Source organism: Pithys albifrons, chromosome 1 (genome assembly GCF_047495875.1).
Source record: "Pithys albifrons albifrons isolate INPA30051 chromosome 1, PitAlb_v1, whole genome shotgun sequence".
Lineage (NCBI taxonomy): Eukaryota > Metazoa > Chordata > Aves > Passeriformes > Thamnophilidae > Pithys > Pithys albifrons.
Window position 1 is genome coordinate 37984387 of NC_092458.1, and position 144179 is coordinate 38128565.

The window sequence follows — 144179 nt, forward strand, 5'->3', positions numbered from 1 at the left end:
ATTATTAGTCCAGTTACAGTGGCACTAATGTTTATAGTTCATATTTCATATAGTTAAAATAATAGCTGCACCAAAATTGAAGTAGTGACTCCTGCCCTCTAGGCCCTGAGTGCACTAGCTTCAGGTCAAGGAATTATCAATATCCTTGATGCTTTGCTGGGAGGAACACTGTGCTGGGGAAGGTTGATTTCTTCCTCTTTATTCTGGGATTTGCTTGGTGTCATCTTCATGCATTTACCACAAGTACATATTACATCCAAGTGTGCTGTACACAGTTTGTTTTACAGTAAGCTAGATCCTTATTCTTTGTTTTGCTATCCCTAGAACTGGTTTTTCATAACTCTCAAGATTAAATTGCTTCAAGGATCTGCAGCTAAACACTGATGAAATGCATATATCCTTAGAGCCCTCAGTAGAGTCTGATGCTCATATTTGCAAGGCTTCAGCTGTCATCCCTGTACTTGTATTTGACTCTAAAGTCCTAGGCGAACCATGCCACCCTGAATAACTGATTATTACTACTAGTACTTACAAATATTATTATAAATATATATGTATATGTATGTATACCTATGTATGTGTACCTATATATAATATATTGTTACACTACTTAACTGTACAAAGCTAAAGAAATGCTAAAATAAGTAGGGTTTAGTAATGATTAGTGACTTTTTAATCACTTTCAGTGACTACTAGTCATCTGGTTGTTAGATAACTGCTGCTACAGTTAAAAAGTAGAATGAAGGTCCAGGCAGGACAAGCTCAGATAAATCTTGTAAATCTCGAGGCCTCTGTGGTTATCCCAGCACACAGTCATTTATAAACAATAGCAGCACCATATTTCCTAGGCTACAGGGCTATATGCAGTACACTCGCTTGGAAGTAACAGGTGTATGACCTTACTAATTATACCCTAAGTGGATCAAAATGCTCCAACAGATGAATCTAGGTGTTGTGCTTTCTTGGAGCATCTCATGGATCCCTTTAATCATTGATTTATTTTAATTAAGGCTAAGGGTAATGTATTCAGAAGTTAATACTGATGTCCCTGTAGACCTCAGAACTGAAAAACCCCATGCATCCACCAATACAGTGAATATTTTTTATCATCTAAATTTGACTAGATATCAAATAACAAGTCCTAGTGTGATACTTTTAGCTCAGAAAAGATTTAAGAAAACTTTAAAAGACTTAGAAAAAGAAAATAAGTTATTCCACATAAGTAAATAACTAATCTAGTCTGGTAAGGAGGTAAAATAAGGCAAAAGTAATTGTGGTCTATAAAAGTCATTATCATTATAATTTTATTTATCTTTTCCTCTCATTTTAAATATAAGAAGATTTTCAAAACACCAGCTGAAAGAAATAGGAAGCAGGTTGAAGCAGAAATATGACAAGATTCTAAGAAATAATATGTGAAGCTCATCTCTGGGACTCTGTCATGTTGTGTTTGCTGAGGTTTGGTCAGGGTGAAACTGGGACAGATAATAGAAAACAAAAATACTGAGAGCTTCAAAATACATAAAATAAAACTCAGGTCTTGTTATTGAAATTTATTCTCTTCCCTAGACATCAGTTTTTACACCAGTTGGAGACAGGTAGAGACTGAATGAGATTGGTTTCTCCTCTCACCAACTAAGACAGATTTTAGATTTCTTTCCATTCTTTCTAGTACCTTGTTCTAGGCTGTGCCCTGCTCAACATAGGAATTGTTATGAGATTGACACACCAAGGCAATACAGTCTTCATTTTTGGGTTTTGTTTGAAAGTCAGATGCCTGCAAGCATTGTTACATCAAAGTTGTATTTACCTAAAACTTCAAAAGACCATCACAACAATGGATAATTTATGTTCAACTGTGAATAAAGTACATTGTTGTTTTGGGTTTGTTGTTTTTATTTTCATTCATTTAAATAAAAAAAACCCCACCCAAATTATTTAAACTTTGCACTAAAAAAGAGGGAAGAGTTTATAATGTAAGCATGAAATAAGGTGGGGAAAAATTATAACTATATGTGCACTGACTTTGAGTAAAAATCTTTTCTATAGCTTTTGGTAATTATCACAATAGAGTGTTTACTATAACTGTGTCTAGAGGTTAGCACTGAATTTACCTATTGCTATTTAACTTTCAGGTACTCAGTTGTGTATTCTTCATTCATTTCACATACAGAGCTCTTAGCAGTGATACCAGTGGGCATTTTACACACAGCATAAAGCTGTGTATGATGTAGAGATTCACATTGTGCATAAAATATCTGTCACACATGGAAGAAAAAGAAGCAGATGTCAAGGGTTTGCATACACAAAAAGCATAAGGTGCTTATCCTTATGCCAAGAACCAAACAGATTCTTTTACAGGGTGACAATTAAACATTCTGGTCTGATGGGTTTTCTTTTTTTTCTGTTATTTGAAGAATGATGAATCTTCACACATCTAGTAATGCCTGAAAGGTACATCAGCAATTTCAAGTTTAATAGCTGCTAAGTGCAAAATTTTGCAAACTGCAATTCCTAAAGTTCAAAGTCTTCTCTTTTTGTTTCCAGTGAATCATAAGTTATTCTTGAGCTCTCTCTGTGACATGTTCATGTTAGTCGTGTTGAGAAGATATGTGCTTTTAGTCACAGAATTTTCAACTGTTTTTTTGCTTTCACTTTGATCCAGTCCTTTGAAGCAAAAGGAACCCTTCTATTTAACTTAATTGTCATTGGATCAGGGCTTCTGTGAGGAAAAATCATGTAGAACAGTACAAACTGGCATTAAGTGTTTTCTGTTACTCAAAAAACAAAAGATTAACTAAATGCACTTAATCACTTCTGCCATTGAAATAATTCTCTAGTATTACAGCAAATAATCATCTTAATTAAATTTTGATCACTGGATGTATTCTATCTTAATTTCTTTCAAATTACAAAGATAATTTTTTATGAAGCAAAATAAGAATCAATCTTTAATACTCTAATTTCAATTCAGTTAATTTACTAAATCAAATAGCTGGATAAAATGTACAAAGCACCTTGATCTTCCCATGCAAATCAAAACATTAATCTCTGTTCTTTGAGATCAAAATGTTGCCACATTTCCCTCACTGCAGAGGCAGCAGAACAACAAAAGTTTGTTCTCATTTCATGTAGGCTAGACATGCATTTTTCCTTTTCATTTCAGAGACATCCCAAGACACCAAAACTTCCGACTTATGTTCCCAAAATAAGGGATTAATTTGCATGACCTAAGTGAAGTTGTGGGAGTTAGTACCAGAACTGAGACTGAAACAAGTGAAGTATTCAAAATGATGATATATTGCTGAAACTAATCGAGGCTGAAACATTTGTTAACAGTGGCCTACAATATTGGTACTTGGAGAGGTGGGATAGAAATGAGAAAAGGTACATAGAAATTATCAAGAAATTATCCAGAGATGAAGACATAGGAAGTGTTTTAGAAGGAGCAAATAAGGAAGGAACAAGAGAAAAGAGAGTCATGGAAATACTGGCAGAAATTTAAATAAGAAGAAGATAAAAATTAGTATGTTAAATCTCCCACCAACAACCTTATGTCAAGGTTAACAATTAAGAGTCAATGGGAAGCAAGGAAGAACTGTGCCGTATCTGCTACATGACTCTTCATCGTGTCTTCCCAAAGAACTGCATACAGGATAGTACAGGATAGCAGTTGACTGCTAGCCTTTATAATCTAAAACAAGATCATCCTCTGCATATATCTAGTAACTATTATTTTATAATAGAACATGAATGTTAGGTATTTCTTAAAAGAGATGAACACATATAGTTTATATGTTCAATAAAATGCATATATAAAAATGCAGTTAATTAGAACTTAATATCATCAGATCCTTCTGTGAAGCAATATGCACCATTGAACTGGCTAAATAAGGCAAATTTTGCTATTTATTGCTTTCAGTATAAAGCACAAAAAAAAAATAGAAAACCATTATAATCCTTGCATGTTTTTAAAAATTTCTGTTTGGACCATACTTGCTGAGTCCTTCACTTTAAAACCCATCTCACCATTTTGCCAGACTGCTGCCAAAGATTTTCTCGGCCTCTTTTAGATAACTGGATCTCGTTCTTCCCTAACAGGCTACAATAATTCTTACAACTCTAATGAAAATTTCAAATTGCTTTGGAACTCATAGAATCATGTAGGTGAAAATGACCCTTAATATCATTGAGTCCACCCATTAACCCAGCACTGCCAACTCCACTACTAAACCGTGTCCTTGAACACCACATTTACATATTTTTTTAAATGCCTCCAGGGATAAGTGGCTTAATCACTGCAGCTTGTTCTTGTTCTTGAAGACTGTTTCAGTGAGGACATTTTTCCTCATATCCAATTTAAACCTCCTCTGGCACAACTTGAAGCTGTTTTCTCTTGTCCTGAGATTAGTTTAGTTTGTTATAGTATGGTGCTAATACCACCAAGGTTGTGGGTTTGATTCCAATATGGGCCATTCACCTAAGAGCTGGACTTGATACTGGTGTGTCCCTTCACACCCACAATATTCTGTGATTCTGTCCTATGACTTGTTACTAGGAGAGGAGACCAACCCCCACTTCTCTTCAATCTCTTTAAGGTATTGAGAGCTATAAGGTCCCCCCTGAGTTTCCATTTCTCCAGACTAAACCACCCCACCTCCCTCAGCTGCTCCTCATAAGGAATCTTCCTTTCTGAGGAAAATTGTGCCAAACCAAGCATTTATGGAAATGTAAGCACACATAACTTCAATAATGCTACTTTTCATTTTCTCTATCCCTCCCCTCTGTCACCTTCCCCTCTCTTTCTAATCTATGGTAAGCATATGAATAATTTAAACATACATGAATAACCTAAACAATTTTTACTATTACCTTTTGTTTCATTTGTTATCTTCAGACTCAGGAAATGTAAAATTAAAATGTGAAAAAAATATTTGGTCTAGAGTGTCTTGGCCTCAATCTTGCACTTGTCTGGATGTATTCTTAGTTTTATAATTCAAGGGAGAGGGAGAAAGAAAAAAAGAAGTGGGGAATGATGTGAGGAAGTGTGATGGAAGAGTGTCAAGAGGGAGAGGGGGAAGAAGGAAAGGGAGAAGGAGAGGAAAGGAACCACTAGAACTTCATTCCTAGCTGAATTATTCCGGAAGTACTTTGAAATACTTAATTTTCCTTGCATACATACATATGTATGGTCTAAACATGCTACAAAATCAGAATTTTCAGAGCACTTTTGAAGATCCTAGACCAAAGGAAATGAATGATGAGCATCTTGTGGCCAGTTTAAGAAATTATGATCCTTTCATGGCATAACAAAAAACCATAATATTAGCCTTCCTGGGATATAGTTGTGCCTGAAATATTAGGCACTTGGGTTGCACCAGCTGACTATGTTGACTAAATGGCATTGTCCTCTGAGGTTCTTTTGAATGTGGCTTACTGTTTCCAGCAGCACATGAGCCTCTGTGAGAGACTGAAGTGTTAATGGTTAATGAATCAAAGAATTCACCATTTGCAAAAGAAGGAGGGTGCTTTGCTGAGGCCAGGTTTATAATTCCACACAGCCAAAGAGGAGGAGAGTTTTTGATATGTGATGGTGAAACTTCTGATCTGCATGAGACAGACAAAGAGCAAACCCACCAGCGGAGGCTACAGGTTGGGTTGTGAGTCAAATAGCAGAGAAAGGCAATAAGAAGCAGACCCTGCAAAGGTGAGATAGTGCTTCTTATCATGCCAATGTCCTCCCTTACAAACTGACTCAGTTGTAAAACTCTCTCTTCCCCTGTGGGGGAGGTATTGAGGCATTCACATGTAGGTCTGAAGATATTTATCCCCTCTTAGTGAGGCATGACTGGCTCAACTATGCTGACATAAGAGACATCTGTCATGTCTTAGAAGGGGTCATAAACCATCAAAGACCTCTGAAGTGTGCCCAGACTCATTTCTGGGGCCTTGCACCAGAGGACTGGGCATGACCCACAGTGTTGTAACAGATTCACAGTATTGTAACAGGCAGCCCAACACACACACCCCCAGGGAGGCAAATGGGCCTTCCCGCCTAAGCCTGAACATATATTAACCCTCTAAACTTCATGTTTTGTGGGCTTTCTTCATCTCTGGTCAATCAAGACAGCAACCATGACTTCGACCAATGGATATCTAAACTGCAACAATCAAGTCTCATCACTGGATCCACAGCTGATGATCTCTTTCTACACTTATCCTTTATTTCTCTTTCTTTCTTTTCCTTATGCATTTCCTTCGATGTTAATTTTATGCTTTTATTTTGCTATATTTCTATAGATAATAACTGAAATAGCTACACTGCAACCTTCATTCAGTGTTGTTTCACTCTAATCCATCCCAATAGATTTATTAACAGGCACCTCAGTTACTCACCTTCAGGGAAAGGTCATAAGCCTCTGAAGCACTTTATTGAATAGCTACCCTGCCTTCACTTATAACTTATCTGGAGAGATGAAAGCTGACTTATGCTTATGCTACTTATGCTTATAACACCTGCTTATGCTGCTCCAGACATGCCCTCTCACCGTGGTGAGTAAATCCCTGGTGTAAGGATCTGCTAAAAGCATATATCAATCCCCTCATCTCTCATTTGGGTGATGCATTAAGTATTTGAAGTGTCATGTGTTCCATAAATGCTACCTACCAATACTACTAGTAGTACAAAGGATTTTAGAAGATAAAACCAAAAACACTAAGCACAGAACACAATGATAAAGAATGATAATGTACATTAGTGATTGCATTTCTTTGCCTCTCCTGGGCTGACTTGTTATGCAGATATTTCCCCTTTGGCTGACAGAATACATCTGTTTTTGTTAGCCTCCTTGTTCTGCACAGCATATTTTACAAACCAAGCAATTAGAAAGGAGTATTTTGTCTTGTGCTGATGCTGTGATGACTTGCTATTGGAATAAAATATTTTGAAATCAATAGTTTATTATAAAATTATACCCAAGAAAAACAAACATGTATTCCCACTCTGCATGTAGTTAGTATGAGTCTTGTATCTTTCAACAGGGAAAAGAAAGGCACCCTCCATAACACACATTCTAATTACAAATTAATCCTATATCTGGAAAAAAATTAAGTACACAAAATAAGCTCACTCTTGATAATAAGGTTATTTTTCTTGACGTTGTTATTTGTAAACGTCTTTTAGTTTCGGATTATTGTAGTGGCTGTGTTAAAGAATGATAGTTTTAAATTCTGCTTGCTAAAGGGAGCATAAACTTTTAATTCAGAAACAAACCTCACTTAATTTATTCCTACCTTTTTCATTGCAATTATGTTCCTATTTGGGGCTACTCTGTATCAGTGTTTCAAATCCGGTCTAAAAGTCAGCATTCTTTTTATATAGCATGATCAGTAACACTCCATTTTATGATCTGCAACTCTCCATTTTACAGGTAGGTCTCCTCCTAATAGAGTTGGTAGGATTTTGATTTGAAGAAAAATTCTTATTCTTGACTTTTCAGAGATACTGTTGGTCTTAATGGGAGGAAACATAAGACAATCTTTATAATAGTATTAATGGAGATCTTGATAGCCACAATAAAAGGAGTGGTAGCATGAAAATATCATACTGAAGAGTTAGGCAAAGCTAAAGAGAAAACAGAACAATATTGGAATACAGGATCCATCTTTACTGAGCTATTACAACAAGAACAAGGAAAATGAATGTTTTAACTCATGCTGCTCGGAGTGAATTATAGTAATTTAAGATCATATTCTTTTTTTTTTTTTTGGAAATACTAAGAATTTCCTTAAGCATATACATCTGACAATTTCAAAAATTAAGCAAATCTTGTTCAATTAGAAGTGTCTTATAACATGTTTATATCTGAAGTGTTGCATAAAAGCAATGCTGATAATGTGGTGACTTTGTGTTTCCTTGAGAGAAAAAGATTGCCCCAACAATGATTTTGTAATAAGTATAGGACAGCAAATTGTTCCAGCAGTATGGTATCATTATTATGGAGATTAGTGATCTCTGTGATGAAGGTTGCCTACAAGTTTCCCGATAAATTTTTACTTAATGATGTTTCACCTTTGAAAATTGCCTTGTCTTGATAACAGCCAGCTATAATTTAATTGCAAGGGAGAATGATTTTTTTACATTAGAAGAAAATATGGGAAATTCATATATTTTACCTTTTCATTGTAAAATGATTATTTGAAATGTTGTTCCAAAATTATGTATCTTAAGTTTATAATAAGTAAAGTATCTTCCTACAAGTCCTTTGTTTTTTTTTTAATATAAATCTCTCCTTGTATACTATTATGGGATCTGTTTTTTCCACAGTTATACAATGATTCTTTTTTTTTCCTTAATAGAAATAAAAGTAAATACAAAGAAAAGAAAACATTAAAATCATTAGTGGTGTTATTTGCTATTCAACTTAGAAATCAGGAAACATAACGTTTCATATTGGAATGATCTGGCATTGTGAGTCTGGTTATATTTTGCTGAAAACATATTGGAAAGGTTTGAAATATACTTGTAATTGAAAAGAATAAGGTAATTTAACAAAGAATATTATTCTTATGTTGAACAGGTTTGGATCTTATTCTAGTGTTCTGATTCCAATTTCTTGACAGAAATATAACTGATCAAAGGAGGGGTTTTTTTCCTATACTAGGATGGGCAAAATCTTATAAAACATACATGTTCTCATATTTTACATGCATGTATACATGCACACACACACACGCCTCTTTTGACTTGTATCTGGAATCCTCAGAAGTACAGCCATCTTGTACAAACAAAAGTATTCTGAACAATTTTTCTCTCTGCAATATTTTAAATCCAGGACCCTGCTGAATAAGATCCATTAAGCATCCATACACCTGTTATGCAATCCATAAAGTGAAAGTGTCAGAAAACCCTGACATTCCACCTCTCCAAGTAAATCCATAGGGTAAATAGCTCAAAGATAGTAGAATATTCTGTTAACATAAAGTGAAAAGAAGGGTAACTAAATGAAAAATAACAGTACTGATATTTTATTATGTATGAGACAAAATTCTTCTAAGATACTCATGTTATATCCTGATTTTTTTTTCTATTTTAACATGGATTTTGGATTACCAAACTTTAAGTAACTCCCTGGGGTAAATGTTAATTCTAAATTAAGGTTCAGACTACCAGTTTTATCATACATTCCAGCCTAGAAAGTACAGGAAAAGGGCTTTAGACTTTTTGCAAGTAAGAAATGGAAGCAGCTGTTTAATACATCTGTCTAATTTTATGTTTTTTAGCAAGTAGGAAGAGAGAAGGAGCTGTTTGAGAAGCCCCCATCCACTGTAGTGTAGGGTCAGTTGTCACTAAGAGAAATAACCTTTCCTGTAGGTGACATACTGGACCTTAGCAGTGCTCTTGCGGTTAACCATAGAGAGAGCAGTCTGAGCACCTGGTGGTACAAGTGGAGAGCAGAGCACAGACCAGTCACCAGGAACAACAAAAGGAAGAACAAAAAGTTGGAAGGAAAGAAGCAGAAGGAAACAACTCACTGAACCATCAGAAGAACAAATTCATTCCACAAGGTCATTTGTTTGCTTAGATTAAGCTTTGGTATACTGAGTGGGTCTTACAATAACAATAATAATCATTATCATCATAATTATCAGTTTATTGCAACAAGACAGAGTCTCCACCAGACACAGAGGCTGTCACATTTGGGGCTAAAAAAAAAAACTAACTCTAATTGTATTTTAGATATTATACACTGACTTGTTCCATCACCTTATTCATGTTTTCTTTCTTTAAAACACTTTCTGGAGTTTCTACTAAAACCTTGGGAAAATTAGACCAAAATTCTTGATGTTCAGGTCAAGATTCTAAGCAAAGAAAATTTTATTATTTTTCTCATGTTTTTAGACAGAAAATCTAGCCAGCATTTTAAAACTGAGCTTGATGACAGTGTTAGCTCTCAAGTTTTGGTGGAGTGGTTTCATAATCAAAGCCTGCAGTCACAAATCTGAACTGCAAGGTCATGAAAACAGTCCAATGAGGTGATTAGCTCATACTAAGTGCACAGCTACATTAATAGATGATAACTGATCAGTGAAAAATTAATCTGATGAGGATTCAGTTGCAACATCACTGTACAAGTTGAAGGGATTCACAGGTGCATCATGTTAAAAAAAGGGAACTGGCTATCTTAGGTCTCACCAATGGCAAGCCCATGGTACACTCCACAACGTACCTCCTTACTCAAAAGCAAACCTGATTTTTATTTAACTCATATAACCAAAACACTCCTGAGCTTCATCTACATCTCTCAATGGAAGAAAAAATAATTCACAGCTAAAATAATGACTTACTTAATACTCAAAGTCTTTTCCAGTCATTTGACAGTGCTGTGCAATACTTCCTGTTTTAAAGAAAATTCTGCTAGTATTTTTTAACATGAGGTGGTTTTTTGTTCAAAATTAAATGTAATGTATGAAAATTTATGTTTTCTTGGAAACCAAATTATCTTTAAATAAAGCATGTCAAATAATTTAAATTTCTCCTTTTTAAAACTGATCCACTTTGTATTACTCAAACAGAAATAATATCTAATGAGAATAATGTAATTTAGAGCACATAAGAGAAACACAATTCAGGTCTTGTCTTAGTCAAATGATTAGTACAGTCACATATTTAGGAAAGGCACCATAGAACACCAAGAATAGATTTGCACCTCCTTGGCATAGCTGAACTAAACTTCAAAGAAGTGTTGTTTTAGTGAAAGTTTCTTCTCCCTTTTACATAGGTAGGGATTTTTTAGCTTGTTTCTTTTTTCATTCCATCCCCTCATGTCTCTAGGTCTCCCTTAGACATCTTTAATCTGGAATTATGTTTCCAGCTACCATAACAACATACTCTTTAGCATGCAAATTCTTTGTTGAACCTGACTTTTTAATTGAATTGAAAAATGGGATTGCTTTCCAAAAAATAAAGCATCTAAGCTCAAAAGATACTGTGCTGGAACATATGAAGCAGTATGTGGTGGAAATTTTTCTGAAAAAAAAAATGTCTTAGATTACATCGCATCACTTACTGCAAAAAATGATAGACACTATATGCTTCAGTTCTCTACCAGGGTGAGAATATGACCTTTTGTCACCACCTCCCCTTTCCTTCCAAACTCCTGACTGGATGGTTGTGAAGATAAATAGCTTGCAAAATGCTGATATGCATTTAGTGGGGATCATTTTAAGACAGTCCATAACAAAATCAATAACTCTGCCTTCAGTGTAGGGCTTAAATAGTATGCAATAATTTGGCTTGAGGCCAATTACCTGGAGCAATGAGAATCAAACAAAAATATTGAGTGGCTATACATTGGATGAGAACCACCTAGTCAGTGCAGTGAATGAGAAAGGACAAGGAAGGGAGCATCCCAACCTCTTGTTTTGAAATTACCTTTTTTTATATTTTAAAAAGATTTATTGCATAATATACAGGGTAAGGATAATAGGCAGGAAAAATGAAAGTAGAATTATGTAAATATATACATGCATATGCAAAAAGTGTTCAGAGTAAGGTTATCAGCCATTTGACATCTCACTTTTTCATAGCTTTTAGCTTATTTCTCTTTTTTATGTCTTGATTCATTTGTACTCTTTCCAAGATGACCTGAAGTAATTATTCCCTTTTTATTTACACTGAACTTAAATTTAACTGTATAGAATGTGATTGTCAATAGATTCCCTAAACTGGACATCTACAGAATCAGAACTGGAGGACTCACCATGTCAAACACTTGCACTATCTTGGAGACTGTGCTGTTGAATGCCAAGACACAATAAGCTGAGGGCCAGCTACATGCAGGCTTTACCCTGTCTTCTGGATCATGTTCGACTCAGCAGTACAGATCTGTCTTAATTGTTGCCGGGAATGACCCTTCCCCCCAAAAACAGGACTTCGAGCCATGTTAGTGTAGGGTAAGATAAAAAGTAAAGGTCCTTTAATATCACAGGGCCTACAGCCCACAGGAATACATGATGACATGCATGTGTCCCAGTTCTTGTTTCCATGGCTTTTATAATAAAATCCCTCCAATCATTGCTTTACACATTTCTCAGTCCAGCCCCAGTCCCACCCCTGGTCCAACCCCCTGGAACTGGGTTTGGGGTCATCAAGACCCTCTGTCTTCATCAGCTCTTCTTCCTCAGGCACACAAAGGTCTCTTGGAGTTCATCCAGTTTTGGCTTTTGGGTCACTCTGACCTATGTTTATGTTTCGTTTTGTAGGCCTTCTGATATCCTTCAGCTCTTTACCTTGGAAAGGAGTCTAAACAAGATTAATTAACTAAAGGAATTTGAGCTCTCTGTTCTGGGACAGGGGTAGTGATAGAAAGGCATTAGACTTAAACTGTTAGAAATATTAACCCTCTAAAAATATACAACTACTGTGTTCCTAAAATCTACAAAATGTGAAAATCAGAACAAAATCCCTTTGGCATCATAATGATGATGGATTTGGCATCTGAATTCAATTCCTTCCCTAATTCTTCCTCTAGGGAAAATTATGTATACAGTTGTTTACTACACTACCCTATTTATTTACAAGTCCCCATTCAGAGTGTATTTGAGCAAAGGAATTGGTGCATTTTGTGATAAATTCTTTATTGAATTATCAGTTTGTTCCATAGTCTTATCTAAACCAGTGGTGACCTTGTTTTAGACATCTAAATTTAAAACAGTTAATTAATTAATTGTTTTTTATATAATCAGTAGAGGATATAGAGTAGCTCTAGAAGATAATTAGTCTCATCCTGAAATTGGCTAGATAAATCACTCCTATATATTTCCAGCTGCTTCAAGGGAAGAGTGAGGGGACTAAGTCAGACCTAGATGCCTATCCATAGAATGTATTCAATTTCTTGAGAAGATTCCCACTTTTGTCTCTATGAATTGACCCCACATGCTTTTTGACAAAGAAACTACCTATCAAGATGCCTGGTTCAGATTTTACAATAGCATGCATGTGTGTATATGCTTTTACAAGTTTGAGTTTTGGGGTTTTTTTGAGTATTAAAATCTTACAGTTTTCTGTAGTTATAATTCTTTAGTTTCTATTCTAAAATATGTTCTGTATCATAATTAGTTTAGGGACCAGGCAAGTGGTTCCAGTTTTAGTCGAACAATTTTGCATTATGTATCTTTTAATTCACAGGGTGTGATTAACTTAATTGTTCAGGAGATAAGAGATATCAGGTGTATTCTCAAATTTATGGCAATCAAACACTTCTTTTCAACTCCTTAAATCAAACATCTGTAAAAGAAATGAAAAGTTAATGATATTTCTAACAAAGTGTAGAATGAGATTTCTAAATAAGATTGGGAGCTTTTCTCAGGAGCATAAAAGTAAACGAGGACTTTTGAGTACAGGTTAACTTTATTCCACTAATTTTACCATTTTACAACATAAAGCAAAGGCCAGTAAAACTTAAACCCACAACACTTTCCATAGCTATTGCTTCACTTGTCTGTAAGCCTTTCACTGAAAAGGAAAATGAACAAGTTGTCATACTTCATATTTTTAATGTATATAAAAGATAATATTTTAGGAATGTAGACAATCATAACTATAATAAACTAATACCTCTAGAGAGAATCAAGATTTCAAATGGAATGAGATCTTTTTTTATCACCTTGAGAATCAAAGGACTTTCAACTTAGATGACTAATATATGAAAGATAAAAAGAGAAAAATATGTAAATCTCAATGAAAAAAACCCAGTTATGAAATGTCATAACAATTGTCAAAAAGTATAGGCAACTGAATTATTCATTATAAATACTATTAATTACAATTTTGTCCTTTTTTTAATATCTGTGAATTGCTTGCAAACTGTTGCCGGATCTGTGAACATATCCGTTGTTCATGCATATTTGCCTGTGGCCTATTCAGAGCTGCTCACATTGATTAGTCACTATTTGTTATTTTTAGTGTATGATTGCTCATCTTATATGTATTTTTTTTGCTTCTAGTTTGGTTCATACCGCACTATACTAAATAGGATAACAAAGAATAAGAGATAATGGTGAATTACAACTGCCATTCTGTGAATGAATTTCAGGCAAATAATTATTCATACTAATTTTGAACAGATATCCAGAATTCACAGACTTTTTTTGGATGGCTAGTTGCAATCTGTGTAATCAAGAACAATGGACAATAATGGCTCACACAGCACAATTAACTCGCTGCTGTTTATTAGTGAGGATATTTGTATATTATGATCTACATTATTTGACCAGATGTTCCTACTCTGTTCATGTGTAATCACAATGGCTCCCATAATCACCTATGCAGTATTAGTTACTTGCTTTTTAAAAGCTTTATTTTGCAGATAAAGAAGATGGTATAATAATAGAAAGTGCTCATTGTAACATGCTGACAGCTGGAGCTGGATGATAAACAAAGGACAGATATTTTGAGATAAGAAAATATTCTGAACATGAGTAGTTCTTCCAGAAATGATTACCATAAAAGCACCATGAACTCATACTCTAGTCACATGAGAAGGATAAGGAAAAAGATTGAATGAGCAAGGAGAAGCAGTTATTTTTTCAGCTCAAGGGATGGGATATAGCTGTCCCAATAATCTGCAGAACCTTTTCTCATTACCAACCACATTGCACTTAACCTCTGAATGAGTTAAGAAGTGTGTCATGTCTGTAGAACTGCAGAGTTAAATTGCAGCTCTCCAACTTCTATCCATCTTAAAAGTAGATAGTGAATGTATGTTTGTCATTCTATAATGAAAGCCAAGACATATAAGCATCTCATTCAGACAATTTGCACTAAGATAAATATTTTAGACTGTCCTGTGAAGATACCTGTCTCTCTTCAGTAGCTACTGCAATATATTTGAGCTAGTTGCATCATTTTTGTATAGTTAAAATTAGTTTTTGTTAATTACAGCATAGCCATCAAAACTTCGGGGGATAACAAGATTCTTCATCCTCCTGGGCTATTTTCTAAGTTGATGATTATTCAGTTCTCTGGGGTGAAGAAGGAATGGAAACAAATTTTCTCAAACTCAGAAATGCTTAAGAGCCAGGTTTTTTTTTCTTCTATTGTATGCATAAATGGCTATGTAACAAGCCTTTGGTATTAGGAACAGTTTCTGAAATGTCAGAAATATTAGAAAGTGGTTTCTTGAATTTTCTCCTTAATGTAGGTTTTGAACCTACACTTAAACACATTTAAAGATTCTAAATATTTCTCTTGATATGACTGTGTATGGGGTTTTTTAGTGAAAGCAATTTAATTCCCTAAATAATTTTCCTTTTTCTAGACATTGGTTGTATTCACCTTGCAACAGATGTTGTCTGCAGAGCTGTTTCTCACAGGATTTTTTTCCTTATTCCTCTCTTAAGGAGGAATATGTTTCTCTTATTGGGTAATAGAACTTCTCTTCTAATTAAAAAACTGCTATTTGTTCGTGGGAGTATTGCTTGTTAAGTATTGTGTTAAGTTTCTTAAAAAAAGCCTAGATTTATATATATACACACAGATATATATGTATGTATATATGTATGTATATACACATTCTTTCCCTCTTCCTTCATTTTTTCCTAGAGATGAATTTTAGTTTTCTCCAAAACTGATTTTCTTTTGAATCTCCAGAAGAAACCTGTAATTCCTAAGTATTGAAATTACATGCCATTTGAGTAGTGTTTTGTGATTCATAAACACGGATATTTTTCCATATTTAAGTAGAACAATTAAAAGGCTGGCACTATTTTTAACTGACATCAAGAAAATAACAAATAATGTCTTGCCTAATCAATAACATTCTCAAGACCAGGTTGGATGGGTCCCTGAGCAACCTGATCTAATGAATGACATCCCTGTCCATGGCAGTGAGGTTGGAATTAGATGTCTTTTAAGGTTCCTACCAAACCAAACCATACCATCATATGATTCTATGGTTTTGTAATAACCTACAGAATAAAAAGTAGACAAAATTCTCTACGTATATTATTTGCAGAAATCAGATGACTTATGTAATAGCCAATTAAATACCCCAACCCTATATTTTAAAAAAATCTAATTAGAACAATGGGAAAAGTTAAAAAAATTGTTATTGTACAGAGGCAGCTTCTGATTTATGACAAATAATCAATAAGATTCCTTGGCAATTCCCTGCTGCTAAATTGAGACCTCCCATCTGCTGTCTGTTTATTAAAATATTTTATGAAATACTTTACCTAATAAAAAGCAATACCCGTTCAATTTAGAAAGGAGTTCCTTTAATACATTTTCTTCATAGTTTTCTAAGGAATATGTGGTATTTCTAGGTGACAATTAACTTCTTTTTAAAATAATGAGGTGAGAGATAAGAATTGGTATCCTCTAGTGATGCCTATTTATCTCCATTGATTACACAGAAAACATACACTAGTTGGCTTGCACTAAAACATTTGAATGCTAAAATTGAAAAAAATAGGATTCTGATATTATGAAACATTAAAGAGTACACAAGTTGCATTAACAATAACTGACCAAGGGGAAAATGGCTCCCCAGAGAATACCCACACACCATGTGAAAGTGAATCAAGAAGCACTTCATTAATGGAGAAACTGACTTATAAAAGGTTGGTTTGGAGAGGTGCTCAGAATGGGGTGGAAACTGAAAGGGATTGGGTGAACAGTATATTGTTAACCATTAAACATCCAATAAAAACAGAGTCCTGGAAAGAGAAAGGAGGTCTGATGGGAGAACTTCGGAACTTGGATGTGATACGGTGAAGGGAGGGGAGGAGTGGTTAACTGACAACCCAAACAGCCAATGGGAAAACACCCATCAAGTGACAGGAGAACTGACCAGCAGGGGTTTAGGGATCAGGGCAGAACGGGTGGAAGAACATATCCAGTGGACCGCCAGCAGTGCAGGGCAGGGATGGCACCCCTAGGAGGGGCTGCCCTGTCCTGGACATGCTGGTGGGTCCCAGGCCCCGTGGCAGGGGCACATGGAGCAGTGGCTGCACTGGCAGCATGCAGCAGGGGACATGCCTGGGTGGAACAGCCCGGCCCAGAGGATTTGCCCCAGCACCTCTGCAGTGCAGTGGCTCAGGAGAGAGCCACGGGGGGAACACACAGTGGGGAGAATTAACAGGAGGGGTGTAGAAAACTCCACCGGGGGGAGGGGGGGGGGGGGGGTGGGGGGGGATGAAAAATTTTCTGAACTCAAAACCATACAGAGAGAATGCATTAAACTCCAACAAGAAGTATGTGGCTTGTAGAATTCGAGGTGCCTTTCAGGGCTGTCTTTCTTTGGGGTTCATTTCACAGCATATTCCCACATTGCATGATTTTAAAAATAAAGATTTTATGTCAATCTTAAAGCTCTAAGGAGAAAAACAGTATTTCACAATAGAAATAAAGCCAGTTCAGGTAAAATGTGTCCCCAGCAAGAGTGATTATTCTGTTTAGCATGTTACTCCTAGAAATTGCAAATAATCCATTCCTGAAATGGCCTGTCAGGACAAGTGTCTGATCAATCAGCAAACTTCAAAGTTGTCCTGCTTTGACTGGGATTTTGGACTAGGTAATTTCCAAAGGTTTTTTTCCAGTGTAACCACGTATATATTGACAAACAGTTATAGTTTATTTTACTACTCATTTTTAGTATATATCAACTTTATTTCTTTGTATCAATTATTTCTGGTTTATATAATTTTAGCCAATCATAGTGTTCAGCAAATATTTTTCCCATTCTAGATGAATGAAGAACATTATGCATGATTAGGCAATCATATCCACAGTTACTGCCAAATACCAAAAGCGTAATTTCAAAGCCTTAATACAGTTGTTAACAAAGTGAGATCATGCTCCGAATACTCTCACATATCCCATTGTCAATGTCTGTTTTTGTAATGATTGAGGATCCTAGTAACCTTTTAGATGTGTAATGTGTATGCCATCTCTCCTCAACTTTCTGAAAAGTCTGGAAACTTCTCCATTAAGTGGTGATTTAATTTAACCATCATTCCATCCAAATGTAATAAACATTTTAATAAGAACATTAAAATGAAGCAGTGATGAAATTGCACCTTAGCTGAAAGAAATGTGAAGTAATTCTGTCAACATTATATATTGAGCTTCTCCAGGGTCATCCCCTTGTCACGGGGGAGGAGCTTGTATGCCCTCATGAGGTTGAGAGCTATGCTGGTGGTGGTTTGTGCAGCCGGTAGGGTCTCCCATGCCAGACAGGTCTCAGCTGAAGGGTCAGACAAAGTGTGTCCACAGGCAGGATGGGCTCGCTAGCCATCTGGCAACCATCCTAGGAGAAGGAAAACTCTTAACTTCAAACCCGGGCAGAAGGAGCTCACTGTAAGGCCATCCATCTACGAGAAGGATACTCTAACCAAATCTACATCCTGAGGTATTCGCTGTAGCCGTTCAAGCTCGCTAGGCCGTGGCAGATGAACCTTAGGAGTAAAGGGTGGGGCCAGTTCTGTGCACACTGTGCCTCACCTAAAAAATCCATTGCGCAGGCTTGAACAGTTTACCTACATTGCAAAGCCCTGTAGCAAGGGCTACAGGGGAGGGTCGAAAACGGCAGGTGATAGGAAGCAGCTGGAAGCTGCAGACCCAACCCTGCATGCAGGCGGTTCAGGATATGGGTCATTAGAGACTTGACCCCGGAGACGACAGTCTCTTGCAGCAGCATCCTGAATGACCAAGCAGCCTTTTCTAAAGACAGCACTGCTTGCTCCACAGGGAGAGGGGTCTGGAAAAGGTGGCCTAAACAAAGCTCATCTCCACACCCGGTTGGAAAACTGCGGCCAACCGGCATCTTCCATGAGGTCAAACAAAATCAAAGAGATTTCAAAGGCATACACCTGCCTGCAAAGGTGTGCTCAAACTAACACTCGCATGTTGGAACATCAGAACCATGTTTGATACTATGAATAGTGGGCATCCTGAGCATCGTTCTGCTCTAACTGCTCACAAACTGTCACGACTCAACATCAACATTGCTGCTCTCAGTGAAGTTCATGAGGAAGGCAGCCTTAAAGAACATGTTGCCGGCTACACACTCTACTAGTCAGGTAAACCCAAAACCGAAAGACACCTTTCAGGAGTTGGTTTCATGATTAAAAATTCCATTGCCTCTAAACTTGAAAACTTGCAGACAGGTCATTCCAATCACATTATGTCCCTACGCCTCCCACTACACAACAAGCAATGTGTTCTTTTTAGTGTATATGCCCCAACTCTCCAAGCTGACCCAGCGGAAAAAGACAAATTCTACAGTGACCTGCGTCGCCTCATCCAAAAGCTTCCTGCAGATGATAAGATCATAATCCTTGGTAACTTCAATGGCAGAGTAGGTAAGAACTCTGAAGCCTGGAAAGGAGTCCTAGGCAAGCATGGCGTTAGAAACTGCAACAACAACGGATGCCTCCTGCTAGAGTTTTGCGCAGAACAGCAACTCACCATCACCAACACTCAGCCTGAAGACAACCTGGATGCATCCTTGATCCAAGCACTGGCACCTCATTGACTATGTCTTAGTGCAACAGAGAAATGTTGGTGGTGTTCATGTAACCCAAGTGATGCCGAGTGCAGAATGTCAAACAGAACACCGCCTTGTGCGTTGCAAACTTAACTTCCACTTCAAGCCCAAACCTAAGAGAGGCGGCATTCCAAGGAGGAGGCTCCAAGTTAACAATCTTCAAACAGCCACAGTGAGAGACAGCTTTCAGGTAAACCTTCAAACTAGACTTAAAGATAATCCCATAGATCCCTCTCCTGAAGCACTTTGGCAACATATTAAAAATTGCATCCTGCAGTCCTCTGAAGAGTCCTTAACATTCACCTCCAAGAAAAACAAAGACTGGTTTGACGAAAACAATCAAGAGATTCAGGAATTGTTGAAGAGGAAGAGAACTGCTCACCAAGCACACCTTGCTCAGCCATCTTGCCATGTAAAAAAAACCTGCCTTTCGTCTTGCATACAGTAAGATCCAACAGAAACTTCGAGACATCCAGAACAAATGGTGGCTCAACCTAGCAGAAAAGACGCAACTATGCGCAGATTTGGGTGACCAAAGAGGATTCTATGAGGCCCTGAAAGCAGTGTACAGACCCACACACCAGGTTCAAAGCCCTCTACTCAGTGCGGATGGTCAAATTCTTCTCACAGATAAAACCTCCATCCTGAACTCATGGTCTGAACATTTTAGGACTCTCTTCAGTGCCAACCATGTAGTCCAAAGCTCAGCAATTCAGCACATTACACAACAACTGGTGAACAATTAATTGGATGCAGCTCCTACTATGGGAGAGACACTTAAGGCCATACAGCAGGTGAAAAGTGGCAAGGCAGCTGGGGTTGATGGAATTCCACCCAAAATCTGGAAGCATGGAGGTCCAGCACTCCATGTCAAATTTCACAAGGTTGTTGTGCGTTACTGGGAACAAGGCAAACTACCAGGCAGGGGTCATCAGTATCATGGCCATGCTATTGAGAACACAGCTGTGCTGGGCACGGCTCGTCTCCAAGATGGAGGATCACCGCCTCACGAAGATTGTGCTCTATGGTGAACTCGCCACCAGTTGCTGGAAGAGAGGAGCCCTGAAGAAGAGATACAAGGACTCTCTGAAACAACACCTCAGCCTTGGCCATATTGATTGCCATCAATGGTCCACTCTGGCCTCCAATCAGGATTCATGGAGACACACCATTCACAATGCTGCTGCTTCCTTTGAGAATGCACACAGAATTAGTCTTGAGGAGAAAAGTCAATGCAGAAAGAGCCATTTCTCACCAATATCGCCAAAGGAGATGTTCCGCTGTGCCTTTTGTGACCAGACCTGCCTATCCTGTATCGGCCTTTTTAGCCACCAGCACGCTTGCAGCAAGCATGGGTAGTGCCCTTCCCAAATCTTTGTTCGCAAAGCTGAGCCAAGATGATGATGATGTGAATTCTAGTCAGATCCTCCATGTGATATGTATTTACTGCAATCTGTATTCGTAAACCTTGCAAGACTTTTGGAAAAAAATAACATAAAACACCATTAATGAAGTAATTTAAAAATTACACACACATGACCACTTTTACTTCACAAGGAAATAAAAGTGATCACTCACAGAATATGATTGTAACAAATTGAAAGCTAAATATCAGTCATTTCAAACTTAAGTGTTAAGTTGTTTAATATTTAAAAATACTTGATCATAGTAGAAACATGGTCTGCATAATTCTCTTCTATGAAATAAGCACATGCACAAAAATCCTAAACCAAGACCGTTGTGAAAATAAAAAATGAAATGAAGATGCTTATTTCAATTTTGCCTGTATGTGGGTTTAATATAAATTGATTTGGGGACCTGAATTTTGAAACCTCACATACAAAATGTATCTATGTTTGTAAGACATGCGGAAAATTACATATTTTTGGGATTTACAAGCTTTTCCCAGCTGTATTCTCTACAGTATTACACACTCACTGTCTTGATGCTGCTTCAGAGAGTGAAAAGATTACCATTTCAACATTATACTGCAAGATAAATATTTCTACTCTACAGTACATAAACTGTAAATATTTTGCCAGTAAAAAAAGAGATGGATATTCATACTAGTTACACCAATTCATATTATGAACTGCAGTTGAACCTGAAGGGAAAGAAGCAGATGCACAGGTAAGTGGAAATAAGGACAGGGAATCTTGGAAGATCATAGAAATGAAATTTGTTGTGTAAAGATGGAGGAAGGAAGACCAAGGACAAGCTTGCCAAGGACACCAAAAATAACAGGAAGGGCTTCTACAGGTATGTTAACCAGAAAAGAATGATCAAAGAAGATGTAGTCCTACAACTAGCAGTGCTGGAAAATGCATAGTAAAAGATGAGTGTTCAACATTTTTTTTGTCAGTCTTTAACAGCAACTTCTCTTCCTACACCTCTTGATTGGATGGACAGACCAAGCACAGCCCTGCCAACAGGGACTTGCAGGTGTTAATGCAGGAGTGGCTGGACATGAACTGGCATTGTGCACTTGCAGCCCAGAAGGCAGATCATATACTGGGCTGCATCAACAGGAACATGGCCAGCAGGTCAAGGGAGGTGATTCTGCCCCTCTACTCCACTCTCATGAGACACCATCTGGCATACTGCATCCATCTCTGGGATCCTCAGTACAGGAAGGCTATCAGCTTGTTGAAGTGATTCCAGAGAAAGGCCACCAAGAAAATTAGAGGGATGGAGCACCTCTCCTATGAGAAAATGCTAGGAAAATGGAGGGTTTCAGCCTGGAGAAGAAAAGGCTTCAGGATGACCTAACTGGGGCCTTCCAGTACTGAAGGGAAACTACAAGAAAGATGGAGATTCTTTACAAGAGCTTGTAGTGACAGGACAAGGGGGACCAGATTCAAGCTGAAACAGTAGATTTAGATAAGATACTAGGAAGAAATTCTTTACTGGTATTGTTGTCAGGCACTGGAATAGATTGTCCAAAGAAGCTGTGAATGTCCCCTCTCTGGAGGTATTCAATTGGGGTCTGAGAAATCTGGTCTAGTAAAGGATGTGCCTGCACATGCCATAGGGATTGGAACTAGATCATCTTTGACGTCACTTCCAAGCCAAGCCATTGTGGTTGTTGTTTGTTTGTTCTTTTTTTTTCTTTTTTTTTTGGGGGGGGAATTATAGCTCTGTTTACATATACAGACATTGTCTTTACATAAAAAAATCTTTAAACAGTGTCATGTATATTGTAATGTTCAGCAGGAGTAATTGGATTTCAGGACAAAAAAGTATTCAACAATTTTATTTATGCACAGTACCTTCTCTAACAACTGCTGACTACCACTCCTGAAAAGATAGTTCTGTCAGAGTCCTGACTCACTCCTACTTCTGCCTACAATGAGGAAAAAAAGTAGTTCAAAGATTACTGATGAAGGAACAAATACAGATGAAATAAGCATTAAATTAATAATTAAAATTTGTTTTCCATTGGAATACAGTCAAATTATCAAAATCCATTGTCTTTAGCATAGTCTGCAGTCAACACTTGCTGAAATGTGTAAGTTTTGAGCAAATATAATGTATAAGGCCTGTTAGGGTTTAATTCTATGAGGGAAAAAGTATTCTCAAATGATAGTGTTTTGGAACTAGTACCTCTGGGATATAGGACATAAGGATGAGGCTTCACTGAAAAAGAAAACAAACCAGCCTTAAGCACAAGCTTACCTTTGGACTTTTCTTCAGCCAGTTCAGTTACTGAAAGCTACAGAAAATAAGCAATTGTTTTAAGATCCTGAATGGCTAGCACCCCATTTTAGATTTCAACTATTCGTGATAACTATAATTAAATAAAATCTTCTAAATAACTTAAACAACCCTACTTTAGATAGTTGGTGAGGGTGGGTATTTTAATATATTTTTTACTATGACTTAGATTCACACAAAGCTTACGGCTACCTTGTTTTGGAGGTGGGAGTATCAATATACAAACAGTATGATTTAAAAAAAAGTTTGATGAGAAGAAGCAGAGGCAAATGCTTCTCCTATTAGCCATAGTGATGGAGTTACTTGAGTTAGAAAACTGGTGCCGGAACAGATGCTCTCATTCAGAAAAGAATTCTTGAAGCTCAGAGAAATGAAAAAGCTTAAAATTACCCTATTCAGTTATTCTATACAGTGAAAAATAACCACTTAGCAAACTCTTCCCTTCCCACCCTTCCTCTCTGCCTTCCATTCCAAAAACCTACAAAAGAAGTTTTAATTTTAATGAATAAATCATAGCTTTCAGTATGGCCTAAATCACAGAATCAGCCTACTTAAATTTTACACTACTGCTGTTGAGAAATCAAGCAACCTTTACCAAAGTCAGAGACAAGATGGACTGCTAAGGAGAAGCATGAGGCATTATGCACTGTATTAGAAGGTGAAATTCTAAAGATAAGTAGAAAAAGCAGAAGTACTTGTGGTTTGAAAGAGTGAAAGCATTATTCAAGGCATCAGTGTGTGTCTTCTACATCACCTACACTGAATATATGCACAGAAAATATATGCTCTTACAGATGTAAAAATGAATTAGATAGGAAGTGTCTTGATGATTAAAATAAAAATGAAAGATATAAAAAAACATGTAGTAAAAGTCTGCTGAGTAGTCATACACATTCAGTGCCCTAAACCGAATGTGTCAGATATGCTGCTTAAGAAACAGAAAAACAAATAGAAATCCTCATCCATAGAAGTCACAAATCATGATTATAACTTATCACGAGCCCTAGTATTGATTCTTTGAATGAATAAAACTTTAAACTGAAAAATAGCACACATTTCTACTTGACTGTTCCACAGGTTGCTGCTAGTTTATTTTTCCCTCTCAGAGAATGATATTCTAGTTGGAAGTGTCTGTCTGAAACAATTTTGATAGAATTTTCACGCTTATGTTTTAAGGTTTGTTTTTTTTTTTTCTGGGAAACACCATGAATGTGTAATCTTGCCTCCAGTCTAGGAATATTCCTTTCTCTAAGGCTTGTAATTGATTACAGTGACTGAAATTTAAGCAATTTATTTTTAGGATATCTTTTGAATCTTGATGGTTTCATTCTGTCTATGTACGGCAGCAAAGATTAATATACTGCACCGAACTTGCTCCAGAGAGTTGGGTTTTTTATTCAGTATTGTGTTTTTCTCATGGAAAAGGGAGTAAAATGTGCTAGATAGTGCAGGATACGGAACACACAAAACTCAGATTATTAAACAATATACAAGTATACTTCTCTGAAACTCTTACAGACAAGTGTCTGTTTTTCCATATAAGACTGCAAGAGATGCAGATGAACACTAGTCTGTGACTTAAACTGTTCTAATAAACATCTCAATAGATTATAAATTAGAATATTTTAATTCAAGGTAAAAATGTCTTCTTGTGAGAGATATACTTGTCTGAAGATTACAAATTTGTAAATATGTTGGGTTTTACATCTTTACATCTGTATAACAGCATCTTCAAAAGAATTTTTGTGATTAATGTAGTACCGTCTTGTGTATTACATGGTCCTTTCATTTGCTTACATTACAGACTATACCTAAAGAGAGAATTACTGCCATTCTGTATAAATCAAAATCCCCAATATACAACGAACAAGTTGAATAAAGAATGCTTTTTGTGTAAATTTCTTAAGGTCCATACTGTACAAGTGTCCATATCAAACAGTATGTTCATATCTGCGTTTGCAGTAATGGAAAATTGTACAGGCACACCTATGGAATAATACACCTATTACATTGTTGAAAAATAAGAAAAAAACACATGAGATTACTGTTAAAAAAGTTTGAAATGGTTTAACATTTGCAGAGAGAAAACTTGATGGAAGTCAGCAAATGTAATGAGGTGATGTGATAAATTGCTTAAGCATGTTGCTGATGACAGTTCCCTTGATGGAAGCAAAGAAAACCAGACACTTTTGAGAACAAGGGATCTGTATTCTGATCCTGAGTGACCTTGAATGGAATTCAATGACTTTCACTGGGATAAAGATGAACACGATTTTTTAGGACACCTCTGCAAGCAAAATAAAAGTGTGATCAAGAATTAGCATAATTTTTCTGATGTCTAGGTTTTTAATATCAGGAATAATTAAGACATTAATATTACATTAACACATAATTAATAATGGGAGAAAGCAAATTCTTCAGGACTAAGGATTTTTCTTCAGATTTTTACTGTATGACATTGGTGATAACCAGTTCTTATTGAAAGACTGCAACTATGTGGTATTCCAAAAATGTGGGCCCTAGAGATTCATACTTCATTATGTTTCTTCAGTGATCTACTTGTTTTTGGAGCAACTACCACCCATCACAACTTTTTTTCAATACATTCCTATTCTCTCTGACAGAAAAATAGCCAGTCAATATAGTTTCCATTATTTAGACATCATTTTTTCTATGGAATATATGTGCACCACATATATTTATATTTAAGATTTTGTAAGCTGCTTATATTTAAGATTCTGTAAGACTACTCATATGTTTTATGGAAAGTATGAACTTTATATATTGCTACATCATGGCCTTTTCATTGTCAAAGAAGCAAGGTATTCAAATTCTGTGTGTTCCATAAGTTGTTTCCGTAGGGATATTCTACATTGTAACATAGATATAGCATATACACTATATATAGTGTATAAATAGTCTCTCTGTTATATATAAATATATGTATTTATATATATTCCTTTATGTACTCACCTGAGAATTAAAAAACAAGATATGCAGTAACCTTTATATTCCTATTTTCTTTTTTAATGAATAGTAATTAAAACTGAGAATTCCAAGCATAAATAAAATAAACATATCAAAAAACCCCCATATTTAAAAGTAACTGAAAATGCAAAAATGCAAGTTCAGTATACACTTTTCAAAAAAGGCTGACAAGACAAATTATCAGATAAATAGCATAAAAATATATAAATTTCTAACTGGTGGGATGGAATTCATTGCATTGCACTTTTTTTCTATCTTCTCCAACTGACTCCTCAAAACTGTAATGCCACCAAGCAGCTTGAGTAAATTGAGAAGGTTTATAAATGTATTTTGAAGTTATTATATTTTATCATTTCATATTTCTTATCAAAAGAAAGAAAGAATTGAGCTACAAACATTGGAACATGGCTTGGTTAGAGAGGAGGAGTTTTGTTTTGGGTTTTATTTTTTGTTGTTGTTTTGGTTTTGGTTTGTTTTTTTTTTTAGTTTCTTGTGAACTCAGATGTGATCCAGTGAACACTAGGTGTAGTGGATTTACATGGCAAGGTTCTGGTAACAGGAGACCTACAGGGGTGGTATCTGTAAGCAGAAGCCAGAAACTCTTCTCATGCCCCAAAGTGCCAGTTCCAGACAGGTCCAAGGCAAACTCCCCAAATATGAAACAATAACCTATTTTGGTGGCACCTCTGTGATAATATGTTGAAGACAGTTTAAAACTGCTGTGAAACAGCAATTGGGAGAGGGGAATGAGAAAATGGGAGAGAAACAACTCTGCAGACACTAAGGTCAGTGAAGAAGGAGTGGGAGGAGGTGCTCCAGGCATCAGAGCCTGTGGAGAAGACTATGGTGATGCAGGATGTTTCCTTCTAGCCCATGGGGGTCCAGAGTGAAGCAGAGAAATTGGTAGTGAAGTTGAGCCTAGGACTAAGGAAATAGTCAGGAAAAGATGTTTTAAGATTCTGATTTGATTGGCAATAAATTAAAATAATTTCTCCAAGTTGTGTCTGGTTTTGTCTCTGATGGCGGTTGGTGGGTGATCCTCCTGTCCTTATCCTGACTCATAAGCTTTTATCATAATTTCTCTTCCTTATCCAATTGAGGAAAAGGAGTGAAAGAGCAGCTTCTTGTGCACCTGACAATCAGCCAAGGTCAATGATGTAATTTGCTTTTCCTGTAACACAAAATGGATAGGGAGGTGCATATTTTCAAGGAAAATTCCAAATTAATTAACAATAAGAAATAAATTCATCCCACTTACAAGCCTTTTGTATTCCTATGTTCTTTAGTCCAGGTTTTAAATGAGAAATAATTTTAATTGAATTCTAAGTTAATTCTTTCACTGTTTCAGTGAAAAATTATAAGATACCACTGAATCATGGAGATTTTATGGGATTTTACTCAAGAAACAGTTCATTGATACCAAATAAAAATTTAATATCTGCTCTGGCTCTGTAAATTTTATTTGCATTTGAAAATAAAATAATTCTTTTTCTGTCTTTATCAGAGCTCTGGAAGAAAGATGAGGTTTTATTTTAATCAGTGTATTTTTGTTTAATATTTATTACTTCACTTAAGGTCATTAAATCTAAATATTTATAGGAAATTTCAATTATATCAACTTAGTATTCAGCATGACATCTGGAGATAACACCTGTGTTACATGAAAAGGAGGGGCAGAAATACAAAGATTTCTTGTACCATCTGTATTAATATGAAATTATTAGCTAAAAACATCCTCAGAACATCGAAGCCTTATCAACCCAGAACTACCTGCCTGACACTGGACAGAAACATAGTTTAGAAGGATTTTGACCCTCCAGTGAGGACCACATTTTAGACAGGGAGACCTTTGTCTATGAAGATATTAGCTACAAAAGAACCCTAAACATCAAAGCTTTATACAACCCAGATAAGCCTGTCTGCATCTCACTTGAAGAGACAATGCTGGACGGCACACTGTCTGGAAAGGTCTTTCACACTCTGCTATGAGACTACACTTAACAGTAAGAAAGAATCTTCTCTGTAGCAGTCCCCAAAGTAACTTTTATTAATACAAGTATGTGACAATGCCTATATATGTTGCTTAGTCAACGGTAACATTTTACTGCATGATTGCCCTTTACTACTAGAAAAAAAAACCCACCTTAAAAACTCTACATAAAGCAGCACAACAACCTAAACCTCAGTACCAAATGCAAACAACAATACCACATTACAGAACTCAAGCAGCATTCCCCCCATGACAGACTTAACTAGTAACACAACCTAACTACCAGAAACAACAGCTTAACACCAAATTTAAACACACTCAGTAACACAAAACAAAAGCAACTGGAAGAATATAGCCACTTCCCACTAACATGTATTTTAAAGGATGCAAACTACCAACACTGAGCAACAAAACAAAAACTACAAGTAGAAAAAAGATATATATATTTGGTGAGTAATAGCAAAGTATAATTAGTAAGGCATAGGAAAACAGAGTAAGAATTGGTTGCTCACCCCTACAATGTCCAGTGGGGTGGGGGGAGACAGGGTAGCTCATTGGTTATCCTCCCAGAGATGGTGGAAGTTTTCTCTCCCGTTTTTGCTCATGTCCAGTCTCTTTTTATAACCTTTTTCCTTAGCTAGGTTGACTATAGTCAATAATAGTTTTTATTTTGGAGATGATAGATGACATAAGCCTGAGGGCTGGCTCCCTGTTTCTCCATAGGGTGTGGTGAAGAAAGGCCATGCCATCTCTATAACACTCCATTTTTCAGTAACCCCATCAATATGGTTTGAGCACTTTCAGGAAACCACTGGAGTCTCTTTGTCCCCTGACAATGGTTGTTCCTGGGAGCAATCCTCCAGGGGCTGAGGTGTTCTTCTTAAACCATCAAGAGATTACCAGGACTATCCATAGACAGAATAGGGTCAGATCCTTCAGAAATACTTCTTTGCTTGTCTTCTGTTGATGGTCTTAAGAACTAAATGTTAGTATGCAAACTGTTTCATCTGAAGCCTCACAATAGTAAGTGGAAATTCTCTGCTCAGATGATTTGCATAAAAGAATTCAAAATCACAGTTAGCATGCTAATCTAAAAGGCTCCACACTAGAAAACTTAACAAGGACTCTATTCAGGCACAGGCAGATGCTTTTCCATAGTGTTTGGCTCTTCAGGCTTGCTAGAACTTTTCTAGACAACGTTTGGGAACCATTAAAGAGCTACCACTGACAGACAAACTATAAACTATGGCCTACTTCCTGTATTAAGGGACAGAGGAAGACCCTGACAGTCGTTTATTTATATCATAGTTTTAGTCAAGATGATTCAATTCTAATACATGCATTACTACTGACTCTGTGTAATGCTAGAAATTAACTTGAAACTAGATTCCTGGGAGAATCAACCAGTCAAAGGAGTCTAGAGACCTCTTCAGGTGACAGGTATAATTTGTTCAAATTGAGGCAACATGAAAAATTCTCTAGATTCCATTGAATATATTGATTATATTTTTGTAGACTATGATGAATCCTTACTATATAAGGGTTTATGTGTACCCACTCACTACAATTAATGAATCTGCATCAGCAGTTGAATCCCACCCAAAATCTGAAGTGTAAAGGCATCTTTCAGAATACATTTCAGTCTTTGGTATTGAAATTAGTGTTTAAGATTGCTCATCCCACTACAGTTTACTCAAACAATTTCCCACTTTCTAATTTCTTCAAATACCATGATGGGAATCTGTGTCCTAGTTCAGCAGAAGGGACCAGCTAACCCTGTGTGGGGGTGATCAAAGCTGTGTATTCTACCCCTCTATTCATTCCCCAAGGTCAATGGGCCATTAGCAGCAGCTGCCCAGGGAGCCATTATCACCTTCACACCCAGCCTGAGGGGGGCGGAGCTGCTAATGGGCCATCAACAGCTCAACACCCCCTGGCTCCCAGAGTTAATCACCCATTGTGTGAGTCCCCGCCCAGGGGGAGGGACTGAGAGCTCCCTGAGGGTACATAAGGGGTGGGTAAGAAGACCTTGGGAACCCTCTCGTCGGATCCAGAGCAGCAGCAGGACCTTGACAGGAGGAGATCCCCGCTCTCGCCCAGACCACAGCCCTTGCCTGCACCAACAGGTTTTTCTTTTCCTTTTGCTCTGGACTTGGGGGAACCACAGCGGTCTCAGCACAAGGGCAAACAAACCCCCTTGGGTTTGTGCCCCAGGACACTTGGTTATACTGCTGGGGTTTTGTGAGTTGAAAGCAATTTCCCTTTTGTGTCAGTGTTGTTATTGTAATATTATTATTAAATTTTAGGTCTGACTTATAATCTCTCTCGTGGTGAGTTCATTTCCCTTGCTGGTTCACCTTTAAACCAGCACAATCTGTTATAGACTACTCCACCAGGATGAAGACGAATACTAAATAAGAAAAGAGGAAGACAAAATAACCAGAATTCTTCAAACATTGTGGAACTGTTAAGGAAGATCCTAAAGTACGTAGAAAATTATTTTTGTGCTAAGTTATGCATAAAATGGTTCACTTACTAACACATGTGACATTCTAGAGCATTCTGACCTGGAAAATCAAATAAGCCCACATGAAAAGAATATGCATGTATGTAACCTATAGAGTGTAAATGAACAGGAGGCTGACTGACAGAAATGGACTTTGATCTCTAAAGAAATTTGTAGATAATGAATGATGCCTTATAAAATGTTCAGAAATTGATGCAGTTCTGGAGGATGTTAACGAAATCAAAGATTGAAATTGCTGCATTCATGTAAAATCATTTCACTTACAAGAAAAAAATCAGTTTAGTGGCCTCTGAGGTATACCTGAAATATACTGTTTGCTAGTGAAGCAGAGAACAAGCAGGAAAGTGCCTTATAAAACTGACTGCGCGTTTAGGAATAACAAGTGGGTAAAAAGATTACATCAGCTTTGTTAATATGTGTCTATTAATTTGAATTGCATGTTTATGCACTTAGATTTTTTCAGTTACATAGCTCTGCATGTCTGAATCCTATCGATTGTGAAATAATCTATGTTTTGTCTCCCTCTTTTTTATGTAGACCAGGAATAAACCCCTTGCTTAACGAGTTGCGTAAATTACCTATACAGGAGCTGAAAAACCAGTTAAAAACTGATATCCCAAATGACAATGTCTTATCAGATAAATATATGGAAGTGAATACATTCAAAGGAATGACCTTATTTCTCACAACATAATTTATGGATTATTTTTGATTTCCCAGGGATGCCAGCTGAATTTATGGGAGTTTCACATTTTGACTCTGTTTTCTTTTTTGTTTGTTTGGTTGGTTGGTTTGGTTTGTTTGTGTGTTTGTTTTTTAAGGGAAACTAATTCATGACATAAGAGAACAATCTGGCCAATTAAAAAAAAAAAAATTCCAGTCTCTTATATATCAGCTGAATTTGGCAGTGATATAATAATGTTACTTTGAGGTCTGCATTTACTAATATATTTGCAAAGGTGGGAAATTAGAGTTAAATCCATAAAGATTAAATGCTTATACTGGAAGGAAAAAACTACAATAATAATAATAAAATATTCCTTGAGGAAAATGAGAAATAAAAAAGGGAACAGAAGAACTGCTTGACAGACTTCTCAATTATTTCTTAATTTCAAGGCATGAAATACAAGGAGAATTCCAAAAACAATCCAAGAACTTTGTGAAATATATACAGGCAATTCAATTAAAAAAAAGTGCTAAACTGCTTTTTTGACATTCTACCTTCATACTTTAAAGTTATCACAAGAAGTAGGAGCTTTACATTATATTGCAATGGTTTATTAAAAAGAGTTCTAAGCTATTGAGATTCTGCTACATAAAGCAATTTTATAAGTTGGCAGAAGGCACAATTATTTTAAAACATTTAAATTTAAATTAAAACATTTCAGTATAAAATAAAATGCAACTCATACACTTCTCTATATGCTTCTGGTTTTTTTCATGAAAACTTCTTAACCAATTACTTTTTGAATATTGACTGACTTCTATGTCTGCTGTTCTGCCATGAGACCCTATAATAGTCAAAGAATAAAATCACTGGCTGTGTCTGTATGCAAGACATTTTGTTGTATTTTAGAGATTAGGTATCAAAGAAATTTTATCAGCTTAAAAAAGTAAAAACACTACAGAATTTCATTATCTGAAAATCTAAAGTTACATACCAATAGTAAAAGTCATGTTGTAACATACTGCCATGTGGAAAAATTAAACCTCTCTGCACCTCAATAAAGTAAGACTTTGATTGACTGTGAAGGCAATCCATATAATGTCTGTAAAGGAACTATAAATAAACACCTGGAACAATTCTGAACTATTCCCATGTCCTTTAAAATATCTTGCCTTCATCTGTAAACTGAAGTGGAAGAAAGAAACCAGAGCTGTAGTCTCGAGTTAGAAAACTCTTTAAAAGATATAGATGTTTGAACCAATGCTCAAATATTAAATTATAGGAAAGCAGCGTACAAGATCTCACAGTTAATAATAATAATAAATGTTGGCATTACCACAGAAAGTGGTTTAAATTATCATGTGTCGCCTTTCCCGGAGTTCTCAGTTACAGCTGTAACATCTTTTAGGTAGGTGTCAAGTGTCAGTGAAGAAATAGCAAATTAAACTTGCTTAGTCTGATGCATAACAGTCAAGTAAGGTTACTTTATCCCAGTGAAGGTTCCAATTCATCTACTATTGCACCAAAGCACATTATCAGTACTCATAGAATCAGTTACAGCTGACATACAGCTGCTTTTTATAGTTTGCTTCCTACCATCTGTCTCTCAGGCAAGTACACTCTTACACATCAAATATTGCTGTACGTTTTGCACACTAATAATAATTGCAGGAAAATTTCTAAACTATGAATTAAAATTTTGAAGGGATAGTCTACCTTTACTAGATTTTCTCTTCATTATCTACAATGTATGGTACTTCAAAGATATACTTAATTCAGAAATAACATATTTTAACACGAGTTATTAAATCAAAGTAAATTAAATAATTCTGGAAGGATGATTGTGACTTTTGATGTCAAGATTTCAATAAGTATTCCTAGATGTGATAAAAAAAAAAAGGCACAAAAAAATCACAATTCTTAGTCACCATGGTGACACTAATCTTCCTACTGCAACTGTTTTCTCTATTTGTTTTATCCAATGCTTATTTTACACAAAGTTCCTGGTGTCCTCAGTGATGATGGATCTAGGTCTATTTAAAATGAAAGTAAAGAAAGAAACTGGAATTCTTACACTAGTGCTCACTGAGAGGCTCATATAATATTGGCAGAATAATGACTGGGAGATGAAGCCATACTACTATATCACCTTAAAAATTATCTGAGTTCAGAGGGTTGTCCCCTCAACATTAATAATAATATGAAAGAATCTTAAAAGTGAACACTATTAAGGGATGGTGACTTCTGTAAACTCAAAGGCTCAAGGGATTTCTTATCCTCCACTTACTTTCTGCTGTTCCTGTTTGCACGTCCACCCAGGAACAAGGTAGAACACATACGGCAAAGATCCAGCTATACACACAGTATACACACAGCACTTGCATAGATTATATGGGAGCAATACCTACAGTCCCTTCTCTCTAGCTGATCAGAATGCAAGCTTATGAGTGGACATAAACATGTTCACTCTTTCCTACATTTGTGGATTACTCAAAACCTGTACTAGACCATAAAAAACCATGCCTAAACCCCATTTATGCAGGTTCCAGCTTCAACCTGGAGTCTTTTCAGACTGTGGCTTCCTTCTTCTTTCCCAGCTGGTCTAGGTTGAGATTCACTAGCAAATCAAATATACAAACAGAATGGAGATCAAGATCACACCCTAAATAGAAATACAATTTAATAATCAAACAGGACAGACTGCACTGATCAGGAACAGCACTTTGTCATATAAGTACATTCATGTGCAGTATATTTAAATGTGTCTGGCCCCTTTTATTCTCCCTCCTCTCCATTTTCATACAGTCATTTCTCCCTCTTTGATCCACTTTTTATCCCTCCCTGTGACTTTTCTCCTGAACATCTCATAAGTTTTCTACCTTCTCGCAATTAAATAAATTCCCTCTATTGAATATTATGTAACCACACAGGTACTCACAAATGTTCCTTAATAAGTGTGCTCTCTCCTGTGAAATGTAAACATTTTGTTTCCCTCAACTTCTCACCTGCTAAAAATTCTGGGTCAATATCTACAAGGCTACAGTTGAGAGTTGCCTCAATAGTCCTCCAGTTAGTGAGCTGAGAGCTCTGGTCTTTGAGAATATATACATACTAAAAAAAATTTCTAACTGGGTTTCATCTTTTAGGGATTCATTTGACAGCCTCAGCCAGCTGATCCATTGCTTACTTACATGTGACTACAGGTGAAATGATTTTCCAAGTTAGCAGACAACTTATCCACTTAAGCTGTTTTAGAAGATTGGGTCTTTCATTTACATATATTGGAATTTCTCACCACACAGAGGAATTGCCGCAATGATACCTAAATGTAAACAGAAAGCAGTTTTATCTGTAGCTCTCTAAAAACACCAAGCTGCTATTTTGGAGCACATAGTCAGGAGTATTTTTAATGACACTACTTTTCAAAGAATTTGAAGGGTGAGATTCACTTTGAAAATACATGTGCCTATAGCTAAGTATCTTAATATGCAAATCTACAAATATAATTGCAATTAAATATGTTCTGTCGATTCAGTATGTGTAATCCATGGAGTCCTTGAGCTCTTCAATACACCTGCAGTTTGTCCAGTAAATAGCCCTGTTAACTGTGTTCACTTGGAATAGCCTCACTTGACTAAGTAGAGGCATTTAGTATTGCTTTGAGAGGTCTCTAAGACATCCCACCTGGTTTCCAGTTACTGAGACAGAAAGGTAAGGATCTCTGCTATGTTCTAAGCCACATTAAACAGCCCAGTACAGCGAGCTTAGATATTCTGTGTTAGTTCAGCAACCACTGGGTACCTAACTGTGGCAATTGCATTGACTCTTTCAGGGTGTAAATTAAGCAGCCTGAATGACGTTGAATAGTGTGGAATGATTGCTCATCATTTATTAAGAATGAAGTTCAAGATAATACCATTTACAATTTCTTTTTTCTTGCCTAAAGCACTGACATCACAGAAATCATTGCTATGAATTATTAAAATAGAGGCTGGGGAAGAAGTCCAGAAATAACTATTTTTTTAAGGTAATACAATCTAAAAGAGAAACAAGCAATAAAAAAGAGGAATGTGAAATTACCTGTCTATTGATATAAACAATTGAAAATTGACATATATTTGCTAAATGTCATTTCATTTTGTATGTATATATATGCACTTTTGTGTGTGAGAGAGAAAAAATTCAGAAAACTGATATTGAAGAAAATTTATTGTTTGAAATATTCTGCTTTTTATTTAAAAATATTCTGTATTTTATTTAAAGAGTAACTGCTTAGGCACAAAGATGGATAGTGGTCAAACAATGCAAAGTAGACTCTCATTAAATAAAATGAAAGTCTTTAAGATTTTGTCTAAAATAAATTGAACCTTTTATACATTGAAATGAAAAATTTGAAATGGACAACCAAACATGGTATGGTTTTAGCAGGCAGTGGTTTCTGTCTTCCTAGCTACTATTTGCTACTGCATCTGAGGTCACCACTTCATGATGCACTTATGAGTCAGTATTCTAAGAATAAAAGCAACCATCTGAAGAGAAAACCATATCATCCATGAGCAGGAAAAAAAATAGGGTAATAATACAAATTTTGTATTAGAGTTTGAATGTTTTTTCAATTCCTTACCTCTATTACTTTTCTCTTTGCTGTTCTGCACATCTTTTACATCATGATCTAAATGACTGTTTTTGACTTCATCTGTACTTCATAGTCTGCAGTGTATCTATCTATATCTGCGGTTGTAGTTTAGATAGCACTTAAAGTCAATGGCAAAGAAATGGTTCTTGTCAGGAATGATTCACCAAAGTTATTTTAGTTGTTTATGTAAATAGGAAGTCAAAGTCATTCTAGAAGTTCCCATTTCTGCCCTTTAGCAACATAGAGAGTTCATACAATGAACTGAAAGACTGACATCTCTTTTTTTAGGATTCTGACAGAATGAACTACTTTATCAGGAAGAGTTCAGCTCTGTGTTGCTGTGAGTTAGGAATATACTGCTCTGTCATGCCAGGGAAAAAGTGTCTTCTGCTCTCTCTTCGGGTATGGCTATGAATGGGCATGTTGCACTCTATTCCACAGGAGAGGTCTGCCCCCAAAGCTGTAACAGAGGGCACAAAAGAGAAAAGAGCCTGGCTTGGAAAAACAGAATGATAATTAAAAAAAGAAAAATAAAGTTGAATTGTAAATTCAAGGAAGGGACTCAGTGACAAGCTTTAAAAGATCCATTCTTCTGCTTATGAAATTATTTGCCCATGACTATAATGTGGTTGCTGAGACTTATATTATTCAGAAATGGTCAATGGTTGTAAGTGAAAATGAGGAGATAGGTCTTTTGAAGAATATTAAGACTATTACTATTCTTTCATAAATTGGATAAAGATCAAATCCATTCCCCCCTTATACAATAGCTGTTTATTGCCTTTCTCTCATTTAATGGAAATGTTGGTGCTTCTATCTCTACATAAAGACTTTTTTTCCATGCATTTTTAGTTCAGTTAATGGGTGCTTTTAGTTGCTTTCTACATTTTCATGACTACGTCTGCATACACACAGGCACAGAGGTGCTCATTCACACATTAAAAAAACAACCTATATGCACTCTCTGTTAAATATAGTGACTCTCCTATAGTTCTCATCAAATATTTTGGAAAGTACTTTCTATATTTTCTCTCTACTTAAAGAGAATACTAAGTGAATATTTATATTTACAATAATCTAGCTATTTTATTGACCATAAATATGGGAAGAGTATTGTTGGTTTGTTTTGGTTTTTCCTATGCTTGTTAAGTTTTCATTAACTGTGTCTAATTATTATGTGTTTTCCATAACATTACCCTTGGCTATCAAATACAAAAAAACAGGAAAATTTCAGTGAAACTCATCACTTAAATGAGCATCATATTGTATTTTCAAATCTTTTATTTGCTAGATTTTTTTAATCTCTACTGTTTGAAATTACTTACTTGTTTCCATATAATATGAAATTATTCTGGAAAATTATAATTCAATAAGTAAGCATGCCCACTCAATTAACTTCAAGGTTCACATTCAATTGGTTACCCAAATTCATCTTATATACATTTTCTGTAAAATGGAATTTAATGACATGACATTAAGTTTTCAGATTTCATAGTAAACAACATTGGCAGAAACCAAAATAATTCTTTACAAAAAAATAAGATTTAAACTTAAAAAAATTAAATCTAAAATAGTTCAGAGGAAGAAATTGCTCTCCAGTAATTTTTGCCCTCAGGGTTATTCATTACAATGTACTGAGGGGTATACATGCTCCGGCTTTTTTTGTACTATGTCAGTAAATATTAAGGCAAGTTGGCTAAAGAGTAATACCAAATACTAAACCAGACTTCCTAGAGAGGTGGATGATGCTCCAAGTCTGTCAGTGTTAAAGAAGCATTTGGACAATGTCCTTAATAACATGCTTTGCAGTTCAGTTAGCCCTGAAATAGTCAGACAGTTGGATGGTTATTGCTGCACCCTCACAACTGAAATGGGCTATTCTTATTATAAGTATATATTTTGTGTTGCATTAATCAGAATATTGAAACATTGTTACTACTGACCCTAGCAGTGTTCCTTGTGCACTTTAATTAGAAAAAGGTTTGCTTGTCTTGCAAGAAAAACACAAAATAGACAAAAGAGCAAATTGAGCAGTCTTACTTACTGTATTTACTGAAGAACTTGAAATAAAACTGGGATCCAAATAGATTCAAATTTTGAAACCAGGCCTGTCTTTATTTTCTATCAGACATCTCACTAACTTTGACAATATAACACACTTCTACATACTGAAAAATCTGTTATATTTGACTACCACAGATGTCTCTGTAGGTGTATGTGAAGAGCACTCATCATATTATCTTTGAATATTGAACAACATTTAAGTAACTAACACGCTTTGAAATTTTAAATTATTATTTTTATTAATATCTACATTCGATGTTTATAAACACTTGTATGAACATTAAGAATCATCCCCCTCACCACTCACCCGAGGAAATAAGTATCATTAACTATTTTACTGCAGATGGGTATATCTGGGCTGTAAAACCACAGTGAGAAGAGCCCTGAACTGAACTTGCCCTAAGTCACTTTTGAATATTTAAATACAGGGGAAATGCTGGCTGTAACACATCCTCTGTTGCTGCAGGAATTGAAAGTAAGATTCTCTGAGGTGACCAAAGCTCACATGAATCAAAATTTAAGGCTCAAAGCAAGTACTTTGAATATGCCACATAATAAATAATATTCATTAATAAAATAGAGTTTTTATTTTTTCAGTAACTAATAAATATACATAAATTTTCAAATTAGGACAGACCTAAAGAAAATCAGCGCCTCCTAATCATTCAGCAGTGCTTACAATAGAAAACATATTTCAACAACTTTTTTTTCTTTTTTGTCCTGCTGAGAGCCTTCACCAGTGTGGGCTCTCCATGGTCTGCAGTTCCCTTCAACACATATCCATCTGCTCCACCATGGGTTGTAATGTGGATGCCTGCTCTACCATAATTGTCTATGGGCTACATGAGGACTGCTGGCTTCATCATAATCTTCTCCAAGGGCTGCAGGGGAAATTCTTCTCTGGTGCTTGGAGCACATGTCCTCTCCCTTTTTCTCTCACCTTGGCATCTGCAGGGCTGTTTCTTTCACAACTTTCTTAGCCTTCTTTCTCACATTTACTGTTCAGTACTTTTTATCCTTTCTTAAAAGTGGTATCACTAAGGGGCCACCAGTATTGCTGATGGACTCAACTTTAGCCAACAGCAGGTTTATTTTGGAGCCAGTTTGAATTCGTTCTCTCAGACATAATGGCAGCTTCTGCTGTCTCCTCACAGAAGGTCCACAGCCTTTCAGGCATCTACCTGCTCTGCTGTGGGTCTCCTCCATGGGCTGCAGTTGGATCTCTGCAGCCCTGTAGACCTACATGTGCTGCAGGGCACAGCTGCTTCACCATGGTATTCATCACAGGCTGCAGGGGAACCTCAGTTCTGGCACCTGGAGCACCTCCTTTCTCTCCTTCTCCACTGACCTTGGTGTCTGCAGAGCTCTTACTCTCACATATTCTCACTCTTCTCTTCTCTGACCACAATTACTTCTGCACAATATCTTTTTTTCCTCCTTAAATATGTTGTCACAGAGGTATTACTATCATTCCTGATTGCCTCGGCCTTGGCCAGTTGTAGGTCCAACCTGGAGTTGGCATTGGCTTGGCCAGATATGGGGGAAGCTTCTGGCAGCTTCTCACAGAAGCCAACCTTGCAGCCGCCCTGCTACCAAAACCTGGACACAGAAACACAACACAACTGATAATATTTCAAACCTAATCTTCTTACAGTCTTTCCCAGAGACTTATATAATTGGACTACTGAAAGTGTGACAGATTAGTTTCCTGCAGAAGTAGATAAAATGGCTTCTTGAACAATGAACTATTGTGTAATACAATCCCTTAAATATACATCAAAAACAGGAACTAGTAAAATTATTTTCTTTGCTTCAGGTTAGATTGACATCTAATGAATGTGATCTGTGTAAGCAAAATAATTCTGTAAATATACTAAAAGGAAACAAAAAGAAAACTAGTTTTCTTTGTTTGCCTTTGGGTCCTACAACAGAGGGAAATTATCCAGATAGCAAATGTAAAATATTGTATGCTAAACATAAAAAAATAGGAAGTCAGATCTACAAATTATTTGTACATACATAAAGCTAGTAAGAAAAGTGACTACTTACACATTACTTTTCTAGAAGTGATAAGATTGAATCCTCTGAATGGTTAAATCATAATTTGATAACATCCTAATTCCTTGGTAGCAATGTAAACTTCTTGAGTTTACATTTGGGTATATTATATGTTATAGAATCTTGAATTACTTTCAGTCTGGTTGTTCAGTTGTTAAAAATTCACTTGAATTCTGAAGTTATCTTGACAATTACAGTGGAAGAGCTGGGAAAATTGCCTTCACTTTAAAAAAACCCCTCAGATTTAAGGGAATGCATTCATATTACAGCATTCAAAGACATTTTTCTTCATATTTTAAATGAAAAACAAACAAACAAACAAACAGAAAAAAAAACAACAAAAAAAAGGATTTCTAAAGATTTTATTTCCAGCGTTCTTGAAACTGTGGCCAGACAGAGCAGTAAGAAGAAATTAAACTGCTTGGAAAATTTCAGTCAACGCCTCATAAGCTGTTTTGTGAGTAAAAGAGATAGTTTTACAAAAATATACTGGTGTAAGTGTCTAATATGAAAACTGTCTTACAGAGTCAGAATCCTAATTTTACAGAGGCACTGCAGTCCTGAAATGAAATTGTGAACTCATTTAGGCAACAGAGTTTCCAGCAACTCTCTCCATGATATTTCCTTTTCCTTGCTTTAGTCTCAGAACCTTAATGAAGTTAACTTTGTGTGTTGGTTTTTATAAATCCACGCTTAACACACATAACTTCTGTTCTAAAGACATTTCCATATTGTTATTGTGAAATCTTCTCCCAGATCAGAGCTTACTTCTTCATAATTTCAGAAACCACGACTTTATAAAAACTTATGAACTAAATGCAAAGCTTTACAAATATGTTTTGCAAAATTTTCCATTTTAAGACAGATCAACTGCCTTGTTAACACAGTTGTACCATTCACTCTGATTATATGTTAAAGGCATCTTTATTGTTTGAAGTCTAGCTACACATGTATCTAAATATTAAATAAAATGTCCCATGAGATCTATTGATTCTTGTCTTTGAGAAAATAAAATGAGAAAAGAAAGAGTGGCAAATTAATTTATCAGAATTTAAAAATGAGTATAATATAATGACAAATAAGAGGTGTTTCTTTAAATTGGAGAAGACTCTGATGGTATATGAAATGTATAGACAGCTCTATCTAAGGTGAAAATAAATCTTTCATTAGAGAGGAGGAAGCTACGTGAAGGTTTTCAGGGTCCTGTGTTGGGACTGACATCATGTATATTCTAGTTTGTGACCCTACTATTTTATCTCTAATAGGAATATATGAAGGCAATTTTCTAAGTTATAGAGTTAACACACAATATTGACATGAAGAATTAATCAAATTCACAAAGAACTGGATGACCAAAAGTGACAAGAAAAAGCTACTGGAAACCTAAGGGATCTGGGGCAACTTTGTACTTGTAGAGATAAGTGAAAAGAATCCAAATCAGAGAGTCTTGAGCTATGAATCATTGTGAAGAAAAACATAATGTTAAATTATCACTATATGAACATAAACCATCAAAACACTCAGTGGAAAATGATAAATGACATTTTAGCAAATATCTTCTATTTCCAGTTGTATCACAGACATGCTCATCCCTCTCTATAAAATACTTCAGAGGCTTCACGTGGAATATTTTATCCCAGGGTTAAAAGATGTTAACTTCAAACTGAAGGAAGAAAAGAAAACTCCTCTGGCCAATCAAGGGAATAGAAAACCTGTGATATAATAGAAAATTAGGCACACATTTTCTAATTCAAAATAATAAAGATGGAGTTCCCAAAGACTTTCTTTAATGAAAAAGTCTGACCTTAACACAGACTAGACTTGGTTATGAAAGGTTGGTGCTGTTCTGACACAATTCCTTGTGAATGCAGTTTAGGAATGTAACAGGTTAGATAACTCTTTCCATATATTTCTTCCTCATTAGCACAACAAACCTCTAGATGACCCATTCCCCTCCTCCCCCACTTCTTTTTTACATGCAAGCATCTAATTAAGGCTTCTAGTGTTTATAGTCTAGTAATAGTCGAAGTTGTTCTCAAATGTGTCATTCTGCCTACTTAGTTGTTTGAAACAGTCTTTCCTCATTATCTTCTTGGCCTTAAAATCCAAATGCAGTGACTGGAAAGTGTTCAAAAACTGTTCTTTCCATTTATCCTGCAAAGACAGCCCAACTGTAAGTTATAGCTGAAAGGCAAAGTCTTGTTCAGCGAAAAGACAAATCAGGGTGAAAACAAGAATCAGCAGTGAAGTAAACTCCAGTTAAACTTATACAAGTTTATGTAAATCCCTGAGGGTGTTTTAGTTCCTGATGAAACGTAGGAATCTTGAGTTCATGTGTTTGTTCTTTGTTATTTTTGTACCTCTCTAGCTCACTGGTTATTTTGTAACTGCTCCTAAAAACAGTTACCATACCCTTGCTGTTTTAATTACAGCTCATGTTGTTGAACAAGTTAACATGTCTCACATTTTTTAATTTACATTAAAAAATTACTTTCTGTTTGGACTCAGGCGTCTGTTAGATGGAGATGATAAATGAGCACAACTGAAAAAGAAAAAAAATGAGGTTTGTTTTCTGAGTTAGTTTGATTTCCTTTTTTTTTTTTTATTGTTACTTGCAAGTTGCATAGATTAAAATACCAGGATTCAGGAATAAAGATTTGTTCTTAATAATTTTTTTAGTATTCTTAATTATTCTTGTTAATATCAATTTACTCAGTGACTATTTCATTTTAACAGGTCATTTGTGAAAACCTGAAAAATTACAATGATTCTTTCCTAAAATTTATTCGGACCCCTAAACAAAAAGTTTTCTGTTCACAACATTGTACGAGGTAATTAAAAAAAATAAATAAAAGCTTCACTTTTTATAGACACTACATTTTTGTAGGAGGAAACTCTCACAATAAGCATGGACTGTTGCTGACTACATGGTGTCCTAGCTTTGAGAGAATGGATGAGGATCATCTAGTCATTCAAGCGCTCCCTCAAGAGCTGCATTTTGTTTTTCAGGTCCTCTTTTCCCCACCACTTCCTGCCCCTTTCTTTTCTGTGGATCCACTGGAGTACTATGAGAAATTAGGTTTCCTTTAGGTTTTTGAATGAACATATCTATTGACATCTATACTGAATTGAACCCAACTTCACTTGGCATGATATCAGCCCTATATTCATTAGACAGTATCCCTTAGAGCAGTTAAGCCCAGATGTTATTGAATCAAAAGTTCTACAACATCAAATCATTCTCACCATATTCAACTCAAAATGCTGATGAATAACTAGCTCTCTCCAGAACAAACTGGGCCACATGAAATAACATTTCTTTGTCATAGAATGAAATAGATAAATCAAAACTTGGCTGCACCTGGTCACAGCACCATGTTAGAGATCAAGAAATGTTTGGACAATGCTCTCATGCACATGGTATAATTATTGGTCTTGTTCTGTGCAGGTCCAGGTGTTGGACTTTTATGTTTGTTGGGAGATGGCTGGGGGTAAACTAGAGGAGACTGTTATATTACAATGGTACAGCAGTTATGTGGTAAAAGGCAGATGCTACTCCCTGGATGGAATGCATTCAACATGATCCACGAAGACTCCCTGTACAATGGTAAGCACCTGCTACAGGGGCTAGAACAGAGGGTGGAGCAGAGTGGAGATATAACAGCTTCCCTCTGTAGAAATCCTTGCAGAGCAGATAATTTAGTGGCACTTTGATATGACTGCACAGCACCTGTCAGCCAAGGAGGAGAGAAGACATACTACTTCTGAGCCAACAACTGCGGAAAAATCTCTCTCCTCAGATGAATTTGGTTCATTAAAATCCAATTGTAATACTGATGATCCCAAAGTTACTCTCCTCCAAGATACTCCACCCTTCCCAGATGCCCTATATTCTTTTGAATGTATCTTTAAAAGTGAAGTGAAAAAAATTAACACCAATCAGATACAAAAGTATTTATGACTAAAGTTACTCAAGATCCACCTAAACATAAAGAAATAGTATAAAAGTAAGTTGAGAATGGGGGAAAAATTTGGGAACTTGTAACCGCTGGGATCAGACAATGGGATGAACCTGTCTACTCCACTGTAAGGACGCCAGTTGGGTAAGAACTATACTCTATACACGCTGAATATTTTTAGTGGGATTAAACCTTGTTCATGTATTGCTTTAAATACGTCTTTGCAGTCAGGTACTATAACTGGTAATCTTTGAACCTTAATCTGTCCAAATTTTCTATAACAAGGAGTGTTATTCTGTAAACTATTAGTGTGAGTCCTTCACAGGAGCTGGCAGTTGCTGGCAGCAGGGAACACTCAAATAAAGTGGAAAGACCCACTGAGGTGTCTCCCTTATGCTCTGTTGGATTAGCTCCTTGAAAAGGGCAGTCAGATCACCCTTCCATCCAGTGGGACTGTTTAGTGAAGGGTCCCCATAACAAGACACTGACTGATTGGTTGGGCACAAGGGTCTCAGCTTTCCTGAAGCACTGACAGACAAATCAAACCCTAAAAGTTGAGGAAATCTCCCCATGATAGGGGCCAAGGAAATCTCCCCTTTCCTCATGATAACGATCCTAGTGTGGGTGCCTTTGAACTGAGGATATTCTACAATTTTATGATTCTATGAAACTTGATTTTGCTCCTCCAGAATCATTTCAGAATACTTTACTTTTCTGAACAACCTTAGATACACCCATGTCATACCTATGCCATGTAACACATATTCTTGATTTCATCCTATGAAATTCTGGTGTACTGTAAAACACCTAGACCTGTTTCAGAGAGACTGCCATCAGCTTTTGAACAGTTTAGCCCTGAACAATGGGAACATGAGAGATACACCTTTGGGAGCAAGCAAATGGCATTGAAGATTCAGCCTGAATGATCAAGTGCTAGCTGATTTTAATTTCCTCTTGTTTTTATAGTTCTATTTCTATGCCATTTTTATTTTAATTAAAAAAAAAAGGAAAAGGTAGATGGGAATGAAAGAAAATACTGCAATGCAGAATAAATCTTATGGATGGCACTTTTTTTATCACATAGCACCAAAGAAATGTCTAGATTTTTATTGATACTTCTGATTAGTGGTAGAGCTTTGCAGCTTTTCTGTGGATGATGGAGGAAAATGGACATTTCCAGGAAAACAAATGACTGTGGGAATAATCAATTTTGCCTAATTTTGTCTTTTGTCTATTCTAATTCTTCTACATTCCACCTATAAACAAAATAAAGAAACAAGTAGTTGTACTCAGTTCAATCTAAAAAGATGTTTAAGATACAAAAGAGGAATTAACTGGAAGAGGAAAATATTATTTTCATTAAATATAGAAAGAATTTTTATGACTACCTTAGACTACATGACTTTCTAAAACAAAATATCTGAAATGATGTAAAATGAATCCCTTTAAGTGATAGTTCTCATCTGAATCGCTCAGTAATTAAGTTGGAGAGATTTACCTTCAAATGTTGATTGATTCTGTCCATGATAGATGAAGATTTATGTCTTGTGAGTATACATGTACTTATACAACTCATTTACAATAGGAAGATAACCTTTTTGCAGGCTTAAGCACAAGATGATCAGTTATACCTAATATGTTTTGCCTTTGGTAGATAAAAGTAGATGAGCAGAATAACTCTACAGCCTACAGTAAAAGAAAACCCCAAAACTGTCTACAACACAAATTATATGCAGACTGAGAAAGTGACTTTTATTTTATAACTGGAAATTTTTTCACATTATATTGTTCAGAAATTTCTTTCATATAAAATTTATTTAATTATTGCCCATAATTCAGACATTTTGTTTCTTTTTACCTTCTACATTTCTTTTACATTCTACAAATGTGTAGATAAGGAATCCAAGGAAATATTGCCTAAGTAAACACAAGAATATTTAGGCATATTTTTAGAAGTGTGTCACAATAATATCAATTTTTAAAATGAAAAATACACTATGACCAAATAAATCAGAATAAATAACAGTGAAAATCATACATATATATAATATTTCACTCAATGTTATAAGTTTCTTTCAAATAGTCAAAAGGAAAGGCAACAATTTTTAAAACTTATTGCACGGAATACTAATGGAACATTGTCCTAATTACTGTGACCGGGACCACTTTATCACTGTGTGGGTGCAACCAAAACTGTATATTCTACACCCTCTATGTAATTTCTGATGAACTGTTTATAATGAATCTTTCACAGCAACTGCCCAAGGCACACCTGACCACTGAGGCTACAGGTCTGAGAGCCATGGAAATGTTTCTGTCTTCACACCAATGACTCAGCTGTGGTAACTCCCCTCCGGGGAGGCATTAGTACCTTCCCACTCAGCCTGAAGGGTCATGGCTGCTAATGGGCCATTAGGGACTGGCACAATAGGCAGCTGCAACAATAGGCGGCTGCAATGACCTGAACCATCAAAGATTCTAAAATTATCTCATGACTCACAAAGCTAAATTACCCATTGTCAAACTCTCCATCTTGGGGAGAGATACTGAGCATCCCCACCTAAACCTGAGCATATATAATCTTGGGGGTTTGTGAGTCTGGATGTCACTTGTCAGATCCAGACAAGGACCAGAACCTCAGCAGGACTGTGACCATCATCCTCACCAAAAGGTCTTTCTTTTTTTTTAATTTGTATTCACCGTGACCATGTGGCACTCAGCACAAGGGATAACAAACACCGTTCTGTTCATGCCCCAGGGCGCTGGGTTATAGATTTTTTTTGTGTGTGTGTTAAAACCAATTTTTTCTCTGTATCATTGTATATATTGTAATCTTTTTATAAAATTGTAACCCTGACTTGTAATCTTTTTTGAGTTGGGTTCATTTCTCATGGCCGTTTACCTTTAAATCAGCACAAACATATTAAAAATTTCTATATATACCACAAATAGTTATACTTCACAGTTTATATTCAACTTAAAAATGTGGTACATTAGTTAAATATTCACTGGTTATATAAAAAGGCAAATATAGACTCTCATTATATTTCTAATGGGTTGTATTTTCACACAGGCATGAGTTCTCTACTGATCTGTATTTTGAGTGGTCATTTCGTGCTATGCAGTTAAAACAAAAATGTGTCAAAAAGAACTTTCTGCTTCCCTCAACATCCATGGCAGTATAGTACACTTGCACTTCTTTCCATAATTTGCTTCATAACTGTTGATCTCAGTAGAACTGAAGAGAACTACACATTAGCATATCAAATCAGTTTGTGTTGCACCATGAAGATATGTGTATTACATGCAAGGAGGGATAGAAAGAGGTCTTATGCATCAAATTTTCATAGTGCTGACATTTTGTACAGTCACCATTTGGTACTGAGTCTGTAATTCTTCTGTTACAAGAAATGTATTGCCATTTTAACAGCTTGCTTAGTATTCTAATGCAATAAGTATCAAAATAAAACAAACAAACTAAACAAACCCAAACCAATAAACTCTCCCAGAAAAAAAAAAAACAAACAACGAAAACCAAACAACATCTAAAATACAGTATCACATTCTTTTTTATAATATAAAATGTGGAAAAAAAATTGAGGCTAAACTTGAGAAATTCTTTATTTCCCTTTTAGCAAAAAATATGTAAGACTGAAGTGTCTGAGTGTGATTAATCTTTGAAAAGCCACAATATCACAAACTACAATTCACAGAAACATTCTTTATACACTAATGAGTAACTGAAACAGTCAATCTTGTCAGAGCTACTATCAGCTACAGGTTTAGAATTCAAAAATTTTTATCCATTGTGAATGCCTGTAAAACGTTAACAGCTTACCATATGAAGGTATTTTTTTCTGAGGTATGAGCATAGTCTTTGAAATAACTGCTTTATGATTCATTTATACTGAAATCTGCCCACTTTTTATATCAGTGGTTATGAGAAGCAAAAGACATGTTTTACCTGTATTTCTTCTAATGAATCTTCTCATGTTTCTCATAGTTGCCATCAGAAATTTCAAAAGATTATAAGAATTATATTTTTTGTCTGCTAAGAAACTGTTATGTAGAAAATAATTTTAATAGCAAAGTCAGATGGAAGAGACCAATCTTAAAGAAGTGTATTTCTGTAATGTCTAAATTATAATTAGATCTAATTGCCACAAGTTTTGCAGTTTTTACTTTGACAACATTTGTTTAGTAGTATTAGTATTGATGTTGATGCCTAATAATCATGTTTCAGAGTTAAACAGGATGTTTAGAAGCAGCCCCACCTCTTTGGAGTAGGATTTACTGATTCATTATCCCTGATGATCTCAATTATAGCAATAGCACAAAGAAAGAATGATAGAATGAGATATCAGTAATCTAGAAGCTAAAACAAATCACAGATTTTTTCTATAAATAAATATCCATTTATGCTCCTTATGACAAATGAATAATAGTACAGATTATGTAGTGTAAAGAAAATTTATTTAAAACATCTTTTTATTACACAGATAGTATTTTTAATTGACATTATATTCCTAATTATGTTATATTTCTCAAAAAAGTACCTGTAAGAAAAACATGGTCCTGAACTGAAAAGCAATGTGTTATAGCAACATAGCCACAGTATATCAATACTCAAAGAACATGTAATGAGATATCAGTTTTAGGCATCAGTTTGTTATCTTTTGACTCAATACACAGCAGGAAGTTTCAAATAAACAAGATTAGACATTTGCCATTCATTTTAGTGTAGGCCCATTATGCTATTTATAGTCAAAGGACTATAATGAAGAATAAAAGATGGGAGACAGAAATGTAAACTACAAATTCCACCAAACTTGGGACTATTTATAGAGCAGTGAGGTTTTTGCATTTAGCAAACACCAACTGAAACCAAATTGATACACATGTACAATATAAATAGGATACTAAAGGAAGTTATAAATTAAAATAATATTTTCAGGCATAACACATTTATAAAACTGTAATTTAAATAAAATAAATGTGAAAACAAGGAAAAAGTTTCTCTTTAATTCTGTTCCAAAATTCTCTAAAAATAAATAAGAAACCATATTCTTGTGCTTTAATCCTTTTACCATGAGCAAATAGAGAGTGGTTCCATATTATGTCTGCCAAACAAATTTCTCAAACAGTAAGGAGTTCTGTTCTGGTTACCAGTAATAATTGTGTATTATAAGTTGAGAAGACAAGCAGGGAGCTCTGATGAAGATCATTGCTATTGTCCTCTATTTTCTTTGTGTGGCTAATAACAGTCTGTTGTCATAGAATCGTACAATTATCAAGGTTGAAAGAGGCCTTTAAGATCATCCAGTCCAACCATCAACCCAGCACTACCACTGTAAACCTCTAAACCATTAAACACATCAACCAGTGCCAAATTCAGACACCTCTTGAATACCTCTAGGGATGATGCCTCCAGCACATTCATGGGAGATCTATTCCAATGCCTGACCACTCTAACAGTGAAAAAGTTTTGTTTTTCTGATACCTAGTCTGAATCTCCCCTGTCTCACCTTAAGGCCGCTTCCTCTGATCTTCTCACTGCACGCACAATAGAAGAGACCAGCCCCCACTTCACCATAACCTCCTTTCAGGTAGTTATAGAGAGCAATGAGGTTCCTCCTGAGCCTCCTTTTCTTAAGACTAAACAAACCCAGCTCCTTCATGTTTTCTAGACCTTTGTCAAGCCTTGTTGCTCTTCAGTGGACACACTCCAGCACCTTAATATCCCTTTATCTCAATGTCCTTTTTAAAGTGAGTGGCCCATAATTGGACAGAGTACTCAAGGTGCAAGCTCACCAGTTCTGAGTACAGGGGAATCATCACTTCCCCAGTGCTCACGGCTATACTCTTCTTGATAGAGGTCAAGATGCCACTAGCCTTCTTGGTCACCTGGGCTCACTGCTGGCTCATATTGAGTTGTCTGCGAACCAGCACCTCCATGTTTCTCCTGAACAGCTCTTAAGACACTCCTCCCCCAGCCTGTAGTAATGCATGGGGTTGCTGAGACCAAAGTGTAGTACCTGGGGAACATGACTACCAACTGGCCAACAACTGGATTTTGCTCCATTCAGCATGACTCTCTGAGCCTGGGCATCCAGCTAGTTTTTTGATATCCATCGAAGAGTCCATCCAGACAGTTTTACTAGGAGAATGCTGTGGGGAACAGTGTGAAATGCTTTACTGAAGTTGAGACAGAAAACCTCCACAGCCCCTCTCTCATCTACTAAGTGGGTCACTCTGTCACAGAAAGATGACCTTGGGATGATCTCAGTTAGTTAGAACCTGATGCTAATAAAGTCAAGGTTCTGTGTTCGATCCTTGTATTGGCTCTTCACTTTAGTCTTGATACTTGTGGGTCCCTTCCAACTCAAAATATTCTGTGTGATCAGGTTGGTTAAGCAGTACCTGTGTTTCGTAATCCTGTGTCGACTGGGCTTGATCCCCTGGTTGTCCTGCCTGTGTTGTGTAATGGCACTCAGGATGATCTCTTTCATAACTTTTTCCAGAACTGAGGTTAGACTGACAGGCTGGTAGTTCCCAAAATCATCCTTTTGACCCTTCTTGTAGATAGACGTGTCACAGCACAGGGCAGGGGAACCCTGAGACCTGCAAGTGCAGCAGCCCCCACAATAACACCCATCACCCTGAGGCTGAGTGAGACCATTTCCATGAGCTGGGGAATTCCAGAGACACAACTAAGGGTGTGTAACACCAGAGATTGGTGTTAGTCATTTTTCTTGAGTGACAAATTTATGATGACATTCCCATACTGATTTAAGGTATTAATTTAAGGTATTAATGTGACATTCTTGTACTAATTTGAGCAGCATTAGCATTATTGTAACTGGATTAATGGTAATTATTTTATTTAGATTAAATTGCTGAGATGGTTGACTCCATATGTATAGTATGTTTCCTTATGCCCATAACAAGATTTTACATAAAACAGTTTGTCCTTTGTCTTTGGGGGAGGAAATTCATATAATATATCAGGTAATTATTGTGCATGTGTGAAGGAAAATTATGTCAGTAGCTAAACATTACATGAATAGGAGAACGTTGTCTCTGTGGACACTGGGACTAATGAGTATAAAATTAGAACTGACAATCTGAGCTATGCAGATATGCTTTTGATTAAAATAAAAGTTGATTTTAGAGAAGACACAACCTAGTTGTACCAGCACCAACTTCGAGTTATCCAAATTCACAGATGTAGTAGATTGAATAAAATGGGTTAATGACAAAGTCTGGGTAGGGACAACTGCCTATTTCCTTAAGCATGGATGTGACCCATTTATAAAACTATGAGCTGAATTATTGAACAGGTGTTGGAAAATTCTCTGTGTGTGTGTGTGTGTGTGCACATGCATGTTTATTCACCAAAGTGTTTCCCTGAAAGTGATTCCTAAAAATAATGATAAAGCTGATGTACAAAGAACAGAAATGAATAATAGTGGAAGTCTGCTAGAGAGTCTCTTCTTAGAATTTTCATCAGATGATTTGTTACCATTCAATCCAGAGAAATAAAGCACAGCCCTAAATTTCTAGAATCACAGAATGGTTGGATCTCTGAAGGTCAAATGGTCCAACCTCCCTTCTCAGGCAGCACCACCTAAAGCAAGTTGCCTAGGACCATGTCCAGAGAGCTTTTGAATATCTGCAACGTGGGAGAATCCACAACCTCTTTGATCAACTTGTTTCAGTGCTTAGTCACCCTCATGGTGACCAGAGGGAACCTCCTGTGTTTCAGTGTGTGACAATTGTCTCTGGTCCTGTCACTGGGTATCAGTGGAAAGAGTCTGACAGTGTTTTCATTGCACCTGCCATTCAGATATTTATATACATTGATAATATTCCCACTTAGACTTCTCTTTTCCAGTCTGAAATGTCCCATCTCTCTCAGCCTCTCAACCTGTGTGAGATGCTCCAGCTAAAAGGAAGGCGGCGGCAGCAGCAGCAGCAGCAGCATTTCAGCCTGGGCAGAAAGCCTGGATCCCCAAGCACTAGGCTGGTCTCCAGCAGCTGGGCAGAAGGACCTCCAGCTCCAGAGCTCTTGGAAGCTGTGCTCATTTACAACATCCCTTAACACAGATCAGTTTTGTTGCCTGCATGTATGTGCACAGTGACCCTTGATATTCCCTGCCTTGGCCTACACAACCTCTGGCTGGCTCTAATGAAGGACACATCTTCTGAAGATGCTTTTATCTTCATATGGATGCCAGAAATGCCTTAAGAAATCTAACTAGTATCCAAATATCTGCATAACTCTAATAGAGAAAAGAGAAGTTATGGGAAAGCAACATGCCTTCTGTACAGGCAACTGTAAATGAACTGGGGTGCCCTAGGAATCTCAAATTGTATTTATTCCCCACAAGTCTGAGAGATCCCACAAGTCTGTAGGTCCCCTGAATGTCTCTCCAGTTCATTCTTCTCACATACCTTTGGAGTCTTCCTCATAGCTCTGAAGTGTCTATTCCAGTGATGTGAATTTTTCAGTGAGTTACTCCAAGCACTTCAAGGGTCAAATTGGGGAAGAAAATCCACAGTTCCTGACTAGCCTCTTCAGGCAATTTGGCACCATCTCTGGTGCTCACAGTCTGCCTGACTGTTTTGGTTCTCATGAGTTTGCAGTTTTTTTGAGTGATTAACAGGTTGTTTAAACTCAATAATGTCCTCTCTTGTAATTAAGGGAGCTACATTATTCTATAGATCTAATACCTGTGGGCAAACACTGCTAGAAGCCAGTTCTAAACCATGCTATCTTAAAAAGCCTGAACTGAAACTTAGATATTGAGTTCAAGTGGCACTTAGATACTATTTGCATTCATATACTTACCTAAGTTTAGGTGCCTCTAATCAGAAGCTGAATTCAACATCCATGGATGTTACCTGCCATTCCAAGGGCCTTTAAAATCAGAGTCTTTTCATGTCAATACATGTAACTCCTTTGGGATGCCTCCCAAATTAAGCTTACATATTGGAAGTGAACAGTCTAACATATTAGAGTTATAGCTCCCACAGGAAGGACACTTCCATACACTGAATATGGCAGACAAACCAGGAGGTCACAGCTGAGGGTATCACAGAAAATCCTATAGCTCTACATGGGACCAGGACTACGGAAGAAATACAGTGGAAGGGCAATACAATCAGCTGCTGTTAGGTGGCAATCATACAAGGGGAAGGGATGTCCTCAGTAATGCTTTATCACTGAAATATTCCCAAGAGTTGCCATTCTTACAATAATTTTAGTTTAAGAAAACCAGTTGCTTAAATCTTGGTTTTTCTTCCATATGTTTGAGATATTTTCTTATATGCTGTCATGTAGAACTATTTCAGTGTATCAGCTGAATGTGTTTAAAATCTCTATGACTCAATGCTTAAGTATTGCATAAACTCTGCACTTCCCTTTGTACAGGGGCAAAATTCACCTCATATGTTTAAAGAATTATTAAATGTTGATGACATAGTGGGAATTAATTTCACATCAGGGCTCTTGGTGAAGACACTGACATCAGATGAGAAAGGAATTTCATATTGTGAAAATGACCCTTGACACTGCAATATTATATGCACTGGTTTACTACGAGAAATAAACCAAGCTGCCTCTGATAATAGCAAAATCAATTATTGCTTTCTTATTCTGACCTGAGCTGTGTTCTGCAATTTATTCTTTGTTTTTGTTGTTATTGTGTTTGAAGAGGGAATTATATTCTCCAGACTGATGTAGGATGTTCTCTGCTTCTTTCAAAGGTGTGTAATTTAACAACTCAGATGACTACATATAAACTATGCACATACATACTTACACACTATAAATGTGCATGTGTGAAGATATCTTTTATAATAAGTTTTATAAAATAAGAATAATACATACAACAAAACCTGTTTAGGTCTTTAATTTAGTATTGAAGCCAGACGCTTCCTTAGAATTTATTTTGTAGCAGAGGAAGAGGTTTGGTTTTGGTTTTGTGTTTTAGGATTTTTTGTTGTTTATTTTTTTTGGCATACATCAGTTTTTACAAATCTAACACTGAGACAATTTTACAGCTTATTTTCCATATTTTACTCAATAATATATTTATACTAAGTCCAGAAGCAGTAACTTATATTAAAAGTAGATTTCTGTAGATTTATTTGTATACAAGTTAACTTAATATGCTTGTGCAGAAGTTAAGATTTCACATTATTAGATACAGAGGAGAAAACAAAGGAAAATAAAATTAATTATTAAATTTTCCTACAAGTAAACCAGTAATTAAGCTTAATTTTGCCAAACTCATGTCTGCTAGAAAGTACTTAGAGTGAAATTACTTATTTTCCTCCACATCTGGCTGAAGCTGTACTTTGTATATAAACTCGTGTGCTAATATGTTGGTTTCTGAAGCAACCTTAGAAGATGCTGGAGCTAATTAATGAAGGGGGAAAGGGAGAAAATATTGAGAAAAGTACCTACTTCTTTTATTTTTGTATTTGTTGCTTCACATTGTAGTCCAATTCTTTCTGCAAGTACCCTGGTAAACAGAGTAGAAGTGAGGTAGTAGGAATAATTTAAATTAGTCTTTATCTTTGAAAAATGCTCTAGACTTCTTTGTAAGTGGATACTGTAGCAGAAAATCCTGGAAGTACAATTACAGAATGACATTGGGGACCCCCAGAGTAGAAATACAAATCTCATTTGGTCAGTTACTGGTCAGTTAAAGAAATAAACCATGAGAACTCAGTGGAACAAGTAACAGGGAAAATGGAGAACATGAATGCAACATAAACAAAATGTACTGTGTATGGTAAATACACATAGATAATAACAAGGATGTTTCCTACAAACTGCGATCAAAAGAACAGAGAGGAACTGATTCAACATTGTCCCCTTGGCTAAGAATATGTTCTCAAATTAAAACCATGACCTACCAATGACAGGTCCTTTCTCTCCAGTAGGCAGAGAGCCCTGCCTTATAACTTGCCATTCATCTCATTTTGCTACTGCAACTAAGCATCATATGTGGTGGATATCTCTTATAATAAGTCAGTAGTTATTATTCTAATAATAAGAGTTAAATAAGTCATTCTTTTAAAAAACTGTGTGTGTGTGTGTGTGTGTGTGTGTGTGTGTGTGTGTGTGTGTAGGGGGGTAGTTCTGCTTACATCTTCACTCTTGTGGTCCTGAATCATTACAAATTATGTTACAATACTTTCATGTTGTACAGTCTTTGGCCTGTACCACCTGCATGTTCTCTGAATGTTGTATATTTGAGGTTATCCAAACACAGTGTATATCTTAGATTATCCAAACAAAAATGCTGCTTCAGAAAGTCATATGCAACTCCCGAATACAGATTTCCCTTTTGTCTTCTATAATTGCATTTTATTATAATAGGTTTAAACAAAATAAAGGATATAGCTTACAGCTGATGTTTCAAGCCAAACGGTTGAACAGTCAATGAAGATTAATGGCTCAGTCTTCAAAGGTTCATAAAGAATTTTTGAAACTACAAGACAATTCATTCATTTATAATACTAAAACAAATGGAATTAATATTTCACAAATAGTTATTTGGCTTTTGTCTGAAATTAGTAAAGCAGAGAATTCCAGCTTTTCTAACACAACAATGAAAATAAGCTAAGAACACAGAGATAGTGTGAATTTGCAAATCTCTAGTATTAACTATGTTTACATGATGCCAAATATTTATGTAGCTTAAAATTTGTTCAGTGTAAAAAACAAATTCTGTTTTTATATATTAAATCACATTTCCTTCTCATTGACTTCAATGAAAGCTACACAATATTGTAGAAGTATAGTACTTTAAAATCATTTAGGTTAGAAAGACCTCTAAGATCATAGAGTTGAATGGTTAACACTTCCAAACTAAACTAGGCCCCTAAGTCATACTGTCACTGTACCTACAGATACAGTAACTCAATTGCTACTCTGGAAAGTTTGATCTCATGTTGGACAACCCTTTCAAATAAGAAATTTTTCCTAATATCTGACCTAAACCTCTCCTGGCACAACTTGAGACCATTTGCTTTCATCTTATTGCTGACCCCCACTTCCTTTCAGATGATTGTAAAGAACAATCAACTTTCCCCTCAGTCTCCTTCTCTCCAGACTAAACAATCCCAGCTCCCTCAGCCACTTCTCAGCCCCACTGCCTTTCTCTGGACATGCTCCAGTACCTCAATATCTTCCTTGTAGTGAGGGAACTAGGAACTGAACACAGGATTTGATGTGCAGCCCCACAAATGCCAACTGCAGGGGGATGATCACTGTCCTGTTCCTGATAGCCACACCATTTCTGATACAAGCAAGGATGTCACTGGCCTTTTGGCCACTCTTATGACCCACCCCTGAAGGTGTGGTAGCTGAGGTTCTTGTTAATAGATCTCTTGGGGCAGATTAGACATTGAATGACCAGTATGTGTGTTTTAGAACAATTTGGCTGCAATGGATAAAAGGTATGTAGCTGTTTTGGTTATTATCTATTGAAATACAGCAATATGATGAAAATATCACTTAAGAAAATATGTAAGGAAAAGAAAGAGAAAAAAAGGATAAGAGTAGATAGCGGAGAGGAAAAATATCACTAACTATGGGTGCAGCAATGAGACTTAATTGTTACAACTCAAGATGTCCTTTAGTTGAAGTGATGGTCACAATCTTCACAAGTCAGGGTGGGGGCAGGGTGGAGAACTGCACAAAACAAAGAGTTCAGTGGTTTTATTTACATTTGGGTTCAGGTGAGAATGCCCAGGTACTTCTCCTGGGGGTGGAGTTTTAACACTGTGGGTCATATGCAGTCCTCTTTTGGAAGGCCCCAGAAAAGAGTCTGGAAGTATTATGGTGGTCATTGGCGATCATAGATGTCATCTGTCCCATAACCAGGGGTGTTCTTTGACCAGTAATATGTGTATGAGCAGTTGCTTCCTTTCACAAGATTTCCACAGTGGGAATTTTTGTCCATATGCATTAACCAGGATGTGTTAACCAGATCTCTCCTCCATCAGACTTGGAATTAGTGCTTTACTGTCACAAATTCCTCCCTTCTCTGTTTATCTGCTTCGGTGGCTAACCTTACAGGAAGTTCCTTCTGTGGCTTTGACAGTTTTTGAGATATGCAACTGTGCTCTTTAACTCTTTTACAGCCACCTGGGCACACTGCTGGCTCATGTTCAGCTGCTGTTGACCAGCACCCTAAGGTTCTTTTCCATCAGGAAGATTTCCAGCCACTCTGCCACAAGCCTGGAGTGCTGCAAGGGGTTGTTCTGACCCGAGGGCAGGACCCCGCACACAGTCTTAATGGACCTCATACAGTTGTGTTCAGCTCATTAATCCAGCCTGTTCAGATCCCTCTGTAGTGCTTTCCTACACTCCCACTCAACTCAGTGTTGCTTACAAACTGACTGAGGATGCACTCAATCTTCTCATCCAGACCTCTGATAAATATATTAAACACAACTGGCCCCAGTACTGAGCCCTGGGAAACACCACTTGTGACCGGACAATGACTGGATTTAACTTCATTCACCACCACTCTCCAGGTTTAGGTATCCTTTGCACTTCAGGGCTGCCTCCCAAGGCAACTAGACTCCTAAAAAGGACAAAGTCTGCCCTCCAGAAGTCCAAGGTTGCAGTTATGTGGACCCCTCTCTTTATTTCTTGGAGAACAGAAAACTATTCATAATCACATGGTTTTCTTGCCCAAGACAGTCTCCAAGCATCCTATCACTCTAGGAACCTCATAGACCCTTTCCTCTCTGTGTTGCATTTTCAGCAGACATCTAATAAGCTGAAGATCCCCACAAGAACAAAGTCTAACAGTTGTGAGACTTCTCCCAGTTACTTAGAGAATATTTCATCTACCTCTTCATCTTCGTTAGGTGGTCTATAACAGACTTTCATGATGATATTTGCCTTGTTGACCTTCTCCACGATTCATACCTATAAACACACAGCCCCCTCATCACTGCCATTGAAAAAACTCTAGACACTCAAGTTAGTAGTTGTATTTGTAATCATATTTAATTACAATTGAGGGTTTGTGGATCTCACTTTCATTAAGCTAATAGAGAAACTTGAAAGTTATTGTCAATGCAAAAAATGACACACTTAAAGCTACAAATTTTAGTTTCAACTTTGGAAGTGAGAAAAATTAGAGTGAAATAAATTATGTCAGTGAACATAGATGAAAAGAGCAAAACAAAGTTCAAAGCAAGGCTTAGTTTGTTTTTTTCTCATACTCTGAAATGTGCTGGGCATTATAGCATAGTTCTGGTTTTGACCAAGTTTAAACTAATGTCTACTCACTGAAGATGAGCCTGTCTAAAGATCTATAACAAAAGAAGCTTTCATAGCTGCCCCAGGCATATTTTTCTGTGTGTATGTCAAATACTTTAAATAAGAAATAGAATAAATTCCAGATGGCTTATGAAGAGTGATAACATTGACCAAGTACTAAACATTCTTTCTTTAAAATAGCTTGTAAAAATCAAATAGGATTACTAGAATCATTCAGCAGTAAACTGTTTTTATTAGTGCTTATAAAAGTCCAAATTGCTTCATTTCCTCAGAGACCAAAAAAAAAACAAAAAAAAAGGAAATTGTATAATCTTCTAATTCTAAGTGGAATTAAGTATATTTGTGGAAAATGTATAAAATTGAGAAGCAGCAACATACACAACTTTTAATCCATAATTTTATCATGTGGTAACAGCTATAAAGGAATAAAACCTGGGTGATATGACAAAATAAAAACCATATACTTCTGCTAGCTGCCCAAGAGGTTTTAATTTCATATTTAAAAGACATCAATAAAGATTTGGGGAGATAGGGTTTTTTAATATTATATAGTACACTAACTTTTATCATACTTAGGTTAAGACTTAAAAAGACTACTCTTTATACCAGTAAAATAATTAAGAAGCCACAACCTTTAGGTAGGAGTGTTTAGAATGCTTTGTAATCTTGGACTTTTGTGTTCAGAGTCTTCTGATCCTCTTTCCAGATCTAAAGGGTCCGAATTAGACTCTGGGATCAACTCAGTTGGTCCAAACATGGTGCTAACGATGCTGAAATTGTGGGTTTGATCCCTGTACAGACCATTCATATAAGAAATGGACTTGATGATTCCTGTAGGTCGCTTCCAACTCAGAATGTGCTGTGAATCAAGATCCAAGATTTAAATGTTTTAGTCCACTCAGAATCATACGGACTTCTCTCCCTAAAAGACAAAGTGTTTCTATTTTCTCATGCTTTATTTAGGCAATATTTATTAATAGCAGTCTTTAAAACTGTGGTTCATAAGACTAGAATTATGAGGTACTTAATTTCCTTTAAAAAAAAAGAATCAAAACAATTAGCATACAATATTTAAAAAGTCAATATAATTTAAAACTTAGAAATACTTTAAATAAAAATCAAATTCTAATTACTGACATATTTTTTTCAGTTTAAGCTGCCTAATTATCAAAAGTTATCATCTCTTCAGGATGTTTGCTATATGAATGGACTCTAATGGATTATTCCTATCTCTAAAATCATGATAAATATTGAAAAATACATGCAAATATACTCCTTTCAAAAACATAAAAGTAAAGGCTGATATGAAATATCACTTTTTTAGATATTGTGAATCTGATGACATTATACACAACGCACTGCACAGTGCCTCCCTTATTAACCAAACAATCTGGAAACTATTGAGAAGTCTCTTACAGCAAGGCTCATTAATTGAAATATGTGGCAATAAATGTCTGTGTCATATTACAATCATGCTGTTCTATGTTATATAAAAGATTACTCCCAAATAATCTTTTTGTTACAGACATACATTTAGTATGCAATATCCATTATGAACTTTTGTTATACATTGGAGAGTTCTCCAGAATGATAAAATTTTATGGTAAAATTTAGTATTGCCTTTTTTTTTCTGGCAGAAATCATTTATTTGTTGCAAAATGTTCAGTGGTAAAACAGTATGATCAAATACAAACTAAAATGTGTACCTTGAGATGAAAACACCCAGAGGTGAAACTAAGTACCAGGGAGTCACTTAAAATGCAGGAACTCAAACATTGCTTCAGCTGTGTCGTACAGAGGAATGTGCTTCTTCATGCAACTCATTTGTTCCAAGGCTAAACAGTGATATTTAAGAAAGGTGTCTAGACCCACCATTTCAGACCTGATTTTGTTTAAACATGAAACAAAGGAGTTCTAGTATACCATATCACCATGGCCAGTAACAGACCACAGACTTCAGACTGATTTTACCAGACCTTGGAGGTGAAGTTGGTCATGTGTAATCTGTGTTAACTTTTCTTCATGTGACTGCTGCTTTGTTTTTCCTAGTTTAACCACTACATTTTTTTTCCTCATCAGGCATCTATGGCTAATTTGTTTCCCTTGTCACTGTATGGTAAAGCCATAGTTTTGTACAGAGAGGAGAAAATGTAGTGAGAGAATAAATTATTCCAGAACTTAGCACTAGTGACTAAAGCAAAAAGATTAGGGTGTATGAATTGTATTTTAGTCTTGGGTCTACATCTTAGTCTACATCTATGAAAATGTAACTGATAGCTAAAGAATCACAAGTTAACCTCAGCTACAGGATATTCTCCAACAAAAGGTGAGGGAATGTCCCAAGACACTGAAAAAAGCAGTGCCAGGGGGCTGCAAAAGAAGATCAGAAGACAAGACCCCTGTCTCTGCAAAGAGGATTGGATGAGCAGAACTGCCATTAGCAAATTAGGTGACCTATAGAGACCACAAAATCCAGAAACAATCAGATGGGATCCCTCTTCAGAGACACCCAGATTGATCTCTAAGCACTATTGCACATAAAGTCTTCTCTTCTCTAGGCTGAATAAGGCAGGTGACTTCTTCTTTGGATCCTTTCTAATAGCTTTATCTCTTTCTTATATTGTGGTGCACACAATATTCAAGGTGAGGCCACACCAGTGCAGAGCAGAATGGGACAATCACTTTCCTTGACTGGCAGGTGATGCCTGCTTGGATGCAGGACTGGAAGGAATAGTAAGCAAGTTTGAAGATGACACAAAACTCATGACGAGCTGTTGACTCCCTCAAAGGCAGGGAAGACCTGCAGAGAGACCTTGACAAATTAGAGGAATGGGTAATCACCAACCATATGCAGTTCAACAAGGTGAAGTGCTGAATTCTGCACCTGGGATGGGGCAACCCTGGATGTACATACAGACTGGGGAATGAGATTCTGGAAAGCAGTGCCATGGAAAGGGACCTGAGGGTCCTGGTTCATGGCAAGTTGAATAGGAGTTAGCAGTGCCCTGGCAGCCAGGAGAGCCAACCATGTTCTGAGGGGTATCAGGCACAGCATCGCCAGCTGGTTGAGGGAGGAGATTGTCCTGCTCTGCTCTGCACTCAAGTGGCCTCACTTTGAATGTTGTGTGAAGTTTTGGGAACCACAATATAAGGAGAATAAGTTCTTAGAGAGTGTTCAAAGGAGGGCAACAAAGATAGTGAAGGGCCTTGAGGGGAAGCTGTATGACGAGCAGCTGGGGTCACTTGGTCTGTTCAGCCTGGAGAATACTGAGAGGAGACTTCACCACACTCTGCAACTTCCTATGAGGAGAAGAGGAGGAGCAGACACTGATCTCTTTTCTGTGGTGAAGAGTTACAGGACTCGAGGGAATGGCCTGAAGTTGTGTCAGAGGTGGTTTAGGTTGGATATTAGAAAAAGGTTCTTAACCCAGAGAGTGGCTGGGCATTGGAACAGGCTCCCCAGGGAAGTGGTCACAACACCAAGCCTGACAGAGCCCAAGAATCATTTTGACAATACCCTCAGGCACAGGGTATGGGTCTTGGGATGGTTCTGTGGAGGGCCAGGAGTTCAACTCAATGATCCTTGTGAGTTGTGCACTGAAAAGAAATTACTTGAAATACATTCTTGACTTGAACTCAGACCTTTAAGAAAAATTCCCTTTCACCAACTGTAGCATACAAAGAAGCCAAAAATATGTTTCTCCATTGTTTTCTGCCTCTCAATATATCCTGCTAACATCGCCATGTCAGCTTTCGTGAAAGAGCTTTCTCAAGGAAATATTTCCTGCCAGAAGATCCTGTCTTTGTTGTCCATTTCCCACATCTGGACTTGATTACGTGCCAAAAAACATGTGTAGAAGTCGAAAAGCATTATAAAAACCTGAAGATGAATTCAGAAGTTAGAAGAACAAGAGACAAGGAGAAACTAGGAAACCTTGCCTCGTTCTTCTTCTGATCTCTCCTCTCAGCTCGCCTTGTCTTCCTTCCAACACCACCAGCCATCATCTGCCTTCAGAGAGAGACAGCCTGCCAGCCTGGAGAGACCATCAGCCTAGAGCAAGACTGCTTGCCAGCCTGAATAGAGTCTGTGACTGTGTGTGAGGTATATCCTTTCTCTGAATTTTTCTCTTACAGGCTAAAATAAGGCAACCTCTTTTGCAGCTAAACCAGAAGCCAGCCGGTCTGGTCGTGAGGGGAGCTAATGGGCATTTTGCAGTTCAAAGACTCACCATCCTCTTGCAGCTAAGAGCTAACATCATGGCAGAAACAGAGAGAGACTCTGCGTCCCCCTCCCCCCCCCCCCCTCAGTTACATCCATAAGGCACTCAAGTAGTTTTTTCACGGTGGTATCTTTTCCTCTGCTTATATAAATAATCCTAAGCATTTTTCCTAACTTTTCTTATTTTTCCTCTTTTCCTTCCGCATCTCTTTAGCAATCAATTAATAAAAATCAGGTTTTGGTATTTACAGATAACTTGTTTGAGTTTTAATTTTGCTCAAGAGAATATTTGAACTTAAAGTTCAATCTGCATCAAAATTAAGCAGATCTGAACGTTACACCAACTTCAGTTCATTTATTGTCAGGCCACTTTCTTTCTAAGTAGCACACAATAGCAGCAGCAGAGGTTTAAATTAGTAAAAATAAATAAATATAATTTGTGTGAAAAGTAAAGGACCATTTTTGTTCCTAAGTGCTGTGGTACTAATGATTCAGATCTAGAAATCATCTTATTTCAAGTTACCCAAAACTTCAGCTGAACAAAAATACATTGAAATAACACTTATTAAATTAATTTGTCTCTCTTCTTTTTTTGCATATTTTCTACACAAATGAACACAAATGAAATATAGGAGACTGGATTGTAATTAGAAAGGTTAATGTTCAAGGGCATTAAATAGTTCTTAGAATTTGGAATCTATTTGCAGTTATTCAAGAACTCATTTGCAAAAATAGTGTCTACTCTCTGACTAGTTACTTGGTGTATTTAACAATAGTAGTTTGTGGTTGGGACTATTTAAATGATCACCTTTCAAAGAATATTCTGATTGAATGTAGCCTTTAATCGTTATAAATTAAAAAAAAAAATAAAAGAACACTTGGGACTTGAAGGGGTTGGACTAGGGAGTGATACCTCTGCAAAAAAACAGAGATTGCAAGAGATATGTCTGGCGGGCAGCAATGCTACAGGCACACCAGAACCTTTTTACTTTTCACAGCAGCATCTTCAAATAAGCAGCAGATTTCTATAAAATATGAAGTTGCAGTCTGACACACATAGAGCAATAAAATCAGACAAAGATCTGTAACTACTGCTCCAGATCAAGTCTTAGAGAACTGGGTTGTTACTTCTAATTTTGGCATAGGCTTCGTATCAAAGGTTACTCAACCCTCAAACACTGTGTTCACAGGACATGCAATTATAATGTGATTGTTACTATATCTTCTTCTGAAAAATACAACCTTAAGTTAAATATCTGATCTCTCCAAGTGCTTAAGAAGAGACTCCTAAAAACCAGAAAAGCTGTAGAAAATTTTGACAAAACCATCTTTATACTAAGACCTCCTTTCCTCCAGGAAAGGACTTGCATGTCTCATTCTGGTGATGACTGTGGCAGTTGCTGCACTTTGGCACTGTTGGAAGTATTTAATCTTAGAAATGAAGGCAGTGGAGATCTGACTTTAACAGGGTACCTTGAAGTAATAGAAATATGGAAAATAATGTTTTAGGGATGATAATTTAGTTAAAAGCTATTTTGAAATCCTGGTTGGAAGTATTTTGGAGCCATTAGATGAAATATTATTAGATGAAGAACTGGAGTACACTCAGAGCTTGAGTATGAGCTTTGTTTGCATAGAAAAAAAACTAATTTTTCACTCAAATAATTAAAAGACAGAGAATGTCATTAAACTTATTGTTGTATTTTCTTGTCATTGGTGTTATGTATCATGCAAAATCACTGCTGTCTACCTAGATATTAATTTAGAAATCAGCATAAAATCCATTCATTATGCAAAAAAGTATTTTCCAACTACTGGTGGCAAAAGCTTGCACAGGTCTGTGCAAGCAGACAAGCTGTTGGAAATACTAATCAATGCAAACTCTGAAAAAAAAATCAGCATCTAAATCTATATTTAAATCAAATAGAAATGCTTTCCTAAGTGTCCCAGCTAAAGATAAGTAATTAGTTTCCATGAAAATAAACATCACTAAATTAATTCTTAATGGAGGTATTGCAGTAGCTAAAATGCCATGACTGCATTAGACTGCTTTAGTTAATCTGACATTGAGTTGAACGCTTACTAAGTCAACATAACTGTTAGGATAGTATGCTTACTTAACCACATTGTTTGAATGACCTGCTTCTGAAGAAGCTAAGTCAGTCAAGATTTATTCGACAATTTCAACAAAACATACAGAAATATCTCTAAGTACTACTTGAAAGTTTAAATGTGAAGAGCAGAAGCAAACACTTCCTCAGACATTATTTTCACCTGAGGAAATTTTCAAATTACAGCTTCATAGCATTTTGGTAAAAATTGTGCCTATATGCTGTCGAACAACGTTGATGATTTTTTTTTTTAGTTTATGCTAAACTGTCTTTTGACTTCTATATTACTACACTTCTTTTTTTTTCTCAATCCCTGACTAGTGTATTTTATGCATTAGTTTTTTTGTGTACGAGTTATTTTACTTGATATTGAAATGCTGTGTCATTAATATACTAGAAAGAGGTGGTTTGTCCTTGATTTCCCTTCTGAATAGCTGGTTTAAGGCAAAGAGAAAAGCTATTTCTAAACTCTCTTCTGCTTTGAAATAAAAGAAATACCATTATAGAAAAAGATTTGTATAGTATTGCTTTTAAATTTATTATTATTTCTATCTTCTGAATTAACATATTCTTTAAGAGAAATATATGAAAATAATAGAATTAATATAGAAGAGCTAAAGCAGTATACTAATAATTTTTATCACAGCTCTTGTTTGATATTGAAGCTCCTCGTAAAGTCTAAAGACCAAAAAGAATTTTAATCCAGTCAGTGGGTTTGTACATTATATGTTTAACACCAAAATACCTTGGCCTTGAACCAAATAAAAATTGCCTCAAAGGATTAAGGAAAACTCTGTCCAAAATTTAATGGCAAGAACTTAGTCAAATAAAATATTTCAGTAGGTGGAGCGAGACTGTTGGTGGAAATTCAAATGCAAATAATACTGGTATAACTGCTACTATTACTACTGCTGATGTTGTTGAGTGATAAACATTTTTAGAGGCTTTAATACAGACGATATGGTGTTCTGGGAAGGTGATGAAATCATCCATTTTGGCCTCTTGCATCCTATTTACTCTATAAATTCTGGACACTTACTCCAAGGAAAGAATTTTATCTTTCACTTTCTTTTGAAAGAATTAGATTTGTGTTCATCACCTACAGGAGCATTCTCTTTTGCTAGCATGATATACCACATTAGAAAAGATATATTGTTTTTTGTCACCTCCTCTGTCATTCATACAACACTGGTATCGCAACTACAGCAGCTGTTTATGCAAAAAAATAAACTGCAGAACATTTTCAGTGATATCTTAATTGCTTCTGTATGCAAGCAAGAAAGCCTCACCACTGGACCAGCCAGGTTTCCCTAGAGTAATAGCAAATATATCATGAACCAGATGTGATCTGATAACTGGTTGACAAAAACATCAGTTCTTGGGACAAAATTTAGGAGGTCAGAATGGAGATAGTCTAATCATCACAATAAGTGAGTTGTCTAACGACAACACTTTGCAACAGACTGTTCACAGTCTGAAACTCTTGACCAATGTATTTCAATGTAAGCTTTAAGATCGCATAGAATTCAGTGATAAGGACTCTAAATCAGTCGTGTATCTCGCTCTTCTCCATTCTCATCTGTGCTGTTAGTATTTAGCTAGACAGAACCTACAAAAAGGATTGAAAAAATCATTCTTAAAGTCAATGTAAATAACACCCCAGATTTCAAGATGAATTTTTATTCCAAATCCATATCTCTGTCTAAAATGTGGTGCTACTTATTATTGTGCATTGACACAGGAAGGATTTTTTATTTTTTTAATTTTCAAATTTTGTAGATTTTAGGAACACACGTAGATGTAGCAAAGTAGAATCTAGTAGGTTAATATTTTAGCAACTTGAGTTTAATGTCTTTCTATTGCTACCCTTGCTTCAGAACAGGGAGCTAAAATTCCTTAGCTGTTTAGTCTGTTGTTCAAGGTACAAGATTTAAGGGTATCAGAAGAAGACACAAACATGGGGCAGAGTGACCCAGAACACTGGAAACCCTCCAAGAGTCCTTTGTATACTGAAGAAGAAGAGGAAGATGAAGAGGGGGTCTCATCGATCCCAGTCCCAGTTCCTGGGGGGGTGGGGGTGGGGGTGGGACTGGGGTGGAACAGAGATGGAACTGGAAATGTGTAAAGTGGTGATTGGATGGAACATATTACAAAAGCTATGGAAATTAAAGCTTGCCCGCATCGATGTATTCCTGGGCGAGCCGAGGTGCTCATTAAAGCAACTACCCTTTACCTTATCTCCTACTAAAAATTTTGCTTGGAGTCTTTTTTACAGACTTTTAAGGCATCAGCATTATAATCTAGACAAAAGCGATAATATGATTCTATGGCAGGTGCAAAGTACTAAACACTTTTGACTATAATCCACCTGAATAAGGTCTTTTGTAGCCAAAATGCAAAGCCCATCTGTTTAATAGTTTTCTTGCAACTAATAAAAAACCTGCAAACAAATAAACAAAGACAATTCAAAGCATTTGTTTCAAAAAGGAGAAAATTCAGCACTGCAGTAGGTCACCTCTAAGAATTTATACAAGCCATGTGGGGCACTCTTGGAAGTCACTGCGAGGCTTAGAGAAGAATAAAGCAGGCAAATCAAGCAAAACCAACCCAAACTTAAAGATATCCTTTTCTTCCATTGATTTTCAATATTTGCAGTGCATTTTTATACTGCTTGCTGTGTAAAAAGCAATAGTCTCCAGTCCTCTTTTGCATCATTAATTTGTAGACTAGGTTATATGGTTTATAGTCCTTCAGTCTTCTCACATCCATTCTGATTAATAAAATTTCACAGTCTGTTTCTGTCTTAGTTTAAAGACAAATGCTGGGACGGAGAGTCCAACAAATGAGCCTCCTCCACTTTTATTAAAACCTCTCTCCCTTACACCAGTACACAGAGACAAAATGCAAGGAGATATAAGTGAAAAAATAGCAATTTACTGAAAAGAAATATAACCATACAGACAAAGTGACCTCATCCAATCATTCCTAGTTGCTCCCCCCTTGGTGCACAGACAAGATTGTGGAAGACACATGCTCTCGCCCTCCCTTCACCTTGGGAGAATAAAGAAAACACTGTGGCAGACAATTTCCCATGGTTTAATGCCTTCCTAAGCTAGACAAAAACCACTGGGAAAACAGGGACAAACAAAAACTTGGAAGACTATTTTAATCCAAAAAGAAGGTATGTTGCTGAGATTCTGGTGTGGATCCTGGTGTTGCAGCAGTATGGGTACAGGCTCTCTCCTTTCTCGGGCTCTCTGCAGGCAGGTGGCAACAGTGATAGCTGTCAGGAACTGCAGAAATGGAAAATGCTGGAGTAAAAGCCCTGGAGCAGTAGACGGCTCCAGGCGGCTCCTCCTTGATTAGGACTCTGTTGCGAGATTTTGTGGAGCAGGATTCGTGAGGTGGTGGTGGCCACTTCTCTGCACTGCTTGGCTGGGATTAGATCCATTCTAGCTTGGTGGTGGCAACTCCTATGGGCAACAGTGGCTGAGGTGTGTGGAGCTGCGCAATGTGTGCCCAGTGGCAGGGACTATGAAATGATGCAGTGTCCGTGGAGTTACTTTTGCTTTAATTTTCTCTCTGACTGGGGTGGAAAAGTCCATGGGCAGCTTACTTTCGAGAACTCTCTGGCAAGGGTGCAGGGTGGGGTGCCAGTACAGCAATGGCTCCTGGGAATGGCTCTGACAGTCTGCATGTCTCTGTCTCTTTCTTCATCCCACTAGCAAGCCATATAGTCCAAGATAGATAGAGATCCACTTCTGTCCTGTAGCAGTTCTTTTCCCCTGCTTCCCCATCCAGCTGTGACCAGGGGTAAACTCTTAAAGGAACAGTTTCTTCGAAACAGTTTCGGAAAAGGGAATAAAATACAAAACCTACTTTAAATATGTCAATTTCAGACCTTTTGAACTATCATATATGAGGAATGGTTAAGCTATTATTATGATGATGAGAATGAGGATGATGATGAGTCTTGATGAGTCATATTATGTTCCCATATCAAAACTATGATTCTGCACCACAGAGTAAAAGGAATGTAACATTTAGTACCATCACTACCAGAATACCAAGATAAACATTTTTGCCACGTCTTTCCCCAAGTATTCTTTTTCTATGTTCATATTCTCCAAAATTCTTTGCTTCAACAGCATGAATGAAAAGGAAACAGGCTTTTCTTTGTGTCTCTAGTGTTCATTCCCTCTTGAAAATGTCAAGAGCACCATTGTCATATATACAGAGTCAGTAGTAGTCTGCTGAGACATAGGTAATTTTCATCATCATGGCTAGGCTTCACAAACAAAGATGTGGGAAGGGCTCTACACATGTGGGTGTGTCCTTTGAGCCTCCACAGTGGATGTTGTAGGTGAGGCACAGCATCGTGAAACTGGCCCCACCCTTTGCTCCTAAGGTTCATCTGCCACGGCTGAGCAAGCTTAGACAGGGACAGTGAGGTCCTCAGTACTAGAACCTACAGCACCTGGTATTCCCAGAAGGTCTCCCATCCAAGTACTAACCGGGCCTGACCCTGCTTAGCTTCTGAGATATGATAGAATCAGGTGACTGGGTGGTAAATGTACTAAACTTAACACTGCATGGTTAAATTAGGGTAATCAAAGGATTTAGGCCATAGCAACCCATAAGAGAACCTCAGTCCCGTTATGGGCAAACCAAGCTTTTGACCATTATTTGGGGCATTGTTAGATTTGCTACTCAGATAGCAGGTATCTTCTGGAATTTTACTGCTTAAATAAAAATGCACCCAAGAGAATTAACTACTTAGTAGTATCTAGCACCATATTCTTAAGGAAGATAAAAGCCCAGAAATGGCATCGTATTAGATTTTGCATTTAGTTCATATTTTAAAAAAATGTTAGTGTCTATTTCCAGTCTACATTCTTTTATAAGGCTCTTCTCTTGTGATTGTTAAGGTTCTTTCAGCATCCAAGCCCATTTTAGTCTTTACCAACTGTGAGTAATGATTTCCCAATTTAGCCACATTTATGTAATAATTCTAAAGCTTATTATCTTGGAGACAATCACATGAATACCATCAAGTAACAAAAGAATATCTGAAACAGCATATTAAGTTCTATGGTCATAGGAAGTAACTATAAAATCATACTCTTAATTTCTTGGCCAAAAAAAGAAAAAAAAGGTGGATCCAGTAGAATCATGTACCTCTCTTTTCCATGTTCCAACTAAAAATTCCTATCATCTGTTTATTTAGCTTTTCCTGTTACTACTAAACTATTTCATGGGAAATTATCACTCAACATGTGCAACTAGAGGTGGAAATGCAAATACTATCTCTCTTTACTCATCATACCTTACCTCCCACTTTTCCAATCTGTCTAAATTTCACAGCCAAATTTCCGCCTCCTCTCCCTCCCTTTTATCTCAATCAACTGATTTCTAACCCTAATAACTCACCCTTTTTGGCAGCAAATTCAGATTTCCTTTTCCCACATGCAACATCTCCATCATTCTAGTTCTCCTACACTTCACTTTTGACCATATCATATTTTCATGTCTTGCCCTACTTTTTCTGATATGTCGATATGAGAAATTTTAAAAGTATTCCTAATCTACTCCTCAATTTTTAATAGCTTTTCATATTTTTTCCTCCTTACATATAGTTTTAAACAGCTGCCTGTTCCCTCTGTTTGACTGTGTTTTCCTTCAGTGTTTGTTTGTAGAACCCGGGTTGCTGATTTTCTCAATGAGTTTCCTTTTTCTGTTTTATCTACCTCGATTGTTTATATTGTCCACACTAGAATATATAAACTATCTCCTACACAATCAGCAGATATAATTTGAACACTGGTGATTTAGAAGAGTTATGGGGAAGCTGTCTAGACCAGTTAGAGGTGCTTACTGGGAGAGATTTTTCTGATCTTAATTTTCAGTGGAAGTGAAAAGTTCATGCAGCGTTAGCCAATGATGTTAACAGCTCTGTGTGTGTGTGTGTAGCTCGGCTTCATGAATGAAGGTTTGGGTAGGGCTCTCCCCACATGGGTATGCCCTTCCAGCCTGCGCAGTGGATTTTTTTTTTTTTTAGGTGAGGCACAGCATGCGCGGAACTGGCCCCACCATTTAAGCCCTGAGGTTCATCTGCCATGGCCGAGCGAGCTTGGACAGTGCCAGTGAAGTCCTCAGGACTAGAACCTACAGCACCCGGCATTTCCCAGGAGGTCTCCCATCCAAGTACTAATCCGGGGCTGACCCTGCTGAGCTTCCGAGATCTGAAGGGATCGGATGTCAGGGAGGCATTTAACTGCTGTACAGCTGTGTACTTGATTGCATATGGACTGGCATACTGGGAAGGGCAGAAACTGTACACAACACATGGAACATCTCTAATTCTTTACTAAGCTCCCCCAGTTATCCACCACTACCTCCACTTACTCTCCACCACTTGTGTGTCTTTAAATGTTTTGATTTAGCACTGCTTACAGAACTAAGCTGTGGATTTAGTCAGTCAGGTCTTTGTGAAATTTATTTCGAAATGTTTTTAATCAGTAGCTTGAATTACATGAGAAATAAGAACTAAATTTGATCATACCCATCATTGTGCTCAGTTGAAATACCTGCAAGAATAACAACAGATACTTGTAGTAATTTATCTTATTCAATAATTTCAGCAAAAAGGATAAAATAATTTTGAATAACTCATGACATTTTTAGGGTTGCTATCTGCTCATTATTTAGCAATCATATTTTGAAGTGCAGAAAGAATATTTGCCTAATTTTTCTTTCTTCCTTAAAGTCTGACAAACCCCTACAACACAAAGGAGATTTTTATAAGTAATATTATGAGAAGTATCTGTAAAATATACTGCAAATGGCAAACTTGGTTTATAGGGCAGGGTGGCATTTTCATATTCACTAAGTCTTGATTGTACTAGACATGCAATCCTTCTAACGTGTAAAAGTCTACAGAGGTGTCTGGGAATATAGATCAACACTAAGTAGTTGTTACACTTTACGGTACTATAAATGTAAAAGCGGTACTATTACATTTGATGAGAGTTACTTGCTCTTGTACAGCAATGACTACACAAGAATTAATACTGAGATAAGAAACATAGTGGTTGTACAACAAAATACAATAAACTGAATTTATTCCATGAAGGTGAAAAATGAATGCCTACAAGCTTTTTGTTTTTTCTTCTTCACTTTGCTTTTATTAGGTAGGTTCACACTACTGAATTTCAATAACATCTTGGTCTCATCTCATGTTACATGGACCCTATCAGGTCCCCTGTGGTGAGTGAGAGAATCCAGTGTAGGTAAAGGTAATAATAAAATCTTGATATAAGTTTTTAAGGGTATTTGCTTGACACTACCTAGCAGATCTAGAGCTTGTGTGTAGTAATTTTGAGTACAAGTATACAATATATATGAACTTAATATTGACTTCTCTTTGCAACACCTTCAATCTTCACAGTGAGCTTCATATCCATACTGCATACCAGGTTGTACCACTTTAGCCTGAACAAACTCTGTAGGCAGTGTATTTGAAATTCCTACATCTCGTACATAAGATCCCTGCATAAGATTATACCAAAATAACTGCTCCTCTACACCCCTGGAACCTGGTTTTTTGCTTGTTTGTTTTGTTGTTGTTGTTGTTGGGTTTTTTTAGGCAAAAACCTCTAAGAAAAGCATCCTACCTTAAGTTTAATCTGTAACCCATTCCACAATTCCATGATAAGTCTTGGTCTGGACATATCCTTTTGTTCTACTGCTCAGAAGCTTGTTCTATCACCAAATATTAATCTAATTTTTAAATTGTGTCCTTTCTCTTGATGAAACTTAAATTAGGCCTGTACCTTACTTACATCAACTCATAAATGTAAATTGAAGAATTATTTCAAAATGAGGAGAGTTGTGCAACCTTTCCACTGTCAACTTTTCTGTGATTCTGTGGTTATATAGAGGAAGAAGACGTATAGATGTGTAAAAGAGATAATTAAAGTGTAGAAATAAGTGTCACAGTGTCTTGGCATAATCAAATATGTTTTGAATTCCTCAGTTTTTGATTTCTGAAGCCATTTAAAGAACCCCCTAGATAGCTGCATAATTTTGTAAGTAGACAACTGTAATCATCTGAAGTGATAAAAATAAGAACGTTGAAAAAGCAGGACTCTTCTGTACTAAGTACATTAAAAACCTGATAGTTGTGTAGTCAGAGAAGTTAGGTATAATGACTACCTGCAATTTCTTGAACTCTGAAAAGTACACTTTTATTTTCTGGTCAGAAAAATCAAAGAAATGAAACCAAAAATCATGGAATCATGTAAGTTGCAAGGGACACCCAGAGATCATGTCCAATCTCCTACTCAGAGCAAGGCCAACTCAAGCTGATTGGTCAGGTCTATGGCCAGTCAGTTCTGAGTATCTCCAATCATAACAACTCAAAAATCTCTATGAGAAATTATGTTTGAGTGTGATGTTTGATCATCTTGAGCTAATTTTTAAAAATTTATTTTCAAACTGAATTTTCTGTGCTACTTGTGTCTGTTATCTCTTGTTCCTGATTCAGCAACTTCAGGAAGGGTTTGACTTCCATCTTCTTTAGACTTTCCCATTAGCAGGGTCTGAACAAGTCCAGTTCTCCCAGTCCCTCCTCCTTGTTTTAAAATGCTCCAGACTCCTGACCATCTTGGTGGCATTCTGTTGAACTTCCTGTCACATGCTCATGTCTCTCTCAAGCTGGGAAGTCCAGCACAGGACACAGTGCTCCAGATGTGGTCTCACCAGTTTTTAGTAGAGGGGAAGGATCATCTCCCTCAACTATATGTTTCTCCTAATGCTTCCTAGTATACAGATGATCTTTGCAGCCAGGATACATGTTTGAAGCAATTTCTGAAAAAAAACCCAAAACCAAAAACCACCCCCCCCCCCCCCCCCAAACAAAATTGTGCCCCTTTCCCACTCCAGAAAAAAACACAAAAGATAGTGCTCTGTCAGCCTCTGGCAGTTATGAAGACAAGACTAAAAAACATAAAATATTTTAAGTTGGTTTATGACTGTCAGCAGAGGGTTATCCAACTACTAATGCAAACTGAAGTCTCACTATTGATTTCAGTGGGAGCTGAACATGGAGGCAACATGTTTGATAACACTCAGCAGAGAAAGGAAAATTCTGAATAAAATGTAATAGTATGAGTTATGGGCATAAATATCACAGCGAAATGTAGGCACACCCCAGGCAGAAATGAAAACATAATTTTAATGGTTAAATATGAGATTAAAATGTACAATGAAATAGTCAAAAAGGAAACAAAACTTACCTTCAATCTTTTAGGATTTTAAATTAATATATTCATATACTCATTGCTACTTTTATTTCATTTAATTTCTTCATAAGTTCGTCCGAAAGATCTCAGAAGAAATTCTTGAAATAAGCTGCTTTGATGAAATCGAAGCAGCAGAGATATCTGCCACTATTTAGTATCATCTTTCTGCTGTAAATATCTTCCAAAGAATATAATTAATATGCAGTATATTTAATTTGCAGAACCTCACCATTCTGAAAATTTTATCATTATATACTTTCCCTGAAATCAGTGACAGAAACACCTAATTACAGCAGGATGACCATGAGAAGATAAATATCTATGGCATAGTTTGTCCTTGAATCTGTATGTATTTTGATGAATCACAGAGTTCTTGTTCAGATGGCAAAGAAAGGATGTTAGCATAGGCCAGCCCATGAATATTTTCCAAAATAAAGTGTGAATGCTCATATTTGCAATACTGGTGAAACAGAAGCCAAGGTTTAAAATAGAAAAAAAATGAAGAATTTTTTTTTTTAAATTAATAAATATGTATCTTAGATTCCAAAGGGAAAATAATTCATTGTTCTGAGGTAGCTGTCAGATATCTCCAGAGCCTCACTGAAGAGAGAAAGATGTTTCTGAAGATCCACAGCTCACTCTAATTGAATAATGCTCTTCTATTTTCTTTGCCTTCTTTCTGTCTCCCTGCACTGTGCACAGTTTAAATGACAGAGTGGAGAATGCTGTAATCCAGGTTAATGCATGCTTTAAGTCAGGGAGTCTTGTACCTGTATCGCCTGTTCCTCAGGGAAATATGGTATTGCTAAACTCCTGAGCAATTTATTGTGCCTGGACTCTTCAAATGATTTCACTATTTATTAATGCTGAGAAAGCCACTGGTATCTCAGAATTTTTTTAGGCCAACCTAAATTTATCCTAATGCTTATCACAATGAAGCTACAGGAAACAGATGATTAGCATAACCTCAGAACAAGTGTTTCTGAACATTTGCGAGTTTCAGTTTATATGCCTTCAGAATCTAAGACTTAGAAGTGGTGTTCTTAATAGGATAAGGAATATGTAATGGCTATTCGGCAATAAAGACAAAAGGATTCTTGCAATCAAGGTGATGGTGGAATTTTTTTTCTTTTCCTTAATTTTGATAGGTTCTAAATGGATGACATTTATTTTAGCTAATTTTACATTCAATAACGCTTATAAATTCAGCTTTGGTAAGACTTAAATTCCACTGATTTTAGGTTAGGTTAACACACAATAACTGTTCTTATTTGCACCTTAAATTTTACTCTACTCTTTATATTGACAATGTCTATTAACTCTTGAGCATTATTTCTATTGTAGTGTGCAATAACTCTCACCACCGTAACTTCCTTAACAGTGACTCAAATCTCCTTGTTGTTAAGAAAGGGAGAAATGAGGAAACAGGGAAAAAAAAGGATTTAATGGGAAATTAGATATATAGAGCATTTTTACTTCAGTCTTTTGATATAATTCTGGAAAATGGTGAATTATTTTTTCTTTTTAAAGTTAAAATAAAATGCAGTCTAATTATTCTTTAAGTGGAAAGAGATCAAACTCTTCAATTCTCACTTCATACACAAACATTGCAAATGCTTTATATTGTCTTAAAGTCTGGGAGTATGTATGCCTATATATACATATATGTAATCTATGTATACATGTACTCATGAGAAAGGACAGGTTGGATTTCCCCTGGAGAAAAAATCTGCTAATGTGTGGAGGAACAGGAGGAATATACTGAGAAGGCAGAGAACATGGGAAGATTTCTTTTGGGGTCTGTAAATCATGACATAAAGGGGTTATTTTTCACTAGAAAAGCAGATGGGAACATACTATTGGCCTTTAAAGGCTTACAGGGTTTTAATTTAGTTTCTAACAGGATTTTTTCCGAATATATAGGAGGCACTGTACAGATGTACATCAGCATTTCCTTTGTACAGTAAAGTAAAAATAATAATGGCATTAAAATCTCCCCTTTCACAGTGCATCAAGTTTTAAATCTCACGGGAACAGAGATATCAAGCTGTCAGCATAAATAGGGGAAAAAAAGTTAAAAAAGAGAAGTTTGTAAAATGTGTTACATATCTAAAAGAGGAAAAATAAAATGTACAGAGAATTCCATCTTAGAATTTATTCCCTCCTTCCATGGAGTCTTGGAATGGTATTTTATTTATAAACCGTTCATCTGCGTATGTGTTATTTTTTTGTTGATAAGTCTCTCCCTCTCACTGCCTCTCTCAGGCCTACTTTGCTGCTGAATCTGATTTCACACATAGAAGTAACAGAGCATCTGGCACTCTGGGAGAGAAATACTATGCTCCTTGGACAACAGGATACTTATCTTTAAGAAGTGCGACATTTACTGTGTGATGGTGTGACTGACATAGTAATGTGTAAATCAGTGAATACTTGACACTTGACATGTATAAAATTGTTATTCTGTAACACAGGTTTGTATGTTTTATTCCAATATTTGACATTAAAGGCAATATTTAATCAAGCACTTCACAATCTTCTAAAGATGGATAATAGTTTTAAGATAAAGGCATCTATTTGTAATTTGGCTGTACCAGGCTTCTTTCACATAGCTCATGTTTATACCCAGCTCCCAAACTCAATCTGTTGTTTAAAGTACTGGCATGTAGGTTTGGATAAATACCTCAATTTCAGCAGAAAACTGAAAAATCACTGAAAACTCATCTGCTTACGTCTGGTCTGTGTTCTTTAGGATGATTTCAAGGTTTTAGCCACACTAGCATGTCTGTGTCAATATCATCTTATATTTCACTCAAAGCATCAAAAGATAGTGTAAACAGAAACATTCAATCTACTTGCTTCATGACAGCTGAAACACATATCACCTTCGAAGAATAGGAATTTGTTTCAACAAAATTATGATGGCAGGCTATAACCATAATATTTATTAACAATTTTTATTCAAGGAAAATCATCTTTTAGGGAAGAAATTAACATATTCTCTGTTTTAACCACATTTTGTGTTGAAACATATCTGAAGCACATTTCTGTGATTTTTTTTCCCACTGGTCATGTGTTTATGCTTATTATTACAGATAATATTTAATGGATCTAAACAATGGTTTTTCATATATTGTGTATTGGTTTGTGTTAAAAATAGAAAAGTGTACTGATATTAAAGCAAATTTTCACAAAATTTTTAAAGTACTGCCTAAATGGTAGTAGAACTTTAATTGAACTTCAAGGTTGGTAGGTTTTATATGTTATTTGGTTTCCCCATCACATGATTTTTCTTCATCAAAAGTAGGTAGTATTTTAGGCATCATTTTGAATTGCATTTGAGCTATTACCTTTTTAGTTTTTCTCATTTCATCAGTAAGGTTAACTACTTAAAAAAAAAAAAATAGAAAAATGTAGAGTTCTGAAGACTTGTGAACAAAAGACAATGTATTTTGTTGCACCCCAGTCCAGAAGCTCCAAGGTTTACTGAGTATTCTCTTTAATTTTAGACTTCAAGAGATTTTGCCCACAAAAACACTTAGAAAGCCTTTTGATTCTTTGATACCTTGAGTTTGCATCTGGACAAAAAGCTACACATTTTTTCTCTAAGATATTTCTTTGAATTTGGTGAGAATAGGTGTTTTGACAAAAAGGGTTTTATAAAGATAACATGTTACTTCATAAAAGCATTACAACAGAACACTGAGACTAGCAAGTATTGCTATAGCAGGGAATTGTTGTTACACCTAGAAAACACAAACTCCATGCAATTTAAGTGAAATACTTGCAACTTAAGTGAATACAGAAAATAGGTACTTAGGCTAACTATGAGAGAAAGAAAAGAATACAAGAAGAGAAATTAGGAGAATAAAGAGAGAAAAAGATTGTTACCAGTGGAAGGTCACATGTTGACAGCTTCAAGGAGAGCAGGCCAGGGCAAGATGGAGACCTCCTCTGTGTCTCTTCATCTACTGTGGCTACTCCCTCTAGGCAGTACCTTTTGCTCACTGACCATTCAAGTGTCCCCTTAGCCAAAGTGAGGGATGCCACAGCCAGTCAGGGGCTCCAGGAGGTGTGATCTTGGCTGGCTACCAGGCAGACCTTTTTGATTGACAGGTGCCCCATGTGGCCTGCATGCCATGTGGCCAAACTTTGACAGACATCTTGCTGATCATGTGGACGCTGTGCTAAAGGTCTGGTCCCCTCTCCTGACACTCACCCACACACCACACATAGACAAAATGCTTGATTTGACCCATCAGTCAGTGACATATAAATCTGGTCTTTGACAGTATTCTACTTTTATTTTATTGCTAATCATGCATAGAGATGAAAGAATGCAACACATGTCAGTATTAATTCAGAAAGAAAAAAAGAATTATTATTTAATAAATACCTTTGTTGAGTCTTTATTTGTTAGAGACATTTCCTTAATGCTGCCCTGTATTCAGATTTAGAGAAACAATTTCAGAATGCATGCTTTAGTATTGATGAAAAAGGTAAGATAATTGGGATGTTCTTATCTAGGGCAATATGCATGTCATACCTCAAGAATCTTGACTAGAATACATAACTTTTCACATTTTCAGGTTCTCTGGTGTCACACTCCAAATATTTATACCAAGTTAGGGATGATCAAAGCAATTTCAATTGATGTTTTTAAGAGTATTTAAGTCTCCTAAAGTGATGCTATTTTTTTGCCAGGAAGTACTTAAGATATTTTAAAATACTTTTAAGCTCATGTTTGGTTCCTAGAAGATTATTCATCAAGTCATTCATTGTAGTGGTTTGACCTTGGACAGATGCCAGGTGCCCACCAAGCCACTCTATCCCTCCCTTTCCCAGCAGGAATAAGATGGAAAACAACTCTTAGGTTGAGGTAAGGCAGTTTACTGAAGCAAAATCGAACGCTTGCACACACACAAGCGAAGTGGAGAATAACAAGATTTATACCCTACTTCTTAGCAGTCAATGTCTGGCTACACCCTGGGAAGCATGACTTCAGCACACATGGCAGTTTCTCAGCAGGTAGACATTGTAAACGATGAATGCCTCCCCTTCCTCCTCCTTTCCTTAGCTTTTATATCTGAGGTGATGTCATATGATATGGAATATCCCATCAGTTAGTTTGGGTCATCTGGGGTGGTTGTATCCACTCCCGAGATCTTGCCCTTGACTTAGAGGAGGGATATTACAGTGCTGATGCTGTGCCAGTGCTGCCCAGTAGCCAAAACAGATATGTTATCAACACCTTTCTAGCACACAATGCAAAGCATAGCAAACTCCATCTCAGCCAGACCAAATGCAGTCATGCACCACCTACTGAACTTAAAGGTTGTCTTCAAGGTGAAAATACAATGGTTTCATGTTAATAATCTGAAAATATGTCAGTGAAATGATTCAATATTTAACAGTGTAACTGTATTATTAATGATTTTTATTCAACTTTGGCAATTCATCACATGTAGAACTTAAATATTTAAACATATTTAAAAAAATCTTCCACAAAGAAACATTCCCAAAGCACAAAAATGTTTTATTTACATATATAAAGTTACATTAAAGGTGGATGAACCACTTTATGACTATTATGAAGAAGTCCTATAAATTATAAAGAGGATAAGATGTTTATGGAATCTGTAAACTACTAGAAGAGAAGGAAAACTCTCTTCATTGCAAAGAAAACTCTGCTTATCTTGTTTGAAATTTTATTTTCATTGTCTTTATTTATGTTTCCTCTGGCATAGCTCCAATATATTAGGTGGAACTTAGGCACTTAAATACAGAATTATATTCCAGAAATTCTCAGTGAAAATACATGGCACTTGTTTGACTTTGAAGTCCTCTGGGATGAATATTTAAGCTTGTGTACCTGCACAAATCTTCCATGTTTTGAATACTTCCGATCCTATGTCCATCTTAAATTACACTGATCCAACATTCAGGTGGTCTCCCAGTACACACACATAGGAAGAAGAATTATGACTAATCATAGTTATAGACTTTTAAAAAGTCTAGCTATAGGCTTTTAAAAAAACTGCTGGTGACTCCTGCTCTTTTTATGGAATATCTTCACAGACTAAATATTCATTTATAAATTGAGAGATCTGTATCTGTAATAATCCAAATTTGTATGATGTTGTTATGGGTTCACTTAGGTGGACCTAGATTTGGGCTCTGAAGTTTGGACTAGGCTGAAGCTGTCAGCTGACTTGAGCTGGGCTGAGCTGACAGCTGACCTCTTCTAGCCAGTAATTTTGTATTCCATACCACATTATGACATCATCTCCAGGGAAGTAGGAACCAGTGTGGGAGTGGTTAAGGCAGTCGCTTCTCAGCCCTCCTCTTGGGAGGACGCACGATGCTGTCCCAGGGGGGATGGAGAGGTCCAGGTCCACCACTGGCTCACAGGGTATCTCAGGAAAGTAAACTCTGTTGTTCTGGGTGTCTCCTTTCTGCTTGAGTTTGTCTCCCTGGGGAATAAGGTTTTTCTTAAGTAATGTGTACTTAGGACAGTAGAATTTGTGTGTTCACTAAGAAGTGGGAAAGGTTATTGCAGACTGTGAGTGTATATTTATACTCTCTTCTAATTGTCTCTTCCTTTCTGTAGAAATATATGTAGTTTTAGTGTAAACGTGGTTGGAGGTGTTTTTTTTTCTCTCCACTCTCTTTTCCTCCCTTTCCCTGGTGTTAGGAGGGAGGCTTTTCTCTCTGTGCTTGGGGGGGGTTGGCAGTTGCTTATCTCAAACCAAGACAGATGTTATTCCATAATCATCAGAATGTGAACTTCTCTGGTATTATGTTGCTCTACATTTCTGTTGTAGCTGTGAAACACTGAAGAAGAAATTCAAAATAATTCACAGCTAAAAGAGAATGTAGAGAAAAGGAATTCAGGAATTAAGCTTAGAAGTGGCAAAGAGCAGGTCCTGACTTGCAGTCAGTGTTTCCAGAATACTCAATGATTTATTTCCTATGCCTACAACTAATATAATACCGATAAAGTTTTTTGCTTATATATTTCTATAGATTTACAATGTGCCAGCATCTCCAGTTCCACAGCTACTGGCTCTGTTTAGCATATTACTAGGTATTTTTTGCTCCTCTGAAAGAGAGAGGTATAGCATTCTCCAGCAGAAATGTATTTCTTGACTATACTAGATACATCAGAGAACATCCAGAAAAGGACATTGGATACAATTAGTGCATAAGTTCACTTGGAAACCGACTATCTCACACTCTGTCTGAGGAAAAATATTAACACAGATATGCAACTCATGCTTTGAGACTGCCCAGAAATAGGTATTTACTAGCAAGAACACATAATTTCTTAATCATGAACAGGGCTGGTTGTGAGATAAAATTCAGCTGTCCATCTATGTCAAAACCAAAACCTTTCTGGTTTTGTGTATAAATGCAGTTTCACATTTCTAGGCTTTGGATTCATGCTGATAATTAAAAAGCTGTTTCCTCTGTAGTTAATTGGAAAAGACAAATGTTTGATACACTAGTTGGAGCCATATGAGATTCTTTTAGGTAAGAAATATTAAAATCAAATTGAGGTACTTAGTTTACGTGGTTATTTTGAAGGAGTATTCACGTTCAGAATTCTGAATACAGATAACCATTTTCATGGATAATTACATATTTCTCTTGTTGATTATGCTTTTACATAATTTCTTGAGTCATATATTCATTGTGTTTTAGGCAGTTCCATCTAGAAGATCAGATTATGAGAATTATTTTATTTTATTCCATTTTATATTTTACTTTTAAATTTTATTTATTTTATTTTATTTTATTTTATTTTATTTTATTTTATTTTATTTTATTTTATTTTATTTTATTTTATTGTTTTAGTTTCCAAGGGCCTGACTCGCAAACTTAGACTTTCATTTTCAGAAATACACCACTTGCATAACCTATACTGGAACTCTGCCTTGGACTGAATTGTGGGATGGTTCCTATTAGGATTTTAAATTAATAATTATTAGGATATTAGATCTGATTTAAAGATGGATTGTTTAAATGTCAGCATAGCTGTTCCCCTCAACTGTGAAGTTTAAAGCCCAGGCTAGATGTCCCTGACTGGAGGTTCATTCTTAAAAACTGTAAGACTCAGAGACTCAGAACACTGATAGCACCATTCACAATCAGGATGATTTAATTAAGTCAAATAAGTACACGTTTAAGTGCAAGATTTTCAAAGATGAGTTTTTGGCTGATTATACAGTTTTTTGTCCTGTGAAGCTTCAAGTGTATTTGGAGGGGGGTTTCTTGATTTTATCAAAGAAACAAATATTGTAAAGCTGTAAATATCACTACTCAAGTAAAAATCCTGATCCTAGAAATTCAGTTATTCCAGTAATACAGGTCATTTTAGTAGCACTGAGCTCTAAAGATCGTGAAATCCTTATACTGGATGTTTTTCAAATCCAAGTCAATTTTTTGATCAAACAAAAGACACACAAAGGTCTTCTGTACACCCAAGTTGTTAAATACATTACATCAAGACAGAACCTGAAAGTATGTGGGTATCTAAGTGACCAGACAAAGATTAAATCTGAAGTTTGAGTTGACTGCAAGCAAGTTGATTGTAAATTTTAGAACCTCTGAACCTATTCTACACCTGGTATAGGGCATCCCTGGATATACATATGGACTGGGGAATGAGATTCTGGAAAGCAGTGCCATGGAAAGGGACCTGGGGGTCTGAGTCAACAGCGAGCTGAATATGAGTCAACAGTGCACTGTCAGCCAAGAGTGCCAACCGTGTCCTGGGGGACATCAGGCAAAGCATCACCAGCCAGTTGAGGGAGGGGATTGTCCTGCACTGGGGCAGCCTCACTTTGAATATTGTGGCCAGTTCTGGGCACCACAATATACGAAAGAGATTAAGCTCTTAGAGAGTGTCCAAAGGAGGAAAATAAAGATGGTGAAGGGCCTTGAGGGGAAGTTATATGAGAAGTGGCTGAGGTCACTTGGTCTGTTCAGCCTGGAGAAGAGGAGACTGAGGGAAGGCCTCATTGCAGTCTACAACTTCCTCATGGAGGGAAGAGGACGGTCAGATACTGATCTCTTTTCTGTGGTAACCAGTGACAGGACCCAAGGGAATGACCTGAAGTTGTATCAGGGGAGGTTAAGGCCTAATATTAGAAAAAGGTTTGCCCCCAGAGAATTGCTGGGCACTGGAGCAGGCTCCCCAGGGAAGTGGTCACAGCATCAAGCCTGACAGAGTTCAAGAAGCACTTGGATGATAGTCTCGAGCACATGTTGTGACTCTTGGGGGTGGTCCTGTGCAGAGCCAGGCATTGGACTTCTCTTCCAATTCTCTGATTCTATGATTCTATTACCTTTATTCTGACAACTTGGTTTTTAGAATGAAGGGAAGATTCAAAGAGTTATTGACATTTTTGGGGCTCAAAAGTCCTAAAATTTCTATACTTTTACAAAGTTTTGTTAAGGGAGTTACTGAAAAAAATATATTGAATGATTTATAATACATTTTTTCCACAGGAAAAAAAATCCTATTAAAACTGTATTTCATTAAATAGTAACTAAAAAGTAAAACCCAACCAACCAAAGAAACCTAACTCTAACCTGAAAGCCAAATTTTAGAGATGATGCTAATGGGAAGTTTCATGTTAATTCTAGAGAGATTGGAATTTCTCCATAATACTATACAGACTTCCCATTTAATTAAAATCCAATGGTAAGTTGCTGCATTTTTTTCACTGAATTTGGCATGCTGACATAGAACTCCTGACAGAATAAGCAATGAATGTACTTTATATAGGAAAACTGAAACCTCCAGAGTGTGTACTTTTGTATACTGAAATGGGATTGTTTCAAACAATCAGACTGTGGGGAAGATGAACCATTTGGCTCATCTCATATCTGCTTCAGCATTATCCTGCTTCAAATTCTTAACTGTGAGCCAAATGCTTGCTGAGTCAGGTCCAAGCACAAACATTTTCTCTTCAGGACACTTCAGCTGCTGATCCAGCACAGAGGAGTTGTTCTGTTTTCTTCTCTTGAAGGAATACTGATGTCAGACAAGAACAGAGAGAGGAGTTGATACATTGTTAATGGTCCTTGGAGCATGTGTACCAACAAAAATCAAAGTAACAACCTTCTCATGCCCCCTCCTCAGCATGACCCTTCCAATGACAACCTTATGTGGTGGGCAGTTCTGGTGATGGTGGGCAGTGATGAACCCAAAGCAAAGACCTGCAGCATTTGTCCGTCATCAATTTACAAATCAAGCAGAAAAAAAATGACAAAGAAAATGAAGAGGAAAGCTTATGTCTTTTTAAGTATGCTTTGATAGCTTCTCTTTTTCCTCTTCTAATTTTTTGATAATAGAATCATAGACTAGTTTGTGTTGGACCTTTAACGTCATCTAGTCCAACCTCACCTGCTGTGAGCAGGGGTATCTTCAACTAGATCAGATTTCCCAGAGCCCTGTCCAACCCAATCTTAAGTCATCCTGGGATGGGACATTCTTCCTTTGGGCTGTCTCAGCTCCTGATTGAAACTAGTGCTGTTTTATTAAAAATGGCTCTATTAAGAACTTGTTTCACTTAAAGGTGCTGTATTTAAGCTTATCACATTTTATACACTTTAAAGACCTTATTATTTACATTTCACTGACTCTTAAAAAGCAAAATATTCTTTAATTCCACTGGAACATATCAGAAAACAGTACTGTATGTGGATCCAAAACCTGTAGAGAAAGACTAGGCATTACAGATGCAGCCAATTAATTTGACTGGTGTTTCCTTTCCAACACTCAGTTGCTTGGTAGTCAGAATTTTCTCTTAAATCTTCCAAAATTTACTCATTTTCTTGTCAGATATTTGTGCTGTAGCAACTCTGAATAATGCAGATACCAAAAATAAGGTTTGATAAATAATTATCAGTCTTCCCTACTGTGATGTCTGATTCCTATAGTATAAAGGATTCATATTCATATTAGGGATTTATACTGATTTCCAAAATGCAGTATGGTATTTGTCACTAGTCACAGAATATCACAATTAAAGATGTTATGAAGATACCTTGGGTTCCAAGGAAAAGCAGGAATATTTTTGCTCATGTCAGCATTTTGCCTGAAAAGTGGGTGACTTTATCAAAAGCTACATTCTGGCCAAGCACGGAGACATAATTGAGAAAGAGTGTTTAAAGAGTGTAATCTGCCACTTTCCTTCTGCTAGCTGTAAAGGTGGCGCAAGATGCTAGCCATAAATAGCATGCTAACATCTAACAAGCTTTTTACAGAGTCCCATGTGAGTTATGAAGGATCTGTCCTGAAGTTTTCCCTGACAATTACTATTCAGCTATAAAAATAGTTTTCGGTGGCAGCCTTCTGACTGTCAAAGGCTCTCAGAGAAGCATGAGCTGGATCCAGATCTCCATGCCAGTTAAGAATTATTTCCCACTAGTGCCTAGCTGTAAACCTCTAGTGGAACTGGCTGCTTGCCCACTTGCAGTCCCAACAAGGAGTTTATGTTCATAAATTCAAAATGTCAGCTCTCACAGTTTGCTGGAACTAGCATCTTCACCACTGCTTTCAGTCAGAAATTTCATTCTTATTCTAAGTCCTTCTGAAAGTAAAATTCTGTATTTCTGAATGTCTGAACACTTGAACAATTAAGTTTGTCTCGATGACGTGCCCAGTTGTGAAGGTCTGGCAAATTTTTAAATGCTACCTTCAAATTGACAGGATTACCAAAAACAGCATGACTGGGGAATGTCTGCAGCATTTTAAAATGAATAGCTATCATGGAATTTGGAAAAATGCTCGTTTATAGATGTGAAATGAGAGGACTACAGAACAAGAGGACTATGGAACCAGATCTTTAAGCTGTCTATGCTAATCTCTACTTACAATTAACGGGGATGAATACACACCTTTAGGTTGTGAATCCCCACAGCCTAAGGTAGATGTCTAAAACAACTCTGATGATTTACATACTCAATTTTTTTATTTCTTTTGACTGATTTTAAACAGATGTGGATACAGTCTTTTACACTGAATGTACAATGATTCCACCAGTGCAGGTACAAGTCTTTCCTAAGATTCTGCCGAGTGGCTGACTAATTTTTCTAACAGCATATTTTTAGCCAATCTCTGGAAGCTGGTACTGGAGATTGCTGCAAGACCATCGTAATTCCAGTCCATCTATGAAAATTAGCCATGGGAATTTTAAAGCATGATGTACTCTAATCTAATTTATAAGCTAGCCAGAAGATTTATGTATCTCTTCATTTTCACATTTTGTGATCTTTAGTTTTATTTAATTAGATTCACTGCAAAAAACCCATAAGCTGATCCTATTGTTGCCTACTGGACAGTGCCATTGGGAGATCTCCTTACACTTTATTTAGTGCTGTCAGAAACCATTCTGCCAAGAAATTGTCTTGTATGGTTTGGTATTCTAAAAAACGTTCAAGTACTTGAATATAAATAGTCCTCTGCCTTCATTTTATTCAATCTTCTATTCTGACAGTTTCATTCAAATTTTACATGTGAAGTATTTTCTGAGGGATTGTCCATACTCAAGACAGAGACACAAAAGTTTTCCTTTTTGTTAAAAGATGACTTTACCTGTACAAAGACAATCTTGGCCAGGTATTTGAGTCAGTCAGCCAATACTTAAAACAAAAGAATAGTATAAAACTTTAGACGTTTCTTGTTTTAAATGTAAAATGAATGGTACTCTGCAATATTAATTAGCCCTAGGAAAATACATGCAAGGGCATACAATTATCTATCTCCCTTAAATCTTTAAACCAGCTACAGAAGAAACTCATTTTGAAAAGTTACATGGATGCAAATGTAATTTTGATTCACTGATTACTGTTTATCTGTAGGGCTCAAAATAGTTTTTGAAGCCAAGAGGTAGTTTTGAACAGCAATTATTTTAATATATTGAGTATTTAACAGCTATCAGGTTACTTTATCCATCTGATGCTGCAATAAGTATTTACACAGAAAACACAGAACAGACAATGGTACTTTTTAAAGTATTTACTTGAGGGGTGGGGAAATGTGTGAAAAATAATAATTTAAATCAAATATCAGCAATGCCTACAGTAGCATTACTTATGAGAATAGTCACCTCTGTATTACTTTTTTCTTTTGCTTCCATCTGCCTCCCTGAAACAGCTGTGAGTAATCATAATAACAGGACTACTAGTTCACTTACTTTCTGTTTGATCCTTCCTAGGCAGTCTGTAGAGATCTATTGATATGTGGGGTGGGGCTCAGATCACCTCACAGAAAGAATAAGAAAATGTAGATGTACTTAAGTGTTGTGCATGATCCTGTATGCATATTGTGAAGTTCTTTGTGCATCTCTTGGTCTCATGTCTCAAAAGATCCATTTTCTTCTTAGCATCCTAAGAAATCATTACTGCAAAAGAGCTTTTCTTCTGTTTCTCTTGGGCTTTTCTCTTACAGGATGTACATTTGTTCTTATCCCTCTTTTGCCTTGCTGAAGTCATGGGATACCCAGAAAATGACCACTTCTCCTTAACCCTGTCATTAAAGTTACTAAATTTTGCTAAATCTATCAGAAAAGCATATTCTCATCCTGACAGAGAACTTTTCTCTCAGGGGAACCTCCTTCACCTTTAGTCTGTGGTGCATTTGCAGAAAATGCTATATAAAAAATGCCTGTGAATATAAGTCAGTGGTCCAAAATTTATTTTCATGACAGAAAATTCAGCCTTGCCACTTAATCATACAATTATGTTTTTTCTGAACTTAATATTTTATATGTATTCCTACCTCTGTGTTTTACATGTGCTGCATTGTTTGGCTTTTTCTTTCACTGCTGTCTGATACATTGCTTGAATTACTGTTTCTGGAATGAGAAAGCATATTTCCTTATGCTTTTGGTACAAGGAAAGACAGCAGAGAAAATGAGGTGTACCAAAGCCTCACAGTTAAGACTGTGCCTCATTTCATTCTCCAGTAAAAGCCTCCTGAAGCATGAGCAGTTCCAAGCTTGTTTTCCTTCTGACCTCCAAATTTTTGTCAATTCATGTCTTTTGATTTTCTTCCATCATCTCATTTTGGATGGCATCACTGAATACTCTGTTATCTTTTCACTCTTCTTCCAGAAAGGCAGAAGTAGTTATCTTCAGTATTCTGTTATATATACACCTAAGTATTCAGTATATACACATTATAAAAGCTATGTCTGGATTTATTAATCTCTCAAATTAGAGATTGATACAAGGCTCAATTATCTTCTGCTCTTTTTCCTTGATATCCCTAACTTAAAGCATAATGAGCCATAGACATAAAGAGATATCTTCTTAACAAAAGCATAAGTGGCTGTACCCTTACCTATGTTCCCTTTTGCTAATAGTTTCAACTTTATGCCTCCACATTGTTTATACATAGTACTCTTCCACATTAATATTAACAACACTCTTAGGATTATTGCTATATATAATTAAAGAGAAAATCAATCAGCTTGGACATTTGATTAAACACTTGCAATGTGCTACAATGTGATTACATTGTGGCAATGAAAACAAAACATTTTAAATTAATTATTTGTATTTATTTTTTTCCTCTTAACCCAGGAAAACAATAATCAATAATAGGGTTGATACTAGATATAGTCATATAATTCAGCTAATTTTAGAAAGTGTTCATAAATACATCACACCTGTGTTTTCTCACACATTAAAAAAAACAAAACAAAAATCCCAAAACATGCTTCATCCTTTCCACAATGGCCAGTACATGAAGATGCTTTCAACTACATGTAGAGAATTTCCCTTCTCTTATCTACTGTGAATGCATTTTGTTAGGCTAACACCGTTTTGTTTTTCACACAAGAGTATATCCTTTGCATGTCTAAGACATTAAAAAATATATCCAAAACCTCTAGAATAATGAAAACATGATTTTGACATATTTCCTGGGCATTTTTCATGTTATATGAAAATAATACCTGCACAAGAATAAGCAAAGGTAGGATAAAATGAAAGGCTACTGACCTCAATGAATATACTTATCCAGTTGTTGTAACATTATAGTAATGGCACCAAAGAAACTAGAAGCCTTTTAAATGAACTATCCTTTGTGCAAGAGCTTCATGCTAGGATTCATCTTCCCTGAAGTTAGGCATCTGAAGTGTCTTGTATTTGGCTGGGGTAGAGTTAATTTTCTTCATAGGAGCTAGTAAGGGGCTATGTTTTGAGTTTATGCTGAAAACCGGGTTGATAGCACAGGTCTGTTTCACCAATTGAGAGCAGTGCTTAAAGAGAGCCAAGATCTTTTTTGCCTTTTTCTACTAGTGAGACAGCTGAGGGTGCACAAGGAGTTGGGCAGGATCACAGCTGGGACAGCTGACACCAGTTGACCAAAGACATATCCCACATCATATGGTGTCATGCTCAACATTTAATCCTGGGGGAACATGAAGGAAGATGGGATATTCAGAGTGATGGCATTTGTCTTCCCAAGTCACCATTACATGTCATGCAGCTTTGTTTTACTGGAGATGGCTGAAGACTGTCTGCCCATGGGAAGCAGTGAATGAATTGCTTGCTTTGCTTTCCTTATGCATGTGACTTTTCCTTTACCCATTAAACTGTCTTTATTTCAACCCACTAGTTTTCTCATTTTTACTCTTTTGATTCTTTTCCCCATACTGGGAAGAGTAGCTAGAGGAGAATGAGCAAACAACTGAGTGGAGCTTAATTGATGGCTGTGCTGGTTTAAAGGTAAACCAGCAGGAGAAATGGACCCATCACAAGAGAGATTATAAGTCAGAGTTACAATTTAATGAAAGATATTACCATAAATACACTGACACAAAGAGAAATTGCTTTCAACTCACAAAACCCAGCAGTATAACCCAGTGTCCTGGAGCACAAACCCAAAGGGGTTTGTTAGCCCTTGTGCTGAGACCCGTGTGGTTCCCCCAAGTCCAAAGCAAAAACAAAGTGAGAAACCTGTTTGTGCAGGTGATGGCTGTAGTCTGGTCAAGAGCGGTAGTCTCCTCCTGTTGAGGTCCTGCTACTCCTTTGGATGCAACAAGTGGTTCCACCACTTATCCACCACTTCTTATCCACCACTTATGTACCCTCAGGGAGCACCCAGTCCCTCCCCCAGGGCAGGGACTCACAAAATGGGTGATTAACTCTAGGAGTCATGGGGTATCCCTGAACTGTTGATGGCCCATTAGTAGCCATGCCCCCCCAGGCTGGGTGTGAAGGCGCTAATGACTCCCTGGGTCATTAGCTGCTAATGGTCCATTGTTCTTGGGGAATGAATAGAGGGGGTAGAATACACAGCTTCGAACACCCCCACACAGTGATAACTGGTCTCACCTGCTGAACTAGGACAGTGGCTAGGGTTGAAACATGGTATGAACTGTTTAGGCCAACTTATAGTCTGGAAATTTGGCGGAGATGAAGGAAATAGAATGAACGATCTATGAATGCTTCCAGCACCTTTTCTATATTTTTTTCTTGCATACTACTTATGTGTATTTGTTTTTAAAGAAACATATGATCATGGTCTTGGTCAGGTTAAGAAAAATGCAACAGTTTTATGATTAGGATCTTATATTATATCACTTTATTTTATGTATTGACATAAGTATAACTTTAACCAGTGTTTAAACAGATAGTGGGAACATATGCCAACGTCCTTTTAGTATCTTCCCATTCCAATAAAACCATCTGGATGCCATATTTAAGAATAGCTTTTAAAACAATTACAAATTTTATTACTGAATGCAATAACAGTAGAAACCTCATGATTTTGAGAGCTGAAGGAGAAAGGAAGAAACAGGTTGTCTGTTTTCAATGTAACCTGAAGAAAGTATGATTTGTACTCCTGCATAGCTGCTGAGTTTCCAGGAGGCAACTATCACACTACTTACATGCCATTTGCATAGGAAGGAAGTGAAGAATTCAGAAGGGTAATGAACAAGGTTTAAAAAAAAAAGTTTATCAAATTTCCTTTTTTTTAATTTTAGATTTAGATAAATAGGTTTAAGTCTGAAAATGAGCATGAATTGTATTCCACAACAAAGTTCTTCCATTTTCTGAACTAAATGATTATAAATAGGGTTTTTTAGACTATTTGAATGTTATAGAAAAGTGAAAATGCTATCCCCAGAATATGAGGATTTAACATGTGTAAAAAAATATTTCATTCAAATTCAAGGAAATTTTAGGGCAATATGTTTCTAGGAGTGGAATGGTTTGACTCATGGCTTCCCAGTAACCATTGTATCTAAGGAAGTTACAAGTATTCCACACCACGTAGCAGCGGCGGGAGTGGTTTTGCTGTCTTCTCTCTTGGCCGAGGAGCTGTTGGGAGGTGGTTGGAGTCTGGTTCCTCCGGTTGTTGGTGGTTCTCCTGTCCTGGATGAGATTGTTTCATTCTTGTTCCCCTTCCTTGAGGTTTTTAATTGTGTTTTGTTTAATTCATTTGTTTCTTTTGTTTTGGTTTTGTGTTCTTCTCAATTTTCCAGGGACTCAGTCCCCTATTCCCCTTTTCCCTTTCCCTTTCCCCTGGGGGTGGGATCCTATGTACTGTGTATACAGTGTGGTTTGTGAATGTTAGAAAATATAATTTATTCTTTTTATTCAGTTCAGTTTCTCTAGAGTGTGTTTCTTTTCAGTGGTTTTTTTTTCCCTTTCCTTTGCTGGGAAAGTTCTGGGAGGGGAAAGGGAGGCCAGTCCAGGGTTGGCAGCAGCTAGGCCAAACCTGCAACAAGGAGTAATTTTATTTATAAAACTGTGATCTTAATGTAATGATTTGTCTATAGCCAACATTAGACTAAGGCAGTCATGAGGAAAGAGACATGAGAATGGGGAGGAATTGTACTGAAAACAGGGTCAGTAACTGAGGAAAACAGGTACATTTCAGATTGAAATTCTCCTATCTTCTACTTAAAGGAAAGCTGTGATTTTTAGGTTTTGGTGTTCATTTTCTTGTGGGGTTGGGTTTTTTTTTGTTTTTTTTTCCTCCATTCAAAAATTAAAATTATATTACTAGTGAAGTAGTGAATAAAAAAGAAAATTCCTCTGCCTACTCTTTTGATAGACTGAGGCAGGGAGGGGGAATCCCCAACAAAACCCAAGAATGAACAAACAAACAAAACAACCAACAAACAAATCTCCAAAAACCTCATCAAAATCTGTAAAATTTCAAAAATTAATATCCTTAAGGGAACTGAAGGATGTGTATCTGTACAACTAATAATACTAAAAGTCTCAGACCCATGGCCAAGCTATGTGGATGTGAATAGCAACATTCAGGGATGCATTAGTATTTCAATTATTGTAGAGTGAGTTATATATCAGCTCAGAGATCTGTAAAGGCTGAAGCCCTAATATAAAATATTGCTTTGGATAGAGGGAAACATGGCAAAATTATATTTGCAAACAGATTACACTTCTTCCTTTACATCCAAAACCGACTCTTTCTATATTTGCAAACAGATTACACTTCTTCCTTTACATCCAAAACAGACTCTTTCTAAAGTCAGCATGGGAAGTAATCCTGACCAGTGCCAGTTTCCCTTCTATCATGTCTGGAAAGTGCTTAAGAGAAGACTTAGTGTCTCAATGAAATTTCATTCCAAGAATAGATAAAATATTCCTGTTCCATACATAAACAGTATATAAGAGAGTATGCCAGTGCCCAGAAATAACCCCATCACCATTTCCTTTAGTAGTATAGACACAATGAAAGATTGTGAAATGAATCAAAAATGTAAAGCTCACACAGACACACAGAAACAGCTTGCTAACAACTTGTCCTAGTTCAGCAGGAGGGACCAGCTAACCCTGTGTGGGGGTGATCAAAGCTGTGTATTCTACCCCTCTATTCATTCCCCAAGGTCAATGGGCCATTAGCAGCAGCTGCCCAGGGAGCCATTATCACCTTCACACCCAGCCTGAGGGGGGCGGAGCTGCTAATGGGCCATCAACAGCTCAACACCCCCTGGCTCCCAGAGTTAATCACCCATTGTGTGAGTCCCCGCCCAGGGGGAGGGACTGAGTGCTCCCTGAGGGTACATAAGTGGTGGGTAAGAAGACCTTGGGAACCCTCTCATCGGATCCAGAGCAGCAGCAGGACCTTGACAGGAGGAGATCCCCGCTCTTGCCCAGACCACAGCCCTCGCCTGCACCAACAGGTTTTTCTTTTCCTTTTGCTCTGGACTTGGGGGAACCACAGGGGTCTCAGCACAAGGACAAACAAACCCCCTTGGGTTTGTGCCCCAGGACACTGGGTTACACTGCTGGGGTTTTGTGAGTTGAAAGCAATTTCCCTTGTGTGTCAGTGTTGTTATTGTAATATTATTTTTAAATTTTAGGTCTGACTTATAATCTCTCTCATGGTGAGTTCATTTCCCCTGCTGGTTCACCTTTAAACCAGCACAAACTTCTTCAGTGTTGAGCCAGATAGTCCCAGTCTCTCTCAAGAGTATCTGCCTCAAGCTATATTTCCAGAAACTAAAAAGTTTGATTTAGTAAAAATCTTTCTTAAGGCTTAGACCCTGTTTCAGTGTCTGTGTAAATTGTTGGAGCTGGGTTGGAGTGAGTAGGAACAGCATCTTTGTTTATTTTTAAACTTATTCTTTCAAGAAAATATTCCAAGATATTATTCCAGAAATTATCCTTTAAATTTTTTTATTTTGCCTCACTTACCAAGAATAAGGTGACTACTTGAATCCTCATGATCATCTTCAGTAGTCTTCTTAATGTCCAAAAACACCTTTATAGTCTCCCTATCCACATGTTAGAGAATGAGCATATAAGTCTGCTAAAAGCAGTAATTCAAAGACAGAGGTTTGATGGTTTTACCTTAATATTGGGTAGATAATTAGTGGGAACAGCAAATTATTCATTGGTACGCAGAAAACTAACCCTTAGCTAGATTGTCTTTGAGCACTCATGGCACAGTTCCCATCTCCTGCGGATGTCCTGGCAACAAAGTCCTTCTGAAATTTCTTTGTAGAGTGTAAGCTGATCATGCAGGAATTGAAATGGTGATGCCAGGCATATACTTTGCATGTTCTAATGAGTTTTGCTCTATTCCTCAGGCCAGTTGGCTGAGAAAGCTTTAGATAATGTACAGAAACCAAAGCCAAAAAAAGCTCAGATTAATAATAATAAAAAAAAAATAGCTGCAGCTCAAACCAGACATATCTTAAGGGTTTTTAAGGCTTCAAAAGGCTGTAAAGATAATTTTCACCTAGTGAATATGAATAGCAAAATTGATAGTAGGGAACTTATATAAATTCTGCATAGCTTTCCCTTCTTTCTCGGTAGCATTTCATGGAAATAAAATTAAAAGGCTTTCTCACTAGGCCTAACGGAGCTCTGACTAGATGTGAAGCAGAGCTGTTGTTTGCTATCAGTTCCTTCATCCTGAGGCAGGAGTGGTGGACTGCAGTGTGATAATGAATAGACTGATTGAAAAGACTCGATTTGATTACAATTGGTAGTAAGAGGTGTGCGAAAGACATAAGAAGGAACTGTAGAAATTTTTCACAAGGGCATTGAAAGCTGAAACAGGATATATCTCATACTTTCAAATATAGAACCTATTTTCTGCTCTTGAGTGTAAACAAATTTCATTAGCTTAATATACAAAAATTGCTGTCAAAGGCAATGCTAGAAAGTCAAGCCATTTTTGACAGCTTTCAGGGACTATCTGACCCCTTTAAAGGCTAAAACCATATGAGTTTGTGCCACAATAGAGTGAGAAGAAGTACTGAAGGTTTCATACTGAGATTATTTCCTAATAGCTTCAGCTAGACACAAATCTAACAGCATGAGAACGTCACCTTTCTTTACTGTGATAAACACAGACATATTTTGTCTGGTCCTTGAAGGTATCTAAGAAAGAAAGAACATTTTAGAGCACCAGCGTATGTCCATAGAAATAGAATTAACAATTGTAAAACTGACACATTAGACACCTTAAAATCCTCCACCCCAACCCTTGGACTCCCCTCTGCCCTCACAAATCAAAGTTTTACCACAAGGAAAACACAGAGACATGAAATTTTATTCTACTAGTGGAAAAACATAAAATCATAAAAACTGAGAGCTTCTCAGACTCAGGCAAACAGTGGGATTGGCTTGTTGGACTAACTACCTTTTTTCCCCCATTTTAACAATGTCTTTTGGCTTTCCCAGGAAAAAGATGGGTCTTTGACTCAGTCTAAATGGACTGTCTCAAGGTACATGCCAGGAATCCAAAAAAGTGGTGGGTAAGTCAGTCTGAATGGACTTCTGACTGCTTACTAAATGTGAGGGGAAATGCAGCTATCTTGGAATAGCTACCTCCAAATTCTATTATACAGCAGTCTACCATCACATTTAACTTTTCTCTTAGGATTTCTGTTGTATCTATTTGTTGAAATGCAAAACTCAGAATGTAGGTGAAATGCCTTTTTTCATAAGTACATAATGATATGCAAATTCTGTAGTGCAGGCTGGCTGCTTCTGAGGGGCCAGATGCTGCAGTGGATGCTTGGTTCAGCAGGGAAGGTACTCCCACTAAGGGGGCAAGGCAGGCACAGGGAGGCAGACAGGGGAAGCTCTGCCCAGAGCATAGGGCACACCTGTGGTGAGAAGCCAATCTCTCATGTCAGAGTGAAGACCAATGAAGTGCATGGATAGACACAGACATGACTACAACACAGCTGAACTGTAGCTCCGGCATGAGCTGCTGAGAAGGAGCTCCTAAGGAAAATAAAGATAAGGCTTGCTGAGGCTCCTAATTTGCATCAAAATGACCCTGCTGAACCATCTTCTCTCCCCCTTTCAGCTCTTTACTGAGAGAAACAATCCTTCAATCATTAAGGTCAGGGATGAAGCTAGGGAGTAGAGGTATTTCAACTACTGGAGCAGGCATTTGCCTGCAGTCTGTGGATAGACCACAGTGGTATACATAGATATTTCCTCCATTTTTTTCCTGAGTGTTTCACCTCATGATGAGAACAATTGAGCTGCCTAAGGGAGGATGGGCTGCCAAAAGGATTCTACAGTGAGAGGACTGTGGTAGACATAGTTTCCCTATTTTACCTCCCTTCAAGTGGGACAAGGGGTCCTACATGAAAACTGGAGAAGGCTGTTTTACAAGTATATGTAATGATAGTACAAGGGGTAATGGCTTTAAACTGGAAAAAAAAGTAGATTAGATATTAAACATTCTTTATTGTGAGGATGATAAGGAATTGCAACAGGTTTCCTAGAGAAGTTCTGGATGCCTGTTCCACTGAGGTGTTCAAGGTTGGATTGGAGGGTGCTTAGAGCAACCTGGTCTCGTGGAAGATGCTCCTGCCTATGGCAAGGGGCTTGAAACTAGATGATCTTTAAGTCCCTTGCAACCCAAACCATTCTATGACTTGTGCCTAACCTTAAACTCCTAATCAATTCTTTGTGACATAAGTTCCAGGTTGACGACTCAAGATGTTGACACTAGAGGGTCAATATGTAACTGTAATCCTTTTAAATAATTTGACCCTAGGAAAGAGTCTTCAAAGAGAAAGAATTTCTTTCCTCTCAGATATAACTGAAGACTGAGAATGCTTTGATTCTCCTTGGAGTAAGGTGATTTTTGTTTTGTAATTCCCAAGACCAGGACTCGAAGGAATCCTACAGTCCTGGGCTATTGAGAATCAACAGTGTGAGAAGTGGGTACCCAGAATCATATATTTCACATCTCATTTGACAGTATTTACTTTTAAACATAGGTGGCACTGTGATTATATACTGTCAGTGGGCTGACACCTTTCCTCTTCGATTCCTTTTTGAAGAGGAATCTTCGTTCGTCTTCAAGTCTCGGCTGAAAAATGGCAATTTCCCAGACTCACCAGTTCCAAGGAAGGACTGAGCTTTGTGCCAAGAGAAAAAGTGGCAGCCTTGGGCTCTCAGGTGGCAATGATGCTGCACCATTAACATTAAAAAAACCCCAAACCCTAATCCTAACACAAAAGAGAAGCCTAACCCTAACCTTAGCCCTAACCCTAACCCTAATCTAAGCATAAATCTAAAAGCAACCCTGAGCCAGGAGTCGGAAGTGGAGGGAGGAGGGGGTCGGGCAGAATAGAGAGAAATAGGCCAGCCCTTTGTGGGCTGACACCTTTCCTCTTCGATTACTTTTTGAAGAGGAATCTTCGTCCGTCCAATTCATGGCTGAAAAATAACAATTTCCCAGACACACTGGTGCCAAGGAAGGACTGAGCTATGTGCCAAGAGAAAAGATGGCACACTTGGGCTCTCAGGTGCTAATGATGCTGTGCCATGGACGATATAAAAACGCCCTAGCCCTAGCCCTAGCCCTAGCCCTAGCCCTAGCCCTAGCCCTAGCCCTAGCCCTAGCCCTAGCCCTAGCCCTAGCCCTAGCCCTAGCCCTAGCCCTAGCCCTAGCCCTTACCTGAATTGCAGGAGGGGAAAGGGGTGCGGGTCCAGCAAAATAAAAAAACTATAGGCCAGCCCTTTGTGTCCTGGCACATTTTTCCTGGGAGTAATCTTTGTCCATCTTCAATTGTCTTGTCCAGTGCTTAACACCCACTCCATCTCCAGGCTAAACACTTCACGTGCCACTGTTCTGAAAGTGGCCAGCGGCTGGGAGGGTACCGCACCAGGACAGGAACCTGTGTCCTGCAATTTGATGTGGAAACCCGGCATGTGTTTGTGGGTGATCACTCTGGGCAAGTGACCATACTCAAACTAGAGCAAGAGTCTTGCAATCTCATTACAACATTTAAGGGACACACAGGTGGCATCACTGCTCTCTGTTGGGACCCAATAGAGTGAGTTTTATTTTCAGGCAGTTCTGATCATTCTATTATAACGTGGGATATTGGAGGAAGAAAAGGAACAGCCATCGAGCTGCAAGTACATAATGATAAAGTTCAGTCTCTCCTCTGCTCACCACACTCGGCAGCTCATCTCCTGTGGAGCAGATGGAGGAATTGTCATTTGGAACATGGATGTTGAGAGGCAGGAGACCCCTAAGTGGCTGGATAGTGATTCCTGTCAAAAATGTGATCAGCCTTTCTTCTGGAACTTCAAGCAAATGTGGAACAGTAAGAAAATAGGCCTCAGGCAGCACCACTGCCGTAAGTGTGGGAAAGTCGTATGTGGCAAATGCAGCTCCAAGTGCTTGTCCATCCCACTGATGGGGTTTGAGTTTGAAGTGAGGGTCTGTGATAGCTGTCACGAGTCCATAACAGATGAAGAGTAAGTGTGACATGGTGCTGGCTTGCACTGGAATGGGGAAAAAACTCCTGCACCTGGAAAAACTTGGGCAGATGTGAGGCTCCAGGAGGGAGTAGCCTGGCATGGTGGTCCCTGGCCTTTTTTTCAGCAGGATAAGCCTCTGGGTGACTATCAAGCTAGGAGGCATAGACAGCCCTCCACCCCTGTTCCTTGCATGCCAGAAAGGTCTCAAGGTAGAGTTTACAGAGTGTTTGCTGAATTAATGGCTTACAGCAGCAGCCAAATATTTACTTCCTCAGTAGAGAAAATCTGGATGAGGAGAAGGCTGTGGATGTGGTCTATCTGGACTTCAGCAAGGCCTTTGACACTGTCTCCCATAATATACTCCTGGAAAAGCTGGTAGATCATGGCTTAGACAAGTGTACCCTCTGCTGGGTTAGGAGTTGGCTGGAGGGTTGGGCCCAGAGAGTGCTGGTGAACAGAGCTGCATCCAGCTGGCAGCCGGTCGCTAGTGGTGTTCCTCAGGGGCCAGTGTTGGGCCCAATCCTGTTTAATATCTTTATTGATGATTTAGATGAGGGGATTGAGTCCATCATCAGCAAATTTGCTGATGACACCAAGTTGGGAGGGAGTGTCAACCTGCTGGAAGGCAGGAGGGCTCTGCAGAGGGATCTGGATAGACTTGAGAGATGGGCTGATTCCAACGAGATGAAGTTCAGTAAGGCGAAATGCTGGATCCTGCAGGCTGGGGACAGAGTGGCCGGAAAGCAACCAGGCGGAAAGGGACCTCAGGGTACTAATTGACAGGAAACTCAACATGAGCCAACAGTGTGCCCAGGTGGCCAAGAAGGCCAATGGGATCGTGGCCTGTATCAAAAATAGCGTGACCAGCAGGACCAGGGAAGTGATCCTTCCCCTGTACTCTGCGTTGGTGAGGCCACACCTTGAGTGCTGTGTTCAGTTCTGGCCCCCTCAGTTCAGAAAGGATATTGAGGTGCTGGAGCGGGTCCAGAGAAGAGCAACAAGGCTGGTGAAGGGACTGGAGCACAAGCCCTATGGGGAGAGGCTGAGGGAGCTGGGTTTGTTTAGCCTGGAGAAGAGGAGGCTCAGAGGTGACCTCATCACCGTCTATAACTACCTGAAGGGAAGTTCTAGCCAGGTGGGGGCTGGTCTCTTCTCCCAGGCACTCAGCAATAGGACAAGGGGGCATGGTCTTAAGCTCTGCCAGGGAAAATTTAAGTTGGATATCAGAAAAAAAATTCTTTACAGAGAGAGTAATCAGGCATTGGAATGGGCTGTCCAGAGAGGTGGTGGATTCACCATCCCTGGAGATTTTTAAATGCAGATTGGACGTGGTGCTGAGTGCCATGATCTAGTAAATGGACTAGCGTTGGACCAAGGGTTGGACTCGATGATCTCGGAGGTCTTTTCCAACTCAATCAATTCTATGATTCTATGACTCTATTGTGTTCAGTTCTGGGCCCCTCAGTTCAGGAAAAATATTGAGGTGCTGGAGCGGGTCTAGAGAAGAGCAACAAGGCTGGTGAATGGACTGGAGCACAAGACCTATGGGGAGAGGCTGAGGGAGCTGGGGTTGTTTAGCCTGGAGAAGAGGAGACTCAGAGGTGACCTCATCACTGTCTATAACTACCTGAAGGGAAGTTCTAGCCAGATGGGGGTTGGTCTCTTCTCCCAGGCAGTCAGCAATAGGACAAGGGGGCATGGGCTCAAGCTCTGCCAGGGGAAATTTAATTTGGATATCAGAAAAAAAATTTGTTTGCAGAGAGAGTAATCAGGCATTGGAACGGTCTGCCCAGAGAGGTGGTGGATTCCCCATCCTTGGAGGTTTTTAAACTGATATTGGACGTGGCACTGAGTGCCATGATCTAGGAAACAGACTGGAGTTGGACCAAGGGTTGGACTTGATCTCGGAGGTCTTTTTCAACCCAATTGATTCTATGATTCTGTGATTCTAACTTGCTCAGCCCCAGCCTACTGGTGAGGGGGGGATGCTGGGGAGACAGCCTCATCCTTTGTAAGCACTTCTCAACTGTAGCCAAAACAATGATGTGTTATGAACACCTTTCTGACTACCAATCCAAAGCATAGCACTACAAGGGGTGGCATGGATAAAGATACCTCCATCTCAGCCAGACCTGCTACAAGGTTTCAGCCAGGCATTGTGTCATTTTCTGTATCCTGATTTGTAGCAGAAAACTAAGGTACAAAATGCAATAGCAATGTTATCAAATTTTATGTGTTTCTTCTTCTCTTCATAAATAACCTTTGAAATTGTCAAAGCTTTACCTCTTACTTTTTCATAACACATGGTTTTTCCAGAACACTTCACAACACATAAGTTGTCTATTTACTTTTTGCCAGTCACAACTCATCTGTCAGTTGAAGATTTAGAGATGATCTGTTTCTTTTCACTTTGATCCATAGACTGCTGTATTTCAACTGTAGCAATATTCATTTTTGTGGTTTAATAATGTAGTACAAGGACAGATATTAATTTTGACTTAAATCAAATGCACAAGATTTGTGTAAGATATAAAAATTTAAAGTAAAATTTAACCCTGTCCATAATTTCTTCTTCAGCAATAGGTTGATTTGATCATTCATACTTTCACCTCTATTCTATACTGGATAAGAAACAGGAATCTTTGGTTGTTGTAATGCAATTTGCTTTTGCAGTTGAGGAATTACAATCAGGGAAAGAAAGAATAAATGATTGACATGAATATGACTCATTATTCTGCTGAGTACTTGTTTTGACATATCAGTCAATGTAAATCATCAGTGTTACAATATCATTGATTACAATTTGCTTCTCTTTGATCACATCAGAAATTTCTTGTCAAGATAATACATAACATGTATTTTCCAGATGCTTTAAACTGTTTTCATAACGTGTCTCACCTCCTACTACTGAAAACCATAAAGACCTCCTAATTCTATTTGGTTTACTTGCTGAAGCTACAAGGAAATTAAGTTTGGAGATTATCTTTAAAGCTATTTGCTAACTTAGTTTGAAATCTGGAATTATTTGGAAACCCAACATAACCCAGCATACCTTGATATCTTTTTAACAATGTAAATGCTCCAGTGATGTTGGGCCTGGGCCTGATAAATGCTTTCTGGCTTATGTGCCTATATTAACACTGTTAATTGGTAAGATAGGGCCCTAATTTTCCTGTATTTCAACTAATGTGTCTTTATCAGAAGGTCTTGATTTCCAGTTTGTCTGGCAATATTTTTCAGAGGGTTTGTTTTTTGGTTTTTTTTTATACTTTTCCCTTTTTTTGCAGACTCCACAGGAATGAATCTGACACACTCAACTGAATATAAAAATCCACTGTGTATGCAACTTATCTTTGGGCTATCTACATGCTAATAACTGAGACGACTCAGCAAGTTTTCAGGGGATGCAAAGTTGCATGGTGTGGTCGACACACCTGAAGGATGGGGTACTATCCAGCGGGAACTGGACAAGCTTGAGAAGTGGGCACATGGGAACCATGGAAGTGTTCAAGGTCAGATTGGATAGAGCTTTGACAATTATTGCAAGAGGTTTGAACTAGATGATCTTTGAAGGTCCTTTCCAATCTAAATTACTCGGACTCTATGAAGATGACAAATGTAGGTACAGTGTTCCCATGCTTAAAATCTTGGCCATCAAAGACCCTCTGTGTTAGACTGGGATAGTATGAAGGAGATTTACGAGTTCTGCATGGATAGGACTGAATTAATATTTAAGACAAATAATCCTGGAAGAGAGTTTTTCCTGCTTTGATAATTTTTGAAATAAAAAAATATTTTATAAAATCCTTCTGTTTTATGAGACAAGAACAATGGTGGGGCTTCCTTTTCTTGATTTCTTACAGAATCAAAAGAGAAACACAAATTCAAAACTACCAAAAAGAGAATTATTTTTTCATTAATTTAAAATCTGAGATGTCATGTAGGGATATTTTTGTACCACACTTGATCACTTTTTTAGTGTGTGTTCTTTTGTTTTGAGCATAGTTTGGTGTAAGGAAAAATTGATTTGTAGTCTTATTCAATCTTAAAACAGTGGTTGAATTTCCCACCTCACCATTCCACATTTTCAGACTGCTTTCTCCCCAGACCTGGGTTAGTTTGGGGCTATCTTAATGTTTTTTATTATAACCTGCTTCCTCTCTTTAGTTTCACTGATAGCGTTTGAAAGATGCACAATATAATCCATTCCTCACTTTCCCCCAGCTAACCATGCAAGGACTAGAGGAAGAATTTATCCAATGAACTGATGTGTCTTGAAGACAGCTTTGGACATGAAGAGACCATTCAGACAGAAAAAGTGAGACAAGCTGTGATGTTTCTCAGTCTGGTTTATGATTCAAGAATTTTTAAATGTCCAGTAATGAAAGTAAAGTGGATTTATTTCTTTTGATAAACAACATGACCAGTTCTTTAAAAGAAAGGTAATAATTTTTAATGTAATAGCATTAGTGTGTAATTGGATATGTCTTCTATTTTACTTTCAAAATACACATTTAAGTCTGTAGAAGATAATGTTACCTGCTGGTTTATTGATTTAATTAAAGGGTGCAGTTTTAAAGGATGGATTGAAAGCCTCTTGGCATTTCCTTGAGTGCTCTTTTTCTGATTTATTAAGAAGCAATTTGTGAATAACTATTAACATTTTATTCAATGATTAACTATCTTGCTAAGTTCATATTGTCTTTATTATTCACTTCTATCACTTTCTTTTCTTCTTTTTCCTATATTGGATAATCTTTTGAAATCTCATGGACTGGTTGCTTCTGAAGTACCTTTACAATGATGCATTGCTGTACTGTGCCTAAAGTAAGCAGCAGTCTTGGTACCCCCAGGAAAATGGACAATGGACAATGAAGCACACTGTGAAATCACAGAAAGGTGAGGAGAAAAATAAGGGTAATGTTGCACCTTCTGTGGAGGTGAAATATGTCCTTTTCTTCTTTTTATTTAAAACATGATGTTCTATGTGCCTGTAAAGCAGCTTTAAAACATTTTCTGCCCTGTAATATTTATGTCCATGTTAACCACAGTGTTGTTTTCCTTTGAGAGGAGAGCCCTTTTTTGTTATTTGGCCTAGTGCTTTCCTTGCTTTACTTTTTAAATTTCCAACTTGAAAAATTTTCCACCATAATCCAATGAAGCTAGTATTAAATTTTGTCATATATTTGATAGTGCTTTGATGCATAAATAACACTCATCATTATGAAGTAAAACAGAGTCTACTTCAGACAACTAATTTGAAGTAGCAGTATTTCATAGAAACATCACAGAATCATAGAATGGTTCTGGTTGAAGGAACCTTAAAGATCATCTAGTGCCAAATCCCCTGTCATGGGCAGGGATGCTTTCCAGTAGATCTAGTTGCTCAAAGTCCCAACCAAGCTGACCTTGAACACTTCCAAGGATGGGGCACCCATTTCTCTGAGCAACCTCTTCCAGTGTCTCACCATCCTCATAGTGAAGAAATTTTTTCCCTAATATCTAAACTAACTCTACTCTCTTTCAGTTTAAAGCTGTTATGCCTTGTCCGATTCACTATTTTCCTTGTCCTATTCACTATTTTTACTACTGTCAAAAGACCCTCTCCAGCTCTCTCATAAGCACTCCTTAGGTACTGGGAGACTGCTAGAAAGGTTACTGTGAAGCTTTCTGCAAGCTGAACAGTCCCAGCCTTCTCAACCTGTCTTCATAGAAGAGGTGTTCCATCCCTCTGGTCATCTTCATGTCCCTTCTCTGGACTCCGTCCAACACTTCCACATCTTTCTTGTTCCAGGGGCCCTAGATGTTTAGAATTAAACACTCAAAAATAAAAATTACCTGTTCAGTTAGACTCTGTATTGTGGGATTAACTCTCCATGCTACATCCTTGCTTTTGGTAACTGTTAACACACCTGACACTTAGGAACTTTAAATGATACCAGATTGTTTTGCTACACAGTAAGAACAAAACAACAACAACAACAAAAAAAACAAACCAAAAACCAACCAACCAACCAACCAAAACAACAACAACAACAAAAAAGTCAGTCAATCTCTTTGTTTCTGTCTACAGAATTATCTGTTAAACTATCTGGTAAATTATTGTGGTATTATCTTCTAGTTGAAATCCCTCTGTTTAGGTATCAGATGATCAGATGTATTTCTCTTCTTTCTGGTCATTTTCTCTTTTTGAGTTTAGCAGCTTACAAAAATTTCTTTTTGTGACATCTTATCAGCAACACAATAATGAAGCTTAAGCTACAAAACATATTACAGATGTGGGAAAAAGAGAAGGGCTTTAATTCCCTTCTCCATCAGCTCACTGCTATGTTGTTTTTCCCCCTGTGAAACCTTGAAGACTGCTTTTTTTAAAACTAAATGTGACAGTCTTCCACTTGGCTTCTTTCTGTTCTTGAGAACAAAAGCTATGGGATAACTTTAGCACTCCCTTCAAAAACTAAAGTGCTTGCTTAATTGCTTTTTAGGCAACAAGTCAAAATTCTTTTAGATTTATGTGTGGAAAACAAGCTTTCCTGAAAGTCATATAAGTGATGCAAGAAACTTCAAGCTCACAAAGCAAATACAAGAGAATGATGTATCCCTGAAGTTTTAGTAGTTTAATTTCTTCCAGTCAGGAGCAAATCTCTCTACTACAATCACATATCACCCCATTTATGAGTGTTCACTAACTCAGCAATGGAAATTAGTCTTTAATGCTATTCTGACAAAAATATTTCCTGTTTATGAAATGTATATGATAACTTACACTTACCAAAATGACTATTACAGATGTGAACCTAATTTACCTAATGAATTAATAGCTTATTTGTGCATTTTGAACAAAGACTTAACTAACCATTATCTTCTCATATCTGCACAATGTAACAGCTCCTTACGGTAAGGAGCCCCCAAGGGTATGGCACTAGAGTCAAAGATGAATCCTCATGGAGGTATGATCAATGCTCCAGTTTATTGTTTATTACACACTTACTTATATCTCATACTTCTAAAAGCACGCGAATAATGCAAGTGCACTATTGGCTAATAGCTAGTGTCCACGCACCTCACAACATGACTCAACTGGCCTCTGCCTGTTGCTGTTTACTGCAAATCTTTCCTTTTGAAGCTAGCTCAAGGACACATGGCTTTGCTATTCTCTGCATAGGCTGGGTTGGGCATACAGGCCTCTAACAGCATGCCGTGGCCTGTGCTGTTCAAATTTCCCCCAACAGTTCTTTCGCTGGCATTACATACAAAAGGATGTGTATCTTATTATGTGCTTGGAAAATTCAGGAAAGTTTGTAGAACATTGATAAAAACTTTTAAATATGCACTTGATTGCTTGTGTTTCAGATTCTTAAATGTTCAACTTTAGAGAAGATTTAAAGGTGCTGAAAAGAATTAGCTGAGAAATGTGGACATAGCTTTCCAATCAGACAAAAGTACTGGTCAAAGATAACTGTCTAGTAAGTATTACGCCTGATGTACTTGAAAATCAAAATCCCAGTGTAGTGGTTTTAGCTAGGCCTCAAATTAGCAGGCTCAGAGAATCTATGTAGATTGAGAGACAGCTATCACCTGACTGGGTAACCAAGGAAGTATTTCATACCAGGTGACGCAAACTTAAGATATGTGGGAGGTGTTAGGTCAGTTCCATTATGGCTGGAGTGCAGTTCTGCGCTGTCGGGCCCTGCTCCTGCTGCCGCTACATCGTATTTTATTTTAGTTTCATGGAAGTAGAAACATTTTGTTGTTACTCTTTATGTTTCTTGCTGGGTGTCTTTTGGAATGCTTATGAATCTAGAGTAATGGGCTTTGTATTAACTGGGGAGTGGGAAGTTATTTCTTGTTATATATATATATATATAACTTGTGTAAGTGTATGTTATATTGTAGTTTTCTCTTAATTTTCTCTTTTCTGTATAAATACATGTAGTTAGTTTCAGCACAAACCTAGTTTAGAAGTTTTTATTTTCCTCTCCCTCTTCTTTTTTCCCTTAGCTGGTTGGGGGAAGGAGGAACCCTTTCTGTCTATCTTGGGCAGCTGGCATTTTGCCAGCTCAACCCAAGACACCCAGACAAACTAATCTGAGGACAAATCCAAATAAGCCATATTAACATGTGAAAAAATCCTCAGTTTATAAACTTACCTACAGGGTATATCAATGGTAAGTCCTGATCAGCCAGTGCAAACTGACCACAGAAATACAAATCTTTGACAGTACCTGGGCATAATTATGCATAAAGTACCACCTGGAAACAATGTTAACCAAACCAATTTTAGTTGATATTATTACTTGATCCTTACTTTGACTTTCTAGATGTTGTATCAATTCCTCTGGGCTCCTTCAGTAAAGAAGGCAGGAGATTTCACCATTTTAGATATCTCTTTTGTTATATAATGCATTCTCTAAAGATGCCATTTTCTTTCTGTTAACTACTGAGCTAGCATAAAATATTAGATCAGACTCCATAAATCACTTCAGAAGGCCAAATTTAGATGAAATTAATTCTACCTCGTGCATACAGTAAACCACAACACACAGAGAACAATGAAATGTAATGAAAATGAGTTGGACACCAAAAGGAGTCAATTGAAAAAGGAGTCAATTATTTTAGAAAGGCCAGGGAGGAAAGTAAAAAGAGCAACTCACAAAAAGCCCCAAACAACAAATTCACAACTTCCTTTACTGTCTCATCACCACCACTAAATCCTAAAATATTTGATTGCATATTTTGATTTTTTTTTTCCTTAGGTTGTTGTGCTAATAACAAAATAGAGCATCTAAGCTTCAAATCATGGAAGTACAGAGTAACTTAAATTGGAAGTGACCTGTGAAAGTCTGACTCCTGCTCAAATTAGAGTCAACTTGGATATCAGACCATGTTGCTCTGATTTTTCAGGACTTGAAAATATTGTAGGCCAGAGTTTGCACCACCTTTCTGGGCAACTTGTTGCACCTACCTGACTGTCCTAAGAGTTACTTGTACAAAGTGTAAAGATTTCAGTTCTGAGTAGCAATAGAATGCCATTCTAAAATCTGGTAAATAACAAATATTTAGTTAGTCAGTGTCATATTAAAAAAGTGAAGGCTTTTGCTGACATGAGTAAATTAAAAAAACAATATATTTCCTGGGATTTGCAGTAAGTCACCATAATTACAAATAAAAGGCTGCTGATATCCAAAGTAGTAGTGTAAAATAAATAAATATAATTTAAAGAAAATGCAATTTTAGAAAAAGAATAATGTAGACATGGACATAAGTTGCTTCTAGCACATGTAAGGAATTGAGTAATTTTATACCAAGGAAGATAAAAGTTTTTAAGAAAAGTCTGATTTAGTCAAAGAAAATATACTACAATGGGGACAAACATGAAAAAGTTATTTGTTTTTTCCTATTCAGTGTATGTTTACATGTTTCCTTATATATTATTCAGTTTTCACTTGAATAAGAAAGGAGTAAATAATGGAGGCATGTTGCATATATATCTGAATTAGTGGTAATAATGGAAAATAGTTGAATTACAAAGAAATATGAGTGGAGAATCATTTTTCATATCTAAACAAACGTATAATAAAATCAGTGTATTGCCTAGTAGTATATTGTGGTTAAGAATTCACCTGAAACTCAACAGTCTCATACTCTAACACATATGATACTTGTCTGAAAAATTTTGATTTTGATTCATGTGGTATTTCAAAGTTTAAAAAAAAAATCACACCCAAAATCCAATAAAATCAGTTATACCATGAATTGAGTATATTCAAATGTTAAAATTTAAGCCATATTTTTTCACCTTTCTTTCATCTTTATATTGTGAAGATTTCCTTTAAATAGACTTCCTTTTGTTACAAGTTAATTTACTGAATTTCCCACAGTTCCAGCTGCCTGCAAGTTAGCAAGTGTCTTTCACTGTATGCACCCATTATGGCTACTTAGTGCCTAATGTTTAAATAATAGCCTAATTTCTCTATTTGTAATGACACCTGTGAGGAAGCAAAAATGAAGAAAAGACCCCCATAAATCTGCCATAACTGATTTTTCCTATGAATTAGATTTAAATAATGATGGCATAATTAATACTTTGTGTAGATTACAGTTTGCTATTTTAGTCATTATAATTCTTAAAATTTTATTTGAAAACTATTGGAATGAAGTGGAAAATCTGTTCAGAATTATTGAGAAGAGTATATATATTAGACATCTATTATGTGAAATATTTAACTGCTTCACACTCATCTCTCTCACAATATGTCATTGCCAGTCTGGGAGATAAGCAGAGCAATAGTCAATATTAATGGCTTTTGATCATATGTATCATGCTGTAATTTTATTTTAAGTTGTAAAAAAAGTGTAGAAGTTCCAAAAAGTGCTGTTTAATCCAGACCAATTTGGAATCATGCCACTTTAAGATAGATAGCGACAATGGGTTCTTCATATAGTACTACAGATTCTATGAGTAATTAGGATTTTGAGTCCAAGAGTAGGGTAGCCTGATACCAGGCAGCAGTAGAATGATAGCTATGTTTAGCATACATGATCAAGGCGAGAAATGAAAGCATCTCAAGTTATGAATAGAAACCCCTAAGTAGGATATTTTGTATTGTATCTATTGATTCTGAAAAATAGATGTTAATACATTAGATATTTAGTTTCGATAACACTAGTAATAGCAAAAGTTTAACACCAGTCATAACAAAGGTCTGAAGAGTTTTAACTGCAAGAATAACCAAAAATGGATTTGTAAACATCACTGAAATCTCTGAGAACTGAGAATCTAAGAGATTTGTGACCATATAAGTCTCTCTAATATTTGGTTAATTTTTCCCTCTTTACAAGGCCAAAAAGTCTTCATTAACTTTCTCCAATAATTTTTCAATTATACTAATTCAATGATTTTATCGTGAGATTTTTTTATTTTGTTTTGTACCTTCTGGGGGAAGGTGGAAAGTGAGAGAACAGCTTGGTGGGCACCTGATCATATAATACTATTTCCTTTAACCTGCTTATGAACATGTGAAGCCTGAAGATCCAGTCATTAACTATGGGCTGCAGGAGTCATGTTCTGAAGATTTCTTTGACTGGGCTATTATTTAATTGATTGGCAGTTCATGCTCCAGCCTTTTTTAATTGAATTCTGTGCTGGTAGAGTCAGTTAAGCTCAGTTTGAAAAGATGTAATACACAAAGTCTGCCAGGAGATTTAAAAATGTACCAAATTTGCAGATCTGAAATCATTTCAGAGTAGATATAGATACTTAAATAGGTATCTCAGCAAAGTTAGCTTTTCTAGTAAGAGCCCTAGTGACATGATTTTCGATAATGAAGAAAATATCAAAGTTTTAATAATGTAAGAAGTCTAGGAAAGAGTTTTGTGAATTATTTTATTTGAATATGTGTCTATATTCACCTATGCAGTAGTGCACTTGTTTAAATGGTTTATTTAACCTGGTGTATTAGGTCTGGCTGCGATGGAGTTCATTTTTCCCATAACAGCCCTCACACTGTTGTGCTTTGCATTGGGAGCTAGAAAGATGTTGATAACACACCAGTGTTTTGGCTACTGCTGAGCAGTGTTGCAGAGCATTAGCATTGTCTCAAAAATTCCTCCCTCACCAGCAGGCTGGGGGCAGGCAAGATGTTGGGAGATGTCTTTTAAGATATTGCTTGCCATGTGAAGTCTTCTCAGCAACAGAGCTAAGAGAAAGGAGTGGGGTAGGTATTCATCATCATGATGTTTGTCTTCCAGAACAACAGTTCCATATGCAGTAGTCCTGCTTTCTGGAAAGTGGCCAAACATCACCTGTTGCTGAGAATAAGGGAATGAAATCTTCTGGTTTTCTTTGGTTTCTGTAGCAGTCTTTGCTGTTACTGTTTTTAAACCACTGTTACCTTGACCCTCAAATTTTTTTCCATCTTATTTTCTCCTCCGTGAGCTTTAATTAAGTTGCTAAGATTTTATGAAACCATCTTTTCTTTCTTTTTATTTCTCCTTATACACTCCATAAACCCCAGCAGAGAACAAGTGTTATAAAGATGAATCCCCTGTGGAGTGTGTCAGCTGTCATACTCACAGGTTTCCCTTTCTTTAATGAAACCATAAGCTCTTTTCTGCTAGAGAAAGCCTTGCTTACATAAGCTGTAATCTATTTTCTGAATGGAAACTTTGTAAAGGCTGTCGGTTCCTCGGACAGATGTTAAAATTTCTTACTGGGGCTTAACTTGGGATTAGATATGATCCTTAGGTTAGATTTTAAATTTATTTTTCTTCATAACATAAAAAAGGCTTGTTCGCTAAAACAAAAGTATTTCTGAAACAGAGCAAGACCCAAAACCTGAAGAGTTAGCCCCCACAAAGAAGTATGACTAGCATAATTGAGTTGGAGAAGCATTTAGCATTTAGACAGGCCAGAGGCAGAAATGTATAGCTAGTATAATTAGATTGAAGAAGCATTTAACATTTAGACAGGCCGGAGGCATAAGGAATTGTCCAAAGGGATTGGGAGGCTTGCTCAAGAACAAAGTAAAAATGTGCACACCTAGGCAACCTAGACATGTAACAAAACAGACTGACCGGGAAGAGGGGGATAAGAAGTTCCAAGTCTAACTCCTGACAGAATCAACCCTGAAAGCCAACCAAAACCAGCAGGCGTTGAAAAGTTCACCGAGGAAGAAGAGCTGGATACGAGCACCACCAGATGAAGTAACAGGATCTCCCACCATAATATGACTCAAACATACAACTCCACCCATGACTCCTCCTGGACTCCGCCTGCTATGAATATTGTAATCAAGTGTTGGAATCATATGAATATTTATGTATAGATGTTGTAATCACTTAATGACAATGTATAAACAGTGTAGCCTTGCACTGATGATTTTGGGAACTCTATTGTCCAACACTAGTTGGGAGTTCCCCAACGTTGCACCAATAAATACCTTATGTCTCTAAACAGTTTTATTCTGCCTTTTTGGGCATCATTTCCATTGTTCATTTTGGAATGGATCTCAGAAGTTATGAAATATCCATTGCACAGTTCAAAATGTCACTATCCTTGGAAGTGTCATAATCCAATTATTTTCTCATTTGCAGTTGCAACTGTACAGAAAGCAGTATTTATTTTTATAATACTGGATACTCACTAATCCTGTTTGATACTGAAATTTACACTGTTTTATATTACTCCTTGATTACTATACATAAAAATTAAAAAAAAAAGTTACAAAACCCAAACAATCAAAAGGAAAAAAAAAAAGAAAAAACAAGCGCCGTTCCATTAGTAAGAACTCAGAATGTGGTTTGTCTGTGAGTGATGGCTATGTTTATTCCAGAACACTTTATATGTCATAAACCAGCTTAGGTAATGTTTCAGAGTGGACTGATAGCCTATTAACTAGCATGATAAGCAGAGTCTTGGTATATCTCTGATGAAGTCTTTCCATCTCAGATGTCTTACAAAGGCCTTGGAGGAGAGATGAAGTTCAGTTCATCTATCTCTTTCTACTTGTGCCTAAGGATTTTAGTATATTTTGCAGATTTTTGAGATTATATAACTTACATAGATTCTCCTAGGTTGTTCACATCTTAGGTGAGTTACTAAAGCTCTTTCTCGCAGATTTGTGAGCTCTCTCATGCCCTGCCAAGGCCATGGTGTTTGTGAGAAACCGTTTGTAGATATAGTGAAGACAAAACCCAAGAAGAAGGCCTAGAGGTCCTGGAAGATCTCCAAGGGGCAGTTCTGAGGACCCCTATGGGTGGGGCACAGAGGGAAATGAAGATCATGGTTGCTTATCGATATCTTATATGTAAATTTCTGGAGAAGTTGTAAAACCCATGACATCCCTAGTCACATGTGTGCATGTCAGTGAGCAGGTCTTTGTGCATGTCTGTGTGCAAGTGTGGACCTGTGCATGTGTGTCACAGACCTTCTGGTGAGCACCTTGACAGCTTTCAATAAAGGTATACCATCTATCTTTCTCCATTAATATTGTTTCTGAGTGTCTATTTCCACAGGAATTTAGGCATCAGGCAACACTATAATATATATAGTTACTTCTAACACAGTCATGCCAAATGCTATTATGTTCAGTGAAGAGCGATAAGTGCTTCTACAGCACAATCCATTTTATCTTGCAGGAAAAGGAAACAAGTGAAGGAATCATCTCAAAATTCCTGTTTGTCTCCATCTCCTATGAATAGAGACTACAACACATATGCTTATGTTATAGATGCTGAAAGGTGAGCGGAATAAATTTTGTGTGATTGTTTTACATTATGTAGGATATCAGTTATTTTACCTTGTATAGGATTTCACAATTTATGAATTTTAATGTGGAAAATTCAAAATAATGTACATGGTAAAAAAATGATGAATGCCTAAACAAGTCTAATTCCAATTTATCTTTTACTGCTCAATAAAAACATCTTGGACTCAAACAGATGTTCATTTGAAAAGGTGAAAGCAATCTTCAGCTGAAAGAAAATGAGAGAAAAAAACCCAATAAAACTGATTATACAATTACATAAATTCATGACACCATAGTCACTCCTTTCAGTTCTGATTGGGGAATATCTATGATCGTGTTGGAGCTGAAAAAAAAAAAAGAGTAAAAAAATACCAACAACTGACCATGATTTCAGGAATGGTCATGAATATTGTATATTCTCCATGTAAGAAAAGACTGAATATATCTTTTTGCCTCTCACTGTGACGAAAAGTGATACGTGAGGGTGAAGTATAGTAGATGACAGGGATCTGTGGCATCATAAGGAAGGTAAATAAGGAATACTCTTTGAAATTGATTTTTTTCCTTTTTGTTATTTATTTTTACTGCATAACTACAGGTCACTATGAAATTTCTAGGCAGGAATTTCTAGAAAACTTCTCTCAGAGTTAGCCTTCTTTCTCACCCACCTCCACACCCATTTTACAGTCATAAATCTCTTTGCCTTAGAATGTCATATAGGTAAATATTAAGAAAGACATTAGGCAAATTAAAACATGATGAATGCATCAGCTGCTTGAATGATCTGGATATAGACTTCATCCCTGCAATTGCTAGTAGAGATTTCCATGAAAATGAGAAAATAGACTAAACAAGAAGCGCTGTGTAGCCTGTGTCTTACAGTTTTCTTAATGCCTCTGCTACTGGCAACAGTCACAAACAGAAGACTAAAATATAAGGAGTTATTGTGATTTTGTATTTTCCTTATTTTCTTATGAAAATAAACAAAAAAAATTTGGAAGTGAACTCTCACTGTGAAGTGTAAAGTGCAAGTCAGTGAAGGACCTATTTCTTGCATTCAAGAATCTCCATTCAGATCTTACTGCTACTCTATTTATTACCTGAATAAGAAAAAAAAGTTCTATCGAACCTATTATTTAACATCTAGTAAACTCAAAATCTATAAAAATTTTCAAAATATAACAATTGTGTTACGTGTGTGAAAACTCTTAATTGTTATATAAGGATGAAACTCCACTTTGTCCTAGAGTTGCGATATAAGGATATTAGGGCTTTGCCTATTTTTATAGCTAGTGCACTTAGCCATGAATTCCCTGAGTGATCCAAAAACTTCTCAGCTAGTTTCTGCCTAGTGAGACAATGAAGAGGCTTAAGAGCTGTTCATTGATTGAAATCCTAGCAGACTTCATAACTGTTTGAGTAGTTGTTACATGAGCTTTCCAGGTGGATCCTTGTACAGTCCCCATGCTCATTCCTGCTGTGCATGGATCAACTGACAATTACTACTTCTAGGCTTAACTGTGTTGTTTACCCTTGTTATGGGTTCACCTAGGTGGGCCTAGATTTGGGCCCTGAAGTGTGGACTAGGCCGAAGCTGTCAGCTGACTTGAGCTGGGCTGAGCTAACAGCTGACCTCTTCTAGCCAGTAATTTTGTATTCCATACCACATTATGACATCATCTCCAGGGAAGGAGGAACCAGTGTGGGAGTGGTTAAGTCAGTCGCTTCTCAGCCTCCTCTTGGGAGGACGCACGATGCTGTCCCAGGGGGGATGGAGAGGACCAGGCCCACCACTGGCTCACGGGGTACCTCAGGGAAGTAAAATGCGTTGTTCTGGGTCTCTCCTTTCTGCTTGGGTTTGTCTCCCTGGGAAATAAGCTTCTTCTTAAGTAATGTGTAGTTAAGACAATAGCATTTGTGTGTTCGTTAAGAAGTTGAGGTGGGGAACTTGTTGTTGTAGACTTGCGTGAGTGTATATTTGTACTCTCTTCTAATTGTCTCTTTCTTTCTGTGAAAAATATATGTAGATTTAGTATAAATGCAGTTTGAAGTGTTTTTTTTCTTTCCCCTCTCTTTTCCTCCCTTTCCGTGGTGTTAGGAGGGAGGCTTTTCTCTCTGTGCTTGGGGGGGTTGGCAGTTGCTTATCTCAAACCAAGACAGCTAATGGTGCCGAAACCCGGGAGCGACGGAGGACCTTGGCGGGTGTCCCAGAATCTTGGCAGGCTTCCCGGGAGGATTGTTGTAGAAACATAGATTGATAAGTGCCTTGTTTAAGTACATCCAGAACAGAAAATGTAAACAACTCTCCCTTGCTGTTGAATGCTCGTTTTCACTGTTTCACTGTCTTTGTGAGTTCAAACAGCTCGACTGGTGCCTGCTGTGACTGTAGCCACTGCAGAAAAGAGAGGCCCATGAAAGCTGTTCGTGTGTGGCAAGACATGGCTGTTTGAGTTGAACCCCTGAGGACTCATCATGTGAATGCTGATGTGCCCAGGAGCTGATGAGGAGCATCTCACCTGGACTGGCATGGGGAGGAGGTGTTCCTGGCTCGATGGGCCCATGGTGCCTCAGGCCACCTGTAGGTGGATAAAGTCGAGGGGTGGATATAACTGTGAACACTATTCTTAAGGTTATCCACAGTTGTGAAGCGTGCTTGCCATTGTGAGACCCCAGTGAACAGGGAAAAGAGGTGCTGCGGAACCCCCTGCAGAGAACCCAACAGATGCGGCGCCCGGAACCAGCGCCCGCAGTGCTGAGCGACCCGCAGGAGCCAGAGCTGTCGCTGGCGGGGCTGCTGCCAGGGCTGCGAGCAAGCCGGGGGAGGCTGCGAGCCATGAGAGGCTGTGAGCTGTGAGAGGCCACGAGCCATGAGAGGCCACGAGCCGTGAGAGGCTGTGAGCCCTGAGAGGCTGCGAGCCATGAGAGGCCGCGAGCCATGAGAGGCTGCGAGCCGAGCCAGGGCTGCGAGCGAGTCAGGGCTGCGAGCCGCCGGGGCTGCTTCTGCCTCTGCTGCTTGCTTGTGCTGCTGTCGGGGTTGCTTCCGAGGCTGCCAAAGCTGTTAGGACTGCTGCTAAGTGGGATGGGTCACATGGTGAACTGTAGTACTTCTGTGTGACCAAGGAGAAAGACATGAAGAGAAGTCTGCATATGCTGTTGATGTGTGGTGGGACACTGCGGTTTGAGTTGAATCATTGAAAACCCGTCGTGTGAGTGTTGATGTGCCCAAGAGCCGAGCCGATGAAGAACATCACACCCTGGACTGGCTGAGGGAGGGTTGTTCCTGGCTCAGTGGGCCTATGATGCCTCAGACCACCTGTAGGTGGATGAGGCCAAGGGGTGGATCTGACTGTGAACACTATTTTAACCCCAGTGGGAAACTAGAGACTCCTGAAGAGAGGATGGTAACCCTACTGAAAGACATGAACCATCAGATAAGATAACCTGAGTTGACCTGCTTTGTTTCCATCTGAAATATCTACCCCATCCTAATGGACTCTTAGCCACATTATGGAGGGGTGGAAATCAGCCCTGAAAAAAATAAGTGTTTAAGCATGAGAACCTAAGATATGAGTGACATAATGTGGTATGGAATAAGGGGTGGAGAATGTTATGGGTTCACCTAGGTGGGCCTAGATTTGGGCCCTGAAGTGTGGACTAGGCCGAAGCTGTCAGCTGACTTGAGCTGGGCTGAGCTAACAGCTGACCTCTTCTAGCCAGTAATTTTGTATTCCATACCACATTATGACATCATCTCCAGGGAAGGAGGAACCAGTGTGGGAGTGGTTAAGTCAGTCGCTTCTCAGCCTCCTCTTGGGAGGACGCACGATGCTGTCCCAGGGGGGATGGAGAGGACCAGGCCCACCACTGGCTCACGGGGTACCTCAGGGAAGTAAAATGCGTTGTTCTGGGTCTCTCCTTTCTGCTTGGGTTTGTCTCCCTGGGGAATAAGCTTCTTCTTAAGTAATGTGTAGTTAAGACAATAGCATTTGTGTGTTCGTTAAGAAGTTGAGGTGGGGAACTTGTTGTTGTAGACTTGCGTGAGTGTATATTTGTACTCTCTTCTAATTGTCTCTTTCTTTCTGTGAAAAATATATGTAGATTTAGTATAAATGCAGTTTGAAGTGTTTTTTTTTCTTTCCCCTCTCTTTTCCTCCCTTTCCGTGGTGTTAGGAGGGAGGCTTTTCTCTCTGTGCTTGGGGGGTTGGCAGTTGCTTATCTCAAACCAAGACAACCCTCCATCTGCAGAAAACCTGGTCATCCTAGAGACTTCTGTAAAAGTTGCTACTGTGCAATCAGCAAAATTATATATATGTAATTTTAAACAGTCAGTAGAAACTGTTCCTGAAGATACAGAATTGTCATGTAAGGCAGCTTTTTGTATACATTAACACAGAATATGTTCAGTACATTTCTTAATATAATGATAGGCCATGCATGCAGTCATAACTAGACTAAAGTTTTGTAGGTTTTGTTCAACATCTTCTCAGGTTTGAGTGAATGAAACATAAAATGCTTATTTACACCTGAAATACTGTTCTTAGTAGGATGGTTTCTGCTGTATTTTCTTATTGGTTGAGGAAGTCAAAGCAGCATGGTTTTTCTCTGCCTCCTGGGAAAACTGTGATGCTTATTTGACTTTCTTGTCTTCCTTGTGGTCTCATTATGCAATTCTATCCTTGCAGTGAAGATTCTTTGCTTCCCCCTTCTGTCTCATGTTCTTATTGATACTATCTGAAGATTTTATAAGAAGTTGTGTGGGAAGGAAAGCATTGCAGTTGTTGCCTTCAGGACTAAGAGTAACCTTCTCCTGGCTTTAACTGATTTTGGGGTCATTTTCAATTGCACTGTACAAAGACACTCAGCTATTTGTTACAAGATAAGACTTTAATACTTATTAGACAAACAGCTACTTGACAATCTACTTCATTGAGGCAATTATTTTTTCTGTGATAGGCTGTCAAGCAACACGATCTTTAAAAATCTATCAACAGCAGAATCTGAGATCAACATTTTCAGTTTGAAATGGAGATATTTTCCTTGCTTGGAATTTCAGTTTTGTTTAGGAAGAACAAACCTGTGATTATTTCCACACCGGAATTGGTGTGTTCTATTTCCTTTGTGTTAAAATATTTCTCTCTGAAAATGTCATATTCTCTTATAAGAATGCAAGAACTGTATTTTTAACCCAAATAACTGTTTACTTGCACATTCAGGGACCCATGAACAATTTTTGAAGTAGAGAGATTATTCAAGATTTCATACTTTATGAAAAAATCTTTCTTCTCACTTTGATTATCAACCTCAATCTCCAAAGGAAAAAAAAAATCATCATCTGCTTAACAGATGAAGGGAGTCAGTTGGGTATTTTTGAGAAGGTACCTTTCCACTCATTCTCTTATTCTTACAGGTCAAAAAGGAAAGACTGAGAGACAGAAAACCTAAACATGCATCATAGAACATTTTAAGGATAAAGACGGAGCCACATACCTTTAATGGACAGAAATATGCTTGTCCAGATGACAAACAGAGTATAAGTTATTTTAAGACCAATGGCATAGAGAAACAAGCTTTCACGATTTCAAAACTGTATCTTTTTTACCCCATTTATTTATGAATGTGTTCAGCTTTCAGATTTATTGTTCTATAATTGCATGAAGTCATATATAAGAGCAAATATAAAAGTATGTTGTAGCTTGCTTTCTGATGCAGTGAACGTTCAATATATGCTTAAATACACTACAAATGAGTAAAGTAGTCAAGGTTATATTTAGATGCTTGGAGACATGTTAGCTGTTTTAGTTTAACTATATTTGAGAAGACAACCTTATATGTAATTTTTGCAATATCTTGGTCCTTGCAAGTTTGTTATTATTCATACCATTCTTCTACTTTACATTGTTAAGGAGGAGAGAACCATGGTGTGTTAAATTCTACTTGAGTATTAGCTAATCAAAGTCCATGACCTAAAATATAATAATTTAAATTGTAAGTGCAGTGGATTTCTCTCTGCCTTAAGTGTTTGGCTAAACAAAAATAATTGCTTTAGAAAACTAAATAAGAAAATTAAAAAATAATCCAGTAAGCAAAACTAAACCAAACAAAATTAAATCCTTTTGACTCTCCAGTATTTTTACAGGAAGAAAATACAATCTGGTAAAGTGTCCTTTTTATTAATTATCTAAGTAATTCCTTTATATAAAAATCTTATAAACTATAATTAAAAAGTAAACTAATATCACTTCACAGTGGAGGAAGTTAACTGAATTATATTTGACCCTTTCCCTATGGAATACCATTTATTTATGTTACTCCAACCTCTCAACTACCACAACTTCATTCAGATTTTTTTTTTTCCCTTTAAACTCTATAAACATTATTGCTTACTGTTAATGTGTTCTCCAGCACAAATATTGGTGTGGAACCCTTACTTATTCCTGTCGATTCCCCACTTAAAAACAACAGAGTACTCAAAGAATGGGTGCTGTTCCCCACCTAACAAATTTATTGTTCCATGCAAACATGAATAACCATGCTGGCCTTTGCTACTCTGATAGCAGAGGGAAGGGCTTATCCACTGACCTGAGTAGGATGGGTCAGGTGTGTCCTTATTCAGCATATTATGAACATGAGGTAACACCCTGCCAGTTATTGATCCAAAATATATGGTCTGTGAACTTTGTGGTTTCATTAAGGCAAATCTGTCACATATGTTAGTCTCTGCAGGAGCTGTTTTGTAGTTCATTTTCTCTTCTGTCAAATCACATGAGAGCAAGAAGATAAGGATCATGCAGGAACTAAATCTTAGGTATACTAGCTGTAGCTGTTAATGCAGTCTGCCTTAAAGATAAAGAAAAATTTAGTAGCTGAATAGCAGCAAATGCCTTGAAAATATCATCTAGCAGACAATTGCATATGAGCTAGGAAAGTATCCAGTTTGCCTGTAGGGAAGTTATGAAGAGATGCAGGTATAATTCAGAGCCCAAGAGACCTACATTCTCTCCTCCTCAAATAGAGGCAGATCAGGCAATATCTTCTGCAGTAGGACCACTGCTATGCTCTGGTAGGACTGAAAGGAAAAACCTCATTCTGTGTGCCCAGAAACTGTCAGCAAAGTAACCAGCAGCCATGTTATTGCCAAAGATTGGATAGAACTCATTCACTTTGTGCTGCTCATCCAAAAGGCAATGAGCAGCACCAGCATTTGAGCTACACCATGAAATTGATTCAGGACTGCAGCAATAACCCAGCTAATGAAAGGCTCTGCAGTTTATAGCCGGCTTTGAGGTCCCTGGAAACATTCAATGCCTTGCTGGATGAGATTCTGAGCAACCTGATCTAGTTGAAGATGTCGCCACTCGTAGCCGGGTGGTTGGACCAGGTGACCTTTAAAGGTTCCTTCCAACACAAACTATTCTATGAATCTGATTCTAAATTCTGTATTGGAAAGCATGAAAAAATAGTCAAAATGAAACAAAGGGCTAAACCTTTTCAACCAGCTCCCTAGCAAAATCACCATATGGACTTCAGTACAGGTGATGCAAACACTGATTCTGAGAAAAATTAATCCCAGCTATGACATGGAGGACTGTACATAAGGCAAGTATTATTTAAAAAAAAAATCTCAGAAAGGAACCTAAAGTTTGTAAAATGTATTTGGTTTTATGTTGAAATTATCATCTAAATAAAAAAACACTCTCAGAGGAAAAAAACAAAAAGAGGACATAGCAAATTATCACCTAATGTTCATTGTTAATTAATTTGACACGTTGCTTAAATTATTCATGAGACTGTTATACAATGCAACTGTCAAGGATCAATCTGAGCCTGAAAATATAATAAAATCTCAATACTTTCAAACCTTCCTCTTAAAATGTGCTTTTCTGTATCCACTGAAAACTGTGCCTTTCATGTGCATATTAGGGTGTTTGTTCGTTAACAAGACTACAGATGCACCTACATGACTTAGAAAACATTTTAATTTAAATCCCAAATGTTTTTTTCCCCTCAGATTTTTTTCTAACAGTTCTAACTGGTTTTAGGTATTGTACTGAAGACTTTTATTTCTGAGAACGATTCAGCCCTTCAGTGACATATACACAAATGTAATCTGCACATCAACACTGGTTACAGATACACACAATGAAGCAGGAAGCATTACTGAAAGGAACAGAAATGGCTGTCAGCTTGTTGATCTTTAACCTTTTGGGTTGCCTGAGATGAACAGCATTTTTTCAGAATATATGTTAGAGAGTAAAATGAAAATAAAAATAATCTAATTTCTGAGAAAATCCAGTAAAAATAGGACAAAAATAATAATAAAAATATGTAATTTATATATTTTGGGAACACCATATAGATTTTTTCAGATAGGATAGAATTGTAGTGAGAGATTCATAAAAGCTAGAAAAAGAGTTTTAGACTACGTACTTTATGACAGCAATAATTGCTTTGCCTAGTCATCATTCATCAGCCATGACTTTAGTGTTCCCTTAAAATATGACCAGTAGGTATTTACAGACTTTCAAAATATATACTGAAGGATACTGGAAAAGTACAATTTCATCTTCATTTCGAATTTGGCGACAAATGACATAGGTGGTAGGTGAGAATGAAAGAAATCTATCTACTAGGATGTCTTCATTTTAATCATGAGTGTTTAAAGCTCTTTTGGAGCGGCTACTAGCTGTTGAAGTTTTTTACTAGATGTTCTGTGTGAAGATCCAGAAGTACTTTGGCTCCTAATGAACTTTGTGCTGTTGATCACAGCAGATGTTCTGCAACTAATTTTAGCCACCTGAAAGGGCGTAGTTCAAACCCATTATAGTAGTTTCTTCACAGTCTTCACATGGAAAATATCATATCGATTATGAGAGCAACTCCCTACAAAGGAATTTTATATGATCAAATGTGATGTCAGTAATATTTCAGTGAAGGTTTCTGTTAAGTTTCTGGAGTTGAAAGACTTGACTATATATGCACTCACTAAAATTACCTAACTACAGCCATGCCACCCTGACGCTTGATCTCATCTGATCTCAGAAGCTAAGCAGGGCCAGGCCTGGTTAGAAACTTGAATGGGAGACCTTCTGCGAATACTGGATGTTGTGGGTACTAGTCACAAGGACCTCGTTGTCACCATCCAAGCTCGCTCAGCCATGGCAGATGAACCTCAGGAGTTAAAGGGTGGGGCCAGTTTCACACATGCTGTGCCTCACCTAAAACATCCACTGTGGAGGCTCGAAGGACACACCTACGTGGGTAGAGCCCTTCCCACATATTTGTTTGCGAAGCCTAGCCATGATGATGAAAATTACCTATGTCTCAGCAGACTACTACTGAGTCTGCATATATGACAATGGTGATTCTTGACATTTTCAAGAGGGAATGAACACTAGAGATAGGGAAGAAAAGCCTGTTTCCTTTTCATTCATGCTGTTGAAGCAAAGAATTTTGGAGAATATGAACATAGAAAAAGAATACTTGGGGAAAGACATGGCAAAAAATGTTTATCTCGGTATTCTGGTAGTGATGGTACTAAATGTTATATTCCTTTTACTCTGTGATGCAGAATCATGGTTCTGATATGGGAACACAATATGACTCATCAAGACTCATCTGTGGAAAAAAAAAGAAAAAATGTCTAAAGGCATTTAGATATCTAAAACAGGTGCAGTCATTTGTGTTCCAAAGATTCTGTTCTTTCTTCATCAACTGTAGCAGTACTGTAGATTACTAGTTTAGACTAAATATACAAATTCATGTAATTTTAGGTAAAGTAGTTTAGATATCTTTACATTTAAATGCAGTAATGAAGTATAAGTAAGGTAATAGCTATCTACAGAAGAGGAAGAATGCATATGTGTAACCTATCAATAAGCATTTTTTTCTATATAAAATTAATTTTAGAGTAATAACATACTTCAGCTTGAATTACAGTCATCTAAATTAATTCTTTCTAGTATTATGGAAAATCTGTTTGTTTGTTGTTTTGGGGTTTTTTTCATGTTCATAGCTTAATAATGTTTTCTGGCTCATCAGCTGTGAAGGCTAAAAGCCTAACAGTAAAAGCCTTGCCAAACATTCTCTTAACTATGGTCATTGCTGATGATGTGCCAAGGCACTCAGCCAGTACAAGTCCCAGTTATTTTCTTTTCCCGGGCAATAAACATTTTCACTACACTTCCTACTCTCCTCCAATTCATATAGTGAGCCATGCAGACCAATCAGTGGTGGAGTGAAGGAAATGCTGCCCTGTTGCAGGCATTTGTCCAGGCAGTTGATAGCACAGGCAGAGCCTGAACACAGCCAAGTAACACTACACAAAATCAAACCCTCTTTTTACCCACTGCCTTCTTCCCATGGGAAACAAAAGCTGAGCCTGCTGGAAGTGTGGCTAAAGACTTGAGTACAGGATGGTCAAATGGAGAGAAATAGCAAATGAATGAGCACAGCACAGGATCAGGCAGGGAGGCAGGAAGGAAGGAAGGCAGGAAGGAGGGAAGGAAGGAGGGAGGGAGGGAGGGAGGGAGGGAAGGAAGGAAGGAAGGAAGGAAGGAAGGAAGGAAGGAAGGAAGGAAGGAAGGAAGGAAGGAAGGAAGGAAGGAAGGAAGGAAGGAAGGAAGGAAGGAAGGAAGGAAGGAAGGAAGGAAGGAAGGAAGGAAGGCAAAATAAAGAAGCGAGAATGAAGTGCAGGTTTTGACTAAAATCTTATTTTTCTAATTTCAGATCAGTATATCTTAACATAATTCTCTGTTTAGATGAACAAACAACTGAATTTTGACCTTACTAATAATGATCAGAGAGCTGGAGTATGTCTCCCATGAGGAAAGGCTAAAATAATTGGGATTATTCAGCCTGGAGAAGAGAAGGCTTCAAGGTGACCTAATTGCACCCTTGCAGTACCTGAAGGGAGTCTTCAAAAAAGATGGACAGAGACTATTTACAAGGGCTTGTACTGACAGAACAAGGGAGAATGTCTTCAAACTGAAAGGGAATAGGTTTAGATTATGTACTAGAAATAAATTATTTACTGTGGGTGTGGTGAAGCACTGGAACAGGTTTCCTGGAGAAGTTGTGAATGCCCCATTCTTGGTAGTGTTCAAGGCCAAGTAAGATGGAGCTTCGAGCTACCTGGTCTAATGAAAGGTGTCCCTGCAGGGGGGTCAAAACTAGATATTCTTTCATGTCCCTTGAAACCCAAATCATTCTATGATTCCATGATTTGCCATGGGCTGCAGCAGTGGATCCTCTGCTCTGCTACTTGGAATGTCTTCTCTTCCTCCTTCTCTAATCTTGGTATCTGCAGGGCTCTTTCTCTTGCACTATTCACAGTCTTTCTGCACAGTTGTTTCACAGTGGTTTTCTATCTCAGCTTTGGCCAGTGGTGAGTGTGTCTTGGAGTCAGCTGGAACTGGTTATGTCCTATTTAGGGACAGTTCCTGGTGTCTTATGACACCAGCCACTCCTGCAGCCCCCAGTCCGCTACTAAAACCTTGACATATGAACACAATAGAGGGCTCTTCTTGCATATTTAAGTATAGGTATTTCTGGAAAAAATTATATGTAGTTGAAGCAAATTATTTCTGTACATACCACAAGTAATTATTTTTTCCCCTGGTAGTTAAATTTTGTGCTCATTAAGTGATAGTTCTCACAAATCCAACCAACTATAAACATTCAGAAAGATAAACCAATATATTTAATGGAACTGAACTCAGTTATAAAATGGATAAAGTCTGTTTTAGTTTAGATTATCTCTTAATTATTTTTATTTCTTTGAACTTGCAGACATTTAAACTATAATGTGTGAACTGCTCAGGGACTATTGGGATTACTTCAAGATTAGTTTTTCCTGATACAAGATCTTTTACCTCTTGCACACTGCAACTGAATCTAAGAATTCTTGCTGTTTGGTTACAAAGATAACATGCTTTGAGAGAATAAATCATTTTATCTTCCAAAACCATCTGAGTTATATATATGTGTGTATATATATATATATATATTTATTTTTTAATATTTATATATATTTTATATATATATAAATATATGTATTTATATATATAAGAAAAAGTTTTATTTCATTGTTTGAAAAGAGTAACAGGCAAAGACTTACAGCAGCAAGAGTCTAGAAGACTTCTGTGAAATGACTTATAAATGAAATCAAATCTTCATGCTACAAAAGTTAAAAGTGACATAAATTTTTCTTTAAAAACAGAACAAATATTTTATCTATGACCTGCATAATATGTAACCCAAGACAACATTCTGCTGAATTTGAAGTTCAGGAGCTGGAATTCTGCTAACTGATGAAGAACAAAGAGAATAATGTTGAGATGTTATGTGACAGTAAAAGAGTGAAAATAGGCCTTAAGGGTTTGAATAGATATATGTGTCCTTGTAATAAGTGGGAAAAGTTAAAAAAAAAGTGGAATTAGATTCCTTGTACAAGAGTTGTAGGAGCAGACTATTTGGGTGTTTGGTCAGTTTCTCTGTGGTTGTTTTGTTTTTTGAGGGGTTTGTGTGTGTGTAGGTGTATGTGTGTGTTTATTTTGTTGTTTTGTTTTGGTTTTTTTTTCCCAAAATGACTTGTAATCTTTTAATTGCTATAAACAAAGCATATTAAGTTCTTTGACCCTTTTCTTTATAAATAAATGCCTATAATAGGAATTAAAGTGCCTGTACTGCTTGACTTAGTTACTGTTCTATGGGGAAAAATACCTAAAATCTTCTACTCTTTGAAAATGCTCCTTTTACTCACAGTTCAACATATTTTTGATTAAATATTTTCTTTCTGGTTCCTTTTTCTTTTATCCCATGAAAAGTCTGGTATTTCACGATGCTAGAAATTGAACACTAGCTTTATTATGGCCAGGATCAAGTACTTGATTTTTCTGTTTTACTTATCATTTAAATAAGATCTAAGATGAGCAGTTTAACTTAATCTGTCCCTATTTTAAAAAGGTTTCATTGTTACTAGCAACATGTTTGGTTTTAGAATTTTAAAATTAATTATTTTTGTAATTGTAATTCAATGATTTTATGCCTTGTCTTTAGGAAAGACTGATAGACTCTGTCCTTTTTTTAGAAAGTGAAATATTAAACTTTTGTTGATCAAAAAACCCAAAATGTTTGAGGAAAAAAAATAGATAGTTTTGCTATTATATTTATTAAAAGCATTTCTTTAATATTTATCTTTTTTGTTCAACATAATTTTAAATTCTTAATTTCTTCAAACTATGTAGCAGTACAGCCATTAGGAAACAGAAAGTAAGTTAAGAGAAAGAGTCATCAAATTACTCAGAAAATGTGCTGTTAATTAAAAATTACAAGATCAGTGTGTGCAAATTGAAATAGGTCCCAGACTTCTCACCTTGGAAAAGTACAATGATGTGCAGATGTGAAGGGAACACATATATTAAGGATTCAGGTAGGCAAAATTGTGGTGCCTGATATAACTGTACAGAATACAGATGAATTCTGTTCATCTCATCCTGCTCGTAAAATGCTTTGCTATTTTGACATTTGGAACCCTGGAGGACAGCCACACTTCACTGAACTGATGTTAGATATTGGTTCAGCTGTATCAGTTCTGCTGGAACCTATTTACTAGCTAACAAAACCTAAATTGCATTTGGAAGCTTATTTGAAGAAAGCAATCCTTGTGCTTCATTGCCCTAGTTTAATGCACTGCTGATTCATTACACTTGTCCACATGTGTAATTCTTCGGGGAAATCTATTTTTAGCAGCCACCAACAAAAATATATGAAAAAAAATCACGATTTTTTTTTGTGTTTATTAGAAGTGTTCTTCATGTAACCGAAATGAAAATAATAGCACCACTTTCAATATGTGAACCAGTTAAAACTTAACCTGAAAATCTAAAAGGTATCTTGCCTGCCTGCCAGCTACTACTTTTGAAGAGCACATGTGTCCCAGAAGTCCAGTGTCACTTCTGCAATTCTTTTGTGAATTATTGATGTCCTATAATTTCTCAAATGCAACTAAAATCAGATTTTAAGAAAATGGGCCAAGCCTGTCCTCAAACAGTAAAGTTGTGAAGTGCACGACCATAGGGGTGCCCCTCGCTATCAGAGGGGCCAGTGGAGTCCTGGCCAGCTCTACATGTATGTGGGTGTGTGAAGGTCTGTACTGGAGTGGGTCTGTGTTTTGGGGACTCATATGTGTATCTTTCAGTAAATGGCAGGCTTAGCCTAAGGGAGGAATACGATCTATATCTGTAAACAAACCAGGGAGTAAAAATTAGGGGGAAAAGAAATTCTTAAGTGAACAAGCAAACAAAACTAATTCTACCTAAAGCACTGTTGAAAACTGGTCATGAAGTCAAATCACGTTTGGGATTTATAATCTTCAAGAAAGTGAAGTTCACCAATAGCCTTGCAATAATTTTAGGGAAGACAGGCATTCTTTTTATTTATTTGTTTGGGTTTTTTTTGGTTGTGTGTTGGTTTTTTTGTTTGTTTGTTGTTGTTTGTTTGGGTTTTTTTTTTTTTTTTTTGCAAGAGAGGAATCTCACTTTACAGGTCTTTTTCTCAAATTTCTGTTTAAATTTTCAAGACACCTGTGGAAATGAACAAGACACAAGGATAAGCTTAAAAGGTAGGGTAAATAATTATCAAAGGAGAAAAGCATGGCTTTCACATCTTTTCAAGTATCACATATGCGGAGTTGACAAAGGTATGTGAGCACCAAGATGTGACTTATTCTCGTGGTTTATGGTATTCCATCTATAGATGGACAGGACTTTCTCAGCCTCTACATTCATAATATGAATGAAGTACTTGCACTAGGTAGGAGATAAAATTAAAAAATATTTATACAATTTTTCAGGTTTCATTGGGTAAAAGAAATAAACAAACTTCCCTTCAACAATCATGTTCTAATTCTGTAAGTTTCAGAAATCCAAGTAGTTCTAATTAATAACTGACTAACCAAATTAGTGTCTTGTAATTCAAATCCTAATAACAGGAAAAAGATGTTACTAAATCTTGATGAGCGTTTTTGTGAATGCCTGGAGCCACCACAGATAGTGTATATTATTATCATGTTCAATCAAATTGGATACTAGTGCTGTCTGCCTCAGGGACCACCTAAAGCAAAAAGCTTACTTACATACCTCTATTTCTATAAATATTTATGTAGTCATATACTGACTCTATTATGTTTTATGTAGTAGCTCACACAAGGAGGGAGTAATTCACTATTAATGTCCTGGTTTCATCTGGGACAGAGTTTGTTTTCTTCTTAGTAGCTTAGTATACTGCTGTTTGTTGGCTTTGTTATGAGAAAAATGTTGATAACACAACTTTTTGCTAAGTAGTGTTTACCCTCAGTCAAGGATTTTTCATTATCCCTGTCTCTGTCCCTCCAAAGCTGGGAGGCAGCATGGACAGGACAGATGACCCAAACTGACCAAAGCGATATTTTGTACCACAGAACATCATGCCCAGCATGGAATCTGTAGGAGTTACCCAGGAGGGGGCTCATTGCTGTTTGGTAATGGTGTGGGTTTTGGTCAATGGGTGGTGAGCAATTATATTGTGCATCACTCATTTCTCTTGAGTTCTGTTAATCTCATCCTCTCTCTTTATCATGACTGTTAATATTTATAGAATAGTTAGTAATAGTACTATTTTATTAATAATTATATAATTATTAGAAATATTATTATATTTTGTTTCAATTATTAAACTGTTCTTATCTCAGCCCATGAGGTTTACCTTTTTTTTCCAATTCTTCTCGCCACCAGGACCGAGCAGTTTTGTGGTACTTACCTGCCAGCTGGGGTTAAACCCTGACAATTCAGTAAATCAATATGATATTGTAGAAGTAAAATATTTCTTAGCTAGAAAAACCCTCAAAGAATCACAAAATGTTTTGGGGTGAAAAAGATGTTTAAAGATCACCTAGTGCATTGTGCTGACCTAGGGCAGGGACTAGACCAGGTTGCTCACACCCCCATCCAACCTGGTGTTGCATACTTCTGAGGATGGGGCATCCACAGCTTATCTGGGCATTCTGTTCCAGTGTCTCATCAATCGTACAATAAAAGAATTTGTTCCTCAAGTCCAAGATGAACCTACCCTTTTTCAGTTTGCCTTCTTTTATAAAAGTCTATTTGCACACATTGTGAACTTAATCTTTTTTATCCTCATTAAATGCCCAGAAATTCTTAGGGAAATTCAAAATGTTTTAAAGGTATGTACAGAACTTAAATGCACATTTGAAACAATTCTTGTTGGGGAAAATGTGTTAACTGTGAATGCAAGTGAGGGCAGGATTTGCATGCTCTTTTTATTTTTTTTTTTTAAAGAAAAGCCAAAACTATAAGAGAAAGCTTTCTGTATAGTCATGTGTGATTAACTGCTCTGTAATCTTGCACATGTTATGTAACAAGAGAACACTAATGTTTGTCAGAAGGCTATGTTAGGAAAGTTAATTAAGTAATGTCCATGCAGTGCTACCAAAACGCAAAGTAGAATGTAAATTCAGAGCATTATTATTATATCACAGTTTTATCAGGAGTTTTTCAGCAAAACTTCTCAAATTTCTGTTCAGACACATGTCTATGGAATCTTTGAAGCAAACTGTTACACATTTGAAGTACATCATTAAGATTAAACATTACAGATGATAAAATGGTGTGGAAAAATGAAGACTTCTCATACAGATTTCAGAATTAACTTATGAACACCATATAATTTTCTGTATGCTGTTGTGACACATTAAGTGAAGGCCAAATTCAGACAGAGAGCTTTGGGGATTTGTTGATCAAACTAATTGCTTCCAGTTTGAAATGCATAATGAGACAGCCTGCATTGCATTTGTGTATCATTTTATATTCAGCAAAGCTAAACTGATCTTTTCAACTAGCTGCAATTAACCCCAAGTTTGAAAAAGGAAGTGTAATGAAGGACACAGATCCATAGCAGAATTCTTAAGACTGGATAGAGAATCACACTCATGCCCTAGTGCTTCTGTAATGGCAGGCAAAAGAATCATCCAGTCTTTCTCAGCATTAACCTTGGGAAGACTAGCCAATAACAGATTCACCAAGAGGTTTATGTTATCAACCAGAGAGGGAAAGTGCTGTAAAATAAGTGATGCATACTAAGTAAATATTGCATATGAAATGCAGGTGTATTGAAGTTGTACCCACTTAGAAGTTTCTTATGAGAAACTTTGCATGTCACTTATCAAAGTGTCAAGAAAACCCAACCCATAAACACAGAACCAAATAAAATATAATGTTCAACTGCATATTTTGAATTTTTTTAACTCAGTTTATTGATTAATTTAGATAGTTATTTCTTCCTTATGTGAACCATTTAACTCTATAATCTTATTTCAAATATTAATAAGGTTATTCATTTTAGTAAATATTATCAACTCATGATTGCCATATACCTCACTGTCTGAAAACTTATCATGCATTAAATAACAGAAAATATGTTTGTACAAAAAAACCCTGTTTACAGTTAATTATATGTTTATTCCTCAACACATTGTACTCAAAATCCAGAAAGCTGTAAATGCTTGTTTCATTAATAAAATCACTTAAAAAATAATCTGAAACTGCAGCCTAAAATAACTGTATCCTTTTTTTTTTTTTTTTTGGTGGGAAATCCAAATTTAATATTTGTTTTCTTTGGTGAGAATAATGGCTCTATTATGAGTTTTGTGATACAGCAATAATTCAAGATGCATAGTCAATATTTTTAAATTTACTTCTGAGTCACCACAAAAGACAATTATGACTGTGAATATATGTAAAGCAATAGGAAGGTATTATATAATATATAATAGTAGAACATTATTGGAAAGTTTAAAGTATTAGATGCTGTAATTGTCTTTAAATCCATTAAGTCTAAATAATTATTACATCCTTAAAGTAATTAATGTCATTAGTTCAATAATACGTCTGAAGAGTGTAGGCACAGTATATATTAGCAATATGTCTGTATTAGGGAGCTCACTATTGAAATCAACTTAACACGTAATGTTGAAGAAAATACTTACATGCCGCATAGTACACATATATTACTACATGAATGAATGCCACTGTGGTGAGTTAACCTTGACTGGCATTCAGGCCAGTCACCCTGCCCTAGTTACTTTCTCCCTCCCCACATTCAACAAGACAGAGAGAAAATAAGATGGAAAAGTTCACGGGTCATGATAAGGACACAGAGATGCTCACCAATTGCTCATCCTCATGAGCAAAGCAGACTTAGCTTGGAGAGGATGAATTTAATTTATTGCTGGTGTAAAATAGAGTAAGATATAGTCGTGGTAATTTGGTAACACACATTCTCTGTTGCTCCTTCCTTCCCACATTCTTCTCCTGCTCCAATGTTTTTTAGCCTTTCTTAAATATGTTAGCACAGAGAAAGTTCCAATGTCATTTGTTGCCTTTGCTTTGGCCAGGAGTGGGTCCTTCTCAGAGCCAGCTGGAATTGTCTCTGTCTGACATGGAGACATCTCCTGTTGTCTTCTCACAGAAGACAACCCTGCAACCCACCCTCACTTGCAATATAAACACAACACAGTTCATTATATTCATTACAAGGCACTAAACTCTCAGATCACATTTCTATTAGGGTCCCAAAATGTAGTAATGATTTTCTTGTCTTTGGGAATAAGAAGCTGAGTAAGCCAGCTAATCTCCCCATGGCACAAAATGTAAATACAGAGGTAGTATTGATCCATTGGGAAGTCAGGAAGCAAATGGATTGTATATGTAACATAGGCAATGCTTTTAACCATGCTGGAAGATGTTTTTAAAATCGTTATTTTAAACTGACTTTAGAGAAATTGTTTGTCTTAGTCAGAACTACTTTAATTCAGGGTCTAATGGCATTGGCAATCAGCCTGAGCTTTCTCCTTCTGGACTTGTTAGAGAAAAGCTCTCCAAACACAGTAGGAGAAAAAGTGTAGGTTGGGTTGGGGGGGGGGGGGGGAGGGGGGGGAAGGCGGTATTTTATTTGGGGGTTTGTTAGGGTTTTTTTGTTTGTTTTGTTTTTTGGTTGGTTGGTTAGGGTTGTGTTTGTGTTTTGGGTAGGGTTTTTTTTTTATATCCCTTCTTAAGATATCTAAGTAGATAGTGTCACAATTGAACTCTGGTTTGTTTTGAATCTCTGCCAATCAGTTATATGTTTATGAATCTCAAAAAGTAGTTTGTATTAATTTCACTAAGACATCATAAAGCTTCAGCTAATCAGAATGAACTTAATCTAACAAAGATGTAATTTGAGAAGTAAAATTGATTGATATATAGCTCTTTCCAAAGTAATGATCTGTGTATGATGATGGATTTTGTGATTCAAATGCTAGATACAAAACATTGTAAAAGAAAAAAAATTGCCTCAAACACTGTTAAGATTGCAGAAGGACTTTGCCCACTGTGGCAAACTGTGTAAAGAAGCAACTGCTGGCCTGTGACTACTGAACCACCCTCACCCTGAATATGCCTCCATGGATTCCTGAAACCTTGAACTGTGAGTTAAGCTACCTGAAGGGAACTTGAGACAAGATAAAGGTGGCACCATTGTCCAGGTGTTATCTCAGGCCTTACAGGAAGGTAAACAAGGCTGGGGGAAAGGAATGTATCCACAAGGAAAGTCAGCTCAGCAGCTGTGCTGAAAATCACCTCTAACTTGCAAGGAGAAACCGCAACACATGAACTCAAGGCAAGAAACCCACCAATTTAAAAGCAGACAAAGATTAAGCGTGGGATTAATTAGCTCTGGAAGTGAGAAAATCATTTAACCAATTGAATAAGAGAACTGTGTAGTCAATTCCTGCGTTTGCTAAAATGTATAAGTAGTGAGAAGTTTTGAGCTACCTTAGAACCTTCCCCCACATGAAGCCCAGAGTGAAGAGGACCAACAGGATGCCATCTGGATCCACAGAGTGTTGATATCTTTCTACTTAATCTGTCTCTCTTTCACTCTCTCTCCTCATCCCCTTTCCTATTTCTTTCTATCTCTCTTTACCTCACATTTATTGTTAAATACAATACATACTATTGACTTTGGCATGTGGTCTTGTTTACACCTTAATTTGTGAAGAGGCATCTCTCAATAATCATAACTAATATGAAAATACTTTATTTCTGTTCTTACATTTTTATCCTCCTGTTACCTGTTAAAATATATTTCCACAGGCAACTTATTACAGTAGTGCATAAAAGCTGTCATTGATAAACTCTTGCTTATGAAAGCATTGAATTAGTATACTGAAATGGAAAAAATGAGTTTTCTGTACATTCTACTTTCAGGCTGCATATGGGGGGGGGGGGGGGGGGAGGAGAGACTCTTGTAATGCTCTTTTATTTTTCCTTTGGCTTGTAAGTATTTGTATTCAAATAATAAAAAAGCTCGTCAAACCAAACAAAATGTCACCAACAAAAAACAAATCTATTTTTCACAAATTATTTAAAATTAATTAATTTTCAGGAAACAGCAGCACAATAGGAAAAAAATATTTTATCCCACTATAACTGTGGTTTTTCATCCATGGTTTATAATACCATTGTGGGATTTTTGGTAACTTGTGTTTAATATCATGGTACAATAGTAAATGTGTGCACTTGAAGGAACTAAGTTGAAGGAATTACTGATGAATGACTACTGAAAATCACCATGCAACCTGTCTGAAATTGCAATATAATTGTATTTTAATTGCAATATACTTCTTAAGAATATGATTTTAGCAATGAAAAAAGTTCAAGTACAGAACATATTACACAAGTATACCTGGAAATTTCTAAACACTTTGAAAATTTTGTCCTTGTGAAACATTCAAGATTTTAAAGGTGCCAGACTTAACAGAGATATTTGGAATTTAAAATCAGTTTACTTGAAGACAATGGTTTGCTACTGGTGATTTGTCACTAACCAAATGGAAGAAGAAATTTCAATTCTTCTCTAAATATCTGACATCAATTCTTTAGTAAGGTTATAGCTTGCAGTATTAACACACTTACTACATGAAACAGAAGACTAAAAAAGAGTTATTAAAACACATCAGTTTGATTCCAAGGTCACCTGTTAATACTTATCTCTTTTAAAATTGTATTATTTTTATGAACTAATTGTGAGGAAGTACAGGCAAAGGACTAGGCTCTGGCTTGAGGTTTAGCTAGAGAGTAAAAACAAGAAACCCTTGAACTTGACATAACAGAAGTTTGAACATGATGAGTAACAGTGGGAAAGGGACTGAAGTTACAGAGTTACATGAGTGATATACAAATCACACAGGCAGTTCAGACAGAGGTATTCAAAACATAATCAAGTTTCAAAGGAATGTGTTGTATTGATCTTGGCTGGACATTGTGTGCCCACCAAGCTGCTCTGTCACTTCCTCTTCTCAGCTTGACAGGGGAGAGAAAGTAAGATGAAAAAGTACTTATAGGTTGAGATAAGGGAGTTTACTAAAATAACTGTGAAAGTTTGTACATGCGTGAGCAAAGAAAAAAAATATTTTATTATCTACTTCCCCTCAGTAAGCAATGTCCAGCCACTTCCTGGGAAGGTAGGTTTCAACATGTCTAGTGGTTGGTTGGGAAGGCAAACAACACATTCTCTGCCTCTCCTCCTTTTCTTAGCTTTTATATCTGACTTGACATCATATGGTATGGAATATCTCTTTGGTTAATTTGGGTCAGGTGTCCTAGTTGTGTCTCCTCCCAGGAACTTGCCCACCCTCAGCTTACTGATAGGGAAGTGTTGGGGAAACAGTGCTGATGTTGTGCTCAGCAGTAGCCAAAACACTGGTGTGTTGTCAAGGTATATGGGCAAAGAACAAGAACGGTAAAACAGAAAGAAGAGGGAGTAAAAATGGCTGGTCAACTGTAAGCAAGGAATTTGTTTAAACCCTTCCCCTGACCACCACAGTCTATCTTATCTTCTTATTAAATCATGTTGCAAACTGGGGTTGTGTATGATCTTGGTCTTTATGTGCATCTGTAAAGAGAGGTTTAGGTGCTGGCAGATGGAGATACTGACTGTTTAGAGCCAGCTGCTGTGTGTAAACATAGTTTGTTAACAAATGACCAACCTATGAGCAGAAGACTCACATCTGAAAAAAGCATCCCTTGATCCAATAACTTTATGAGTGATCTGGGATCTGAGAATGGACACTAAGCAGACTTAGATAACGTCATCTTAATATTTTATCGATCTGTGTATGTGGTTGGCTTGTAAATCTAGGTTGATTGAGTTGAGGGGACATATACATCCACCAGTGACCCTCAGTCCTATTCAGCTGGAAAGAACAGATCTGTGATACCTGTGTTCTAAACTGGTGTTTATTTGGGTATTATTAAACCAATGTTCTGTGATGCGCCAAGTTAAGCTCCTATGTGTGTGTGCATGTGCATGCACTTGAGTATCTGCTTCTGTGGGCTCCAACTCGCTGCTTGTCAGACATTAAAAAGGTCCTATCAGCAGCCACTTCCTCCTTGGTGTTAGCAAGAACTGGATTTGATGTAAACAGCAAGGAAGGAAAAAAACCCAGAAAACAAAACAAAACAAAACACCAAACCAAACCAAAACAAAATAAAAAACCAAAAAACCAAAAAAAACCCAACCCAAAACAAAACCAAAACAAAACCCAAAAACCAAAAAACCAAAACTGAGTTCAAAATTTCACTGGGAATTGACAGCTCCTAAACATAAATTTTCTGTCTTATGTAAAGTTTTGCAATTTTGAATCACTGATTTAGTATTAAAAAACAGAAGGTATTCAGTTATCATCTTGACTTTTATATAGTTACATGCATATATGTGTATATGTGAATAGAGATACAGGAAAATTAAGTCAGAATTTTAAAAATTATTTTAATTACTTGATGAAACACTCCTTAACAGTTTCTCACAATTTTTGTCTTGTCATAGGCATCACAAATTTCCAGATATCTGAGAGCTTATAAAAATACCATAACTTTTAATAATTTCATTTCTATTTTGTCATATGTTAAGCCCAGTTTAGGTTGTCAAAGAAAGACCATCAGGTTGCATTCTGTTCTGAATTAGAAAGAGGAATCTGAACCTGCAATATTGAAATGGTCATCCATTTTTATCCAGTTTCCTCATTGTCTTAGAGCTACAACTTGCCGTTTTATTCATTCTTGGAACATGATCAAAGATACACTTAAATGGATATTATACCAGACATCATATGGGGGGGGAAGGGGCGGGGGCGGGGGGGGTGTGGGTGAGAAATTCAATTCAAGGGCTGAAAGTGGAGGAAAATGGAAAGTGATTATCTCTTTATAGAGGTTACTTTCATCATAGAAAATGAAAAAAGAGACTATAAAACTGAAGCCCTGCTATTAAGAATATTGCACTTCCCACTTAAATGTTTGCAAAATTATATTGGTATTTGAAATATTATAGAAACATAAGGAAAAAACCCTAGCTCATTCACTGTTTCTGATTTGAATTTAATCTTGAAAAAGTACCTATCATACCTTGCAGCTACCAACACCTGTTTTGTAATTTCTTAATATAACTTTTATAGTTCATATAATAAATAGTTTCAGGGAATTTTAATTCTATTGCAGTAAATATGCAAATACTCATTAAAAATTAACACTTTAGTCAATTTCTGTTACATACATATACTCAGTATCCTGTAGATGGCTACAATGTGTACATCCTGTAGTAATTTAAGCCTGTGTGATGCCAGGTGCCCAGCAAAACTGCTCTATCACCCCCCTTCCTTAATTAGACAGAGGAGAGAAAACAACAAAAGGTTGCTAGGTCAAGATAAGGACAGGGAGAGGTCATCAGTTACCATCATTGGAAAAACAGACTTAACTTGGGGAAATTAATTGACTTTGTTAGTAATCAAATCAGAGTACTACAATAAAAAAATAAAATTTTTAAAATACCTTCCCACCACAGCTCCCTTCTTCTTGGCCTCATGCTTATTTCTAATTTCTACTTCCTCAACAGAGCAGGCAGATGGGAAATGGGGACTGTGGTCAATTCAGCATATGTTGTCTTTGCTGCTCTGCTCTTGCTTCCTCCACAATGGGAGGACTACTTCCCCAGCTCCAGTGTGGTTCTAATCCCCTAGGAGACAGTCCTTCATCACCTTTTCCAATATAAGTTGCTCCCACAGTCTACAGTTCAGAAAGAGCATCTCAAATGTCACCCTTTCACACCACCAAAACTTCACCATGCTAACCCAATACACATCTTCTAAAGTGGACTCTATATCACAGATGCAGTGGTGTAGATATACTTACTGGTTTAGGGTTCTTTTCTCTCTCTTTTACAGCAACACTTTGAATTTCCAGCTACTAAGAGTAGACATTAGTCAAGAATTAATATCTGCTTGATGCTGATATTACAAAAACCTTTAAAGTAAGAAGGAAACTCATGCTTTTTTTCCTCCTTTTTATGTCATTTTGTTGATAATTTTCAACATAATTTAGGGATAAGGCATATTCCATAAGCAGTCTCACAATAACTAGCCATTGTTCTTATAGGGGACTTCAACTTACCAGTTGTCAGCTGCAAATGCAATACAGTATAGGAGGTGATGCACCTTCCTAAAACTTTGGAAAATTATCTCCTTGTTAATACTAACTCTATTTAATTTGAATAAACAAATCACTTTTTATGCAAAGTTTGCTTTACAAATATTAATATAATGTAGATGTGTTAGTGACACAGGGAGGGAAAAGTCTGTATGGAATCCAGCACCCGATACAAATCTCAAAGGGATTTCAAAGAATTAATAAAAAGCCTAGACTTTTAAGAAGTGGGAGAGCCAGTTCTGTTCACCACTCATATTTTCTGTTATTGTTTGTGATACAGTCATGCATATCAGTTAGAAATAAACTAATTAAAGTCATAATTGTCAAAAAATTTATTTAAGTGCAACTAGACCAGAATGTTTAATACTGGAAACAGCAAAACACTTTTTAAATAATTGTAATTTAGGGATGACTGTAATGATAAGGATTAGTTCAGGATTAAGAAGAATTTAGGATCAAAATTAATTAAAAGAAAAGAAAAATCATTACCTGACAATAGTTAATGTGAAATTGCAACCTCCTATACCCTTAATGACAATTCATGTAAAATGTAAATATATTAGATAAAAATAAATAATTACTTGAATGAAGACTTCAATTCAAAAAGATTATATAACTGTTGCACACCAAAGAATCCTGCCACATGCCAGTCAGGCCAGCCTATTAAAGAAATATTTTCATCCACTCCATTGCTGAACCTAAATGATCCCAACAGTGAAGCTGAATAGATGTCCTAATTTACCAATACCACTTTAGAGAACTATTAGAATAACTCCCTCTATCACTTATATTGTGACTTCTGCATGCACAAATACAGAAGATGTTAACTTAAATTATAGTGCATCTAGTGAAAATAAGCTAAGTTAAAATTAGGCAAGTGTTGATAAATTCTGCCATGCCACTGCAGCCAAGTGCAGATCTAGGAGTTGTTCTCTCTCCTGTTCTTGTTCCTTGATAACATTAGGCAAAGAGCATTCTTCTCTATGGTTTTCTTTTATCCACTCTTTTACCTCATTAGTAATTCTTTATAAACTGTTAGATTTCATAAATGTTAGAACTTGCATGTTGTATGCAGCATCACTTTTAATATGAGCAGTAGACTTTCACTTCACATTCTTTTCAACTTAATATGGTGTCAGAACTGTCTCAGTCTAATTTGTAATCAGTAAATTAGGCTCAATATAAATAATAAGTTCTTTGATATAGGACCATCCTCTGTCCATTTGTCTTTTTGGTCCATTCTCTGTCAGTTTATGTGGACAGATTAGTTTTTTATTTTATTTTGGTGATGATGAAAACATTCAATGTTATCTGATGTTTCCCTCTGACTCAACAATACTTGGAATTTGTCAAGTGATATTAAACCTCTAAAGAATATCTGCCTTCAGTTATTCCATTTGATTTTCAATAAGTATTTTCTTGCTCAGTTTTCTTCAAGAACTGTTAACATCCCTTAACAACTGTGAAGGTAAGCATATACCTTTATGTTGCTATTAGGTGAGCCTCTACTTGTGTGTGCATATGCTCACAGACATATAATACAAAAAATGGATAAAGGAACAAGCAAAAAATAAACAGAAGACGTTATTAGTCATCAAGATATTACTAAGAGGAGAGGGCTGTTTAATTATGCAATTTAAAAAAGAAAACTTTATCCTTTAGATGACCTTGTTGCTTTTGCACACAGCTTGTGTTCAACACTTTCTCGGACAGCCTGGGAAAATCATTCCTCATTGTGTGTTACTCTGTCAAAAAAGAACCCTCTTCCAATGTCAACATTCTTTTCTGTTTTATTTGTTTTTATGTTTGGTTGTGTTTGTTTTCTTTTTTTTTTCTTTGTGGTTTTGTCTTTGGCAACAAATATAAGCATCATCTGTATGGTTCTGGTCCAAATAGACGCCTTTAAAACTGAAGGGTATTTCTATAACAGTAGACAAAAATAAAACAAGGAAAAAGGCTGACAACCAAAATCCTAGTTGTTCATTGTACTTATTTTTTAACTTTCTTTCTGACCCTGTTTTGGACCATATGAAGTGGCTTATTTCCCCAAAAAAAATTAAAACTTCTCCGGCCGAAGCAATGTAGCACAGAGCTGCTTGATTAAGAAACAGGGTTTAATTTATGACCTTTTATTTAGCTGACTTGTCTAACAAGACCCTTAAACTTACACCACCACCAAAACTGTTGACGTTTTACTGCAAACTCAATTCCCACATTCATTTTTTTTCTCCTTCCAAGGTAATCTGGAAAGCAATAGCTTTACAGAAGATGTGCACTGATGACAGACATGCTTCCTCAGTGGAAAATAAGCTTTCAGCTGTTCTATAGTTAATGATTGAATAGAAAAAATAGTCCAGGCTGCCATTGTTAATGATACATTCTGCATATCCAAAAAGGACTGTCATGCAACACAGGAAATAATTTAATTCCCATTGAACAAATAATGATCTACAAGTATATTTTGGTAAGCACGTACAAAATTATTTAGTTTCTGCTGCACTATACATATATACACCTCGGAATGTGAAGTCTTACAAAACATTTCCTACCATCAGAGAACCTAAATGGGAATATTCCCAAAGGGATTAATTAATCATGACTCTCGATACATGTCCAATCTACTACTACACATATTGCATTAAAGTGTTCTAAAGAAATATGAGTTATTTTGTCATTCTTTCTTGTCTTCTTTTAATGTTTATAGAATATTTAGTTACCATTGGTGAGACATAGAAAATAATTAGTTATGTTAGTAATAGTTAGTAATTTTTAGTAATAATTATTGTATAATAATAATAATTATTGAATAATAATAATAATGATAATGATAATGATAATAACAACAACAACAATAATAATAATAATAATAATAATAATAATAATAATAATAATAATAATAATAATAAAAAAAGAAGAAGAAGAAGGAGGAGACGAAGTAATAAATAGTAATTTTATTAGCTAGCTTCTCCTTGAAATATTAATTGGATTTGGACCAAAATGTCTTAATCACTTCAGCCCAAACAATGTTTCAATTTTGCACTGGTGTGTTTAAATATATTTAATTGCATATGAATATGAATATAAATGTATCTGTCAATAAAATGAGAAAGAAATCTAATTCTGCTGAAAATTAAGTATATTCAAATAAATTTCATAAATTAAGAATAGATAATTTTAGCTTTTTTTGTGGATTAAACATAAAAAATTGATATGTCATCAGAAATTGTTCTCCTTCAAAGAGAATATAAATTATTTCTAGACATTGGGTAAGATAATTTTGAACTTTCAAATACCTTTTCTTTTTGTATTATTTTAAAAGAAACAGGAACTGTTCAATTTTTGCAAGAAATCAACAGAATATTTTTAATCACTACAAATCTCAGATTTAATTCTTTTACTTTTCACATGTAATTACTTAATCTAGAATATGAACATGTTTTTCATAAAGGTGGTTTGCTGTGCTTCCATGGGAATACGACTGTTATAAGCCTTTTATGTAAGAAGAAATGGTAAAATGTATTTAAAATCTACAACTGAGCACCTTTCTATATTCTATATTCAGTATGCTGTTAGACTGGTAGACAAATGTGGTTTATTACATTACTAGCTCCCGAGATCATAATCTCTTAAGCAGATAGCTAGGTCTCTGTGAATTTATAGATGTGTGGGGACACTCTTTAAACAATCTAAGAAGCTTTGGTCTTTTAGAATTCCAGAAATAACTGACAAGAAAAAATCTTCCTTCTTTTTTGCCCCTGTAAATCAACCAAATTTGACCTAGTCCTGGAGACCAAAAAAAACCAACCAACCAACCAAACAAAAAAAACCAACCAACCAAAACTATCTATGGATAGATTAGTGACCAACTGAGATAATGAAGTAAAAAAGAAATTTTAGTCCAGTTGTAATTTCCTGATGTTCCTATGGCAGAACTTACAGAAAGTTATAGAAAACCAACTATATTACAGAATTACATCTTTTATGCTAATGACAAAATCTTGACAAGTACATCAAATCAGTATGTTTTATATGGCAAAATTTGATGGGTTAAGTTCTCTTCAGGTGTAATTTCAATGCAATAACAATATTATAGTACTGGTTAATATTACCTTTACCATTAGAATTCTGCCTGGCTATAAAACTAAATTGTATTTTTCTTTTTCTACCCAAGCAGATACCTAATAAAATCTATCCCATAGAACAAATAATGCTATAGCCATGGGGTGGAATTCTAAAGTTCCATAAATTTATCAGATATTCAAAGAATTAAGCATATAAATAATTTCATAAAGTCAAACTCCAAAGAAAAAAATAAATATAAGAAAACATATCAGTATTTTCAAACTTGTATATTTACATTTAGATCCCTGGGTTTCTATTACTTACTTAACTATGGCTCTAGAATAATAAATAAATAAATAGATGGATAAATAAAAATAAAAAAGGAAAAAAGCCTATAAAAGTATTCATCTCAATCCAAAGGGGTTTGGGGTTTCCAAAATATTAATCAGACATAAATTTCATTGAATCCAAGAGAAGTTTCTTAAGCTATTAAAGTACTGAAGTATGGTTTATTTGGGTTTTGGTTGGTTTGTTGATTTGTGGGTCTTGTTTGTTTGGTTTTTTTCTGACATTCGATCACTAACAAGGCATTCAGAATAAATATTTGACTTTGTCCGCGTACTTCTCTTTGCTGTTTTCATCTATTCACGTTTATTTGCATACATGACTTACAGACATAATAACACAGTCAGCCACCTCACCAATATAATTTATTTTTATTATACCAAAAGTTCAGTATGTAAATGAAAACAAAATTCATAGGAATTGAAATACTAATAACACAGTAAGGAAGATGTTATTTTGTTAGATGAGAGAATGTAAAATCCAACAGGATAGTTAACATTATCTGCACAAGGAGGTTATAGAAAGTTGAGTGCTGCACTCGACATCTTAAATGTTTGGGATTATGAGTCTATTTGAATGAACTCATCAGTCATAAGAGATAATCTCTTTGCAGCAGTATATTGTCTTAACAATCATAAATAGTGGAATTGTAAAAGTAGTTCCAGTAATAATCAACACTCCTTTGTAAAAATCCTTGTAAAATTACTTCCATTAGTATTGCATGTTTATTTTCTCATGAAATTATTTTCTTAACTTTTGTCATTTTCCAGTCCTTTTCAAATAGTTGCATTTTCTTCTTTTTCTACATATGAACAAACACATTATTGCTCAGTCTATGAAGAGTCAAATGCAGAGGTAGATACATTTAAATAAAGTGGTGGGTTGCATACAGTGAAATATCACTTTACGTCAATGACATTTTGATTTTCTTAAATCAATAGACCATGAAAGTTCATTTAGGCACATACTAGCTCAAGTAAAAATCTCCCCCAACTCTGTAATCATATTTTTCAGCATTTAAGCTATGAAAAAGAAAGAGCTCATGCTCTCATTCTATCTTGAAGACAAAAAAAGCAATTTTGTGCTGAACCACAGGAGGCATAGGGGGGCTCAGGCATCGAACACTATTAGATATAAGTGATTTGAATTCGTAGATGGGAAAATGCATGTGCAATACAGAAACAAGTCCTAAAGAACCTGAAAATGGAAGAAAACTGCTTGAGCTTGAGTACATAATCAGAAAACCACTGAAGTTTGTGGGATGCAATAACAGCAGGAGGAAAAATAATTTGTTTTTCCAGCTTCAGGATGGTTGGTGGGAAAGAACAGTTTTTGTCCAAAAAGGTGCCAAGCTAATGATAGGAAAACCTGAGTTGTTTAATTTAAGGTCATCAGAGAGGGCATACTATCAGTGGTATATGAAGGAATTGAGATATAATAAAGCCAGTGAATGCTGGAATTTCTCTCTTTTTTTTTTTTTACTTTTTTTCCAATAAATGGCAAATAAAATTTTCTTTTCTATCACTACTTTCCTTCATCAAATGTTGTAATGAAAAGTTGTAATAAAAAGAACAACTCACAAACAAAAAAACCCAAGAAAGAAACTCCCTCAGTTATCTGCAAGAAATATTAATATTTTAAATTCTAAAAGAAACTAAATGTGTGTTGCAGTTAAATACTATTGATGAATCAGGTTTGATTATTCATGCTGAAACTTTTTCTGACATTTGTCCTTATCAAAAAAGGGGAAGTTTTGAACAGTTATGACTTCAGGATTTTGACTCTGATATTCAGTGTTTCCATTTCCAAGTGAAAATGGGCCTGACACACAAACAGTTTAAAGAGCTTGGTAATGCAGAATTGAGGCCTTGCATATCCCAACATCTGAGCTTCTAAAATAAATTTTTAGTACTGTAACTGAAGTTTGAGTTCCAACATTAAGGTGAAAAATTATCAAGTTTTCTCATCAGATTTCTGGAATTATTTCTTAAGGGTATTTTACTAACTCAAATTTTGTTCATTCTAGAAACTGGAGAGCAAAAGTAATAAATGGTGACTACAGAAAGAGCTGGCAGGATTAATTACCTTAAGCAGATGTCTAGTTTTTCGAGTTAATAGCTGTCAAAAAAACTAATGGAAAATATAACAAATTTCTACCTAGTCCTGTGTTTAAAACAGTTTTGCCATTCTGAGATTATGAATTGTTTTCTTTGCAAGGGTAGTTTATGAATCTTCAGCTTCTATAGCTTTTAATATCATGAAACACAAAAGTAATGATTTACCTTTCTAATGTTCTAGACAATTTTAGGTTTTATAAATAGTTTCTGAAGTCTATTCAGACAGACAACATGAGCACAAAGATATAGTATTTTTTAAATTGTGCTGTCCATTTATGTATCTCATTAGAGAGCAGAAAACAAACAACCAAACAAAAAAGAATATGTAAAGAGTATACGTGGTAAAATCAGAAAAAGAGCAGAAAATACATGTAACATCTAGATTTCTTGTGCTGACTCACCCATCATGGTCATATGATTGTTGAGAATGTATTACTTGAGTCATGATTGCTATTTTTTGTTCCAAATAGTCCAGAAGAGAATGCC

The 144179-nt window shown here is 36.8% G+C and overlaps 1 pseudogene; it reads left to right on the forward strand.

Annotated features, from left to right (window-relative positions):
- The first annotated feature begins 20748 nt into the window (after positions 1–20748).
- LOC139677878 (WD repeat and FYVE domain-containing protein 2 pseudogene) lies at positions 20749–98349 on the forward strand (annotated as a pseudogene).
- Positions 98350–144179: the final 45830 nt, after the last annotated feature.